The 144,179-nt window shown below is 37.5% G+C and overlaps 1 protein-coding gene across 3 annotated transcripts; it reads left to right on the top strand.

The window, feature by feature from the left end:
• The first annotated feature begins 30,780 nt into the window (after positions 1 to 30,780).
• On the top strand, positions 30,781 to 96,235 carry SNX13 (sorting nexin 13). Of its 3 annotated transcripts, none has more exons than XM_036406281.2 (26): positions 30,781 to 30,894; positions 51,629 to 51,741; positions 56,289 to 56,391; positions 61,353 to 61,442; positions 61,854 to 61,975; positions 64,319 to 64,440; positions 64,587 to 64,688; positions 65,348 to 65,436; positions 65,890 to 65,973; positions 68,352 to 68,490; positions 68,938 to 69,026; positions 69,673 to 69,772; positions 71,282 to 71,475; positions 72,496 to 72,600; positions 74,015 to 74,147; positions 74,849 to 74,886; positions 79,151 to 79,220; positions 81,803 to 81,942; positions 84,376 to 84,483; positions 85,213 to 85,323; positions 86,626 to 86,787; positions 87,996 to 88,067; positions 88,940 to 89,085; positions 90,854 to 90,922; positions 92,071 to 92,183; positions 92,665 to 96,235. In XM_036406281.2, exons 1-26 carry the CDS (start codon positions 30,883 to 30,885, stop codon positions 92,910 to 92,912), a joined length of 2,874 nt encoding a protein of 957 aa, XP_036262174.1. In that variant the 5' UTR covers positions 30,781 to 30,882; the 3' UTR covers positions 92,913 to 96,235. The 3 variants fall into 3 exon arrangements, with proteins under 3 accessions (XP_036262174.1, XP_054371320.1, XP_054371323.1); XM_054515345.1 differs by having other exon boundaries at positions 81,770 to 81,942; XM_054515348.1 differs by lacking the exon at positions 72,496 to 72,600 and having other exon boundaries at positions 81,770 to 81,942.
• The last annotated feature ends 47,944 nt before the right edge of the window (positions 96,236 to 144,179 follow it).

The raw sequence follows: 144,179 nt of genomic DNA, 5'->3' as shown, positions 1-144,179 counted from the left end.
CTAGTCAGCAAAGTAGAAAGAAAAATTAGGTCTGTGAACCTATGCAGCCAGGTCAAGGAGCACAACAGAAAAGGTCTTGCCTATCCTAAAATATCATCCTCACTAGACCTAAATAAAGGGGTTTGAACCTAAATGCTAGCTTTCATCAAAAGTTTGAGTACATAGATATGAAAAATGAAAAGAAACGTTAAAAAAATACAGTGAAAATTCCATTCCCTACTCCTGGGGAGTTTTAATTATTTAGTATAATGGCTATAGTTATTAACATCTGCTAGTGGCTGTCCTTATGTTTATGTGCTACTCCATTGCCAATGACTTTAGTAATCAGTCTTTGCATTTTGCTTTTGAGATCAGAAACATATTATGCTGGTTTTTTCTGAGTCACCTTTTCCTTAATACTGAACAGCAAGCATTTGGTTGTAAAAATAAGACTAAAATAGCTGTTTTGATGCTCAAATGGAGGGAGTTGTGCAGCTCTGAATGCTAATAAGCTGTAGGTAAAGAATGTTCCCTCTTGTGGGAGTTTGCTCAAGCTAAAAATAACCAGCTGACCTGCCCTCATCACAATAACATTGTGAAACTTGTTTCTCCTTGAGTGACTGAGGAGCAGGTGACATAGCCATACATTTTAAGAAAAAGAGGCTGTTTCTCTCATTACAAGCTGCCTTAATGCTGGAATGCCATTATTTATGTCTCTGATGGGAAACTTGCTCCATGAATTTGTACACAAAGGTCAATTAAAAATCAATTCAGGAATTCTCCAATTATTCTTTGTAACAAAACACCGCTGTATTATTCGTGCTTTGCATGCTCTTGTGTTGCTATGATACAAAGATGCCAACTTCAAGTGAAATGGTACCAGCAGGCTAATGGCCACTAGAGGAGCACAGAGGACCTGGCTTCAGCTGTCTGTCAGGAGGGCTATAGGAAAGTTTGTTTTGATGCTTGTCAGAGGCCTCAGCTGAATGTCCTTGCCAGAAAGATTCACTATGTGAGATAAAGAGCTGATCTTGATGGAAAGGGAGTGAAAGGTTTGCTCTCTAGTCCTTACAAATGTGCTGTAGAAGAGCAAAAGAACTGGGAAATATGTCAAAAAGACAACAATAATATTTTCAGATTCGGAATGGGCCAACAATAGATTAACAAGATGAAAACGTATTTATCTCAAATGGCTATGTTTCTCAATTATGCTTGTTCCACGGTAATTTCCTCATTACAGGATGCCTTAGATGCCGTTTGAGAAAAGTTTTACCTTCCATTTACTAATTCAACTGCAGGGAATGCAGCTGTGGTTGTTTATTGTTCTTAAAGACAGTGATGTTCATGTTCTGTGACTATAAAAAGATGACTGTACAAATATACAGGCAATAAATTAATTCTGTTCTGTAGTTTTTCTCTCTAAGATTAGACTATTTATTTGAAAAATAGTTATAGGGATACAAGAGTTCAGTTCATCTTTATCACATGCTCAGGGTTTTATGAGAAAGACAATACGCTGGAAGTGAGTATTTTGAATGCCCCATGTTACCAATATTAAATGTAATGCATTTTTTTTCTATAAAATGCTATGTGTGATGGATTTTAGAAAATAAAATAGTTATCACAGAAAAATAGATCAGCTGTGCCTTGTCAGACTTGAGAGAGATTTTACTTTATCACTGCTCTCAAAAACCTCTAAAGGAGAAGCTTACACAACCTCCCATGACATCTATTTTAGTACTTAGTAATCCTTACCACAAGAGTGGCCTTGTCTAATTTAAACTTTCTCTGCTGCTGCTTTGCAGAAGGGCTGAGGCAGTTTGGTGACTCATTGTTACCTACAAAAGGAACAATTCTTTTTGCCTAGCAAAAAAAAAACAAGACAAACCTCAAAGCCACTATCTGACCATGTAGCCTCTATGCTGAGTTTCTGGAACTATGAGACAATCCTGTGCAGACCATCAGCTTAGAAAGCATAACCTCTACAATTTAGTCGTATCCAGATTGCCTGCACACAATTTATGTTTTAATTCTGTCTTTGAAAATACAGAACACAATTGGTTTACTGATGGCAACAGAACCCACCCACCTTGTTATATGAAAATAGAAAAAGCTGTTGGTAAAACAACATAAAAAACTGCATACCTCAGTTGTGGTTTGAAGCACTGAAAATGAAAAACTGTATATAAAGTAAACAGAATTCACTAAAAATAATTACAGGCTGTTCTTCTGGAAAATTGCATATGGATATTGGAATTCCTTGTGTAACTTCTTCATTCCCCAGATTCTGCCTCTATCCCCTTTGCTCCCTACAGTCAGGCATATAATGGGGGCTCCAAATCTGCATTTTGCCTAATATTTTGGATTCACTTAGGCACCTACATCAATTCCCTTTGAGGTACTTAATATCACACCTATTAAATATTATAGAGAATATTAAATTTAGATGCATCTAAATAAGGCTGTAATCTCCAATATATTCTTTACTGGATAACAACCTGTCCTGTTTGGATCCTCTGTGTTGAAGGTGATAAGGCTTTGCCTTCTCCAGAAATAATTTGAAGAGAAGCTTCTCTTTCCCCTGTTCTCCAGGAATGACTACATTCTTATGAACACCCTCTCTCAGAGTTTAAGTTCCAGACTCCTTGTACAATCACCAGTGCATGTGAAGAATAATTAATTTCTTACCTCTTTGCTGTAGTCTTCTACATATTTGTCTGGTTGTTAAGTGTCAGTGTATGAATTTGTAGACCACAATATTTTCTGAACTTATCTACTTCCATGTGGGTTTTAACAGCTCTTCTATATTTTTCCCCAATAACAGTCTCTAAGCCATTCAATTTAATTAAGAATCATATTTTCTAAAATCAATTATCCTTTACAGGGTAGCTGTCAAGTCTTCAAATACAAATCCCATATAAATGCATAACTTTCTTCAACTTTTTTTGAATTTTACTTGCTTCACATAAAATTAACTGCCTCCTTTGATTAAATATGACTTATTTCCTTCAAGTTGAAAAGTCTGTTTTTCCAAGAATGTTGCTGCACTCTTCTTTGAAGACTGGGATTACATAAAGACACTGGCATTTTGATTTTTAAATTTAAAAAGTGAAATTATGATCCTAGCCCCTCAGTGGTCATGCCTAATAAGCCTTCTTTCATTAAGAGTCAATAGCAACTGCCAAAGTTATTTGAGATTTTTTTCAAAGGAATTTAATATACAAATTTGTTCCAATGTGAACTCTGAGGAGAGAAATTACATTACTCACATATTCAAACAGGATCTTCCTGCAAACACAGCAAATATAAGAGGGGCTGAATGGAGGAAAATAAAAGGCTGCAGATTTTGCAGTTCAAAGTATAATTTCTTGGAAGTGACAGACTCCCCTTGGAAGTATCATAGTCATACATGGTCGTGTTTCACATACAACACAGAGCTCAACAGGCTTTGATTTATTTATATGAACAAAAACATTTTAAAATCTGTAAACAAGTAACCTGATACAGTAATTAGTCACGCAATATAACATTGCTCTTCCATAGTTTATTTTCATCAGTCATATCAATCACTGCAGAGTAGATACATTAAGGGTGTTCCAAGGTTAAAGCAAATGCAAAATTATAAATTGGAGCCATAGCTTATAACCTGAAAAACTTTTTGATTTATAATTCTGAGACAGCCTGTTGTAGGTTTCAACATCAGCTTAATGTGAATCTATTTCCTTTTTAATCAGTCCGTCTTTGATCATGGTGATGTTTATTTTGCATTAATTTTATGTGCCTTTGGAGGTAATGTAACTGTGATAAAAGCCAATTAGTTTTGCACCATCAAGAAGGACAATGAATTGTGACTTGGCAAAACAAAGATAAAATTAACCATTTGCCTAAATGGTACCATTCATTGTTGTTTTCTCAGAAGGCTTCGGCTGTAATGTTCAGCTCCATGAACAAAATAACTTAGGATAAGCAAGTTTACCTAAAGTAAAACACATTCTGAAATGCACACTACAGGAATGTAGCAACACTGCAGTAATCCAATGTGCATTTTCCACAAGACATTAGATCTGTCTAAAGATTGTGTTTCACACACATGAATACGTGATGCAGTGAGGAAATAAGCAAGCAGTTCAGTTCTTGTGGCTAAGGCTTTTCAAATAAGTAAATTGAATTGGGTGGGGAATGCTTCACACCGATCGTATGAGGTTAAACTGGGGCAAGCTCCAGATTCTGCAGCTGGGACAGGGCAGCCCTGGATGTACAGACAGACTGGGGAATGAGAAGCTGGAGAGCAGCTCCTCAGAAAGAGACCTGGGGGTCCTGGTTGATGTCAGGTTGAACAAGAGCCAGCAGTGCCCTGGCAGCCAGGAGAGCCAACCCTGTCCTGAGGGCATCAGGCACAGCATCACAGCCAGGCAAGGGAGGGGATTGTCCCCTCTGCTCTGAGCTGGGGTGGCCTCACCTCAAGTCCTTGGGGGCAGTTTTGGGTACCACAACATAAAAAAGACATTGAACTGTTAGAAAGTATCCAAAGGAGGTGAAGGGCCTTGAGGGGAAGCCATAGAAGGAGCAACTGAGAGCACTTGGTCAGTTCAGCCTGGAGTAAAGAAGCATGAGAGACTTCATTGCAGTTACAACTGCTTCGCTGAGGAATGGCAGGCACAGCTTTCTTCTCTGTGGGGAGCAGTGAAAGGACCTGAGGGAATGGAGTTGTTATATCTGAGGAAAAAACAGACCTAAAAGGAGCCATAGGTATGCTGAAGCAGAAGATCAGAACTCAAATTCCTATTGAGAGATTAGCAGAGAAACATGAAAAGAAAAAAAAAAAAGATAAAATACAATTACAAAAGTAAAAGTACTATGTTTGGGCAAGAAGAGTACAAAAATACAGTATTTCACTTAAGGTAATTTGAAACAAGAGCTAAGAGTTATATCCTATTAGAAAGTGAACATGAGTTAGCAGTTTCATGCTGCTATGAAAAAGCCAAACATCACACTAGAATCAATTAACAGCAATAGAGACTGCAGGAGACCTGGCACAATATTCCTGTTCTGTTCAGATGGATTGATTAGATCACCTCCCAAGGTTGCATCCATTCCTCTTTATAATGCTGCCAGAAGCACTGTTACAATACTTGCTTTATTTCAGAAAAATCACTTTCCTTTAAACCATTGAGATGTTGATTTAAGGTTGAAATTTTCAGAAGACCTAAGTACCCAACTGCTACAGAATTCAGAAAGGTTTGGATCCTGATGGTACTTGAGCAGACTCTATAATGTGAGTCAAAATGTTCTCATAACTAATACTTGAATTAGCTCAGAGATTATTTTTTTGTTAATTACCTCTACTTGTGATAGATTGCTGCTGTCCAGTTTACAACACAGATTCTTCTCTTTTGGGAATCCACATTTGCTTTTCTGTAAAGGTAATAACAACTGCATTTTGATGGGATTTTTCTCATTTTCAGGCCTATGTTTCTCTGATAACTCCCACTGCTTCAGAGAGACATTTCCACCTCTCATTATATTCTGTATCTAAAACAAGGAATACTTAAGGCCATCTTTATTGAAACAGCTGAATTCTCTCATGTTTCAAATATTTTTTACTGTTCGAAAGGAATATCATGGAATCAAATCTGTTTTTCAAACAATCTTTGAATTTTCATGTATAAGAAACTTTCATATCTTTAAAATAGCCCTTAGACATGTTATGAGCCTAAATTTTTAAGGAAAAATAGTCACGTTTCATAGCAATTATAAATACAAATCATCAATCAATCATAGAAACAAAAAAAATGGAGAATCAATCTACAAAACGATTCTGTCTAAATAAAACTTGTCATAATTTCAGCTAATGGGCAGGTAAGGTCTCAATTTCTTATTTTCATGACAGAGAACACAGGATTACATGCAATGGATAGCCTAATGCTAAGAGCAGCGATCTGTACAGAAGATAACACAGCATAGGGTTTCTATACTGTCATTTAAAGGAGAGCAGAGAAAGCTATTTCAGGTTATAAAACTCATTTGTTCTTTCAGAAGACAGGCATTTTTTTTCCTAATTTTCATTCAGAGACATGGAAAATGAGTCTTCTCAAAGAATGAGGCTTTCTATTAGCACATTTGGAAATCTACCTGAAGATGTGCCCCTCTGGAGGAATTCTGCAGCATTGGAAAAGGTACAGCGTACATAAAATTTTAACAAATGTGTTTAGCAAGGGGAGAATGAGAGAAAGATGGATAGTTGTTCTATTGACTTGAGCTTAGTTTACCTTTCTGACTGTTTATTTCTGGTTGTCAGTGGCAAATTTCTAACATGCTTCTGTAGTAGTATGAATTCAGGGAGTTAACAGAATATAAGAGGTAGGGAATAAGCATGAAAGTTTAAACTGCAAAAGAGCATAAAATTAACTACTGAATTACTTTAAAGCAATTTGTTTTTCCATGTAAATTTGTACCTTTCCTAGCTGGCTTCTTTTAAAAGATAATTTCACTCTGTTTTTCATATAGTAATAAAAATATTGCAATTTCAGCAGTTAAATAAAGAGAATTTGACACTGTTTTAATGAGTCATAGAAATGATAAATCAAGATAATTTTAATTAATATTAATGCTTAGAGTAATGTAGTTTTGACCTACAACTGAATGCCTTAAAATGAGAGTGCCTTAAGCAAAACCAGCTCTAGATGCCTTAACTTCTCCATAAATATAATTTCAGGAAAATCCAATCCATGGTAAATCATGTTTTACCATCATTCTTTCTGCTGTGGGGGTGGTGACATTTCTAGCACATTCCCATAGACACAAAACAGAAAGACAGTTTTGTGTAGACACAAAACTTCCAAAACTAAGTGACAGTATGTCTACCCATGCAAGGAGAAGACACAAAACTTCCAAAGCTAAGTGACAGTATGTCTACCCATGCAAGGAGATATTTATTGAATGGACCTAATTTCTGAATCTGGAAACAGAGATGGGAGAAATCCTGGTAATGAAGTCCTTTCCAGCCAAAAGCCTGAGAGATCGGGATTTTTATATTTTCACAATTAAAATAAAACAAAAAAGCTGAACCTCAAGCAACCAAAAAGGAACCTCCCTATACCGTATGGAAAAGTTTAAAAGAATTAAAACAAAACTGCCAACCTTTTTGAATGGCAGCACTTCAAGAACCAGTGGTGCTGTCAGGGTCCTGTAGGCAAGAGAGCAGAAAAAGGATGGGGATTCTGAAGAGAAATGATTGAAGTAGATTAGGGACTTGCCTTGACTTAAATTGGCATTAGTGAAAAAAAAAATCTGTGAAAGCTTGTTTTAGGCTTGTTAGAACTTGTTTTACTTATCTTACCAAGAGTTATATAAATGCTGGAAATTAGATTCGATTTTAGGCTCCCCACATGCCAGTTTGATGCCCCCAGATATATTGCATACAGTCTAACATGCCTTCAAATAGAGTAATACTTAAAATGAAAACTTTTATTACTGTGAAAAGTTAAAATTCCCTTACTTCATTTAAAGAACTTAGACTGTCTGCAAGGATTGCAGTGGTCATCCACAGAGAGTTTCTGACTCTTAAAATGAAGTAAATTGTTGGGACTGCTTCCCATAATCACTTGCAGCAATCTATTATATTCATTAGTAATCACACTCTTCTCCATTAGAGATCATCTTGGGATTGGATATGTATGAATATGCAACACTGCATTTTGAAATGGGTATAGCTACTCAAAAACTCGAATTATCATTATAAATCTATTGAAATTAAAGCTTAGAAAACTCTTAGTCTTATCAGCAAGACCCATGTTATATAACAGGCTTGGATCAGCTGCAATGCAGTGACATAGTTCCTTAGACTCTCCCCTAACTCCAAAATATTTAGTCACTTTTGAAAGCAATATTTAGCTTTGGAATATGTAGCTAATTTTAGAAATCCTGAACATCACCCAAAGTATATTAAGTCTGAATTACTTTCCCACAGGGATTTTAAGACAAAAAGAAATATATAATTACAGGCTAAGCCAGGGACTTTTCCCAGCTAGAACCAAGCAGCTGACCTATGGTAAACCCTGCATGTGGGCTGAGTTGAGTATACTGTTCCCACCTCAGCAAATGATGCTGAAGTTAGTGAGTCTGATGTGGCCACAGCTGAAGTCAGAGAATATTTTGTCACTGGCATCGGTTACAGCAGGATGGGATTATTTGCTATTGAATCAATTCAAAGCAAAAAAAAAAAAAAAGGGAAAAAAAAAGGGAAAAAAAAAGAAAAAAAAAGCTTATACATCAGTTTCTTTCTTGATAATTCTACTTTCTTCTACTTTCTTCTCTGGCTTCTACTTTCAAAGTATACCAAATTAATACTTTTCTACCTAACTTTGAACATTTTCTTTTAATTGTACTTCTTGCCTTCCTATTACTAAACCAGAGTTTAGTCCATCAGCCATAACTACTGGAGTTTTAAATTTTAGATTTTCCAACTGAAAATCACAGCTCTTGATCATTGCTGCATTTCGAATATATGCCTGAAATGTCATGGTATGTCATTTGAGACCACTATTAAAATTCTTCATCTAGCTCAGGTCTATGTAGGATGAAAAGGAAATCTGTTCAGTTTTCCTAACATGTAGCACTCAATAGTATCCACTGAGTCTCTCAGTTATGAGTTACACTGTCAGTCCCAGTAATTACTTCCTATTAAAAGGAAGGATGGACATTCCTTTCCCTTGGCTTTCTTTGCATGTGTAACTGAACACTGAAGTCATCAGTGTGCAAAATTAACTTCTCGGCAGAGAGCAGAGTAACCTGGCCTGACTCCCAGCTGACCATGCCTTGAGCAGAAGGTGGGACTACAACCCTGCAGGGCTCTTCCTTTCCAGCCTTAATTATTTTATGGTCCTTCATATCCTGAACATCAGAACCTTGAACAGTTATTAATGCAGCCAGGGGCTGAAAAAAGGGTGCAGACTGCTCAGGAGCAGCAGCTAACATCAAATACCTGAAGCAGCAGTAGCAAGACTACTAGAGACTATGTATTTTGTAGTTACTGACTGGTTTGGCCAAAAATATTGTAAAAGAATTGCAGAGGTGTTTTAAAGCCAGTATCAGGCTCTTCCTGGCTATTTCAGAATTATAGGAAAAACTAATAATCCAGGAAAGTTAAATTCATAGCCTCTAAAATCCCTTTGGTCAGTGACATGGTTATAGGAAGAAATATATTTTAAAACTCAGAATAATTGTCACCACAGCTTCATTTGCTTTCTCTTTCAGTATTTATAATGTTGCATTTACAAAAGGTCGCTGATCACTATGCTTCTGCTAGACTGCATTTAAAAAAATATGGAATAAGCTGCCACCTAGAGTTAAATCCTTGATGTTAATATTGGTTACATTTATATTCAAGATAGACAGCTTTACTATTACAATATTCAGGACCCAGGTCCCACATGTCAGCATGGTCTTTGAACACTGGGAAAGGAAGTACACATTAGATATAGATTACAAATGGAATCTGATGATGTACCTAATTTCTTGACTGATATAAATCAATTTAAAAATCAGTAAGGAGCTAGAGATCATTACTGGCATATGTTTTTCTCACCCTGTTAATGGTGATCAATAATCTGAGCAAGTATTATATTGAAACCAGGGTGCCAGTTTTTCATCTGGCAGTCACTTTCAGTCCATTGGTACTGCCTGTGTATTAGCAAGCCTCAACAAATTGATTGATTTCATCCTATATGTATTTTAAAGCAAATAAATATCTACTGCCCCCTATATCTACTGCAAGAATTCTGAATTTTATTTTTTATATGTATTTAAACTATTATTAACTATGTTAAGTAAATGTGGTGAATTGACCTTTTCTGACTGCCAGATGCCCACCAAGCTGCTCTCTAAGCTCCCCTCCTCATCAAGGCAGGGAGAAAAGAAGATTAAAAGCTCATGGGTCAAGATAAAGGCACTTTTATTAAAGAAACCAAGACTGTACATCGAAGCAAAACAAATACCAAAAGAAAAAGGAAGATTTATTCTCTACTTCTTATCGGCAGGCATTGTCCAGCCATTTTCTGGGAAGCAGAGCCTCAGTACTTATAGCAGCCCCTTCAGAACACAAATACCTTAAAAACAAGTTGCCCATTTCCACCTTCCCCACACTCCTTACCTTTTATTGCTGGACAGGATATCACATAGCATGGCAAGTCCCTGTGGTGAGGATGGGACTGCTCTCCCAGCCTCCCAGCCCCCCTGCCCACCCCCAGCCTGCTGGCCTTTGGCAGTGGGGGGATGAAGAGACAGCCTTGATGCTGTGCAAGCATCACTCTGCAATAACCAAAACACTGCTGTGTTTTCTACACTGCTTGGGCTACACAGACAAGCCCCAGCACCACTGTGCTGCTATGGGGAAAGTTCATTCCATCACAACAGGTAACTTGAAAGTGCTGACAAGTCCTCTGCTGCCCTGTAGAAAAGTAATCTCTGCATTAAGGCAGCTGTGACTGCTGAGAACAGCAGTGAATACTGCAGGTGGGCATTGACCAGTCCTTTGAGTAGTTATCTTCTCCAGACACTGATGGTTTGTGTAATCTGATTTCCCAGAGCAGTTTACACAGGTATTTAAAAAAATCTCCTTATTAGAGATACACAAGAAGTACATAAAAGATGTATACCATGCAGTCTATAGCAGAAAGGGGGGTGGAAGTTAGACCCCTTTAACACCTTCCTTTACACTAACACCTCTCAGTCCTTTAAAGCAGAACAACTTATTGCATACTCTTTTTGAGCTAGTATTCTGATATAATGTGGTTGACCAAATCATACCATATGTTCACATGTATGGAAGCCTCTTCCCAGTAAGATTTTAATGCATTGTTCCCTACAAATCAAACTGGAAATCAGATTTCAAATCCTACAAGCTGAAAAGAAATCTATGATTGAGTAGAGAGAATAAACCTAAATTAGTGAACATCTATAAAGGAAAGACCAACAAGATTAAGCCATTTTACCTCCCCCTCCCCTCTCCTTTTGCAGCCAACTGATCAGCTTGGGAGTGTAGAAGTGGTAGATCAGGTTTGGTAAGCAAAACTTGCTTGAAGAGAGGGATAAGGCAGACCTCCAACACAAGGCAGAAAGGGCAAAGAAGGAACTGATGAGAGGGAAAATATTACTGGGAATATTTGATACCTTTTCTTTTAAATCAACAGAGCTGAGTACCTCTTCAGGCACTAACATCCACAGCACAAGGAATGGACTGGGGGAAGGAGAATGGTAGGATAGCTGATGACTGGAGAGCTGTCTTGGGTGGATGTGGACCTTTTAAGATGGACAGACCCAGGACAGCAAGGAGGGGGAACAGCCCTTCATGTGCAAGAGCAGAAGGGATGCCCAGAACTCTGCCCAGGGACAGACAATGATGCAGTTGAAAGCTTATGTATGGACTGGGATGAGAGGAGAGATCAGGATGGACAATGTTTCTTGGGTGTCTCCTACAGGCTGTCTGATCAAGGAGGTCTCTTCAGACAACTGAAGCACCTTCACATTTGTAATTACTCATCAGGAATTACTTGAAGCACCAGTTACCTGATAAACAGACAACAGAGCAGAGCACAAACAATCCAGGACGTTTCTGGAGAGCATTGGTGGCCACTCCCTAAAATGGGCAAATAAGGAACAGACAGAGGGTAGCTTTGGCTGCAGTGACTCCACATGACATTGTGTAGTTCAGGATCCTGAGAAAAGGAAACCAATCCAATAAACAGAATCACAGCCCTGACTTTCAGGCCTCTTCAGGGCGTTACTTGGAAGAATCCCACAGATAGTCCCAGAGGAATGAGGGGTCTAAAATACCTAGCTGCTTTTCAAGGATCTTTCCAGCTGATAGGCAGGAGGTCAAGCAAAGGCCTGCATGGATGAATAGTGAGCTCCTGAAAAAATTCAAATGTAAAACAAGTAATAAAAACAAAACCAAAAAAGTAGGTGGTTTATGCATATTCACTGTATTGTCACTATATACTAGAAGCATAATGCCTTGCTCCTCTATAATAACTTACAACAAGCCTCAAATCCACCAGTAAATTCTATCTCAGCAGATCTATCTCAGCTGATATGATATAACCATGTTACTCCCTGTTACAGAGCTGTCACGCAGCATTAAGTCTGTCACTAACACTTTAGAAGCATTTGTAAAAGCCATACTGTATCATCATTATGGTTTGTGAAGACTCCTCACATCAGACACAGAAATAGTGAAAAAGTTTGCACAAAGCCATTAAATGTTTAAAAATTGTTTCTATTCTTGCAATTGAAGTACTTAGTCCTTAAAATACAGGGAAACTGTGCAGTTCAGTCCATGTCAAGTAATTGTTTATCAATCTATAGTTCTAATGTAATAAATTAACGTTTCCCTACATTGTAAATCTGCTCTGCTTTTAAGTTTTTTTGCTTCATGCACAGCAATTCCTTTTTTTTCATCCACCTAACTTTGTTTAAGCCGGGTGACCTTGAAATGAAGGTTTTGACATGTAGTAATGGCAGATAATCAATTTCATGCATTTGGAATTGTTTGTTTAGTTTCATTATCATTAAAATCCTCTAAAAAGAAAAAAAAAAAAGAGGGAATATTATAAGGAGTATAGCTTGTCTGCAGTAGCTAAAGATCCTGTTCTTTGTTTTGAGCATACCTGAGATGTTAAGAATCAAAGCCTCATTTAGTATTGTTTGAAAGAGACATGACATGATATTTTCAAAAAATTGGAAATACATATTTTGTTTTAAAAGTACATTTATCTTTGTAGATTGTCAGTCTTGAAGGCCACACATACCTAGGACAAGCAGTGTGAATACCTGGACTATCCATAAATGTATAACTATTCTCTAGAAGCAGGACAGTTTTTTTTTTAATGTAGAACTGCTTTCATTTGCAGTAGTTACATACAGGTTTCTTCAAGGACTTGTGCATCTCTGTACATAAGTACAATGGTAGACAACTATCAAAGCAATGAAAAGCATTTGAAAAAGCATATATTTTTTTCATGCAGACAACTTAACTCCTTTAAAATATAGGTTTCTAGCTGATCATTTTTTTATTATTATTATTAGATCTATAAAAAGACTGGGTTCTAACTCTTGAAGTAGCTCAGGCAGCCTTTGTTCAACAAGCAGCCTAAGTACAGGCAAGATAAAAAAAAGGTGGTGTGAAAATAAACTGCAGTGACCCAATTCTAATGTGAACAAACACAACCTATGACCTCCACAGTCTGGAATTTTGAATCGCAGTCCCATCTGGAAGACAAGAGAAGGGGTAAAATATCCCTGTCTCTACCTGCCTAACACATTTGCTTTGCTGCAGTTGAGCTGATTCATTAGTCACGTGCTTTGCCAACTTCATCTAGGACCACTGAAATCATGTGAGCAACACTGGAGATAGTGCTGCACTGAAGAGACCTGCAGCTACACTCTAAGTATGCCTCTGGCTGCAGAACCCTCTGTTTTGCAATTTGGAAGTCAAATTGCAGAGCTTAGCTAAAAGCAGCAGTTAATAACCTGCTCTGACATCTGTTGTCACTGAACAGGCTAAGAGATAAAGTTCACAATGAAGAAACACAGAAACAAAACACATATCAAATTTTCCTTACAGACCTTCTTCAGAAATTCTAGCACTATTAATGAATACACCAAGTACTGATAGAGAGGCAGGATTAGTCTGGAAAAAGTCCTTTCTCGAGGAAAGAAGTTCTTTCATCTAAATTTCTCAAGCTAAGTCCTGTTTCTTCATGCACCCATCAGTAAGAAATACCCATTAATGGCTGGTGGGTTTTTCAGTAAGAATCATTATCTTCTGACAAAAAGAAAGTAAAACTAATGACTAGTCTCGACAAAGGCAGTGAATTGGGGTGGGAGGACTGGAGGGAGCAGGCTGAGTCACAGCCCAGTTCCCACCCTGCAGCCACACTCCGGCGCTGCTGGCCCTGCCGAGGGCCACCACGGGGCGTTGGCAGGGACCGCGCCACTGCCAGGAGCTGCAGGAGGGCGTCCCTAAGGGCCTTTCAACCCCGACCATTCTACAGTTCTCCAACATTTATTGCAGAATTTCACATGGCAAACAGATCAGCATAATTCATAGCCCCACCCAGTATAAAAGTCATAACTCAGTACAAAACCAACGTCACCTGGCACATGTTGAGAAACAGCACACGAGCCCTTTTGAAACATAAGGAAGCATCCAGCACCTTTGATTCTCCTAGGAAAGCATATTCTTGCTTATTTCACTCCTACTGCTTTCTCCACCACTCCTTCCTCTATTTTCTGAGATGGTAGTGTGGAAACTTAGATCAAGTAATAAATTAGTTGCAGACTTTTAGACAGGGAACTTGTTTTATTAACTCCACTCCAAGATGTTGAGCAAGGGGGTTTGAGAAGGAATAGGTTTGTAGTACACATGGAAAAATGAGAGTTTTGGCTTATTTCTGCACCCAATAACAATCAGTGGTAAGTGTTATAAATGATCGAGAGCCAAACTTATAAGAAAACTTAGCAAAGATTTATTAACTTGTCTGCGAGACTGAAGTTCGGTCATCGAAACCACCACAGCCAACAAGTCAGCGTCGAGCCCAGGATCGGCGCTGGGTGAACCTGGATCTGACCTCCCGAATGTCAGACTCTCCCCCAGTGCTGCCTCGTGCAGCGAGTTTTTATACAGTTTATTCTGCCCGAGGCAGAGACGATGGAATGTTCTTTGTGTCTCTTCACATGCAGAACCATGGCTTTACATGTGCAGAGGTGAACAAAGACTCAGTCCGGGTGTCTCGATGTTGTCAGTGACAAGTCAATATTCACATGTATCAGGGTGGCGCTCCGTTATCTTGGTAGATGTAATCGTCGAGGCGATAATCACTCCTGGGTGGACCCAGCAACCCGGGGAAGCCAGCGATTATCGGCCTGGAAACTTCTGTTCTTACGGTAAAAACCCCGATGTTTATCTCAACGAAGTCCGGGAACTAGATGTATATGAATAAGACACTGCTCCCAGCCAAGATGGTCAAAAGACATAGTTTGGATTTTACAATATTTTATACATGAATAGCATGAATTATCTCTACCATATACTACAGTAAGGGACTTAATTTTCAAACGAAGGACAAGACAGAACTTAAATGGAAGTCTTGGGCAGGGGCAGAAGCTGTGTGGGTCCAGGTCTCAGGTAAGGATTCTCACAGCAATTGCACCCTCTCTGTGCACTTAGAGCCCTGACATGAACCATATGTCTTCATTCATCATGAGAATTCCTCTGGAATTACAATCATCATGATGAAAAAAAGAAACTCCAAACTTTTGCTTTGAGTGGCTCAACTGTTAACATTAAACAATCAGATCATGTCTGAAATCCTCTCAGAAAGACAATTGTCCTAAAAAGGCCATTATACATAGGTATACCTTTAGAAATATTAATAACACCAGAGGGGATGAAGACTTGGGAAAATACCCATTAGTAACGATCTGCTTTGCATCAGAGAATGCAATTTTTAATCTTCAAGAGACTCTGTACTAAGCAATTCTTGTGAAGAATAAGATACAATAATTCTTGAAAACAGTTTGTCCCAAATTTATAAGAAATGTGTTTTTTGACATGGCTGTCTGTCTGACAGATAGGAACTGCATTAGAGATATGCTCTGACTTCTAAAAAATTCTGTGAATTCATATACCTATCAGTAGCTTTGTCCTTTGATTGGAGAGGTTTTTATTTTTAATTTTGGCTCAATTCTTCAGCTAAGCATAAAAGTAGAGCCATCATTGTGGAAGATGTAATGCACTAAAATAGGTCTCCTGGGGCCTATATGGAAGAAAGAAAGAAAGGAATGCGATTAAAAGGAAATTCAGACAGATTGTTATGAAGCTGGCAAAATAAAGAATCTTACGGTATTCCTGAACTAATGTTAGAAGCTTGGGAGAACATCAGAAACTACTACAGATTTTCATGAATAAACATAATTCTAATTGGATTGACAGACAATGTAGAACGAGCTTCACAAGTGAAATGCTCATCAGTGACATCCTGTACTCTCAATCCAGGGATAGCAAAACTAGCGTGGAAGTGGCAGGCTGAGTCGATTACACACTTGAGCCACAGAGTAAAGGGTCATCCCTGAATACATATCCAGGGAATATGATGTGACTCCACATGAGATATATTGATTTAGAGTCTCATTTTTCTTGAGCTTTAAGTTTCTCACTTTGTCTCACTTTCTGAGCTTTGAGTTTCTCACTTGTTTTGCAACTCAAAATCACTTAACCCAATATCACTTTAGGACCCTGTGCATTAAACTGACTGCATGGGTTTCAAAAAAGATCATGATCAGGATTACTTCTATATAATTGTTAATAGGTTTACCTTAAAGCCACTATAAAAAAATGCAAAAGAGAGTCAAAAGATAATGCAACTTTTTTAAACTTGAATTTGGCTTTTTTTTCTGCACTTCCCTAAGAAGTTAAGTAATGGTTCTCCTTGTGCAAGCTCCCCTCTGGGTAACTTGGAAGCTGGTAGCACCAATGACCACAAAAAGCACTAGGGTTTCACAGCTGATATATATCCTCATACTCAGTGAAAAAGAAAATTACACCCATAGAGAGAAAAGAGCTGCTACTAATCTTCATTAGAGGAAAAACAGAATGAATAAAATGGAAACATTTCTATCCTATTTAACAGAATTGTTTGGCTGGGTTACTTACACTGGCCAGCCAGCCAGCACAGATGTAACTGAGCTGGCTGGTTACCATAAAGGCAGCAGGTAGAATTAAAGTAGATTTAGGATATGCTGAGTGCTGGGCTATTTGGGTTCTTTTTTGCAAATTGTGGTGGACACTGGAGACACTGTTAGGGATGAGGCCAATAAAGGTCTTGGAGAAGATCCGTGTTCTGCAATGGGTGTGTTATATGGACCTGTGACAACACGGGATTATTGCAAGTGTTCATGGCTACATCATAAATCACAGAAAACCAAACTTTAATATTAATTTTCAGTTTTTAAGACAACTTATTCTGCTCCTTAAGATTTATAACTAGCCTTTAAAAGTAAAATTACCATGAATGTTAAGTTTTGTAATTCTGGGTCTTTTACGAAGAGATTACAGGAGCTTGCCACCATTTTATTTTGAAATCTCATACCTTAACTGAAGTAGTAAGAAACTGTATCTTTAATAAGATAACTTTTCTCCATTGTGTGTTTTGATCGTAGTATATAAGTAAATACATATTGAGTTATAAAACAGTTTGGCTATAAATACATTTTTATGATTGAACTATGGAATGCATCCACAGATATTTAAAGTTTTTTAATTAGACTCTGGTTTTTCTATCAGTGGTCTTCCATGCTAATTTCTATAGCAAAATATTTTAGAAATACCAACATTCCCCAAAAGTTACAATAAAAGATCACAAACTCCAGAAAATCTTCCAAATTCTTACTACAGATATGTACCATTACATGAAAAGCTACTGATGTTCACCTTTAAAGCAATAGTTTCATGCATAGATGATGATTACTTTCCCAAATGTCCTCCATAATTACTTCAAAAGAGGTAAATAGTTGTCATTATATTTCTTAGTATTTTTAGAACTTGGAAAATCTATTGCAAAATGAAATTTCCATCAATTTAAATAAGTATAACAATAAATCAATCTCTTTTTCTCCTAATTTCTATATTAAATGCAGTTGCACATAGAAGAAATCTTTAGTACTTCATCAAGCATTTTGAATATATTTGCATACAGAATAACCAGAAAAGACCAAATTACAACTTAGAACACATTTTTATAGTAGTTATAGCCTATGCCAAATGGAGAGCATCTTTTCTATGCAAACAAAAAAAAAAAGTCTAAAAGTAGTATGTGACTGTAGTACTGCTGTTGCTATGGATGTTCTGAATGTCCTCCTTAACATCTTTATCTAGTTAAGATACATTACTAATATACAAGGACAATATAAGGACATACAAATTCCTTAATCAAAATTTTAAAAATCTTAAATTATTTTTATAAATATGAAGTTGTGGGCTTTTTTCTTTTTTGATCTGCTTTTATGCTATTACATAATTTCTTAAAGCTTTCTCTTTTACCACTAACAAAGAAACTTTATGTGAGTGTGGGGGTTTTAAGAAAATCAAGATAATATAAGTCCCAGAAGTCTGACAAAAGTACCATAGCCAGATGTGATACTAATGAGAAGCTTTTATTCTGCCATACAGAATTTGAATTGGAAGCATCACAAAAATTGTGAAAAAACCCAACAACAAAAAGTTGTAAAGTATCAAAGGGGGCAGAGTTTATTGCACTTTAAATTCCTTAAACAATTAAATCTGGTGCTCTGGAGACCTTGGCAGGTGGCTGGCAGCACTGAGTCTCTGCTATTCCGTGGAGATTGGCCTATGACTTCAGAGGTGAAAAGGAGCTGAGAAGCTTCTGCAAATCTATCTTTAGATATTTCAGTTAATTATCTGGCTGCCATGCACTACAGAGCATCCCAGAGGGCTGAGAACAGGGTAGCAGGGCTGGATGTGTTCTCCTGAAGGACACAGGTGCTGCTACCAGCAGGCAACAAACACCTACACAGGCAACAGGTACCCTTTAAAACTCTTCAAGTAATTTCATGGAGCTGGGAATTCCAGGGACTTAACAGCTGTTATATCAAAGGCTGCACATGAATGAAGGACTTGGAAACATTCCCAAAGCTGGTAAAGAAAGAAGACATAAAATCAGACAGCTATGCATCTTGAATACATCTTAACATGCATCACCCAGTTTAGGTATCAGCCAAGAAGTCCCTCATCTGAGATAATTATACAGGGTGTCCTCAAGGTAGCTTCTCTAGTGTCTAATCATGTGTGCACTTGCACAACAAGTTTTCCTTTAAGAAGAACACTGATAAGATTTTCTTATTTCTCTTGGCCATTTTCCAAGCCTTGTAGGAACATATTTATTTTTAGAACTGTGGTTTTAAGTTAATTTGGTTGGAATAAATCAAAGGCATTAATGGAAAACAGAGAGATAAAGATGCATGTGTGCATACATTCAACACACACACGCATACATTTGAGCCCACACAGGCATTTTTGTTATCTTATAAAAAAACAATTTGAAAATACAATTTAAAACACACCCTTCAGCAGTAATCTACATGTTGTACAACAACAAATACATTAAGAACAGCTGACATTTTATTTGGTTAGGAAAATTTCCCTATTGCTCATAAAAACCAAAACTGAACTATTGAATTAAGCTTATGTAGGAAAAAAGGTTATTTTTATAGTCCCAGCAAGATACTTTAACTATATGTAAGTTCCAGCATAATGAAAGATTTCCTATTTGTCAAGTAACAGCATGGTGGTCTGTAATAAATATTAATATAATGTAGCATGTCAGAGATCAAAGCCTCAGTCCTAAAAGATACAGAATAACTCATGAAATCATAATTACTGTTTCGATTTAATCCAGGCAGTTTGCTTAAAGCATTTTTAAAGACATGCAAGCATTTCAAAGAAAACAGGTTTCTAAAGGCAAAACAGGAAATAATCTGGTTCTCTGTCCTTCCTCATTTTATTTTGTGGTACACTTATTTTTGATATTATATAAAAAGCCCATATCATCCTACTAATTCCCTCATCACAGTTTTCCTTCAGTAGTGTTGTCACCTGCACCCAAATGAAGTGGAAACAGATTTCCTTAGCACAGGTCTCCTGCTTTGTGCTTAGCATCATACAAGCTATAACATGATTAAGATGTGCAGTTATTTAAGATGCAAAACTCAAACTCACAGTTTTGCAGAATTAGGTCATGATTATACAGTCTGTTTAATGTGATTAAATCCTGCTGATTACATGCAAAAATGGGTGCATGTGCTCTTTAACTTCCCTGCTTGTGGCAGCACTAAGGAAGATGCTGGGAGTGAGCAGCTGTGCATGTGAGGAGACAGAGTCAATTTATGTCAGGTTAATGTGAGTGTGAGCCATCACTGCAGCTTCCTATTTGTAAGCTATCAGCATAGATGTAGCTTTGCTTATTTCTACAAAGCATCTCATATAGTTGGGGTACTTCAAAAAAGTGAATTTTCCTTGTAAATGTTGCCATTTTTAGATAAACAACTTTAAAATATCTATTATTAAGAAAGGACATTATTAGTTATTTTTTAGTTCAACCGTAGGATTTTAATGTGAAAACTGTCAAATCAGTTTTCAATGCCTACACACCTCAAAACTGACCTTATGACAGTTTGTGGTCTGCATAACAAGCTTTATTTTACCTTGCTATTGAAGAGAAGGGTCTACCACCAATATTGGTGAAGTCAGTAAAGATCTTAAATCTACTGCTTCCTTAATAATCTAGAAACATGCATAGTACATAAAAACTGGAAGCAAAAATAGATTTGGGGTTGTGTCATTCACAACAGTAAGTATAGCCCTACACATTAAAACTGAGACTAGTGGAAAAAGGTGTAAGGGACCATGTATCTATGCCTAAAACCCTGGGAGTGCCAATCAGTAATCACACTACTAGGCATATGCACCCGAGCCAATAAAATGTTATCTTAAAAACAGCTCAACTCTTAAAATTAAATGTCATTCCTAATTGGAAAACAAATCACAAAATGCCACTCAAACGATTTCATTCTGTATGTTTAAAATGATTTTTTTTTGCATCCCTCTTGCAATCTTTTAATCAGCAGCTGTGTACTTTACATACATGATGAGTGTGTTAACGTCAAAGAAAAAAAAGGAAAATGTTCCATAGAAATAAATGTAGTTTTGCTTTCTCTAGCTTGAATGCAGGACTCCAATTCACTCTAGATTCATTCCAATTCATTGTAATTCATTCCACAATTGAACTTTCTCTTGATATAACATAAAAGTTTAAGAAACTGTTTACAAAGGCTTTGCAAAGTACTGTGCAACCAGCCTAGGCCCAGCTATGTGGACCTGGATGAATACATGGAATTCTATTCACATCTCTCACCTAAGGTAAGGAAAGTATTTTTCCTTATCCTCACAGAAGTAAATGTCCTTGTGGAACAGAGCTCTGTCTCTTTATAGTTATTTTTGGATAAAGACTGCTAAAGAGGTCTTCTGTGTCCTGGAAATCTCCAAATTTTGGAGAAGAAGACTGATCACATATTTTTAAATATTAATCTGCATGTGGAACACTGTTTGGAATAGAGCTACCTTGTCAGTAGCAGGTGGCAGAAGATGCCTAAATGTTCTTTGGTTACAGTCCTATAGACACTTTAACATATTTGTGTTAAAGTATAAATATAACTTCTGTGCATTGAGTGATTATAAAAGTTATTCCAGTAGTCATGTTAACACCTGCAAAAGTTTTTGAGGATTTAAAGCATTATGAGCAACCAAAATGGAGGGTTTTGAATTCAGTGGTACCCCTATCACAAACTAGAAATGCATTTTTTTTCTACTTACCCAGTTTTCTAAGACTTTAGGATTCCCGTAAGCATTTCTGTTCCAAGAGGAAGGACAAAAACTTGCTTGCCTACAGCAGAATCTTTCATCATCACATGGTTAAAGCACATGTCTTCACAGATGGCAGCTTTAGGTCAAGCAACAAAACCAACCCCAGAACCTGCTATAGTGATGAACTCTATTTGATTTTTCCATTTAACACTGTTTCACATTTACCGAAAAGCTATACAGTTTAAAGTTACAGAGCAAACATATCCTTTCCCCATTAGTGAGACCATTCTATCCAGAAATGCTTTTGGTAGCTACCATCAGCCTTATCCCAGAGCACATTTCTTCTCAGAGATAGAAGCTCTTTGGTTTGAGGGAGGGGCAGAAGACAGATGAATCCTGGCAGCTTGCTCATTCCTCTGGGACGGTACTTTCCCTAGGTGGCAAGCAAAAGACATATTCATGCTGAGCTGTGAGAAAGAGGGGCATTTCTGAAAGGAATAGGGAGTTGTTGCCACACCAGGGGCCTAGGAACTGAAAGGAAGCATATTTCCCCTGTGAAAATGGAGGAATAGAATTAAGAAAGTATTACAACCAGATATTGCAGGGTGAAGAACAAAAGAAAAAATAAAAATGGCACTGAGTGAGCAGAGATGTTACAGATGGATAGACTTTGCAAGGAAGATGTTTATTTTCCACGGCTGGATGTAAATGGGATGGTAATTCTATTTTTATTTTTTTAAATCTTAATTTTTTTTAACAAGTATTTTATTCTAACTTAGTTTTGTTTCTTTCTCCTGATATACTTTCTAACTGTGTGCTCATTGCACTGCTCCAGAAAGAAGCAAGAAAAGATCTAGTGCAGCTGATTTCTGTTTTGTAACTGGAAAATATTTGTTCCAGCCCTATTTTTGTCACTTCTGTCAGATAATTTGCAACCTAAATTAGAGGTGCTGTTTGGTTTTTAACTCTGGCAACACCTGAAGGCATTACATAAGTTTTTAATTGCATAAAGTATTGAGGAAGAACTTGATGCACCTAATTGTTTCAAAGTTTTTAATAGGTGGATAAAAATTCAAAATAACAGTGTTCAGATCAGTCATGTATTAGGCTTGGACAGAACACATCTTTTCTCTTTTCTCACCTCCAAAGCACTGGTGAGTTTGGAGTAAATCAGGCTTTTTCTGGCAGTTATCTGTGTAAATCTAAAATCTTCATCACTATGATGACTAAGCAGATCTAAATTTCAACTCAAAACTACATAGCAGACTCCTGTGCATAGTTGTTACAGAGATTTTAGCTTTTTTACTTTGCAATCTCAGCTTTCACTCCAGAGTAGTCCGGGTCAATTGATGTTTATATTCAGTGTTTGCAAATAAAATCCCTGTGATTGTACTTTTGCTTTGAGACTATGTTTTGACTGCAGCATCTGTACTGCTTGTAATATGGGACATAAGTAAGCCTGAAGTACTGTATTCTCAGCCTGAAGAAAAAGTGATATCCTTTGTTAAACCCACTGACATCAAGGAGAAAAGGGAAGACTAAACATGCATTTTAAGCTTACAAATCCTTTTCAAGTTGGCATTTCCAGAGGAACTATTTTAAGAAAGAGTAGGAATTATCAGGAAATTATGGGATTTATCATGGAAAATTTCACCGTCCTACTTTAGGAAATGCCTTTGCAGCAAGGATTAATACTCAGACGTGTGAGTCGCTCTGCAAAATCCTATCTAGGATGACGCCCTTGCTGATCCTTTGTGACCTTAGATGTATTGCTGATGTCCTCATGTCAGCAGTAGTGGCACACATGGTTCCAATTCTTTCACAATAAACTGTGGAGAAAGGGTCTGTCTTTCTGGGAACTGGATGTTAATTACTGAGAAAAGACTAGTGGCATTTAGTCCCCCCACCAAAGTGAAGGAAGAATATACACGATCAGAGATTTTTTATTTTTTTTCAAACTGTAACATTAGGGAAAAAAACCCAAAACCAGAAAATCAAACTTGTAAAAAAAACATGGAAATAGTTAGAGGATCAAATCTTAATTCAGGGACATATCTTGCATATAAAATCCACCCAAATGAAATTCTTTGTAATGGCCTCTGACTATGCATCCAAAAATGAGGAAGAGGAGTGCCTGAGGAACAGGTTTTTCTGGTGAAGGAAGAGCTTGGTAGTCCTTCTAATACATGAAAACCAATTTGGCATTGACATAGGACCAGTTTTTAATGCTCCTTCAGGGGAGCAGACACAGATTTCTGTTGTAAAGTCCACAGGGGAGAGTACTGTGAGCATCCCAGATAACCAGAGGAAATGTTGTTACTCAAATAAGCAAAGACTGTTGCACTCCTCTGTGCTGCCTCTTCCTAATGCATTACAAGCAGCATATTTGTTTCAGGTGTTTGAACATACTGTAGCTCTTTCCAGTGGTTAAATTAAATCTCTACATTTTGTAGTTGCATCAGTGTCGGCTAAGAACAAACAGCTGTAAGTGGGTAGCAAAACAAATGAGCAGAAGAATGCAGCCAATCCCCAAAGTGGCTTCAAAGGTCTAAAGCTTCAGCTCAGAGAGCACATACAGCACTAATAAAGTCCTTCACACTTAGACAAGATGCAAACATCAGTGATGCACAGTGGGAAGAAAGTATAATAAGCTCTCCAGTATTCTCACAGTTTTTGCCAAATCCTAAAAGTTTACTATAACTTAAAATATTTAGCCTCTTTCTTACAGTTTTTGGAGCCAAGTAATTTATTGCCAGAGGAAATACACTTTTAAAAGATTTTGCAGTGTTCATGATTGCAAAGCAAGGCCTAATGAAAATATGACTTGAAAATTTCTTACAGGTTCAGGAGACAAAGAAAATGTAAACAACTTTCAGTTCCAATGCCATGATTCTTAGGGCCTGGCTAACAGCTTTGAACACCTGAGCTTGCTGATACTGCAGACAGAATATTTATTTTACTCATTGCTATCAGATTCTTCTCTTTTTCTCCCCCACATCCCTCTCCTATAAGCAGATTAACTGTCCTAGAAATTTTATTGATTATGGATTAGACTTTTACAACTCAGTGGAAAACACTGCTTAAAAAAAAGAAAAAAAGAAGTTTTAGAATGATTTCTAATACCCCTCTGCTCAGATATTTTTTTAAGTACATTTCCTTACCAAGAACATTTTGTACCATGTGTTAAAAACTGCAGTACAGTAAGTCAGGCTTCTTAGATTTCCCTGGATGATATCTTCATCTGGATTTATACAATAGACACCACTTTTGTAGAATACAAATATGGTAAATGATGCTAATTTTTTAAATGCTAATGAATAACTTTGCTTCCTATTTGTCTTTTTTTTTAATAGCTGTTAATCTTATTAAGTGGATATTTCCTCCCAAAATGTTTTAAATATAACTTATTTTGTATTCTTGTGCTGTTGGACATCCTAATTTTGTTCTTAAGACTGGCAAAATTCTGCATTGTTGTAACAATTACAGCACCAGTATCACTGTAATCATTACTGTAGCAATTTGTAACCTGAAAATTCAGACCCAAACTCCTGCTTGGGACCTACACCTAAGGTCTAGAAGGATAATTATGATATAATAATACAAACAAATTCTTCTTACCAGAAAAGTAAACTGAGTCCACTGTGACACCATCACCGAACAAAACTAAAATCTATGTACAAAAATTGTTTCCAGTACATTCTAAAATTGTGCATATGTATGCTTGAGAGAATACCAACAGTATCCTTTTGAAGGATCCTTTTGATACCTTTTAGACAGTCACATAGACTGATGTACCTGTCAGATACTCTCATGGGTTCAGATCTCTGAAGAGAAACCATCCAAACCCTTTCGCAATGGGTAGTTGTTGATACCAGGTCTAGCTTGGGTAATGGAAAATAGTCTGAAGAGCAATAGAAATATCTTTAAATCACAAATATGCTTTCATGGCTCTTGACCCACTTGAAAGGAGTGGGATCGTTTACCATAACATAGAATAAAAACTCCATGTAACAGTTTAATCTACAAATTATCATGTCAGTCAGATAAAGAATTGCACTGGTTGTTTCCAAAGGAATTCTAAGAATTAAGGTGACATTTCTAAAGACTTTGTTGCATTCTACCTTGCTTGCCTTTGTATCAGCAGTGTACAAATAGCATAGGAAGCCTTCTGTTTGTGTGCAAAAAAAATCGCCAGCCAGAAGCTATGCAGCTGATGACTAACATCTATGTCATAATTCTGATGTGATTCTAGTTGTGATAGACTTCTGAAAGAGACACCATAATTTTGAAAGTTCTCTTTGTATTAAAAATATAGCTTATCTTTATTCTAATACTTACTTAGACAACTAGGATTAAGATGCTAAGGCAAACAATGTCTGTCTAGTCTGTCTAGCTGCAGAAAGCTGCTTGAATACAAAATGTTCACTATAGCAAAGACGTAAGCTGGCAAAAGCTTGAAAAGAAATTTCAGCCTCCTGTAAACAATTCTGAGAAGATGAACATTGGGGAGATATTGTATCCTTATTGCAAAGGATGAAGCAGCAATTAAAGCTGATGCTTCTACAGTAATTATTTGTCTAATGCTCAGCATCATATTGCTTCAAGTGGCCCTTTCACATACACCCTTGCATCTTCTGTCTGTGCTGCATCTCAGGTGAATGATGAAAAAGCTTAAAGTGAAGGAGATATTTAATTGGAAATTATGCAGCTCTAATCGTGACCAGAAACAAAACTTCTGATCGGGCCACTCAGACCAAAGAGCTTAGAATTGGCAACATCCTGAAATAACAGAATATTCAAATTTTGCACTTAAAAGATACTTTGAGTTCCCCTTTCAATCATGTTGCTATGTAGACTTTCAGGGTCATGTGACCTTATTTGAAATGGAATGGAATGCAATCACAGAGAAATGCACTTAAACAGTTAAGAGTTAACACTTGAAATATTTAATGACTACAAATTCTTCAGATCTCCTCCAGTTCACCTTCTCCTCTAACAAAAAGAGTGAATCCCAAACTGAACAACCCGATGCAAACTCTAACCATACTGCCAGCCTGAGGTACAAGCAGAACAAGAGAACAGAAGCCAAACTTTGGTTTGCATCAGTTGTTATGGACAATCAGAATTAATTACAGCATTCAGAAATAATTCTGTAAAAGATTTTTCTAGATTTTAAAGAAAGGTACAGAAGTTCAGGCTTACTGATGTTAGAAACAGTCTTATAGCCACTTCCATAAAACTGCTTTGCAAAGCAAAATCAGTCTGTTGTTCTTTCAGTCTGTCCCTCCCACAACCCTGCCTGTAGTTTCCCCTTTCCCTGTCTTCACTTGTTTTCTTGTACAGGTCATGACAACACATCCTTTTACTCTCCAAATGCAGGCTACTGCTCTTTCAGAGGTTATCATGATGGCAATTAGGTCACCAATTTCATTTTTCATAAGCTGGTGAGCTAACAGTTATTTAGGTTGTGGAACTGCCCTCCTTTCAGGGCTGGAAAATAATTTGCACTCCTTTGTGCTTTGCTGCAAGTTGGCACAGTTGCTCTTTTATTGCTAAATCCTGCTTATGCCTCTGCTTCTGTGCGTGTCGTGTTCTCCCCCTCATGACTATATTTTTGTCTCTTTACTTAGTGCACTTTCTATGCTTTACTTTTCAAAATCTTCATAAACTTCTGGATGTAGAGCCTGAAGGTGCTATCTCTGTATTTCAGATTTTAATGCTGCATTCATCATCATTTCAGTAGGCAGCCCCATGGCTCCCAACGTCCTCCATGGGATTTCAAAATGTGGATCTAGAGCATCAGACCACTCCTTTAGCTTGTAGTGAAAACTGTAATGACTGCAAAGAACACTGAGATGTTTGGCAACAGGTCAGAGTTGTTTTATAACTATGAAGGTATTCACAGCCATCAGCTTTCAGGTACTCCTTCCAGATGAGCTAAGCATTTGTCTAGGTCTATGAGAAAAAAACTCTGTATTTTAAGGACTGAGTGCAAACACTTTCTGCCAAGTTTGCCTTTGACTGCAGATATAAATACTTGCCCTAACACAGTACTTCACAGCGTGCTTGTGGGCTTGTGGAAGTGACATGAAAAATAAGGTGTGTGCTGCTCTGCCTGGATGAGTCTGGTGCTAATGTGGTTACCCTGCTGCTGGTAAAATGTTGGCTTGTTGCAGTGCCTGTCCTGAGCTGTGTGTAATAAACACAAAAGGATGACATGGATAAAACTCTCTTACGGATGACTCATCAAGTCTGTTGAAATTATTGTCACTGGAAGATGGGCTCAGGGAAACAAGTGTTCTAGTGCTTCTGGCCTACCACTGATAATTCTTTCTGTCTCTGTTGAAGCTTCATTTCTAGACCTGCTCACACTAATTTAGAAACACCCTCCTTCCTAAGGAAAAAAAAAAGGTACATTTTTTCAGTTTATTATAAGAATGGGAACTGGCAACATAACTGCTCGTTTGTTTTCTCTTCATCCCAGCAGTTTTTCAAGAATTCCCTGATATCATCCTGTTCTAAGCTGCTGCTCCTTCTCACCTCTCCTTTATAAGGCTGCTTCTTCATCTGCCTTGAGTCTATGTGGTTCAGTCCTTCCTCACAGCCTCACTCCTTGCTGTTGCAATTTCACACTGCCTTTCCCTTTTGAAGTTGAGATGTATTGACCAAAAATTAGAACAATGGATTCTAGCATTAGTAACAATTTGGAACAGTATTAAGGTTGTGCTGATTGCTGTTAAATCAGATAACAGTTTTCAGCAGAAGTACTGGAAGGTTTATTCCAGCAGTGCAAGAACAGAAGGTGCTTCCCAGACTATTATGCTGTTGGGCTGCCAAATTCCAAGCAGAAGTAGGGGCAAAATCAAGTACAAAGTATTAATTAGGACTTCATTTTGCTGGGAGATTTGTGTAAGATTTGCTCTTCTTTTCCATCAGCGCACTCAGGATATATACATCCTTGCAGTAAGTTTTCAAAAGGGATTATTTATTTTGAAAACCTGAACTGCTATACCTAAATGCACAAGGTAAAGAGATACAGTGCCTAGAAAGTTTGTTTTTCTAGGCTATTACCTTGGTTCAATCACTATTATTTATTTTTCATCAATATAATGAGATTTTTTACATCCTGCTTAACCCTTACATTTTATGAAATAGGTAATTTATTTTATCAGTTTATGATACTGTGCCTTGCCCAAAGGACATATTTATTGACTCAATGACACGTCAAGCAGTAGGTGCTTTAAGTATTTTCATTCTATTTCCTGCTACCTAAGTATGCACTGAAGTTTTTTCATAATTACACACTACTGATCATTTACTGATCACTCTTCTATTTCATGGGTACCTTCAGGATCTCCAGTAGCACAGATGTGAGCACAGGGCATTATTTGCTTGACTTGAAGCACAGTAAAAGCCACAAATATGGATACTAGTTGTGTACATATACATCAGCCAAATAAGCACCTACACAATTTTAGGGGACCAAAGAAATACACTGGAATTTGTATTTCACAACTCCCATTTCTCAATGGTTTTGAACAATTTTTAATTTATCAAGGTGGTGAAATACCATGTGCAAGATCTCGGCATGGCGCTGTTATTGCCAAGCCTATGGTTTAAAGTAGAGTTGTGTGTGCTGTAAGACTTGGATTTTCCCTGAGGGATCAGCTTGGGGGAAAGAGTACTGCTAACATGAAACATTCAAAATTACAGACTCTGAAGTAAAAAGCTTATTAGACACTTAGAAAAATTATTATTTTTATTATTTATAAAAGGCAAATAAACAATTATTAGTATCAAGAGTTTTCTCTTTTTGCTTCACATGACTAACAAATGGGTCTCTAACAGGGAAAAAACAGCTGTATGAGTAAAAATGAAACTCCGTAATACTCACAAATAAAACTAAGAAGTGGTCAACCTTGAAATGTTAAGTATTTAACAATACCTGGGAAAATTACAGAACTTCTGCAAAACCCATCAGCCTTAAGAACTGCTTAATACCCTTCACATTTCTACAAGAAAACACATTCTGCTTTTATTGCGGGAGAAAAAACACTGTAATTGAAGAAGGTTGGTTTTCTTCACATTAAAATAGTAGTGTTGTTTTTCCTCCATCTTTCCTGCAAACCATTACTATTTCTTTGGTGTGCATGTTGTTACTGGCAATGCAGGAAAAAAATCCCATCTTGCTCCTACTCTCCTAATGCACCTAAGGTTAACTGTGTTACCCAAAGTCTAGTGAAAAAGCAAGCACACAAAGAAAAGCCCACAGGACCGTGCTTAAAGGAAGAGCAAGTTTCAGACAGGAATATTTCTGTGTATTCAAATACTAAGCTGTGGGGACACATCACCCCAGTGTTCTCTGAGTCGGGGCAGACATGGCTCTGTTTCTGAGGAGATGTGTTTCTGTTCCATACTTTGTGCCATTACTTAACAATAGAGTAGGTAACAGGCTATATAAATTTCTTTCACAAAATCATTGAGCTTGGAAAAGACCTGAGATCGTCGAGTCTAAACGATCGATCCAGTAGACCATGACACCGAGTGCCACATCCAGCCTTTCCTTAAATACCTCCAGGAACAGTGACTCCACCACCTCCCTGGGCGGCCCACTCCAACACCTAAGCACACGTTCGAGAAGAAATTCTTCCGAATATCCAACCTAAACCTCCCCTGGTGCAGCTCAAGACTGTGTCCTCCCGCCCTGTCGCTGGTTGCCTGGGAGAAGAGACCCCGGCCGGGTTACAGCCTCCTTTCAGGCACTTGTAGAGAGCAATAAGGTCACCCCTGACTCTCCTTTTCTCCAGGCTAAACAACCCCAGCTCCCTCAGCCGCTTCCCAAAGGACTTGTGCTCTAGATAAGACATGCGCTCTTCCTTAGCATCTAGAACAGGGAAAGACGCGCAGCGCCGCACACGTCACTGGGGGATGAGAGATGCGCTGCTTGGTCAGAAATTTAACAAAATATTTCGATTAGCGTCCGCAGCACAGTTGCCTGACACCGAAGAGCTCTAAGACAGGTCACACCAAGGGAGAGAGGGAAAAAAACCCGACCCGCAGTTTCGAGCTCCGTGCCTTGCGGCCGGACCCCGCCAAGGGCCGGTGGTGGCGGTGCCGCTGGCGCCGGGCAGGCGCAGCGCGGGCCAGGCCGGGCCGGGCGCGGAGCGGAGCGGAGCGGAGCGCCGGCCCCGGCAGGGGCGGTCCCGCGGCCCCGCTGGGCGGGCGGGGCGGGGCGGCGGCGCACGTAGCCGTCCCAAGATGGCGGCCGCTCCGGACCGGGCTGCGAGGGCGGCAGCGGGGCCGGGGCCGGCGGGCCGGCGCTGAGCGGGGCGGCGGCGGGGGCTGGCGGCGCTCGCCTCGCCTCCCCTCCCCGCGGGGTGCGGGGTAGCTTTCCGCGCGGCCGCCAGGCTTCACCATGCTGCGGGGCTAGAGCCGCCGAGGCGCCGCCGCAGCGCAGCGGGGTAATAATGTTAACAGAGGTAAGAGCGCTGCCGAGGAGGTGCGGGAGCTCGGGGAGTGGCTCGCTGTCCGCCCGGGCGCTCAGCGCCGTGGCTCAGCCCTCCGCCGGGGCCTCCGAGTTGTCTCGGCGGCTGGCAGTTTTCCCCTTGGCCGCGGAGGGCAGAGCCGCTGGCCGGCTCGCCCAGGGCAGCGCCGGGCCCCTCTTATCAGCCTCCGTCCTGTCCCGGCAGGGCGGCACGGGAGCGGGGCGCTCTGGCTCCCCGGCAGAGCCCGGTCCGCCGTGCCCGCTCCGTGCGGCGGCTGGGCCCGGTCCGTGTTCCGACGCGGTCCGCAGACGGCCGGGCTGCGCTGCCCGGAGAGGGCCCGCGGGGCCGCGCCCCCGCGGCGGGCCCGTGTCTGAAGGAGCGGAGCGCAGCGCACCTGGTGAGGGGGAGCCCGCCTCGGCCCTGGGCCGCGCCGGGGAGGTGCCCCCGCCTGGGCCCCGCTCCGGCTTCAGCCCCTCTGGCCTCCTTCTCCGCGGTGGCTTCGTAAAGGCTCCGTGTTTGTTTTCTTGGAGGGCTTAAGCGGAGCGGTTCGGCTGTGCTTGCAGGAGTTTGTGTCAGTAGGTAATCCTTAGAAGTTGCGTGCCCCGGTTCACCTCTGCCTGGTGGAGGGTTTCTGTCCCGAAGCAGCTGGGCTGTGAGGCAGGCAGGTATTTGAGGATCAGCGTGGGCTATAAATGTCTGCTATGTCCAAAGGCATTCTAAAAGGTGGAATCTGGCAGTGCTTTCCAGTTACTGGAAATTAGACTTTACCCGTATTCTGTTTTGTCTACAAAGAGCAATTGATTTTCTATTTTTAATGTCAGCAAGGTGTCCTGAGTGCAGATACTTCTGCACTACAATGACTCTGATACCCATGTTTTATGTTTGTCATGTTATTCTACATTGGAGGTTATTCATCCAAAAGTGAGTTGTCTTAAGTCTTGCAGGGTAAAGGCTTGCTTTCCAACACCTGAACCTTTCAGCTTTACTTTCCTGAATGATATTAAGCAGTGTAGTTCCATGTTTTAATTTGCATCAGTTCAAAGTTTTAGGGTGCTCTGAAAGCAGTTCTGTAGAGCCAGATATCCCCAGGAGGGTAAAATTTGCAGAATGAGTTAAACCTGTAAAAATATATGACCTATTTTTGAATTGAGGGTATTTGGTAGGTGGTCAGGATTAATAAGCTGCATTAAAGAGAGTTGGTGAGTATGATGTCTATGACTCTTAGCCATAGTAATTTAGATTATTTTAAGGGCAGCATAGAACGTTCTGGGTTGGTGCCTCCTACTGGACTGTTTGTTCCTTTTGGTGGTGGCTGTGTGTGCCGTCCAAGACATGTTATCTTGGAACTGAATTTTCTTTTTTTTTAACAGTGTTGAAATTCTGTGAATAGCAGTGTGGATGACAATCCATTGGCTTTTTGAGATAAAGCTCAGTGATTTCATGTGTGATGACCAGTTACGACACTTATCCTTGGTGTCAAGGAGGAGAGGGTTCTGATGTTCCCTTCTTCTAGTTCCTGTACATATGTTGCTTGTAGATGCTTCAAGGTGAAGTGTTCCAGTCTTGAGATGAATTTAAATATTAAGGGAGTCTAGCAAAAGTTCAGGCCTTGCCTGCCTGAAAAGCAGTTGTGGGGAGTTCTTCAGGCTGTCAGAAATGCCCACCTAAGGTGGACTGGAGGAGTCTTTTCCCTGTGAGCTTTTCTGGGTGTTCCAATGATGACTTGGTAGCTACAACAGCCTGGGGAAGCTGTGCACAGTTGCACCCATGAACCCGTACCACACTTTGGAGGAATATGCATATTGTTTCAAGTCTACTGCTTTATGGTTTCTTTCTGTATGAAAACTGGGATTGACTGTAGGGTGAACTGACATTAGAAACAAAAACTGCGCTAGTTTTTGTGCTGGATATTTATGGCCTTTTCAATTTTGTTACTGTCTAGAGTGGCCAGAATCACTGTAATTTTGTTTTTAGTCATCAAAATTTAGATCCACTTCCCCTACTATAACTGCTAGTTCTATAACTTACCAATAAAGAAAATATTTTTTCTTAAATATGTTTAAGAATGAAGGAAGGGCAGATTGGTTTTTGCATGTATTGTTATCATGCAGTAACATAATGTTGAGTTTTTCAAGGTCAGTTTCCTACATCCTTTGACTGTATTGGTATATGCAGACCCCAGCAGATTCGTTTCAGTTTTGTGTGAATGCAGTTAGGATTAGGACTTTGTAATCAGTAATTTCAGGGGAAGATCACACTTCCTGTTAGGAAAAAAAATACTCTGCATGTTTTTTATTTGGCCCTTTCTGCCCATCTTATTTTAGTTGCATTCAAAACCCATGCTGTTGGATGCCAAGCACACACATTTTTTTACCTAACTGGCAAATGGCATTTCCAAATTTTTCACCATAAAACTTATTTCTGCAGTAATGTTGAATGCATTCTGTCGGCATGTGTTTAGAGTCCTGCTGTGATGATCATTTCCCTAGTCTGTTGTGTTGGCCATTCCGTGCCTTTTCACTTGTTCCCCTTTTCTTGTTCATCAGATGCCTCCTCTGCTTTCCAGGCCCCTGTGGCCTGTTCCCATGTGACTTACTGCCTCAGCACTTTCTCATCTGGAGAGGCCATGACAGACACAAGTTGCAATGGTCTTTCTCTTGTCTTTTTGGACAAGAAGCTTTGGGAAGCAGTTGGTGTTTTACAGCTCTGGCTCTTGGTGGTCAGTAGTGTCTTAAATTCTGATGGACCAAACATTCAGTAGGATTTTGACTTAATTTACAAGAAGTTTTAGATGCCTTTCAAATTGATGGTCTGTGCTGTCTGCATTTGCAGGCTGTGTTGTCTCTGAAGAGGGCACTTTATCTCAGCCGAGAAGTAGGTTCCTTTTTTTTCCTCCCCAGCTACTCATTAAACTACTTTGAGATACTTAGGGAGGACTTCAGAATTTATCAGCAGCTAAATTTTTGACAACTTAATTCTCAGCTTAGCAAGAGTAACTTGTTGCAGTACTAGTGACAGTTGAGAAGGTTTTTGAAATTTGACTTTTTTTTCTTATCCACAATTAAGAATATGCCATACTAAATGAGCTCTGACATGTTGGTATTTCTTGTTATTGCAACTGATTAAGATAATTCACTAACTACATGTAGTATTTCCTTTCCATTAAACAATCTACATTTTGTTTATAAGAGACGTTTAACAACCTTTTCTTTTTTTGGTTAAATTTTGTTAACTACTAGCCATTGAGAACTGTTTCTGGGCAAAACCAAGCAATTAGCCTGATTTTTAAGAATAGAGGTTGACTCAGCAGCTTAACTTGCTCTAGAATAATAGTGAATTAGCCCTTCTGCAACAGTAGCACATTGTAAAGTATATTAGTACAGATCTGAAAGAGGCAGAACACAGTTAACTGCTTGATGTACTGTAGCCTTAACTTTTTCTGTTCCTTGTTACATGTCAGTGGCAGATTGCTCTGGTGCTTTATGTGTCTGAGCTATGTTCCCCTGGTAGTAGGATGTGTAGACATTTACCAGGATGCTGAAATAAATAAATTTTCTGTCCTTTTGTGGAACATGTGTGCTGGGGCTTTCTTTAGTGCCAGTGTTTTGCTAGATGAGATCTAGTTGGAGCATTAGCTGCAAGCCCTTGGGAGGTAAAATGCCTCTTTCTCCTTCAGTATTTTCTGTCAATGAGGTTTCCCCTACAGCTGGTCTGTGTTTTGTCCCTAATTGTTCCTATTAGACCTCTTTTAATAACTATAATTTATGAAGTGTCAGTTGAAAGTATCTGAGAAATGATAAAATTAAGAAAACTAACCTTTTGCAAAGAACAGTTATCATATATTCCTAAGTACTTGCTTTTAAATATTTTGCTGGCTACTAGTAAAACAGTGTCTAAACACTCAGGACTATTCTTAGAGTGTACACTTGGGCCTAAACTGCTGAGACTGAATGCAGAGTTCTGCAACAACTCTAAAATGTCAGTCTGGACCATTCCCCAAAAGAGCATGGAAGAAGAAAAGCATGAAGTTCCTTACTTGAACAAAAATAGTAATAGCTTGTTGGGTTAGGTAGCTGAAGGAGCTCTAAGTGATGATTTCCTCTGTCTGGTTTCACTCTAGGGAATTATCTCTCTTTTAAATATGTTTGTCGTCTTCTCCCCACCCTTACAAAGATGACAAAGCATGTTTTCTTTGAGCTAGCATTGGGAGAATTACTATTATTAGAAAAGAGAAGTCATTGATACTGTATCTAAGTTATTTGCAATGGTGGAAGGATTAATATTTAGCAGTCTCACTAGCAAGTTTCCCCACTGCTTGGTTGAGAATACCAAGGCTGGAATGATAGCAAAATCAGTTGCAGTTGGCACTTGCAGTTATGTGAGAGAGAAGCTTCAAGAAGTACAAGGCATTGTAAGCTTAGGCCCGATCCTCTGATTACTGAATTAATAAAATAAGGCATTATTTCATGATGTAAACATATTGACTAGTTTGAATAAGAGCACTCTAGCCTTGTTTACATAATTTCTATGGGATCACACCTCAAAATGATGATGGCATGATGGTGATTTACAAGTTTGAGGTGAAATGTGTGTTTGTTTGTACTGTGAGTAAGCACAGATAATTGATATGTTCAGCCAGGGGAACTCCTTTTATAACTACCATTTGTTTTGGACAAGAAGTCAATTCCTACTCTGTCACAGGTGTAGAGGATCTGTTAAAGAATATTATTGCTCTAAAACAGGAATGGCTGTAAAATTCTGAGAGAGTAGAGATGGATTTCTGAAGAAGTTCTAATGTTAATTGACTTTGTGTTCTGTGTTGAATGAGATGGGATCTCAGTGTTGCATTTAAAATAGTGTGAGCCAGATTTATTGCTACATTCTAACATTGACATTTTACAAATATTTAAAAAGTCCCACCAATTTTTAACTAGTTTTTTTCAAGTGGGATGTTATGAAAAATTTGTGATTTCCTAGCATGGAATATGGAATTTGACCACGGTGGTTAGTACAGTAGTTTATTTTGAAGCTTTTTTACCAGTGACACTGAAATCTTTTCAGTCCTGCTGTTTTGCCTATTTTCTCAGACAGTGAGCACAAGACTAATTTGATTTGAACCTCACCAGTTTGTCAGTCCACTAGTTGCCAGCAGGAGATGAAAATAAAATCATCTCTGCTGGCTTGAATCCCATTAAATCCCTTCATGCATCAGATGGCTTGTATGACGTCCTTTCTTCAACTTCACTTGGAAGGATTTTTTGATAATTAGAAATACTAAATTTCAAGAACTTTTTCTTTATTTCACAGGTAGAAATAGCACTGACTGTGTTTGTTCATGTGAGGGCTCATATGGCCTAATTAAAAGTTCACAAGTACCATTGATGTCTGAAATGCTTAATTCAGTATCCCATTGTGGTTGGAGTTCTGAGTAGGAGGATGAGCTATGAGCATTTTCTTTCCAAGAGCGTTCGTAAGTTTGGGAACAAGCTTTGAAGAGTATTAACTGCTTAAATGCAGTTTGCTTTTGTTAGAATGTTATTTTTTAATCTTTTATGTCTATTCCTTTGCAGTTCTTCCCTTAATCTCATGCTTTTTAGAGGAAGGGGGTGATCCTGGTTCTATTTTAATCACATCTGTTTGTGTTGGAATGTTTTGATTTCAGAGCTGTCATTATTGTAAGATTCTTGTTCATCAGTATATTTTTGCAATTCTAGGGAATGACTACTCAGCACTTCTGCTGGTGCCTCTAAGGCAGTGCAGGTTAGGCTATCTCTTGTGATATGAGGGAATGAACTTGAGCAGGAAGTTTGAATTGCTACATATCCTGTAGGGCACCCCGCATTTCCACTCTTCCAGTCAGCGCTTTCATACAAGGCCAAGTAGAAAATAATCTAGAATAGCAAAATTCTTCCAGCAGCTGTCCAGCTGATTATGAAACAGTGCCTCAGACTTGGAATGATTTCTCACATACCTCTTAAGTGATACTGAAAGCAATGGGGAACAAATGTGTATGGTTTTCCCAGTCACCCCTTATTCAGAATTTGGCATTCCAGACTGCATGGATGAGTTGAAAATCTGGTGATGTACGTGCCTTGGGAAACAAGTGTGCAACCTGTGTTACTGTAGGAAGAGTGATTGCTTTGAAGTCTTGCTGATTGTCACAATGGTCTTGGAACTGCCTGACTTGGAGAGATGAGGGGGCCTTGCTTGTTGCCCTGCTGCTGTTCCAACAATGGCTGATGCAGGCTGAGATATCTCTGAGTCTGGAGTCTTTTCTCCTTTGTGAGGCCCGCTTAAACCTTTACATTCCATGTCCATTACAATAAATCAAAACTTTGTTTAGGTTGAGTTTCCCCAAAGGCTGTGGTGTTTCATACTGTTCCATCAGCTTACTTTTCTGAAGCCTTGTAATGATTTTTTGTGATACCTTGAAAATAATGGGATCAGTAAAAATTATATATATTCCTTATTCACTGTAGGACGTCTTTGTCCTTCAAATCACATCTGTATTTATATTTTTATTTTTTTTCTAAAAATCTATGCAAGTGGTTGTAGTTCTGTTCCCCCCTCCCCCAGTATATCTTGGTATATTTGTTACTGATAGATACCTTAATTTTTAATGAAATCTATTGGGGATTGAGGTATCCAACCTCTTTTAACATACTTGGAAGAAAAATATTTAAAAATACTTTTTTTAACAGTTTATATACTCAAATGAGTATTTTTGATCATAATGCTAACAAATGGAAATTTCATTAACTTTGTAAAGCAAAATCATATACTGTGGAAGTTTAAATCTTGTAATTTAATGCCTGAATTACAAATCTAATTTGATGGTACATATAATGAAATGGTAATTACTTTTTATGCTTGTTTATTTCTTCTATAAAATTTAAAAAATCTTGTGGAGAACAAATTGGTTTCTGTGAATATAATTTTTATTGTTTTGATAAGAAGTTACTTACTTATAACATTAGGCTAGGAGAATAAGGTTTTATATAAAATTTTCACATTTACCAAAGCTTTTCTCTTCACAGTCAGTATTTTTTCTGAATTTAATAGAGTGCAGTAGGTGTGCTTAAAATAATTTGTCCTTACTTTGTGTATACAAGCACTTAATACTGGTACCTTGCTTTATGGTCTTACAACTATGTACTTAATTTCTTCTTTAGTGCTTCATGCTTGACTTGCATGTGTGCTTAAAACTTTGAAAAAAAATGTTTATTTCTTTAACTTGTTTTTAAGGTCTGGACTTCAAATGGTACTGGTCTGTTTTTCAGTTGGCAGTTGCTCTACTGCAGCTTCTTAAAAACTCTTAAGATTATGAATTAGCAATAGTGACACCAACAGCAAACAATGTGCCTATGAATGTTTCTAAGCTCTTAAATTACTTTATTGGATATTTTGCTTTATTTAATTCTCCAATTAATGATGGTTTACTGTTGCCAATCACTATTTCTTTTAATTGTGCTTTATTTTACTGGCACCTTTTTTGTTTGAAATATTTTTTCTCTCTTAACAATCTAAATATAACATGATGCTTGCAGTCTTCTTATTTTTCTCTCTAGATTTCTAGAGAATTGCCCAAAACTCTAATTTCCCTTATTTTCTGTTTTTTTGATGCATTATACCAAATGTTTTTTCTTTGTTTTCCAGTGATAAAAGTAGCTGCATTGTTTCTGTGTAGAGTTGTGTCCCTGGGTTGGTCTATGAATGCTTTCACCTTGCTGTCCGTGTCATTCTTCTTTTGTTTGTTCTTTTGTTTTACTCATGTATTTCCCTCTTCTTTATTATTTTCTTTATATATTTTTGTTTTCCTGCTGCTGTCACTGGGATGGCCATATATTTTTTCTTTAGATATCATCCATGCATAAAGGTATTTAAGATGCTAGGAGTGCCATTTCATGTTTGACTTCACTGGATCTAGTTTGGCTGCTACTAAGTGGTTTTCTCCCCTCCACCAGACACAAGCTGGTCTGACAGCTTCTTGTTTCAGGTCTAGCAGCTAAGTAGCAACTGCATGAAGAATTCTTTTGCCTTGGTGAACCAGTCTTGTGGAGGGATATGAGGGTGGGAGCACAGAATAAGTTGCCAAATCAACAGCTGCATGGTTTGGTGCTCAGGAAGTGCATAGTATCAGTCTGCATTTCCTTCTGTGCAGATCTAAAATGAGTGAATACCCAAAATAATTCCTGTTCTTTTGAAAACACTGTCCCTTCTGTGACTTCTTAACGTGTTTCTGCCTCCAGAAAAAATTACAAATAGGGTTTGGTAGTTCCAGCTAGGTTTCTTTTTTTGTTCTTGGCCATGTGACAATGATTGAAGTTTTTAGATATCTTCTCTAAACTTGCCCTGGGAGCTGGATATTCAAATGACTCAATTAGTTTGGTCTATAATTAGTTTCAGTCTATAATCTTGAAGTGGCAAGAGTTGATGTGCCATTTCTGTGGTTTCCTTCCTCTCTGAATTCATTGAAATTTGTTGGAAATATTCCATGCCCTTATGTATGAGAATGAAGTATTCCAGCAAGTTCAAAAAACTGTCCCTTTATATAAACGTTATTTGTAGGTATTCACACTTCCTTTCCCTCTTCTGTGTCTTCGTGGGAGAGGTAGTATGTGAACCTGGGAGATATCCAGGAAATAGTTGACGTGCTGATTCTGGGCCCGGATTTTGTACAAAGAAGATGATGACTACTTGAGGCTAGAAGATTCATCTAGGATACTCAACAGGCTCTTTGCTTCCACAGAGAGGCCAGATGGACAGAGGTCATGGAGGCGTCTTGGAAGAAGTCGTAGGAGGCTTCACTCTACTTACACTTACCTGCAGTGCTGCCAGCAGCGTTCTGTAGCAAACCACTGAATAAAACCTGTGGAGTTTCTCAGGGTTGTGCAGGCAACAAACAGCAGTTTTCTCAGTAACGGTGTTAAGGGAAAGGCAAAAGTGCAGAGAGGACTGTGAAGGTGATTGATGGAGTGAGCAAGCCTTCCTGAAAGGGATGGGGAGCCAAACATCTTTGGAAACCAAGCATGTAAAGCAAACAATAAAGACTGGAGGAGGTATTGGAAAAGGAGGACATTAAATACATGAAGGGGAGAGATTATGTTTGTTTCTATTGCATTCCCATTATATTTGTCCCATTGGAAAAAGACAGTAATATTTAAACAATTTCTCCTTCTCTGATTCAAAGCAAAATCGGAGTGCTGATTTTCTGTGTTGGCACTGTCAATTCTGTGAAGAGTTAGGCATCAGCTGCTTATTAAAGAGGTTGCAGATTTTTTGTATACTGTGAACTATTGGAAAACTTGCTGACACCAAACTGATCTCTTTCTCTTGCTTTACTTTGTCTAACTGTGTGATATTCTCTCCAGAAAAACAGTTGAGAGGAACAGTAAGTTTTTAGGCTTACTCTAGCTTTGTAAAGGTTTGCGTCACTTTGTATAACAGCTGTTTCCATGGTTATTTTGTCTTCATCCAGTAAGCATGCTTCATACAAAATTTGGCCCTGTAGGAGTTCAGATGTACTCTTAGAGAGACCACTGGGAATTTGTAGTGAATAGTGGTTGTATCAGACTTTCTGTATTTTATTTATATAACTGGAGAAAACCTGTGGCACTCAGAGAACTGCATAAAATTTAAACTTTTGAAGAAAACAGTGGAGTAACATCACGATCTTCAAAGGAAGGTGCTAGTATTCTGTCAGTGTTTTTAAGTTTCTTAAAAATGGACTATATTTACACTTTGGGATCCTACTTGTTATTTGTGTACTGACAACAAATTCTTTGTGGTGTGTACTCTGATCTTTGGAGTTCTATTTTTAGTATCCGTTTCATTTTCCAGCTTGTAGATTATGATGCTGATTAAAAAGCACTATATAGTTTTAAGAACTGTTGTGAAACTATCAGTACATTTTTTACAAGAAATCAGTTACAGTGAAGGGGTGATCATTGCAAGCAGGTGTCCAAACTGAAACTAGTTCACCATATTGGCACTGACTGAGGTCTTGGAATTAAAAGAACAAAACAAATCTGCCAAAATAGTAAAATCTGTGAATACAGTTGTTGGTAGCTATTTCTTCAGAATCCAGTGTTTAGGCAGTAGATGCCCTTTATTATTTTGGTGGTAAGAGTCTAGAGACTACTTGTTTATGTTTAAAGACAAAGGTGAGCATCAGGGATAGGAGGGAGGAGGTAATACTTTAAAATGGTGTTACTTCTCAGTCACATAAAAGGGGGTCAGAATGTTAATTGGAAGCACTAACAAGCTTTCTAAATCTACCCTTCTCTTGGTGGCAGGTGTAGCCAGTATGTGGCTTCATAATATAGATATTTATTTTATTTTAGCACAAAATCCTTTATGGTGGAATTGGATTTTGTATGTTGGTTTCCAGATGGATTTGTATTGTAACAGGAAGACCAAAACTGGACCCAGGACTCCAGGGGTGGAGAGGAATGGTTCCAAATGGAGAGGAAGGTTCACTTTGCTGTCTCTGCTGGTGACACTTCTGCTGACAGAGGGTAGAATGGTGTTGGCCACCTTTGCTACAATGGCATGCTGCTGGCTCGTGTTCACCTTACAGCCACCTGGGGTGTCTTTGTGCAGAGCTGCTTCACAGAGAGTGGGCCTCAGGCTGTATTGTGGCCCAGGGTTAGTACACCCCGGATGCCAACCTGTGCTCATTCTTGTTAAACTTGATGAGGTTCCTGTCAGACCCTTTCTCCAGCCTGTTGACACACCTCAGAACCCTCCAGTGTAATGAGTGCTCGCCCACTAAAGGATGCTGTGAACCCTTTTACTGAGAGTTCACTGTGTCACATCACGCACATTGCTCAGGCGTCATCAGTCCTCTCTTGATCCGTGAAGGTTCCCACCTAGTCACTGGCTGCACACTGAACTCTGTACTGCTGATCATGTGTTTGCATCTGGCATTTTTCACTCACCTTTTAATATGCTTATCTGGCCTGTACCTCAGCAATTTAGTGATAGCTAATTTAGGAGCTGTGGGATATTGTCCTAAAGGCAAAGTACACGTCATCTAAGGCCCCACCCTTGTCCTCAGCATCACTTGTTTCATCATAGAAACCACTTGGGTTGGTCAGGCATGATTTGGACTTGGTAAATCTTTTGGTTGTTCATGACCTTCTTAGGGACTGAGGTGATGCTGACTGGCACATATTTTTCCTTTTTTCTTGGCCTGGACCTTCTTTCCTGCTGATGGTCTTTGGCTGCCAATACACTTTGAGAAATCATTTACGGTGGCTTTCTGTTAAGTTTTGGTTTTTTTTAATTCCATGATAGCAATTATAGTACTGTCTTCAGTAAATGTGACATTTTGCATTACAGGTGAGAAATTCAACATGGTTTTCCTTTATGAACACTGCCTTATTGCTTACAGCTTTTTTCCTCCTTTTTAGTAAATAAAAAAAACAAACAAAAAAAACCCCAACAAACTTTTTTTAGGGGTAGTAAAAAGAATAGAAATGTTTTAACCACAATACTTCATTTGCCAAAATAATTCTGCAAGGATAGGTGGTATGACTGTATTTAGAGACAACAGCCTTTATGACTAGAGACAATGTGGAAATAAATTTTTAGTCTTGTTGAGTATGTTTGTTATTGGAGGATTCCTAGCAATTAAGATAGATAATGTGAATTGGCTTCTTCTTTCTTTCAGATTTATAACCTGACCTAATAAGGCAAGTAGAGTCAATCTTTATATTTAGTACAGTCCTTAATAAAAATATTCTAGAGTTATGTTTTTAGCTTAGTATTTTTAAAGTAACTTTATCATCTAGATAAGGAATGTTGTGTATTTGGGATGTATTAAATTGTGGTATGTAGTGTCAAAGAATACTGCGACCAAAGCAGTTGCATGTTAACTTTAGTGGAATAATGCTGAAAATTTTGCTGCAAATAGCAACATAATATTACCAAATGGGTTAAAGAACTTAACAAAACTCTTTGATGACTAATTTTAGAGCCTGATGAAGCCAGAGTACTAAAAGGTTGATCAGAAATTAATTACTAAATCTTTCTGCAGTAAACTTACCACAGTACTGGATTTTGTGTGTGTATATATAATATTTGTGTATATGTGAAATATGTATAAACACATATAAAATGTTTAACTCTCAGTAAAAAAGAAATCACACATCCTGCAGATATGTATTGAAATGTATGGTTTATCAGTCTGTTTAGAAGAAACTACTGATTTTAAGGAATTTACTTGAAAATAATTATTTGCTTATTGATGCTTTCAAGCAATTCATCAAGTGATAGAAACAAAAATCTTAGTATTTTTGTCAGTATAAAATGTGAAGGTGTTGTCTGCTGTTTGCATGTGATGAGTTGTTTAGGAAAAAGGAAAGCAATAAAGTTCAATGACTGCTGCTGCAATGTGCAGTTCTAAAATGTTCTAAATTTTATATAATTTGTCTTATTTTGTACCTTTATGTCCTTGACACTTCTGTATTTGCAAAAACAGTGTGCTTTTACTTCATTTCTGTTATAGTGGGATTGTTGTTTAAAGGTAGCAAGATTTTCCAAAGCAGAAACTGGATCATTGTGCATCTTTTTTGTATTTATTCTTTTTTGAGCTGATTCTATCAATTTAAGACTGCAGAAATTGTTTTATACACAGCCACTGCTATGAAATTGTGTGGTATCTCTATAGAAAAAAAGAATGAATTTATTTTAGGAGAAGTAATCATTGTTCATCACACCTCTTGTAGCCCACCTTTTCCACTTTGTTCTCTCTGTAAAGATTATAGACAATAATGCATAGCCTTTGAAAAGAAGTCTCTGTGCAAAATAGTGTTTATATAAATAATCTTTATATGATTTTTTTATTAATGGTATAAATTGGGCAAGTGTAACAGAGATTTAAGTTCCAGGAGTAGGCAGATGCTTATTGCTTGGTAGAAGGGATGCTGAGTTGAAATTACCACTACTATGGAAGAACAGCTTAGAACTAAAGAGATTTCTTCTCTACCTTCCAAAAGCTTAGATCTTAAGGTATGAAGAAACCTTTTTAAAAATGTGTCCCATACAATTGTTTCTGTAGTATCTGTGAGGTCTGCCTGCATGTATTTATTAGAATCATAAAGAGATAACCACTAGATCTGATTCTAGTGGAGAGAAACTCATTTAATACATACAGATACATTTGCATACAGATAAATATTAGAAGCTGGAGTGGTAGAAATTGTTCTCAAAGCAAAGCTCATGATTCTTAAAGTTCTTTCAGTGGAATCAGGTTTCTTTAGCAGTGGAAAAAAAAAAGGTGAAAAGAACTTTTAGATAACTCCTTGCTGCAGGAAACTAAAAAGCTTAAGATGCTCCTTGAGCAGTAGTCACAAATGAAACACTCAATAACAGTTTCTTGATTTAGCACATGTGACCTCATTATTTTGAGCCATATAGGAGAACAGACCTTTCTTTTATTCACCTGCTAAAGATTTTGGAGGCTTCCCCCTCTCTCCCCTTTGCCACTATTTTGCACCAGAAAAACTTGAAGTAGATATAATCTGTTTATCCAGAGGCTGGATGTAGAACAGTCTAGATTATCTCATTGGCTTGCATTCAAGATAGAGTTAGAGGGATTACTTTATTCTCTCACTTTAGATCACCTTAGGCAATCCTGTCAAGCCTGGCCCTGTTTCAATCACCTACGGGAAGCCAAAATGCTTTTATCTTTTTGCCTTGCTTTCTGTCCAAATAAATAAATCAGCTTGGATACAAGTCAATATGGATTGTTACAAAGGAAAAAGATCACTTTCTTGGAATTTGTATTAAAGATGAGTTTGAGTATGTCACTTTTATATTCAAGAGAGTAGCAGAAATTGGGGCTTGCATCTCTTATTTCCCATTGCTATCCAAGATGCTCAAGTGCTTCTTTTAAATTTGACCAAAATTCTATATCCTTTAACTAGAACATGATCCAGACTGGGTTTTGATGCAAGCATGTTATCAGAAAGAGTGTGTATCTGTGAAGGTAGCCTCTTTATTTTTCAGAGCAAGTTAAGTACTTGGGCCACTCAAGAAAAGGTTACATGAGCAAAACTTTCTGTCCCTTGCTGATACTTCTGCTATTTAATAAAGTAGCTGTTAGCACTGGAAATAAAGGGTAGTAAAATGAAGGTCAGTTCAAAATTAAACATTTTGCTTCTGAATTTCATGTAATGATGAGCAATGGTGGCAAAACCAGGTGTAAGAGAGGAAGAAAAAATAATCTTGACTCTTGACTGTTCACTTGAGAAGAAAATATGACACTGAAAATATTTACCATTTCTTATAGAACTGTAAGTGTTAAACAGAAAATTGGTCTTTTTCTTGCAAAAAACCCGGTTGTATCAAAATATGGAACATAATGTTTTTATTTTTAATTATATTACAAGTTGTATAATAATATTCTGATTATTGCAAACAGTAAAGTTTTAGTAAGGGAATTTGTTGTTCTCTGGATAAATAGTAAAATTTAAGTAATGTGCACAATAACTTTTAATCTTTCTAGTTACACAGTGTAATGTTGCATATTTAACAAAAGTGTTAGCATGTATTTTCATTTAAATGTTTGCACTTCTGAAAATGAGCTTCAGCAATAAAACTGCAAAATTGCAGTAATAGTGAATACAGATGAAAAATTGTCACCTATCCATTAGAGCCTAATCTGTTGGCTGCCTTAAATATAGCCTAGGGGAGAGTAGGGCAAAATGATCCCAAAAGCTTTGCTATTTCACACAGTGTGAGGAACAGCAGGAAAACCCAAACTCAGAACAGTTAGACATGATTGTGTTTGAATTAATGCAACTGTTAAGTAATTAAGCCATTTGACATCCAAAGTGTGTGTTAGGGGAAGAAGGGGAGGTGAGGTAGAGAGGGGACAGATGGACTCTTGCTTGCAGCAGAGATTCCAGCCTCTGTAACCATGAAGGACCAGCGGGAATCCTACACTTATCTAGAAAAAACTGCATTGGCCAAACTTCTTAACTCTTAACATTAGTTAACATTTCCTTCTTTATTTATTTAAAAGATTTTAGTGTATATTTATATGCTTTATTTTTAAAGTATATTTTAAGCTTTCTTTGGGAAAAAACCCAAAACAGTCTAAACTTAGAACAATAAAAGCAAAATAGACTATGTAAAATCCTTTAAAATTTTTTTTTAATTCCCAAGAGTTTCTTTGGGAGTACTGCAGTAAGTTATTGTGTAGATTCACCACAATTATTTTTCCATAGTATGCAGTAGGAGTGGAGTTGAGGGTGTTTTTTTCTTTGCCTTTTTGGGCTAAGGAAGGAAAAGGGCAAAAGGATAAGAAGAAAAAGGTTAAAAAAAGACCTTTAGTGCTGTTAGGAAATCATTATATGCAGAAGTCAAAACCATGTTGACATATATTTTAGATGATTGCTTTAACTTTGGCAGATAGGAGAATGTAACTACAAAGTTGTTAATGGTTTATTTCAAAATTGTTAAATATTTCTCTGAGTGGTGTAATGTAACAATTTCATTGCACTGAAATTAGCACTCTGGTTGGTACAGCTTTCCAATTTTACTTGTCATGCTAGTGAAAGAGACAGTAATTTGAAACCTAAAATAATCTTTTTAATCACTTGACAAAAGTGACACTCACCTTAATTATAGAAAGGTTTATATGTGAACATGTTCCATTTGCACTCAAAATGGAAGTCAAATTAAAAGGCAGATGTGTGGAATTAACAAAATTAAACTTGACATCTACTGTAAATGCAATCCCTGACAAGTTTTTTAATGTGAGCCCAGAAGAGGCATTAAAAAAAAAAAAACAAAACAAAACCAAAACCCCGAATAATTTAAACTACCCAAACGGCAAGAGATAGTTTATCAGTGTCTGTTAGAAACAGGTCAGTTACTGTAACTTTTAAAATATTAATGGAAAAATGTAATTTGATCAAAAGGAGTGAAAGAATTGTGAGCCAAGAAACATGTTTTTGTTTTTAAATGTTGCTGTTCTTTCAAAGCTCAGATTATTCTGTTGTGACCATTAAATGTGTAAACAATCACAAATTATAATCTTCCAAGGTGGAATCAGTCTTTTGGATGCTAATGTAAGATTTAAATTGTCTTCTGCCTCAGCTTTAATAAGATTGGCAAGCAGATGATTCCAGAGCCCTGCTTTCCTGTATGGCATTCGAACTGTGTCTCCAAACTTGAAGCCACAATTCCCACCCAATGTGTGTGGGAATTGTGAAGAGAGACAAATGCCTGGAACAGGAGCTTCTCACTGGAGTAGGAGGGTGGTGGCACCCAGAGCTGCATGAGTGGAAATGCTTGTCCTCTGTTCAGTGGCAGAGGGGGCTAGGAAGAACCTGTCATCTGAACTTGTGGAGTAACACTTGTTTTGCCCTAAACCTAAGGTAGCACTGCCACTTGCAAGCTAAAGTTGACAGCACTAGCTCAAATCTAAACAACAAATTTATATTACCTTGGTGAATCATTTCTAGAGAAAGATATGTCAAGACCGAAGATCTTGCTTAAAAATGGGTGTGGGGCAAAGGTCTGAAAGATTGTCAGATGGATTAAGCAAATAAGAAACCTGTTGAAGGTACTTTTTAGTAAGACATAGTTTTGTTTGTTTCTGGAATAAATAATTTCTAGAAACTTCTGTTTGAATAGTCATGTTAAGTGATGTAATCAGTCTTAGCTCAGCACTACTAGCCATAATGGCATGCAGCTTTAACCATCAAAATATTGCCTTGATTAGGAAGCAGAAACTAAAGAAAGAAAAAGAAAATATGCATAAGAAAGCAAATTCTTTATGTACTACTTTTAATACTTGGCTGTATACTGTGGAAAAACCATTCAGTGTGGAAAATGAACAAAACCTAGTTAAAAAAAAAACTGACAAGCAGATGTCATTGAGGTGGCTGGTTTTTTAGCTGTAAAAGCTGAATCAAGCACATATGAATTTTCACCTTTTAATGTTTTCTGACACCTGATGAGCCTCTGCAGTGTACTGTTGGAGCTTACAGACACCCCTGTACTTCAACTGCAGTTTATTTTGCTGAAGCAACTCCAACTGTGGAAAGAAAATTACTGTCTGTGACCACAATGCTGCATTAACCCATTATATATATATATATATATATATATATATATATATATATATATATATAGCCTTGGTAATATTCTGCAGAAGTCTTTGCAAATTCTTAAACTTGAAAGCTAGGAAGTGATGATGGTGAGACAAACATAGAGTATCTCTAGTGGTGGTAAGCAAAAGTGGCTAAAACTGCTGAAGTGGAGCAGCTGCTGACATGGAATAAACATCCTTTACCCATGTGTATGCACACAGTATATACCCAACCATGCCTACCACAGCACTAAGGCCTGTGTATCTCTTCAGGCTTTAGGTAACTGTCCCTAATCCCTTGAAAGTCAGTGAACAGCACTATGCTGGGTCAGCTTGGAAGTTTGCCCTGCCAATATAGGGCAGATCGGCTTCTTTTAAAGGGTCTGGATGGCTGTGACTTAAGCACCAGCAATCACACCGTTTCTTCAGAAGACTGGTTTGTTCTTTGTGTCAAGGGTGATAAGCATTCGCCCTGCAACTAACTTTAGTATGACTAACAGAGCTTTACTAAATCTGTAACTCTTCTAAAAATTAACATTATAAATAGGATTTGGAAATAAGCTGTGAGGTTTGAATTTGAATACCTGAACTATTTTCATACTGACCAGCTGTATAGTCATATTTGTGCAACATTTTATTCAAAAACAGTTGGGTGTTATGTATAAAGAACTTTTAAGTTTTCATTTTTTTTCCCTAGGAGTCTTACTGCTGAAGTCCCTTCAAGATGTGTGGAGTCAGGGAAAGTTTTGTTTACAGTCAGCAGAAAGGGTACCATCCTGATGATTTAATCCCTTTGAATGTCTCAAAATCCTTAAGACTATAAAGCACTTATTAGAATATACAAGAATTGGGCCAATATCTGTTGTGCTTCCTGCAGTGTACCAAGTTGTACGATTTTTAAGAAATCCTATTAAAATACCAAATGAGATTTGAATCTCTGTACCCATATGCTAAATTGCAAAACTAGAGCGTAGGACAAAAGGTCACTGTTTTATTTATTAGAGTTATGGAGCTTTCTTTGTTAATTATGCATTCATCCAACCCTGACTATACATCCATCTAGTTTAATTAAGTCATTTAGAGTGCTTATCCCATATTTAGAACTTAAACTTTTTTGAATGATGTGATTAAGCATAATGGTTTTTGACATAAAAAGACCATCATTAAATGCTATCGTCTGTGTGCATATCTTCTTTATCATGCTTGTAATGCTCTGCAGAAGTTTTAAAATGTATTTCTGAGGGTATGAATATGCTGAATCTTCTTTTTGTATTGAACGTAGATGTGCAATGGGATCTCATGTTTTAGTTAATTCTTGCATTTGCCATGTTTTTTGTTTCTTTTTTTCAACTAGAAAAATAGTGTGTCCTAGAATGGTTTGGGTTGGAAGGAACCTTAAAGATCATGTAGTTCCAACTACCTGCCATGTAGCAGGAATACTTTCTGCTAGACCAGGCTGCTCAAAGCCCCAACCAGCCTGGCCTTGAACACTCTCAGGGCTGGGGCATCCACAGCTTCTCTGGGCAGCCTCAGCCCAGAGTGCACTCAGCAGTGCTCACCATCACCTTATATCTAATCTAAACTTAGTCTCTGTTTGAAGCCATTCCCCCTTGTTCTGTCACTACATGCCCTTGTGAATAGTTTCTCTCTTTCTTATGGGCTCTCTTCATGTACTGGAAGGCCACAATTATCTACTGCATTTACTTAATATGAATCAACAAAACAACAAAGTCTTCTACTTGGTTGTGATTTTAGTAGTGTGGATTTTGTGGTTTATATTATCTCTTGAAGCAATTCCTCAGCTTAAAGAGAATTTAATAACTTGCAATGCATTTTTTTTAATTGCTGCACTTTAATTACACTCATCTACATTTTTGTATGTTTAATTTTTCCCAGCCTCAAACACTTAGAACAAAGCCAGTACAAGTCGTATCTCCTCCTAAGAAAGTTCAACTAGGAAGAAAATAGAATTTCATCTCAAGGTTCCATTAAACTTTCAACTAGGAAGAATTAAATAATTCTGATTATTACAGTTTAGATCTGTGAAAGTCTCCTCAGAGCTGTGATTTTGCTTTTTTATCTTGCTCTCAAAAAATAATCAAAGCTGCTTTATATAGGAGCCTTAATTTGTATTCTTTTTTATTCTCTATAGGATTTTAAAAACTTTTTTTTGAAAAAGTTTTTTTTTTAATCCTATGACTAAAGTTAAAAGATGAAATCTAAATAGTTCCTTGAGAGAAATGAGTTGTAGCTCCTTCATATTAAAAGCTAAAAAAGGACTCTCTGCAAATCTGGTGTTCAAACTCTGTTTGTTTTCTAAATGTCAAACTGCAAGACGAGTTTATTTAAATACTTTCTTGGTGTTACTTGTTGACACAGTTTTCTGAGTTCCCATCAGGGTGTCATTTGATCACTGTTAGGAAAGGTGTAAATTAGACAACAGCAGCAACCAAGAAAAAAATATTGAGAATCTAAGAGCTGGAACAGTTTGGGTGGCCTATAAATACTTGTCATCGTTGTGTTTCACACTCTTGGGTCTTGGCTGAAGCATGCCTTCCATATTGAACTAGAGACTAGATTGAATTAAATTTATATAAGCTTTGTTGACTGCATTGCAGCATTGTGATGGTCTAAAAACTGTTGTTGCTCAGATCAGTCAGGTTTTCACTGCCTTGATTTTTTCAGATTACCATGCATGTATGTACAGGTATCTACAGTCACACATGTGTCTATATAGATAGATAGATAGATCAAGTATGTATGTGTATACATGAGTATATGTAAATGCACTCACACTATAACCTGTAACTGGAATCTTGCTGCTTTTTTGTACTCCTGGTGGCTGCCAGTGCAGGTGGAGCTTTTCCTGCTGCATTTATGCCAGACATCAACCCCCAAAATCCCACCAGTCCCACATGTGCTCTGACTTTAACTTCTTCATGGGCTTTTCAAACAACCCTTGCCTCCCTTCCACTGCCCAGATATCAGTTGCTGAAGTTTCCCTCCCTTTTATTTATGTGGAGAAGTATACTTGTGCCAGTTATTCGGTGCACTCATTGACCCGCCTGTGGCTTGACTGGAGAAAGAGATGCCTTTTTAGTCTTGCACCTTGTTTGATCTAGGGAGGAAACAGTATTGCTTGGTTGTAGAAAATAACATGTTTAGATGTATAAAACAAGGCTGTATTGTCTCTTCCTGTTCTATCACAAAGTCTGCTTTTTCCTAGGAGATGGTGGAGAACTTTTCTCACGGTGGGGATAGGGGAAGAAGTGAGGAGGAAGGGATCTCAAGAAAAAAAAATGCACTAAAGGAGAATAGAAAAGAAAAAGGTGGCACCTTAAAGGATGATAGTTTTATCTGAAATAAGAGATAAGGAACATTATTTGTAAGAAAAATGCTCTAATGTTGGCTAAACTGATTTAGTGGCCCACAATATAATGGGGGACATATTTGATAGCAATATACTCTTAAAAACAAGGGTAATTTTTTATTTCATCAAGCAGAGCTTGTATCTGGTTAAAATGTATCCAACATTATAGAAGGTACAAGTATTGCTCTGGAGACTTAAAGTTGTATGAATATAATATTAATTATTCCTTTTCTGTATGTTCTTGTTTACAGACCAGTCTTTCCATATGGGGATGGGGAAGTCTTGGCCTTGTGCTTTTTCTAGTAACTTTTGGACCCTTCGCTATATTTTACTTTGCATTTTATATCCTCTGCTTTGTGGGTGGGTAAGTATATTACTTAGTGTTTTGTTTAATTTGCTGTGAAAGTAAAATTTTAATGGGTGTGTTAGAAAGAGCTTGCTCTGTACATCTGAAGTGGCTTTATGTAATTACTGTTTCACCATTTGAGCACCTCTTTATGAGCAAAATTTTTGTAATTGAAATCCCAATTTAGCTATTTTTAGTGGATGTTAGAGGACAAATGCTCACATAAAAACAGTGGTAAATTCAGTTCCTACTTTTTATTAGTGTCAGTTCTTTTCCCAGGTACTTCTAAGTACTTACGTTTCCTTTTCTATCACAATCTCATTTTCCTATCTAAGGCACTTGATTAATGGGAGTGGATGTTGTCCTGTGTGTGTGGAAATAATGCTACACTTTGAACAAGTAGATCAGTTCATCAGCTGTAGACTTTTCATATGTTATCTATATAGGCAGGAAGGGAGCAAATGTGAAGTAGCACCATTATTACATTGTATATTATGATGTTTGCCTTGTAACCATTAAAACATTTTTAATGGCAAGTTAGAATGGCTTAGTGGGATATTCTTTTTACCTTCTTATTTGATACCATACAGAATGTATGTATATTCCTGTATATCTCATAAAAATGTAATAGACTGTAGTAGCTAGAATTAGAACTGCTACACTTGGGTTTCAACTGTATTAGGCTTGGTATTTCATCTCTGAGAAATCAGAATAGTCAGTCTGTTACAAAAAGGATTTAGTTAAGGTAAAACTAACTTGAAGTAAATACTTTTATCTTGTTAAGTCTTGATACAGGTATGGTTTGCATATTTTGTTATCTGTTTGTCCAGGGCGAAAGTCAGAGTTTATCCAAAGGGCAAGACTGCATCTGCTTGCTGTTTTGTCTTACCACTTCCTTAGTACTTGCAGTATGGAAAATGACATGGAATATAATAATTTCTTAAGACACTATCCTTCATTCTTGCACAGTTTCAGTTGTTTGGTTTTTCACAGCTAACAGTCAAAGCAGGGTCTCAGAGCATGTCTGAAGTCAGCCACAGTTTGGCACCATTAAACTGCATGTGGTGCCTGAGCTCATTCATTCTCAAGTCAGCTCTCATATCTCTTTGCTGTGGTTATTGGGCTGCTTTGATTCATTTTTGTAGCTAGTCAGTAAACACTGATCTTGTTAAGGATAAATTCATCTAGTGGTAGTGCATCTGTTGGAGCAGAGTGTTTACTTACATGTATAGGATGTGAAGTCTAAGCCCTTGCAGTAGAATGTCATCACTTCATTATTTCATATACGTCTTGGCTGTGGCTGTGATCTGGCCCTTTTTTACACTGTTAATCTTTTTCAGAGTGACACACTTTAACATTCAGCACACAGAACTGTGAGTGCTAACTAGGCCAAATGGGTTTATATCTAAATTATTCTTGCCTGCTTCTTTTTTTTTTTTTTTAATTAATTCTCCTGAAGTTTCACAAAATGCTTGGTCATTCTTCTGTTAGAAACAAACAGAAATTGTTACTTCATAATTTTTGCACTTATAATTAGCAATTATATGTCATAACATCATATATATAAATTTAGAAAGCAAAACTTCAGTTTTGGTTCATGATTATAATGGTTTCCATAATATTTACTGTACACTTCTCTGAAGTAAAATAGCTATTTTGGACATGGATTTTTTGTGATTGAATTTTTTGTTGAACTTGGAGTTCTTATGCAATTTCACACAGTCTTCTAGGTCTTTATATTTTGTTCAAAAAAGAAGTGGCCTCTGTCAAAGCTTTCTGACTCCAGTAGCCAGAAGTCCAGCTTCTGTCCCATTTTGCAGTTTTAACAGAAGAAAATGCTGAATCACAGCTGGTCGCAGTCTTTGTATTGACCTAAGCACTTAAATAATATATCAGTGAGCTGTGCAGGAAGACAATGGTGATGCTGTATCTGTGTCAATGTGATCAATCTCTTTATACCATTTAACTCCTATAATGTGCTGATTATTCTTTTTGATATACATTCAACTCTGTGATTGCGCAGATGACTTGTAGTAAATGTACTATTGGTTTTGGTGTAGATGGAAGAATACTGAAACCATTTGTATATATGAATAAAAGTTCAAAATCACAATTTCTCTGTATTTCATTTTGTTTTGTTTCAAGACTGATTTAGAAAATGTTAGTCTTTTTCCATTCACTTAGGGAACTGAGCTCAAAAGCAGGAGGCTAAAGATAGATACTCTTTATTTAACCAGTGTAGAGTATTACAGGGTGGTATTCTTTTTTCTTCTCATTCAAGTACTGGTGTAGACCCCTTTAACTGAATGCTGAGCCTGTCTGTTACCATCTGCCTTTCCTACTAGGAGTGTTTAATATCTTTTTCTTTCCCTCTTTCAGCCCTAAGGAGGTGAAATAAAAATGATGTGAATTGTGGTTTTGCCAAATACAAAAATTGAAATTTCTTGGAAATTTCAATTGACATTTCTTGAAATCAATTGCTTTGCCATTTAAAAATATTTGCTCTGTCATCAAATCCCATCATTATCGATACTCAGTTACATCCATGTATATGTGACTGTCTGGCTCCATTAATGATTGTAACTGCTGACCAAATCAGGAATGGTTCTGTAGCTGCTTTTTGACTTTCACAAAGCATTCAGCTGAGACTGTTACTTTTCAGACTTGAGGGGAAAGTTATAAATATGTGGTCTTTATTTTTTAAATATTTTTCCTTTTTTCTGTTGTTAATCTACCCTTGAAAAAGCTGGCCATCCAGTAATCTTTGGAAAAAAATTTTTTAAAGGAAGCAAAATTCAATCTTTTCCTTGTTCTGGTCTGTTCATTTACAGAAGACTACGGAAGATTTCTCATTCATGTATTGAAAATCCTCTTGATGAATTAAATAAGCATTTACACTAGAAGATTCAGGTTAGCTAACAGATGTCCTGAATGTTCAGGCTGTGTATCCTTCTCTAATGCTCACAAGATTTTACATTAGAGAATAAAGTGTGTTAGTTTCTGCCAGAGAAGAAGCAGCTCCTAGCATTTCAAGCATAAAACTGATAATACTTCAAGGCATCTAAGAAGATTAGCCTTTTTTAAACCATATTGGTGGTATTAGTATTTTTGAATGAGTCATTAACTTTAAAAGTATCAAAATATTTGAGAGAAAACAGAGATATAATCTATAGGTAGTTATTTCCAAGGCATCATTCTTTTTGAATAAAAGAGAAGCAAGTGGCTGATAGATGTTTGAAGTTAAAGTTGATTTTAGGCCAAACTTGAGTATACGATTTTCTTTAAAAGACAACTGAAGTTTCTAATAGCAGTCACAGATAATAAAAAGAAAATCCAAACTTAAATAATTAAAAACAAACCAAAACATTAGAGAAACTAATACTGTCATTTTTCTAAGCAAGTTCTTGTCTGTGAACTCTGATAGGTGTTATGAATTTAAAGTTGCAGGCAGCAGGGGGGCAATTCAACCTGCTTTTATTTCTTACTGTCATATGGCAGGTATGGATGGCTGTAATGGAGTTAGAGTTTCCAGTGAACTCCTCTTATACCTTGTCAAGTTACTGATAATAATTTGAGTAGCTTTTTTTTCTTTCCCTCTTTCATGGAATTAACAACACAGCTTCTGAATCACTGGGCCTCTGGGGGGCTTAAAAAGAATTTTTTTAATTTTGGGAATTAAAACCTTTAAATGGCGTATTTTAGCTTGGATAGGATTTTTTCTGTAGTCTTCTAAGTGAGAGTATCATATATCAACAGCAATCTATATTAAAAGAACATATACTTCAGCACATTTCTGGCCTGGAATAGCTTTGTAAGTTCCTGTGGTCACAAATGCTGGTCAGCTGGCCTTTAAATGGAATGCTTTGAAATTTGTGTAAAAAACTGTGTGCATTTAGCCATCCCAAGATTAATCTATTTCCTTTTTTTCTTTGCTTGCTATTTCAAAGGCTACATCCTCTGCTTATGCTAGAATTGGGACAGACACTATGCTTTTGTCTATTTCTTAGTAAAGCCAGCTTGATGTTCATGTGTTCTTGTGCCCTAGTGTCATGAGCTGTAAATAAATTCTTGCTGTTCTAGAAGGCTAAGCACAATGTCTAAACATGTGCAGTGGTTAGTTATGCTTGCTGCATCAGTTTATTTCTGCAATGTGATTTTGTGGCTTACGCTACAGTGGAGCAACCTACAGAGTTTATTTCTCCATAGTGTTGGAGACTCTTCATATAAAAGCAACCAAAGCACCTTCTGTATTTACCCCTTTTCCCAAGTGCTGATATTTGTGAGCACAGGCAGTGTGCCATCACAGCAGGCACACTGTAGCATAGACAATGCTACTTAAATCTTCTGTGTGGTAAGAATACATCAAGACAGACAGTACAAGACTGGGAAGCTTCATACTTAGGGTTGTGTCAGTTATTTTGAGCAGCATGTTACAGTGTGAAAAAGCATGAGAGTAAACAGTGAGGATTATCATGTTTTGTCATTTTATAACTTTCTGTTAAATATTTTCTAGAGGTGAGAAAATGTGGCTGCTGTTGTACCTGGTCTTTCTTTTTCCATTTTAGGGGTTTTGTGGTTACTCTTTTATTTGGAAAAAGCAATTCAGAAAAATACCTTGAGCAGTGTGAACATTCATTTCTCCCTTGTACATCGGTTGGGATCCCTAAGGTAAGGAAGGTTTTCTGGTATTAACTTATAGATCAGATTTTATAACTTGGTTAGAAATAATCAGTTTTAATTTAAGAATTGTGCCCATTACTCAAAGTAAAAGAGACCAGCTTTTATCTTTTATCTTTTGAGCTGCAATGTGTAAATGAAATGACATATTTTTCCTTTATGAAATACAAGTTTTTAGGAAGTTATGGAAAGTTTGATTTAAGTATTGTTTCTTCATTGTGAGAAGTGAGTATGATATGAGTGGCTAATATCTGTGAGGAAATTACGAAACCATTCCTTTCAAGACTATTTGTGTGTCTTGATTTGTTCTGGGGGATAGTAGCTCTTCCTTGCTTTTTTGTGCAAGATTGTCATGACCTACTGTCACTATTGAGGTGTCTTCCATTACTGGACCTGTAGTCTCTCCACTTTTGATTGTGATCAAAAATTTGCCTCCCTAACTAAGTCAAACTGTTACAAAGTCTGGATTTGCAGTGCTTCAAGGATGTAGAGGTCATCTTTGTCTCTCTTCAAGACCAAGCAAAAATTCTGAAAAGGTATAGATGAATACAGAGCAGCAGTGAAATCCACTTTTCATCTCTGTTCTTGTCTGAATACCTAACAGACACATAGTTTTGGTTGATGGACCCAAGTTCAGGGTTCCTAACTGAATAAATCTGTATCTGTTTAGTACAGATGGAGCTGTTAAAAGCCAGGAAGTAGAATTTCTAGGAATTCCTGGTTTATGAACCAATGCCATCCTCTTAGGTCAGAAGTTTAGATATATATCTTGGTCTAATCCATTTGCACTTGTCAGAATAAACACTTTAACCCAAAGATTGCTAATTATAGTAAATTTAATCTCACAGCTATTCTGACTGAAGCATGCTGTTATTTCTTAGCTGTCAGTTCACTACACTTCATGTCTGTCAAAGGGGGTGAATGTTCAGCATTATCAGTAGCACATAGAAATTTACCTTGTGATTCAGCAGTATGGTTTCTAGTCACAGAACTTTTTCTGTAACTGGTTCATTGCTTGTTTGGTGAGTGGCCTTTTCGCTTAAGTCTTTTAATATTTTAAAATAAATCTGAAAGTATACCCTAAACTTTAAAGTAAGGTCACTGCTCCAGATGAAAAGTACAAAGGTTACGGCTGAAAAAAGAAAAGTCAGCAGTCAGTTAATGTTTCTGTTCTGTTAATGAAACCTCATTTTGGATGGCTAAGATTCTTGGTGCTATATAGACTTTAGTGCTTCTGTTATATAGGTTTACTTAATGTCCTGTATTTTGGGAGCAGATTTAGAGAAGTTTTTCTGTTTTTTAAATTTCCTCTACATGCTGAAACTTTTTTTTATGTTAATGTTGTATTTTGGGTTCAGTATGTATGTACTGGTTGCTTTATCAAAGAATAAAATCTTGTGGAGTTTTTTGTGTGCTCTTTGCAAATTCAGTAGTTTGACATCTGATTTGAGTATGGACTATTGACACAGCACTTTCCTCAACTGACCTGTCTCAACTAATCTCTGGATTTAAGTTTTGTAATAAAAAGGTATTTGTTTTTAGCTGACTTATGAAATGCTATTTGAATTTGTTCACCAAATAAAATCTGTTTGTCTTCTACAATAGTGTTTTCTCTTTTGCCACTGCACTAAAGTAGCATTAACAAGGGTAGGTAAGCTTTGCAGTAGCAGTGCTAGTAGAGATGAGTCCCAGCCAAAACCAAACATGTTGTTTTGTGATTCCTATTTGCTATTTCTGTATTAAATTGCTACTGACTTGTATGGAAAATAATATTTTTAACGTGAATTTTTTTCATGTTTAAAGTCATTTTGGACCTAAGTGGTCTTGAAGAATGAATATTCTTTCTAGTGGCTGGTGTGTATAGAATATACTTCTTCCATGAACCAAGTACAAGCTGAATTCACCTGAACATGAAATTGTTTTGTGGTAGTCTGAGGAGTAATCTGGTGATATTGGTTCTTTATAAGATGCTCTTTTCATCAGAGTTTTGTTGATAGTTTTGGAGCATTTTTGGTACTTAGAGATTTTCTTTAGGCTAGGATAAATGTTCAAATGCTTGATTTTACAGAAATTAGTAATAATACAGAGCATCAAAGCTGAGGCTGGATGTAAAGTGTAGAATGTACCATACATTACAACACCAGATCTGGTGCTGATAGGTTTCCTTGATTGCTGCAGATTATACTTACTAGCAAATATATAGTGGATACCTCACATTAAGGAGAATACTTAAGGTACATTTGATGGAACATTGTATACCTTTCTACGATTTGTTTGTTTGTTTATATACAAACAGGGAGGCTTAAAAATTAGGTTTAGACTTGCTTTTCATTTTGCAAGTCACATATAACTTCTCTGTCATCAGCCTACAGGATGATGCAATAATGAACTGGCTCTGCATGATATACAGTTGTCTGTAGGCTTGTATTAAAACAATGTTGAGTGAAAGGTAAATTTATAGCCTTCTGAACTGTTAACTTGAATGCTACTTTCACTTGAAATTAGAATTTCACCCCAACTTCAACAGAAGTATGAAATGTTTGGTTATGCTAGTTGATGTCTCTAAGCTTTACCCAAAAGACCAAGGCTTGGTACAATGTTGCCAAAGTACAGTAAGAAAACAGTGATAACAACTTACAAGCAGTAGTTGTATGTTGGATCCCTAAGTCTTGGAGTCTCTTTGAGTCAGTGGGTCGTATCCTATGTCACAGATTTGAGGCAGATGTGTAAATACAATGTGTCTTGTCCGCTCATGAAACCCTGCAATTGAGGAAATATTAGGGCAGTCTAAATGAGGCATATTTCATATTTGACTGTTAGCTAACAGCGTCAAAGAGGGCTTCAAAAATACGCATTAGTGCAGTGAAACAAAAGTCTGAAATAACTCAGTCAGTGCAGTTAGATGCTTGTGGAGCCTGGATTTGTTTGTGCTGCATCTCATTTTGTGGAGTCTGTGTCTTGTGTTCCTCCCAGGTGATTCCTCCCTGCTTAAAATGAAGCAAGGAGAGGTGTCAAATGTAATAATAACAAGTGATACCCATTTTTCCTAGCCAATGATTTAATACTGGTAGCGTGCATCAGACTAATTGTGAGTGAAGTGACAGTCAAATGGGACAGTTGTCATGTGAGTTGGGTCCTTCCTTTAAGTCTGTCTTCTGTGTCAGCATCTGGAAGGCAGAAGTAAAACCAAAAGTGCTTTCCAAGTGAGACTAGAGTCAGCTGTTGTACCTATAATGGAATAAAAGCACATACTCTAAAATTTAGACATATCAAAAGCAAATTAAATTATACTGCAGGCACATAAAGATTTCACTGGATATAAAGGATATGAAAAATGGTCTAACCTTGTAGTTGGCTCTGCTTTGAACAGAAGGTTGGACAAGATGAATTTCTGAAATCTAGGTCAAAACCTGGATCCTGTGAGCATATGAACATTGAAATTTTTTTATCATGTAATCTTGAATATTCTCTGTGTCCCTCTTTTTCTTGTGCCTGCTGCTGTTTTTACTGCTCTATTTTCCTCTCTGTTTTCCAAATGTGGTTTTATGCATGCAGTCCTTCAAGATTATTTTGACAGTTTTGTCTGGTAATTTGTACTATGCTGTGCTTAGTAAAAATGTTTAATTATTTGGCTCTGTATAATTTTGGTGGTTTTGACACAATCAACACAAAAATACTTGGCAAATTCATTAGTGGATTAGTGCAAATTCATTGGTGGAATATGCTAATTGTTTGAATGTGACCCATTCAAATTTGTATTAAAGTAGCATTGAAGGTCTGCTTGGCTTGAAAGTTAAAAAATATACAGAAATTTGCAACGAAGTATTTCTGTGTTGTGATACAGGGTTGCTTAAATAGGAGGATGATTTTTTTTCTGGCCTCAGGTATTTCACTGCCATTCACCATTAACTGATTTGAATGAGAGATACTTAGGGTGAGTTTTATTCACATAGAATAAAAACCTTGGATATATGGTTTATAATTCCTTCATTTATGGTTTTGGCAGTTCTTCTTTTTTTTTCCAATATAGTCATAACTTTCTCTCTAGATCAAAGAAATTTCTGGTTTATTTGAACTATTGTGTAAGTTGTTGGGTTGTTATTTCTGTGAAAATAGAGGAGTTTATTACTGATTGCATTGAAATTTTGTAGAAAGACGCTACATTAGTCCACTTGAGAGAAGCACTGATAAAGGGAGTTCTTCTTCAGTATGTCACTTTCCAAAAGTCAGCTCTGATGAGGTCATTCTTGGACTTAACTGCTTTGAGATGCAAATCCTTCTATAAAGTAATTTCTTTCCCTCCTCATCAATTACTTTCCAAAGGCTCATCTGTTGAGTAGCAATGGTACAAAAAAAGTAATTTCTCTTCTGGCATATAGAATAAACTGAGGTGGATAAAGAAACCAAAAACCCAACTGAAAATTATCTGCCTGAGATTGTACAGTCAAGTTCTAGCAGGAGGGGAACTGGAGCCTTGCACAAAAACTACCTTGTGCTGTTGTTGTGTCTCCCCCTTCCCTCCTTTCCTAACTATTTGAGTTTTATTTCCTTGTGATTTAGTAATTTAGCAAACGCTTGCTCCTTTATATTTAGCAAGAAGTAGGTTTTCAGGAGTTTGTTGTCATTATGTACTATATAGAGAAAAATACAGAAAATATTGCTGCTAAGAGAGGTGGTGGCCCTGTCCCTGGAAACATTCCAGGTCAGGTTGAACAGGGCTCTGAGCAACCTGATGTAGCTCAAGATGTCCCTGATCATTGCAGGGGGCTTGAACTAGACCTTCCAACCCAAATAATTGTTTGATTCTATGATTATATCTTCTCTATAAATTACAATACTATAGAAAATATATAAAGTCACTACTGGGTGTATACATATATATCATAAGCAGTAGAGCTGTTTTTTAATTAGACCTCAACCCTACAAAGTTACATTTCCCAATCTTTTTCAAGTGCATAGAAGAAATGAAACGTGAAGCCAGACCTATTAAGATTGACAGAAGACTGACAGGTGCAAATATAATTGATGAGCCTTTACAACAGGTAAGTTCTAACCAGGACTATTTATTTTTTACTTTATTACTTTGCAAGTATTGACTATGTAATGCAGAAGTAGTTGAGTGACAAATAGAATTTCAAAATTTTACCATATATGAGAGTGATAAATGAAAAACCCATGGGAGATGGACCAGGATATTGGGCAATATTTGAGTATGTTTTCAGTATATTTCATTTTCACAGTGTAGTGGTGATAAAAACAATGTGTGCAAACCAGTCTGAAAACAAGTTTCAGTGTGTGAATTTTACGGTTTCACTACCAGTTTCATAATGGAAAAGGAGTATTGTTCACTCTGGTAACCCATTAGAAAAACTACTACTGTATTATCTGGCACAAAAAACTGTTGTATATTTCTTTTGTCCTTTTTCATTAGCTCTTTTTTTTATGATTTTCAGGTAATCCAGTTTTCCCTGAGAGACTATGTGCAGTATTGGTATTACACACTAAGTGATGATGAATCCTTTCTTCTGGAAATTAGGCAGGCTCTTCAGTATGCACTTGTTCAGTTTTCTGCCAGGTAAGATTTGTTTTTACTTACATCAATATACTGTGGGTTGTATGGTAGTAGGTAAGTGGTTAGGTTTACCTCCTAGAATAGTTCACTGCATTTTACAGAAAGAACATATAAAAATTTAAGATTTTAATATAAGAAATACGATCTTTTGTAGGTCCCCTAGGGAAATAATGGAGATGGCAGCGTTTGAAGTCATAATCTTTTGCAAAATGGCCATTTCAAAATGTAGATTGTCTAAAATCACTGAACTGCTTTTATTTTTTTCTTTTTTACAACTTAAGTATTAAGTTTGTGAATCATTACTTCTTTGTATTCTTCATGTAAGGAGTAGGGCCACTCCCAAGGTAAGTCTGAATTCAGTCCAAAAGTCTGAATTCAATATATGTATCACCTCAGATAATTTTTAGAAGCAGTATGACTCTTCCATATGTAAGAACAATGGGTATTTTAGAAAGAATAGTAGTCTGGGAAGTGAAATAGAATGTCACATATGCAAACTTTTTTTTTTAAAACAGGATTGATTGAGGACAAATGGATAGTTTGTTAATTCCCCTTATTTCTGCTGCTGTTCCCTGCTTTCCTGCTACTTGATTAGCAACTTGTCTTGGAAATTCACTTCTTGAGTATGGCTTATTTCTTAGTCCAGATGCCACATGCCTTTATATCCATATATTTGTTTATTCAGTTTTTATGTCTGGTGTTTATCCCACTGTGCTTTCTCTGCAAAAGAGTTTGTGGTTCACCTAAATATAAGTAGCTTCTTAGCAATTTTAAGGTGTTATAACCTCCCTCTGTTGACTTGACAATGTAGGTTAGTGTGGTTTTCTGACGGTGAGGGTCAAAGATGGAGAGCTGGGTTTAATACTTGGAAAAATAATTATAATATAAATATAATTATAAATATAATAATATATGATATAGTAAAATAATAAAAATCCTAGAAAACAGTATTGAAATGGTGAAAATGATGCTAAATAAACTGTTACAGCACCCAAACTTATGCATGAAATGGACCTGACTCCCCAGCTTCAGTGTTTTTGTCTGTTTGGCACTGTCCATTTCATTGGACAGTGTTGAGCACTGAGTTTGTGTCAAAGTAGGTCAAATTCTTGCAAGTTTATTTTTCTTTCCTACAGTACTATAGCTCTTCAGAAATAGGCACATTTCCTGTGCAGTTGTGTTCTGCTGTAGAAAGCAAATCAATTTCACAGGCCTGCAGCAGTTCTTCTGCAGAAAAAATAATGTAGTGTATTTATAATGCCTGTAGTTGGACATAGCTGAAACGGTTTAGGTTAGTACCATCACCTGTAGTTCCATACAGCCTGTCAGCTGCTGGGGAGAATGAATACAGTGGGAATTGAGTATTCCCTGACAGCTGCAGCTTTGGGAGCCTGTGGTAAGGCTGCCATCCAGAGGTTTTGTGTGGTTCTGTCTTGTGCAGATGGGGGATCTGGATTGTTTGATCAATGGCCCTTTGGGACAGCTCTGCTTCTTATTTACATGTCTAGATTTTGCAGTAGTCTTCCCTCGCTTCCAGAGTTCCTTATCTCTTTCTCCTTAAGAAAGAAGAGTAGGTAAGGGAATAAAGACAAAAAAAGAAGTGTTGTAGAAGGATTCCTGTTATAACATCTTGAGAGTTCAGGCAATAAAATATTTAGTATGGTGTAAAAGCTATTACTGGCATCAAAGTTCATTAAACCTATAATGCACAATCAGATTGTTAGGTTGCCTAGTAAGGCACAGATATCATAAAAATGCCTCTATCCTTTTCACACCACTAAGGAAGTAGTTTTATGTAAATCTTACAGTGACTATTTTCTGATCTAAACCTATTTGTGTTGTCAGAAGAGTATGCTAAGAACATCATATAAGCTGTGGAATTAATTATTGATAAGATTAGATTGTGTTTAGTTTCAAGTGTGTGTTTTCTCACTGGTACATATTCTGCAAGTTCAGAAGAAAATTATTTTGATTAGATGCCTTCCAAAATGATAAAAAGTATGGCTGAAAAAGGCCTGGAGAGTATTTTAGTTTTATGTTTTGAACTGTTTATATCAGGACTTCTCACAGATACTTTGACAGTGTCACAAATCAGAACACCATTCTAGATGCAAATGTTGACTTTCAACTAAATCAAACATAAATATTAATGTGATTCAGGAGTGGTATTTTACAATATTTAGGTTTTCAGTGGATAGGCAATTAGGAGACTGATTTATTTCTTTGCTTTTCCATGTTTACTATCAGTGTGGTTCTTGGCAGGAAGGAATGAGAGGTAAGAATTTATTATTGTTCTTTGTGTTCACAATAAAATAATTACTTTCCATGGATGTCCTTTACTAATAGGTCAAAGGAAACAGACTGGCAGCCTTATTTCACTACACGACTTGTTGATGACTTTGGCACTCATCTTCGAGTTTTCAGAAAAGCTCAGCAAAGGATAGCAGAGAAAGGCAGTCAGATGAAAGGTAATCTGAAGTATTTTTTTATTTGAGTCTAAGTAGGCTGGTATCTTATGTGTGTGAAATATCGTTTGCTTTATTTTATAATTCAAGTTCTCTCTCAAGTTTCTAGTCTTGACAAAAACATGCTTTTTAAATTTTCTTTTGCATAGATCAAGCTGAGGAACTTGTAGATACATTCTTTGAGGTTGAAGTTGAAATGGAAAAAGAAGTCTGTCGTGATCTAGTCTGCACTTCTCCCAAAGATGAAGAAGGTCTCTCAATATTATCTTCTGAGTAAATCTTTTAGTATGGGAAACTAAATTAAAATACTAACATTTGTGTTCACAATATGAAATGCATTAAAATCTTAGCCTATGACTTTCAAAGTGTGGCAATCTACCATACATGTATATTTCCTCTGATTTGTACATATTAATGTGATAACTAAAATGAAGCATGTACCTATGTAAGTCTTCCTCCTTTCATTGGAAAAATTTTAAGATAAAAGTATTTTTTCCTGGGAGGGAGGGGATGGTTTTGCAGATTCTTACTGCTTTTTTGTAGATGTGCCTTCCTTATCACTATTTTGTAGTCTTCCTGCAAAAAGCGCTATATTTTTAGGGAAAGTGTTGGAGAGGAAAAAAATGGAATATGTTAAGTAAGGAAAATGCATTTGAGTTAGGTTGTTGGGGTTCTTTTTAATCTTGCAATGTGGCTTTTGTTGTCTTGGGTTTGAGGTAGGTCTTTTTCATTAGTGATGCTTATATTCCATCTCAAAGGTGTTACTGTAATACTTGGAATGTAAGAGATACATGACTGTATGTTTGAACTCAGAATTAAGGATTTATCTATGGCATTTGGTGATATCAGGTAAGATGTGAAGTACCATAATGTAAAATTGCGCTGAGGGGTTTTTGTTTTTGTTCTCTAGGATTCCTAAGGGATCTGTGTGAGGTTTTACTGTATATATTGCTACCTCCTGGAGACTTCCAGAACAAGATCATGCGATACTTTGTCAGGGTAAGTACAGACTCTAAAAGCGATTCCAATTCTTTGGTTTAATGTCATAAAAATTTTTTCAACTGCTGGTCTTATTTTCTAAAATTGAACTAATTTAATATGAGGGTATTTAAAAGCAGTAGAGTCTTGATAAGTATTTAATAGCAGAGAACAGTTTGTCTGAGATGTTTTTGAAGGTTATATTAGCTCCATCATTACAAAAGCATGAGAAAGTGGATGTTGTTTATTTTGAGGTTGTTTTTTCTTGAGGAGGCTTTTCTTGTAATTTCTTGCAGTTGCAAATTATATTTGTAGTGTTAATTGGAGGAAAATATGGTAGTGCCTCTTAAATGTTTTCTGTAATTACACTTTTGTGTTTTAAGCTCTACACAGTGATGTTTAAATTGTTGCAGTTATACTAGCTTTATGAATAAATATATAAAATGATGATATAAAAATCCTTTTTTTTTTTAGGAAATCCTCTCCCGAGGAATTCTTCTTCCGTTAATAAACCAGCTCAGTGATCCTGATTATATTAATCAGTATGTCATATGGATGGTAAGATATGAAATGTTTTAAATAATTTGTATTTCCAGAACACTTTCATATAAAGCTTTACTTGTATTCCCTATAATCACGATGGATAGGTGTCTGGTATAAACGTTACCAATTGATATATTGGCAGAGATAATGAACTTAGGGCTGCTATATTTAATTTTATACATACATACACATGGAGTCTATATATCTGCACTCTTCATTTTGATTGTTCAGCAGAAGTTCCCTGACTGAGGACTAATGTATCACAAAATGTAAAGTTCAATCCTCTGACTGTTCTGCTTGGCTGTTTGGGAAGCATGGCAGTACCTGTGGAGGTGTTTTTCCCTGACTGTGTTTGCAGTTTGGCCTTTCAAGCTTAAGAGGCCTCAAGAATGAAAACTAAGAAACATTTATTTTCTGCTAAGGAATTTCAGGGCAGTTATTCTAGGACTGTTTGTGTTAACCCTAAATAATTCAATGGAATGGGCAGAAACAATTTCTAAACTTTGATAATTCTCTAATGTACCTGCAAGAAAAGCCCCCAAACCTTTTAAAGTAGTATTATATAGTAAAGCTGACATAAATAGAATATTTGTGCTTTAATTAACAATCTTGATTCTTTGCAAAGCAAGTTAAAACTTACTCTTATACATTATTATCCTGTATAGTTCATGAATCAAGTTTAATTTTTTTCCTCCAAGTTCTCTCTTTTTATTCATATATTTTAGTCTTATAGTGTACATTCAAATTCTGTGAAAACACCCTTGCATTTCAAAGTTCTTCTTATGTATGGAATTATGGAATGGCTTCAAGGGTATATGTACAGTGTTTCCTTCACTCCAGCCTCCTTCATTTCATGTAAAAATTTGCACACATTCTACAGGAACCTAGCTTTAGTAAGAAAAAATAGTGCTCATCTGGACCAGAATTTTCAATTTTCTATTCCCCTTTCCTCCTACGTGTGTTCTTTATTTGTAACTTGGCCTCATTCTTTATTTACTGAACACTGCCCCCGGCTGCGTCCAGAGATAGGATTCTGAGCTTTTTATAAAGCTTGCTGTTATGATAGTGATATCCCAAATAACTAATTTTCAAAATTGCTTTCTGAGATGAAGAAGCAAATGTGCTGGGCAAAAGATAAGGAAAAAGTTTTATACAAGTCATATGAAATGGAGATTGTTGCAGAAATTAAGGTCAGAAGTAGAGATGACTGAAATAAATCCTAGCTCCTTTTGGAACCTTTGACATAAAGTCACACTTGAATGCAAAGATCAGTTTCTGGAAAAGAGAAGTTTAATTCCAGGTGTACCACAGTCCAATACTAATTCTGTTGCAATAAAATACAAAGATTCAATACAAAATCAGAAGTTAATTCAAACTTCTCTCTTCACTGTGAAATTCACAAATTTACAAAATGTTTTAAGTTCAAGCACTGCTTGTACTATTACTTTTAAAAGCAGATTTTTAGGGAGATTTTCCCATTAACTTTGATCAATGGTATCCAGTCTTCATTCTTTCTGCTTCGTGCAGCTCATGTCAATGCACTTCTTCAGTACAGACCAAGTATTACATTTCCATATCAAAGTGAGCATTTATAAGAGATGTGGGTGAAGTGACTTTTTTAGCTTCAGATGATTGAGTTCTAACGCTGTCTTTTCCCTCAGCACCTGTGTGCACGTGTTGTAAAGCAGCCAACCTTTCCCTGATCTTCATGCTGCATTCACAGCACAGTTTCCAGTGATCTTGGCACCACAGCAGGCTTCTTTCACTTGCACAAATTCCTTTGAGTCCCTAGAGCAGGTTCATTCTATGCCAATACAGGTTCATTCTATGCTAATGGTAAAATTGTATGTATTTAAATAGCTTAATAGTATTTGCCAGGGTATCTGAATTAGGGTTCCAGAGAGGAGTCATGTAGATTTGTTTTTCCCTCAGTAGGTTATGGTTACATGGTAGAATGTTTTAATTATTTTTGTAGTTCTGTATCTTAAGAAGCCATTACTCTGGGGGCATGTGTACTTGCCAGGGATCTTGGTAAAGATGAACCCTTTCAGTGGTCTCACCATTTTCTGCCTATTTACCTAAGGAGATAATAGCAAAAGATGGTGGATTGGATTTTGGAGATCTTCATTAAGGAGGTTGATGGACTTTCCATGTGTCTGTGTTGTACTTCTTGAAAACAGAAAGTGATGGTGTGAAATAATTTTTGACTATGCATGCTTTTTCTGTTCTAGTCCATGTAAAATTTCAGTACCAAAAGGAAAATTTAGATGTGTCAAAGAACTATCAAAATGCCACTTGGCAGTGCTGTATCAAACTAATTCACTTAAAGAAGAATCATGTCTGGTACTTATAGCTGTTTTGCATTACTTACACTGTAAAACTTTGTGTTTCAGATTCGTGATTCCAACTGTAACTATGAGGCCTTTATGAATATTATTAAATTAAGTGATAATATAGGCGAGTTGGAAGCTGTGAAAGATAAAGCAAGTGAAGAATTGCAATATCTCCGATCTCTAGATACAGCAGGAGATGGTTAGTGCTGCGTTGTTTTGCAAAATATGAAGGACACTTAGAAGCATCATCTCTGTAGAATATTGCAACAATTAAAAATAAAAGCTCTGATGCAACATAGTACAAAGTATTTTATTTTTAAAAAATTGCATAAAAAGTGATAAAACTTGTGTTTTCATTTTCATAATTGTTTTGTTGGTTGGTGTGTGTTTGATTCCTTTTTGTAAGTACAGAGAATTTGATTAGCTAAGTGTATTTCTGTTAAATCAAAACTGCCTGACTGGTGGTTCTGGATTTCAGTAATATTTAAGGTATTAATGATAGTCAGTTAACCATTAATCTGAAAAAGGGAAAAGAAAGATATTTCTTCTTGTTAATTTTCATTAGCAAGGTATTTAAACTGAAAAAAAAACCCTAGACTTTATTTAGTCATCTGCATTGCTTAATTGTCTTTGTTTTTGCTTGCAGATATCAACACCATAAAAAATCAAATAAACAGTTTATTATATGTTATTAAAGTATGTGATTCAAGAATTCAGAGGTTGCAGTCAGGAAAAGTAAGTGTTTTAAATTTTTTTTAGTTTCAAAAGAGCGAGGTTGCAAATGACTGACGAGTTGTTAGTTTTGCTTGTTTTATAATTAAGGGTTGATAGGAGTGGTATGTTTGACTTTACTTAGTTTCTTGACTCTCTTAATTTGGATGTGGTTCCAAGATAATGTTATATTCTGCATGTATTGACAATTAAAATAATTAAGCATTCTATAGCTGGACCTGAAAGTATTGCTGTAATAGCAAGAAGTGTCATATAAGTAGAAGAAAATGTGACAGAGATGAATTTAAGTTGTGGTGACCTGCAGCCCATCAAATGCTGACATTAATTCTTGTTAATTAATTTTCTGCTACTGTCACTGCTGATGAGGTATTTGGGGTTAATTTGACCTGTAGAGTATTGCATGAACAGCAGTATTAAAATCCAGCTTACCATGTAGCAGAACAGCTGCAGCTATTTTGAAAGCAAATAATTAAGAAAACATGACCTTCTAATCTAGACCTTCATTTACTAGTGGTCATGAAAATAGCTAATCATTGAGCTGCTACTTTATTGCATATAATTTTTTTAACATATATGCTTTGTAGTAAGTAGAAGTTTTAAAAGTTAGTTTAAAAAAAAGCCTATGAACACACTGAACTGTGTCTTACAGGAAATAGATACTGTGAAACTGGCAGCAAACTTTGGAAAACTTTGCACAGTCCCTCTGGACCATATTCTGGTAGACAATGTTGCACTACAGTTTTTTATGGGTAAGTGTTAATTTATCTGATGTGTTTTATTTATAAAGAATATGCTAGCTCACAGGACTGTCTACTTGGAATTGCTAAATGTCAGTGCTAAGAATATCCATCAGTTTTGTTGGTGGTTATAATCCTTTTAATGCAGTAGATGGAAACAGTCCCGGAAGTTCCTGGAGTGCATGGAAGGTACTTCCTGACAGAGTTGGTGAGGCAGCCAATCTGCAAAGGTACCTGTCTGAACCTGTTGTTTGCAGACAGGGGGATGTGATAATCTTGGGCATAAAATGAGCACCCTCAGTCAGTTTGCAGATGACACTTAAGTTGGGCAGGAGTGTTCATCTGCTGGAGGGCAGGAAGGCTCTCTAGTGGGAAGAAGGCTGAATTTATGGTCCGAGATCATTTGTATGAGATTGAATAAAGCCAAATGCCAAGTCCTGCACTTGTGTCAACCCCAGGCAGTGCTGCAGGCTGGGAGCAGAGTGGCTGGAAAACTGCCTGGCAGAAAAGCACCTGGGGGTGCTGGTTGACAGCAGCTGAACATGAACCAGGAGTGAGTCCAGGTGACCAAGAAGGCCAATGGTATCCTTGTTTGGATCAGCAATGGTGTGGCCAGCAGGATTAGGGTGGTGATTGCTCCCCTGTACTCAACACTGGTGAGGTCACACCTCAGATCCTCACCTTCACTACAAGAAAGACATTAAGGTGCTGGAGCATGTCCAGAGAAGGGCAATGAAGCTAGGGAAGGGTTGGGAGCATAAGGCTTGTGTGGGGTGTCCCAGGAAACTGGGATTTCTTAGGTTAGAGAAAAGGACACTCAGGGAGGACCTTATCACTCCCTACAACTGCCTGAAAGGAGGCTGTAGTGAGGAGAGGGCTGCTCTCTTCTCCTAGGCAGCTAGCAGCAGGGTGAGAGGAAATTGCCTCAAGATGTGCCACGTGAGGTTTAGATTGGCTGTTAGGAAATAGTTCTTCACCAGAAGGGTGAAGCATTGGCTTGACAGACTGCCCAGGAAAGTGGCTGAGTCACCATCCCTGGAGGTGTTTCAAAGACATGTAGATGTGGGGCTTAGGAATGTGGTTTAGTGATGGACTTGAAAGTATTAGATTGGCACTCTTGAACATCTTTTCCAATATAAATGATCCCCTGATTCTATGAACCTGTTTTTTAGAAATTCAGTTTGAACTTTGTCTCCACTTGTATCATGCTGTACAAACCTTATATTCACATGGTTAAAAGCGGATTCACTTTTTACATGTGCATTTGAGGATTCAGTGCTTAGTTCCTAGACGTTGCTCTCAGGTTTTTCTTTACTGATTGTCACCAATATGTAAATATGTATACATATATAGACATACTTTTCACCAATATACATATCTATTTTTTAATTGACTCTATATGGCAAGTATTCCAGATGTGTAACTAGATCCTGGTATTCCATATGGAGTCAACATCATAGACAATTCCTATTCCAAGATGCACAACAGTAACTAAGGTCATGTGGTGTCTGTTTTCTGTAGATTACATGCAGCAAACTGGTGGCCAAGCACATCTGTTTTTCTGGATGACAGTGGAAGGATACAGGGTTACAGCACAGCAACAACTGGAGGTACTTCAAAGTCGGCAGAAAGATGGAAAACATCAGACTAATCAGACCAAGGGTCTATTAAGAGCAGCTGCATTTGGAGTTTATGAGCAATATTTATCAGAAAAGGTAGGAATAACTTCATTCTGCAGTTTGTTTATTCTTTGTCCTGATACTTTTTGATATAGTTATGGCTAAGTTAATATAAAACGGTTGTTATGTAGTACAAGTTGCTTACATATTGACATTTAGGCTATTCTGTGTGTATTTTCTCTCTCTCATGTCAAGCAGTAAGGAAGTCTTCCTCTTTTGTGTTCCTCTTCATTTATAAAGGCTCATATTGCCAATGACTCCCTTGTCAGATGCACTGTGCTCTTCAGAAGTTGGCTTTCTAGCGTACACAAACTGGAGACAATGTAAAGACAGAATAAAAAAAGTCTCTCTGCATATGCTGTCCTTTTCCTTCCTTTTATTCTGCACTCCACCCTTGCCTGCCCCCTTAAGAAGTGTTATTTAAAAAATGGAACTGTGTATTTGTCCAAACTTGGATTAAATTGGGTTATCAAATGAAATAGCTTCCTTTGCCTCTCTACAATTGTCTGTGTAAATTGCTCAAATATCACCATTGGGTATATTTCAATAGGCAGTAAGGATTCCTCTGTGGAAGAAACTGCTCATCAGCTTGTATTGGCAAAGCTCCTTTGTTCTGAATTTGTGTGTGCATAAAAATCACCTCTCACTCAGAAATGGGCAGTTGACGAACTGTTAGCCTTTCCTCAGATGTTTCAGAACTTCATCCTATTACTTTTTTATTGGCTTGTTCTTGATTTGTGAATCTTAATCTTTTTCATGAATAAAACTCTGAGTAAATCTGATTAGGTACTGCTTCAAAATGTATGTATAAATTGTTTTGGAGGCAATTCCTAGTGTTTAATAGTGAAACTTCCAGGTTTTAATACAAACTCAGAACTTAATTTTGGGGGTGGATGGGATCTGACTCCTGTCATATGTTCTAGACAGTTACAGAGATACTTGTGAAAAAGAAATTTAGTTTACTTAGAGAGTTGCAGCATTGTATTGGATTTTATTTGATAAAGTAGAACTTTCTTATTTTTATGCTGCAAAAGTTGATTTAGATCTCTATGACAGGCATCTCCAAGAGTTAATATTGATGACAACTTAGTAGCAAAACTTGCAGAAACACTGAACCATGAGGATCCAACACCCGAAATCTTTGATGACATTCAGAGAAAGGTATACTCTATTCGTCCTTTATTTCATAAGAACTCTTAATGCTATAGAGTATAAAACATAAGTATAGATGCTTGAAAAGAAATCAAATATCTAAACTCTAAAAGCTGTGTAACCATTTTTCTGTTCTATGAAAATCACACTCTTTAAAAATTATCAACTTTTACTTTTCTATTCGTCAGCCCATGGTTTTCAAAGCAGTAGACAGAAGGAGTAGGTGTCCTTCCTGTGTGAATCTGAGTATCAAACACAGTTTAGAATTTTCACAATTTTATTTGTGTTAATGCACCCATTTAAGAAAAATGTCATGACTAGACTAAGACATACATTTTTTGTTCAGTTTTACTTTTTTAAAGATGAGTGTAATGGTCCCATCTTGAATCCTATAGCTGTTCCCAGAAATTAGTTCGACTCATCTGTTTCTGCAAACTTGCCCAGTGAAGCACTCAGAAGTAGCAAGTACTGAAAAAAACCCCCAGTGTATTTACTACCTACATATGTAGGCTTTATCATTCAAGTCTAATATATGTGTTAAAAAAGGAAAAGTGAATGATTAATATTCTGGCATTAACTTATATACCCAGTCTGAAATGTTTTTATTTTAGATCCTTACTTCAATGTTGTCATTCATGCTATAAATTAGTGATATGAGCTGTTGAATTTAGAATCATGCTATTGTATGTGGGACTCCCATTTAAGACTAATCAAAGCACCTTGTGAAATCTGAGCCTTGCTGGTGAATTCTCTTGAAGAGCATAAATTTCCCATCTGTTACAAAAGAATTGAACTTCCTAAAACCTGGATGGATTGGGTTTTTTTCTATTCTTACTAGATGATAGTATTTGAACAGTGGTCCATGGAAAAAAAAATGAAAATATTCTAGAGTTCATATGAGTAGCCAAACCTTATGAATTAATTCCTGCTCTGTATAGATACTTGTGTATATGCTGTGAAGGTAAATTGTTTAAGGTGGTGTGGTTAAATCTTTTTGAGGTATGGCTATATTGTATTGGCTAAACTAGAAATTTTCAGAATAGACACATATGGTGTCTTCCCTCCCCTTCTGTCCCTCTTCTCACCTCTTGCCCTAAGTGTTTGCAGGTCTACATTTATAGTTTATCCACCAGGAGGGACTGAGATAACCTTTTATAAAATGGATAAAGACCAAATAGGTTTATACTGCAATTGGAAGGGTTCAGAGCAGAGGACAGAAGCATTTACAGCTATTGTGCCACTTCCCTTCCTAGATGTACATGTCTGATTAGTTAGTTATTTTCTGATAATCTTTCCATTAAGAGTAAGTCAGAGACACGTATGCACAGGTATTTCTTGTTCAAGTAGAATTTGTGAAAACTAGTCTGATTAATTACAAAATGCGGTAAGTATTTCTGAAGTTTGCATTTTTTGTTTCGATAAGGTGTATGAGTTGATGCTGCGAGATGAGAGGTTCTACCCTTCGTTCAAGCAGAACGTGTTGTATGTGCGTATGTTAGCTGAGCTGGACATGCTGAAGGATCCCAGTTTCAGAGGATCAGATGATGGTGAAGGAGGTGAGCTCTGTATCTCTAAGGGGTATTTCCTGGGACCATTCTTTTCTCTGTTTTAAAATGAAAATAAAACAATTATCCACACTGCTTTTAGGAAATTAAATACTTCTGTGGTGTCTCATTTCCTCCTTGTGATTTTGTGTGTAAAGTCACATAGGGATTTCACTGCAGTAAGTTTATTAATCTTACATAAATACTTGTCAGGTCTTGGTAGCTAGTTTGTCACTTAAAAAATATGCAGATCTTCCATTCTACTTTTTTCATGAAAATATTTAAAATTCTTCAATGTATTGGGTTCTTTTAATACATAACTATACTTCTCTCTGGAAACAGAAATTGAAAGTACGTAGGAAATGTGGCTTTTTAAAGCAAATAAAATCATTGTTCTTGTTAACTGAAGTACAAATCCAGTGGAAATTGTTTTCACCGTTTAACTAGCTCCTTAACAAAGGAGATTTGTGGGGATATAAATTTTAAAAAATGTTGAAGTATTTATGTAGAATCTTTATAACCTTATGTTTCTTTAAGTGTCCTTGCTGGAAATTTGAAACGCTTGCATGTTGCATGCAGCATTTTGCCCAGTGCCACAGTTCTCTTTCATTTTCCATAATGTTTTGTGGGCGCATTTTTATTTATGTGTGGCCCTACAATGGGGGAAAATCTTCTAACCTGGTTTTTCCTTTCATTTTCCTCATTGCTCCCAGAATCTTTTAATGGGTCTCCTACTAGCAGCATAAATCTGGTAAGTGCTTGTATTTTTTTTTTTTGTCCTCAATAGTAGAGAAAGTGTGATAAAACAGTTTAACAATGTACATTACAGGTTTCACTTCACTGCAGTTGAATTTCTAAAAAAGTTTTTGAATCAAATTGAAACACGCAAGTTATTAATTACTCTGTAAGATAAAATTTCTCCTTTTTGTATTTTCCCATGTTTAATGATATTTTGCATTGTTTCTCACAGAACAGTAAATTTATGCAAAGCATAATTTCTTACCCCTATTTGCTGTTCTTAAATAGGTATAAACTTGGAGTTACGTAATAATAGGTGAAAACAAATCCTTTGAAACAGAAATCTCAAAGGATTAAATTCAAATAGACTGTAAAATGAGGCATTTAATTATATTTTTGTTGGTTGATTATTTTTTTCATTAGGACTTGATTTGGAAACATTAAAGTATCTGGAATTTATTTCAACCATGAGTCTTTGTTTTTTTTATCTGTCCAATTTCAAGTTCAATTTTATTTTTTTAAGTAATTCTTGACCTGTGTCAGTTTGTCAAAACCTTTTCTTTGTTAAATGGCCGTACCTAAACCAAAAATGCAAATACGTTTATTTAAAAAGGAGAAATCATAAGTTTGGTGTATATCCTCCCCATGTTTCTGCAGACATTGTGCAGCTGATCCACAAGGTACACAAGATTCAGTTGGGCATGTGAGAGTATGTTTCCAAACCTTTCAGTTTCATGAAGGTTTACGTAGAGATTTACAGTCTGCATGCAGTTTCCTGGATTATGTGATGCCTGAGCCCTTCTAGTTTGTTCTTGGAAGGTGCTGCAGCTCCTTAGCAGCTCCATTGCATTGCTAAGGTCATGCTTGCATAAAAAGGAATGAGTGTTTTCTAAAGGAATACCTGTACCATTAAGGTCAATGTGTTTCAGTGTGGGGGTTGTTGTTTGTGGGGTTTGGGTTTTTGTAGGTTTTGGATGTTTTCTTTAATTTAAATTGGGATTTTCTTTCCTGTTATTTTCCTGGTTTTGGCATTTTGAAATGTAAAGGAAAGGGGAGGTGTTTAGCTGATACAATTTATGCAAACTCCTGGTAGATGCAGAAGAAAAACTTAATTTAGTCATATTTTTTCACAAGAGCCTTTTAACTGACTGATTTCTTTAAAAGATGTTTCAAATGTCTTTTAAGTACTCTTTCTAATAATGTTGTGACTTACCAGAGTTATGTTTTATGGATGAGGATTTGTCATTGTGGTGGCTTATCTGGCTATTGGTTATCTGCTGCTTCATTTCAAGTGACTTTCTAAGCTAAGTTAGAAAGTCCTAAAGTCTTTACCAAGCACTATTGCAGTGCAAATCGGTATTTGCATGGGACTCTTCAAAGACTTGATTTTTGTTTTTGTTGTGACAAGAGTATTTATAGAATACTACATTTATTATAAAGAGTTAGGAACATTCTAGGATAAATACGTAAGTAAATTTCTCTTTATGCAGAACTACTTTTGCTTTTCTGTAATCCATATTTTTCAGGGTGTTCAGTGCTTTTACAGGTGTTTGAATACTGGTAGATTAGTTTTTGCTGGCTGAATTCCATGTCAAGAGTAAATTTCTGTACACATAGTTTAGCTCCCTTGTGTTAGTCTGTTACATAAGAAAAATAGACCTTGGAAAGGTTACTTCTAAGGTCAGGGAATTTCTGTACTTGCAGCTAATGACAATGTATTAAATAAGATTTGGTTGTGATATTTTTAGGTTTTTAATTAACTTGTGTTCCTGTGGATATATCTAATAGTAGAGATATTAGCTCATATTAAATGTCTGTCTGTTGTGTTATCTGTTCAGGTTTCAACCTTTTAATTTACTTGTATTAATAGTTGCTGTACAGTGCCTTGCCACAGTAGTTGAGTGTTTCCTAAAGTTTCTGTTATAAAATAAATTGTCTGCAATTCAAACTTTCACTGGAAGAATTTGGAAGAGAGGCTCAAAACTGTTTTGAAGAAAAGTTGTTTTACAAAAATATCTTAATTGCTGCCTTTTGATTTGATACATTAATCTACTATATTAAATCAGTGGGTCACATTTTGGGAGTATAAAATTATTGTAAATATTTATAGACTCTTGCAGATTTCCTCTGAAGGATCCCTAATGGGAGTTTTGTATTGAGTAAATAGAAGGATTTACACAGGTGTTCCAAGACCTTGAAGGGCAGCAGAAGTGGCTGGGTTGAACTTTTGGCAGTCATTAGCATATGTCAGCTTGAACCCCACTCAGTAATCACAAAGAAATCTGAACTTGAGTGACAGTGAAGGGAAGCAGGGAAAACAAGAAATAATTATGCCTTTAAAAATATAACAGTACCTTAATGCCAGTATTTTGTACCAAACAAAATATTCAAGCAGCTGATAGTTATTTGTCTCCTCTTATAACATCACATCACTTCCATCTTATTGATAATCAAATCCTAGAGCTTTCAGAATATCAAGCACTTTATCCAACCTTTCACAAATGTCTTCTGTTAGCCAGTCTCAGGGGATACTCTGCTCCTAAATTGAACACTGCAGTATAGAGCAGCACACCTGACAGGGTCATGGCTGTCCAAGGGACTTGCTCAAGAATGGAATAAGTCACAGTGTTGTGTCCAACAATGACTGAAAGCAAGCATAAAGATTAAAGGAACAGCCCACTTATGGTGATACTTAACCAGAATAACTCTCCAGCATCCAGTAACTTATAGATTCTTGAGGTAAAGTTGATGTCTGCTGTCAAAATATTTTTGCATAAATTCATCTGTTCTACCATTCAACAGACATAAACTTCTAGCACTATAGCATGTTGTGGCAAAACAGATTTCCCCAGAAGGGTTTTCTTTCTTCTACCTTTTCTCAGTCTGGGACCTTGGTACTACAAGTCTACAAGCATATTGTTCCGGAGACTCTCTTCTGCAACACATGTTATTCAGCCCTTTTAAGCTGCCTTTTATTCGGAATCTGGATTTTATAACAGAAATGTTACCTTCAGTAGCAGATATTCAGGCAGAGACTGATTGAGGTGATTGAGGCAGACAAGAGCCATTCCTTGAAGAGAACTAGAGGATGAAAGAGTGGAGTATTATGTTGGAATGTTGTGGAGTTGATAAAGGTTCAGATGAAGAAGGGGCAAGAGCAGAGTCTTTAAATAATTGATGTATAAGTCCAGCCTGTCTTTTGGTTGTAATCTTGTATATTGTTTTATGTTTAAGGAAACAGAGATTTAGAAACTGAGTTGATGTAGGTAGAGGTTTTAGTTTTATATGGGTATGGCACTGCTAACCAGTATGTCCTATTGTAGGTAACTTTTCATAGTAAGTCACTATTAAACTGGCTTGGTTAAATTATAAAAGATAGCAAATAGCTATATTCATTCTGAATATGTTTCTTTGGAGAATTTTAAAATTAAGAGGTAAAAGACATAAGGTAACTGGGATCCAAGTGTCTGTGAATTCTACTTAGGTAGCTCCAACTCTTTTTTTTTTTAATCTGGTAATTTAAGATTAGGATGCATAGTGGCCCATCCTCGATTTCTGTCAGTTGCATAAGCAATTCTTTCAATAGTTTTGAAGAACTTTATTATGTTAAATCTTAGTAATCAGATGTATTAATTGTAACTAAAAACAAAGCTTCTCTAAAAAAAACCATTAGGCTTCTTTTGATCCCAGTAATTATTAAATATGGAGACAGAGCATTAACCAGCTGAGGATGTACCTGGTCATTTTTTACGACAGAAAATATTCCTGAGAGGAATGTTGGCTGTTTTGGGTTTTTTTTTCACATAAAGCAGAAAAACTTTCAGTTTCTACTGCTGTGTAACATTTGTGTAGGGCATAAAGATATTGAAAGAAAGCAGAATGTTATGAAGGTAAAAGCCAGAAGAGCTGTTACACAACATGTGTATCTCCCCAGTTGTTTGGGAGATTTTATGGTTTTGTTTTGGTTTTCTTCCCAATGCTCAGTAAAAGACCATTTTTAGTTGTACTTCCATTAGGACTGAGATATCAAACTAAAGTGGCAAATATGTTTGATCAAATATGAATGGTCACAAAACTGTGTGAAAATGAGGGGGAAATGCTCTGTACTGTGCAAAAGAATGGCTTTGGTAACCAAGTAGTACAAACACCTTGCGTTGTTACAGTGCACTAAGCTTTTTGTATAGTGAACTGAAAGTTTGAGAATTAAACACGATGTATTTCTGATCTTATTCTTTTTTTCATATTTTTTCCTCCTACATTATCTCCCCACCCTGCAGTCCTTAGATGACCTTTCAAATGTCCCCACTGATGAGACCGTTCAGCTCCATGCATACATCTCAGATACTGGTAAGTGAATCTGTAAGGATGTGTGCTAACTTTTTTTGCCACCATTTATTTTGAGTTTTGTAATATTACAGGCCCTTGAAATCGTGATTATGTCTTTTTTTTTGGCCTCATAAAACATTTGAATTCATATTTTCCATTAAGTCTTTTTTGGAAATCTTTCCAGTATTTGTTCTGTAGGTCACAGACTATATATCTGTACTTAAAAAGTGATTTAAGTTTTATAGTGTGTTACTACTTTTATCTCTGGAGAATCATTCATTAAACTTACTATTGAGCAGGATTTATTTAGCAATTATTTAAATAAATTCTGAAAGACATCTCTCTTTCTAGTCACAGAATCATAATTCTTGACTGTTTCATTCTCTTAGTATAATATTTTCCCTTATTCTTTGTGCTTCCTTACTGACTTAGCTTAGTTTAAGGAAGCAACTTCTGTTGTTATCGTGCGGCATTTTTGGTTATCTTTTAAAAAACTTTGCCTAGAAAGAAATTATTTTTCTTTATTACATGAGAGTAAATAAAAAAATCTCATCTATTATTTGCATGTACTCTAATTAAATGAGATTACATTGGGCAATTAAATTGTGAAGTGATCTTCAGATACTTTTTGGGTAGATTTTACTGTACAATATGCTCTTAAATCTATGCATTTATGTAGTGGACACATGCTGTCAGCAAGCATTCAGCTCCTTTACTTTTTAATTAAACCTATTCCAACTCGGTGTGAGGGCAGTGTGCAATCCAAGTGTCATGGTAGTCAGTCCTCAGGGAAAGGGGAAAATGAGTTGAAAGTTAAGAACCAAATTCTGCTTTTTAATTAAAATGGCATGTGGTACTTTTTTCTGAATTAAATTTAGAAGTTTCATCATTCTAACCTAAGGAAAAAAGGTAAACTTAGAACCACATAAATTGTAACATTTATAATCTTGAGGACAGCATGTATTGATAACTACCAGTCTGAATATGTTTGACTTTGAATATGTAATGCTCCAGCTGTAGCAGGAGATCTGTACAGGTTTGTATTGCAAGATGGTATTAAACTGCCTGAATCTGTGAGCAGGTCCTTTTCCTCACCCAGTTACTGTCTTTGCCTGTGTGTGAGGGTAATATGCAGACAGGATTATCTCTGTGTGTTCCAAGATTCACACTGTCTTGGGTTGCAAAATAAATACTAATTAAGTGGCTATGACATAAAGGGAAGTAGGACAACTTCTTTATTTTTCTGCCTGAAGTGGTTCTGAAGATGCCACTTGGCAGTGCCCCTGGGATGTGGTCTGGTGGCTGCAGGGCCAAGTGGTCAATGTGCATGTAGAGGACAGGGCTTGGGCAGCATCCTGTGGTGCTGGGGGTTCCTGGCTCTGCTCTCTGGGCAGTCTTTTGGCACCATCCTGACTGCTGCTCATTCCCCTAGGGATTCAGCACTCAAAATTCTTCTTTTAGAGATTGGATGGCGAAGACAAGATGCTCTGTGCCCACTCTTCACCTTTCTAGTGTGTAATTCTTGCATTGGCAGCAGCTTCCACTGTCCTACAGGTGCTCCCTGAGTGTTTAGACAAAAGCATTATACTTCAGAGAAGTCAAGACTGGAAGTACCTGTAGAGGATGGAATTGATGGTTTCTCGGGAGGATTGTATTTTATGCAGTGTGGGTGCATAGAAAAATTCAGAGACCTTGATTAAAAATATTTTCATCTAGTCACTGGAAAACTGTACATACTGGATATTGGCTCAATAAATGGAAATACTACATGTTGCCAATTTAAATGGTATGCAGTGTAAATAATAGTAGTTCTAGGTTATTCTCTAAATAAAATGGAAGGTTTTGAAACAAATTGTACTGGGAAAAATTCTGTGAGGGAGGAATGTCCTAGAAGACTTAAATATTTAACAGAGATCAAAAAGATGTTTGCTTCTATTTCAGATAGCTATATGTGTTCTTTTTATTTATGAATTGACTTTTCCATAGAATGTGTGTGTGCACACAGAGAATGCATTACATATATACGTACACACATCTGTATATATAGTTGACTAAAATAGCATGGGGAGTGTTTTTTTATCCTAGAGTTAATAACAAACTACTTGTGCCAATAACAAAACTGAATGCTTGCAGCTTGCAATCACTGTCTTGTATTTATAAGCTTTTCTGATGGGCAGACTCTTGCAATCTGATTAGACTACTTTGCAGACTGGAATTTCTTCTGGTTTCACACTTGTCTTTCACTCTCATCTTGAGTTCTTTGGGTTAAAATATCTTTTTTAAAGTTCTATTAACTATTTGAAAGTTGAAAATTTTTCTTTTTATGTTTTGCATGTCATTGAAACCTGTCTAGTTTTAAAGCTGCTTAATCTCTATTTAAGTTTACATAGTAAGTTTTGGAGGGTACTGTAGAATGTTTAAGTTAAAGGGATAGTTTAGTCTTCTGCTTGCATGTCCATTTTTGTCTTTTAAGTCTGTCATTCCAGACATTTTTTCACTTCACATTTGTGTCCTTTCGTCTTCCTTCTTTCTGTTTGTTCCCTTTTTATTTTTGTTTTTAAAACTGCTAGTCTATGCTGACTCTGACCCATATGCTGTGGCAGGAGTGTGTAATGACCACGGCAAGACGTACGCCCTGTACGCCATCACCGTCCACCGGCGAAATGCAAACAGTGAGGAGATGTGGAAGACATACCGGCGCTACAGCGACTTCCATGACTTCCACATGAGGATCACTGAGCAGGTAACCCATCTCATGAAAACCTTTACAGGTGCACTTCTCTGTAGTTTAGTAATTGATGACTATATGATTTCTCTTTGAAAACTAAATGGAACTTAGAAAGTCTCCCCCCTCTTCTCATAGAGATTAATTTTACTTTAAATCTTTGTACGGAAGTGCTGTTGGTCTCCAAGAGAGTTAGTTGTATTTGTCAGACATTAAGAAATAAAAGCTGAGGTTGGGAAATAGATATTTAGGTTTTAGGTGAATGTTAAGAATTGGTGGGGTCACAAAAGGGAGAGCTGGTAGCACTTCACTATACTACTAGCCATCTGCCTTTTACTGCTGTACTTGTATTCTCAGACTCTTAACCCTCCTAAAATGAAAGAAGGAAGAAATAGAGAGTTGTAATTCACCAGCTGGTACAAAGTAGAACCTACTGACATGAAAAAAGGATGAAAACACGGTGCTTTTAAAAGGAGGCTGAAGTGCTTTTAAAACCAAGCCTTTGAAGAAGTCAGATTTGACTGCATAACCTTTGAACTAGTCAGAAGTGTCAGTTTATATCCCTTTACTCTGTTATTAATTGAGAGTCATAGAGACCAAATTTTGTGCAGGTAAGTTAGCATTTTAAAGTTACAGCAGTAATAAAAATTGAAAAGGCTTTACTAAAAAAACAAACATGTTGAATACTTGGATTAATTATAAATGAAGTCTGACTTTCCTTTGAATTTCTGATAGTCTTAATGTGCTGTCAATAAGTTTGAAATCATGATTTTTGTACTCCCTTCAAATTTATTTTCTTAAATTAATTCAGTGTTTTGAAGAATCCTGGATCTTAGAGTGAATTAACATTCTGCTGGTATGGGACAATCATTTAAAACTAACATAATTTTAAATGAGTAGAAATAAATAGCAGAAGCAAAGATGTTCAAAATATTAAAGCTCAATATTTCTGGTTGCTAAGTCTGATTGAATTTACAGAGACTAGAAATGTTAACCAAGAGCACTAAGATTGCAAAAAGTAAACAGATTTCTGTGATTCACTGTGGCATCTCAGATGTTCCCAACAGTTTTGCTTAGTCTTGACAAGAAAATAGCCATTCTTACTGTCTTGCGTGCTTGTCTAAGATATTTTTATTGACATGTTAAGGGTAAAAGTTAGAATCATTGTTTTAAAATTACTAAGAAGGTCAGGGACTGTTTTTCAGAAAAAATAGATAGTTGATCTATAATGGAATTGAAGTTAGCAGTTCAAAGTATCTAAGGGCTTTTCCTTAGAGCACTCAATAGATTCACACCAGTTCCTTTAGTGAGTCATATAATAAATGCCATTTGAAGTCGATACCTATGTTTAAAATAGAGGCTGTTAGTTGCTTATATTGCTTCTGGTTAGATCTAAGAGTCCAAATGAAAACTAGACCATCTTCTGTTGTTATTTTCCCATATGACCTACTTGCAAAGGAATGGGATTTCTAAAGTTGTAAAGTGCTATTCTTTGGTGCTTCCTGCAGACTATAAATTTTATATGAGCTTTGTGGCCGTCCAAAGTTTAATGATGCAAGAAGAGATCTTGCAAGGACTGAATGGAATCCATATCTTGTATCTGTAATGTTGTGGTGTTTTCTAAAGAGGAAAAGGATGCAACCTGTTTCCAGATTGTTTCTTAAAGGCTAGAATACTGTATGTTTCTCTCTTTACCACCTTATGGATATTATTTACAGGAAGTCTTTATTCTGTATGGGGATAGTCCTGATTCTTCAAACTTTATTGTTGTCATTTTTTAATTTTTTGTGCATTTTACCAAATATATTCAGCCTTATTAACTGTTAGGGCCTCTTCTTTCCCTTCTCCTTCCCTCGAACTGCCATTCTTCCTGCAAAACTAGATCAGGATGCATGTCAACCATGTACAGTGCCAATCACTGTCATTACCTGGAGAAAAGGCACAGATCATGACATATAGAGCAGGTTGTGATAACCTGTGTGTAAACTGGGTGCTGCCATCTCTCCAGGAGAAAAGCTTAATTATTTCTTTGCTAGGCTTGATCAGGATAGGAAAGGAAAGAGATTTTAGAAAGATTTACAAGTTTTCTTGAAAATCTTTACTCATTATGTAGTCTTATAATTGTAGCAACTTGATTCCAAATAATAATAATGATAAATTTTAGCCTGAGACTTTTGCACACTCTATTGGTTTGTATTTCAAAAGTGTACTTCAAAAGAGAGTTTCACAAGAAATTAAATTTTACTCTTGATAGTCTCCTGGGAATTTTCATGCATTTTTTATTGACAGCATACCTCTCTCACTGGCTTCTCCAACAATTCTCAGTTCCAGGCATGATGCAGAATTTTTTTGTCAGGTGTTAGATAATATATAATAATAGGTGAATAGAATGTCCTTATGAAGACTTGAAACTCTTAAAAACAGAAAAAAACCTCTTCTCTTTTTTTCTAGTTTGAAAACCTTGCAAATATACTAAAACTTCCTGGCAAAAAAACATTTAACAATATGGACAGAGAGTTTTTGGAAAAGAGGAAAAAAGATTTAAATGCTTATTTGCAGGTAAGGTGTTATTCAGGTTTTTTTTAGCTCTGTGCTTGGAATTATTTTTCAGAGGTGGCTTGTGGTTTTTTCTTTTGTAAAAAAAAATTGTGTTGTAGTTGGTATGCAAAACTAAATAATATACCGTAAGAACTTGATACTGTCTCATAAGTTTGCATTTTCTTTGATGTTTTGGTATATTCTCAGCCAGTTCTGTCACAGCTTTTCTGAGCTGATGAGGTTCTAGGTATGTTGGTTTTGAGTTTTATGCCATTGACCTTCTCCTGCTGACATGTTTGTGGTGACTTTCTCTTGTGCTGCTGTGTAAGGATTTCTATGGCACCCACTCCAGCAGTGTAGCAAATCACACACTTCCTCTGTTCAGATAAGGCCTGTATCAGCCCAAACAAAAGAATTCAGTTGTCTTCCTTCATAGGGACTTTATGGTCATTTAGCCCTAAAATTTATGTACCAAGTCAATGAACATGTTAACAGTAAATCATGAAGATGAACAAAACACTGTGAAATCACTGTTTGATGATAAAGGTGTATATTTTTCAGTGAGATGCTATAATTACCATAGTGGTTAAAATTATGATAATTACTAAGAAGCCCATTGTTTCTATCTTGAGACTAGTGTAATGTTGGAATAAAATTTAGGAATGAAAAAATACATTGCTACATGTGATGTCTTTGATTGTGTTTTGTTAATTATGTATTAAAATAATTTTTAAAAATTATTTTACTCAGCTCTTGTTAAATCCTGAAATGATGAAAGCTTCTCCAGCTTTAGCCCATTATGTGTATGACTTCCTAGAGAATAAAGCCTACAGCAAAGGGAAGGGAGATTTTGCACGGAAGGTAAGAATGTTTTGTACGGTCAAGGGAACTTTAGAGCATTCATTCATGCAATGATTGCATTAAAGAGAACTGATATGAAAGAGCTATACAGCACTTTGAAAATCTTGCAAATGATTCTTGCTTTAAAACTTTCAGTGGCAAAGTATCTGAGGACATACAGAACCAAAAAATTACCATTTTTTAATAGGTAAATCTGTTTGTATGACAAGAAAATTAACTTTGAAGCTGGACACAGTAAATTGCACTGAGACTTCTCTACTAGTCTAAAAGTGTGTTTGTTGCAAGTTGCTTTCTGTCAAACATCTGTGATTTTTTTTTAAGGTCTTATTCCTTCTGATTTCTTTTTTCAGTTCTTTACTCTGTATTTGCTGCTATAACCATGCTTTCCACTCTTCAGCCCAAAACACAATCTGCATTTCCCTTCAAGAGCACCTGTTATGTATTTAGGTGTAACCATCCAGAGTCATTGGTCAAATTCAGAGCTCTGGGCTCTACATCCTTTTTGTTAAGCCACCAGAACTTTCTTCAGACAAGTGGTTCTTTGTTCAGGTGATCAGTTTGTGTGAGCATCTGCTTTGCAAATGTAGCCATTTCTAAAGTTTTAGCAATTTAGATATAAAAAGCATCTGCAACCCTATTGTCACCTCAAGTTACTGTCCAGCCTATATTCCTTAAATAATTAACAGTGAAATAGTTAAATATTTATCAAGGTTTCTATAATGACTACGATCTGTTTTCCAGCTTACAAGATTCTTTATATGCATAACTTTTTAAAGGGCATCACTCTGGTATTTGTGCTTCTGTTTGGACTGAATTCAGAGTCTATACCAAAAGAAAAATTGTAACAGTTTCTGTGAATCTACTTTATGTTTTTAATTATACTTGCCATGATACATACTATTGCAGTGCTGTTTAGAAGAGGCATATTGCAAAGATGAAGAGTTGAAAGCAGAATTGAAACATCTGGAAGTAGAATGGTTGGAAGGGAGAAATGGTATTGAATGGAGAAAAAAAGGAAACTAAATTTAAGCTAAGAAAAGCCAAGGGATGGGAAATGAAAATGGCTCAGGAAAACATCTGTTGAAAGATGTAAATAGCTGCAGTAGGGCTCTAACAAATGAGAAATATAAATGGAAGTAAAATTAGAGCTGTATTCTGCATTCTGAATAAGTGAAGTTAAGTAATTTGAGTTGTAAGAACAACTATTATGTTATTGCTCTCTGTGCCATGTTTCTCATAGTTTATTAATATGCTGGTGTCCTCATAGATTATACAATTCTGGTTAAACATCTTCCCCTTCAGATGGACACGTTTGTAAATCCACTGCGTAACTCTATGAGAAACGTATCAAATGCAGTCAAGTCTATCCCTGACAGCCTGGCAGAGGGAATGACTAAAATGTCAGACAACATGGGTAAAATGTCAGAGAGACTGGGACAAGACATAAAGCAATCATTTTTCAAGGTAAGAAAATACTGGTTGTTAATATATGCTAGTAAATGAACAGAAGAGCAACTACTGGCTCACTGAAACTAATGTTATATAGAAGTCATATAGTCAAGTCATTAAACAGAAGATCATCTGTTTTGTATCTGCACTTTTTAATAATGTTCAGCAGTGATTTTACTGCAAAAATGGAGGTCTTTGCAATTAAGTAACATGTTTTAAGATGGCATCTACAGACTGTTACAGTTCTCCACTTAGTTCAGTGAAGTAACTTGAGAAGAACATGAGATTCATGGCTTATTTTTTAACTAACTGTTCTCAATCTGCTAATTTCCTGCATCTGTTGTTTTTGTTAGGGGAAAAAACTCATATATTTTGAAACTTAGAATAAAGAGATAACCTCTTTTCTGCTTATTCCTTGCTGAATTCTGGTTTAAATTAATTTTTTTTTCTGTCTTTACTGCCATCTTCCCTCATCTCTTACATTCATAAAATATAATACTTTAGAGGTAAGAAATGGTAGCATGATATGCAATTTGGAAGTCCTATGAAAATAGTTAACATTCAGAACATGTTCATCTTCCCTTTGTTTCTCTGGGCTTCCCCTTTCTGTGTGTAGCTATAAGGTCTGTGGTCAGGGTTTGTTCCATTTTGTGCTATATATGGCAGATGTAGAACAGCAACTGAGATGGGTGAATTAATCCTTAAATCATGAAAGGGAATAATAAATTGGGGCCTGGGGAGATATGTGAGGTTTCTTAATTACTTGCAGGGCAAAATGACTGTCTCTGGACTTCATCATTGCTAGTAACTTCCCTGGTGTGTGACTAGCAATAGAGCTGCAGCTGTACTCCCTGGGAAGCCTGTGACTAGGCAGGAGTTAAGATCAGGGAGAAATATCAGAAGAAATATCAGTCTCTTATAAGAGTTTTCAAGTATTTTTCACTTGAAGCACTAGGCACTTGACAAATTAGATGTGAATGTCTTAAAGATATTGATAATTTGGTAGCTATATGGAAAAGTATACAAACCTGATTTTTGGTTTTGGAAGGTGAAAGAGCTGCTGTGTATTTATCCACAGCTGTGTATATATTAGTTTGCAGTTACTTTTGACCAAATCTTGTTATTTTATATTTTCATAACCAGACTACTTATGAATTTTTTTCTGATTTGTTCATACTCAAAACTATTTTTTTCTATCATTAACATAGCCTTTTTTATTGTAGGTGCCACCTCTGATGCAGAAAACCTATTCAGATCCTGACCATTGCCGTGTTGCAGCACCAATTGATGACAACGTGAGTCTGATGTTTGTCCTTTCAAAGTTGACACCTCTAAAACCAAACAAATTAATTACTTATTCTGCATTGAGTTACACTTCTGTTCTTTTCTGACACTATACCAGGCACTTCAAAATAGTTCTAAGCTTTTTTAAAAAAGATATTTGCATGCTTCCTTTTAAAATTAACATTTTTGCTAGCACTGTAATGGTTTACACAACATTGGAATAACTGTGAAGAATGCATGTGCTACTGTTTCTCTGTTTTATGACTGGGGGGGTTTCATTTTTTCTGATGTTTTTCTCTTCTCCCTCCAACATGTTTTTGTAGGCCAATCTGTGTAACATAATCTAATAAAAAAGTAAAATTATGATCCTTTTCTTCATCTTCAAGCATAAAAGCACAGGATAGTCATGCAGGTTACAATGAAGTCTAAATAAAAAGCAGTTCATTGCAGTGAAATGTCACTGTTTTTAGCATCCATAAGAGAATGGTGCCCAAGAAAATCTCCTTCCTGAGATTTTCTGCCTTTTTGTGTAAGGTAGCTAGAAGCACAGCAACCAGGAAGAGATCAGGGATGAGGTCTCTCTTTAGGACATACATGTATTAATTTTATTCAATTTCTCTAATAACTGTTGACTTTTGAAAAAGCTGCTTCTTGTCATATTTTAAAAATTCAGTGTATTTGGTTTTTATGCAATTTTCAGTCCTTTGCAACTAATGATGTTATAGGAGATGTAGGGAAGATTTCATATTACAGTAAAATACAAAGTAAAGTGTTTGTCATTGTGCTTATACTGAAGTGTTTGACAGCTAAAGTAGCTTCTAAAACTGTAGCTTTCTTGACCTGAAATAAAAGTTTACTGTTTATTCTTTTACTTGGTGATCAGGTGGATGACAATATTCCGCTGAGAGTAATGCTTCTGCTTATGGATGAAGTCTTTGATTTAAAAGAGAGAAATCAGTGGTTAAGAAGAAATATAAAAAATCTGCTTCAGCAACTTATTAGAGCAACATATGGTGACACAATTAATAGGTACTGCTTTTCTTATATAGATCAATCATATGTGTGAGACTGTGTAGTATCTATCTATACATCCTTCTTGGTAATACTAAATTATTGTGCTTTAAATCTGCATGCATTCCTCCTTGGAAAAAAATCAATAAACTGAGTGCAAACATGGTATAAAATGGAGATAAACATAAAACAGTATTGAAAGAAAAATTCCAGTAACTCTTACAGGCCAGAGAACTTAAAAAAGAGATTTCACACGTAAGAGTTCATGTTTTTGTGAATGTAACTTTTGCTTTTTGTCCTGTTCTGCTACTAAACCTTTTTTAATTAATATTATTTGTTACTTTCTGCATTATTTCTGCTTACATCTCTTTCATGCCACAAATGATGCAGTGGCGTTTTCAAATTATGTGAACTATACTGAGTTGCTGTGTAAAGTTTTTGCTCTCACACTTAAAAGATGGAAGTGGGAAAGAAAAAGGACTCCTATGGGGTCTGTTTTGGCCACTCCATGTTCTTTTTACTTCATGTGTACACTTATTCATGCAAATGCAAAGACAGTTAATGGTGCTAATTAAGTAATATCTCTTGCCCTCAGCTGAGAAATATACAGTTTCCAGGCTTGTCTTCTAAGAATTTGTTTCTGAAATGTGAGCAAATATAAACAGCAACAAATTCTAGATACAGATGTAGAACTGCATTGTTACTTTCAATTTAGTACTGTGAATCAAAACTTTTAATTTCTAGATGGTGAAAAATAGCTTCCTATTCCTTTTTTTCAGGACATTCCTCACTGTGTCATTTCTTTTTACCCTTCACAATTATATATGTGATGTTTTCATCATCACTGTTAAATGTACAGACTTGTGTAGTAGTAATGAGGTAACTATGTGGTAAAATAGCACAGGGTTTTTCTCAAGTAATTCCTTATGGCCAGTTGAAAACTGTCTTGAGAACTGTACTTCCAAGAACATGCTGCCCTGTTGAATAACTCTGAATGCTTTTTGCTGTTTCCAGATTGTAGTATAAGCAACAGTTTCTGCACAGGCTGCTGCTTCCTTATTGCAGAGATGGCTGTAGTGTAGTACTAGTTTGCTTCTGCATTTAGAGCCATTTCAGATACTCATGGCTTCCTTTGGTCAGCAGTCATACCTTGTCCTGGCAAGTTCTTGGGATTTAATAGCATTCTGCAGAAAAATCTTTTTCTGTTTCTTAGAAAACTAAATTCAAGTTGTGGTTAGGGAGACAGTCCTGGGATTGTGGTGATACACAGATGCATGTATCATTTCTGTAAGCATCCTAGATTTGGATATAGAGCTGTGTGTATGGGTTGGTGAATGAAGGCCTGATGAATTATCAGTCTGTATTTCCTGTTAAGGCTTGTGAAGTAACTGTACACATCGCAGCAAGTATTTTGAGATTCTGAGTAGGTCCTTTGCTTACGGAAGCAGAACCTGAGAGTACCCCATGAAGAACGTGGAGTGCTCTACAAGCAAATCAGTTATCTAATGCTGATGGGAGATGCAACAGAAGCGTTGCAGCCAACTTCATTATTGTACATTTACCCAAAAAGAAAAAAGTTTTAGCTCTAAGGAGTGATCAGTGAGCTTAGATTTCTATCTTGAGAATCAGTGTTTGCCTTCCTATTGTGCAGTATTATAGAACCTACTTACAGAGTTGGAGAAGGTTAAAGTTATACTTTGTTTTCCCTAGAATGCTCATTAAAATGCTTCACTTATATGTTGTCTGCTTTAAAAATTAAACAAGAGACTTGTTGCTTTGGTTTTAGAAAAATAGTTGATCACGTTGATTGGATGACATCTCCCGAGCAAGTAGCAGATGCAGTGAAACGCTTCAGGTATGTCTTTTATCACAGATGTTAAATACAAAGCACTCACCAATTGATGTCTAATATCTATATGTCTTCCTTCTCCTCTTACATGAGGAAATTATTATTCTCCAGAATGCAGTTGGATCATACACTGCTTTTTACACATATTAAGTGAGAGAAAGCAGTTGTCACATGGAAAAGACATTTCTTAAAACTATTTTTAAGTTTTCTCCTCTACCTTAAAAACTTATTTGTCAACCAGTCTAGAGGAGCTAGGGTACAGGTATACTTAGAAATGTCATAATTTATCACTCTAGTGATGTAATGTCTTGTTTGCCTTGATGAAGGCATGTTCATGCCTTGCTTTTAAAGGCAAACAATTAACGCTAAGAGTCCTGGCTCCGAGATAATGTTTCACTTTGGATAGATACAATGGAACTGAAGTCTGAATTTGAAACTATCAATTTCCTAAAAGTTTTAATGGCTTCTAAATTGGTGTTGAGGAAGTGTTACACACTTTTTTTCTTTCCATTTAGTTTGGGTTTTTTTTTTGTTGGGATGAAAGTCAAAGTTGGGTAACGTATTCTCCAAAGGGTCATACTTTACAAGTGTACTGTTATTCTTTGATTAAACTGTAATGCATACTTTTTATTCAGAAAAGAAAATGTCTTTCACTGAGGCAGAATAACTTATCAGAGGCATGTCTTTTGCATTGGACTTTTTACTACACTGAAACTATTTCTTCTCAGCTTTAGCTTGTTGAAAAGCTAACTGCTGGTGTCAAAATTTTGATGAAGCAATTAATAGACCTGGAGTCTCAGTAGCAATAAAGCCTGGTAAAAGCAAGGCTTAGGTCTATTTTATGTAAGAACTCTGTGGTTTTTGAATGGCTTTGATTTGCATTGTTTTATTAAAATGTCATTTCTTCTTATCCCTAAACTAAAAAAGTATATGGTAGCTCCTGATAGGTTGAGTATATTGTACTACTTGCTTTTGATTTCTTGATCGTCTTCATCATTCTTCATTTTCTTTTTCTCTTCTGATATTTGAAGTGTGTGTTAGGTTATGCACATTACTTTCTTATATTTATTTTATGAGATAGCCTTGAGAGATTTAAAAGAGCTTTTCACTTGATAAAATGTTAATGTATTTTGACAGATTTGCTTTTATTGCAGAGACGCTTTTTGGCCCAATGGTATTTTAGCAGAAAGTGTTCCACGAAGGGACAAAGCTATTAGAATGAGAACAAGAGTGGCAGGGAAAACCAAATTGCTGGAGGTAATGCCAGGTAAGTGAGTCTGGGATTAAAGCCTAATAATCCATACGATATATTGTAACTGAAATTAATTTTGGTATTCTTGTTGATTGTGTTAAGTACTATAAAGAAACCTTGATATATGAACTGAATTTAAATAAAAAAATTTCTAATTATTAAAGCATTGGACATTTTCATGTGTACTGTCAGTAATTCTCTTAGAGCCATCCCAGTATTAAGTTTCTAGAGGATTAAGTTTTGCCTGAAATGGGTATATTCCAAACCAGTAGGATTTCTTGTAAACATGGTTCCACATGTATAGGGTAAGAGTCAAGTCATTTTCAGAAATGCTCTCTTCTGTAAGAGAACTTTTCATTTAGTCATGTTGTGTAGAGACACTGCTACCTCAAATTTCAGGCTGCATAGTTTGAAAGACTTAATATTCAGATTAAGTTTGTTGTTAACATGGAAGCAAAATTTAGCTTAAACTTTTGTGTGGCTTCTGTTTTTGTAGATGAACTGAAGCACATCATAGGTGCTGAGACTACACGGAAGGGCATTCTTCGGGTCTTCGAAATGTTCCAGCATAGTCAGCTGAATAAGAGAATGGTGTATGTGTTTCTGGAGAGATTCCTAGAAACCTTATTTCCACAAAATAAGTTCCCTGAGCTGTTCCACAAACTGCATTCAAGGTCAAAGCAAATGCAGAGATATAAGCAGAGACTACACTCTACTCAAGCGCCTTCCTTACAGAAAAGGTGACACTTCAAATCCATTAAGCTGGTGTTTGTTTGTCCAGGATTAAGTACTTGGGCAGATTCTCTGGGGCTTCAAACTCACATGCCGTCATTTCTGCACCAGTCTTCTAGTGTCACATATTAGATTATTAATGCATCTGTAAGACCTGTGGATCTTCTCATCTTCACTTGTAGTTCAACCACAACCAGAATGGTTTGTGTGTCTTAAATGATTTGGTGCGTCTTCATGCAACATTGGGAAGAAAACTGGCCCAGTATATCAGAATGCTGATCCCTTCCGTTCCTGAGTCGATGTTTTGCCAGCAATGCAAAGTGCCAGACTGTTCAAGTAAAGCACAACTATGGTGATACAACTGAAGAAAAGGGTGTTTTGGCACTGGGAGATAGTGCAATGTGTGAGAGTCAGGTGGAATTGTTCAGCGTTACAAGTGTTGAGGCTCTCTAGGGTTATCTTAACATTCCTGTAAAGGCTGAATTAACCAGGAAAGCAGTCTGTGGAATAACAGGTTGGTAGGAGCAGGGAGAATAGCTATAGCCCCATCATAAAAGTACATTTATTGAATAAAAATGGAGGTAAGGTGGCTTTTATGCCACATTTGCATCACCTTTCATATTTTGAAAATTAAACTAACCTGATATCTAATGGGCGTTTTAGTAAAAGCAGAGGTGCAGTAGAAACAAACCCTTTATTCTCATTATTCTGTAGCGTTTAAAGGCCATATGCTGCTCTTACAGCACCTGGCATACATTTTGCATGTAACTTCAGTGGAGAAGGAGCATCATATTTATGTTCAATTGGTCTATTGGAACATAAGTCAAGTTGGTAGTTGTAGAAGGAAAGGAGTACATGTTTCGAAGAGGATAGATATTGTGTTAGAAGATGAGGAAGTTGCACTAAGACACAGTTTACACACAACTCCCCACTAAAATCTGGAGTATTTTTGGGATGTGAAAGAACTATGTCCTACTTAATTGAAAGATTCCTTACCTTTTAGTGTGTAAGCCTCATATGGAAAAATGTTAGAATTACTTGGTTCCTCACAGGTAAAAGATTTCATTAGTCATATGCAAACACTTGGAAATCTCTGAATGCATCTCAGTGTATATATGAAAATAAAAAGGAAATAAAACTACAATATTTTTTTAAATAATTTTTTTATTTTTTGCATAGTGTAAAATTTTAATAAAAATTTGACATCAAGGCCCCACATCCATCTGTTTAGTTTCATGGAAGAAGTTCTGTCCGATTAAAAATACAGTAACATTTGAATAATCCTGTTTGGCCACAGCATATCTCAGTTTGTGTTTTCTTTTTCATAGTCCCTGACTGTTTGAGCACTATCTTGAGTGAATAGAAGGTAATCTTTTAGAGTCCCTTTTTTTTCTGAACACTAAACACAGGGTAAAATACAGTTATGGATCAAGGATCCCAAGGATCCTTGCTGTAATTTGTGTCTTAATGGGAGCAAATGGTCCTTTTATGCAAGAGAGAAACATAGACCTTTGATGAAAGCGTTCTGAGACAAGATAGAAGGCTCTCAAAGGACCTCGTTAAATTGACTGACACTTCTATATAGATAATTTTTCTCATGGACTCTATTAATGATATGTAGCCTTTTATCATACTACTTAATGATGATCATATTGTACTGTTAACATTCTCATACAGTATGCATGGGCTCAAGTGCACTTGTTTTTTTCTTTATTGCAGAACTAAATGCTGTAAATTAAATCCCTTTCTTTTGTAATCCCTAGGAAGACAACTTGGTAAATATAGAAGAACCCCTCTCCCTTCCTCTCTGCAGGTTCTGTGGAAGTGTGATGGTTAAATGCTTTTAAATTTAACAAAATTCTTGAGTTCTGTGTGAAGTAATCAACATAGCCAGCTCCTATTGTTTACATGCCTGTATCTTCCTCTGTCAGGGTGCTCATGCATAACTGATATCTGACTGATGAAAGATCATTCAGCAGTTGTTCTTGGTGATACAGTGAATATCTCATTAATCCTACCAAATCCAATTTCTGTCTTTTAAGTCACTGAATTTGTTAAGCAGTATGAAAGTGGGAAGTTCAAATACTGTTTTGTCAAATCTGTGGAACCTTTTATCTATCTGTAGGTACCATGAAAAATTTCATCAGGATAGTGATAATATACAAATTTGGCAGTTTTTTTTTATTATTTAGTTCTCTGGTACATCTCTGTACAAAAATAAAATAATATCTCTAGGAATGTGAACTAAACATAATACACCATACTTACTAGTCGTTTTACTTAATGAATTTATTACATATACCTATACACACATTCGTATAGGCATGTGTGCATACGTATCTATGTATTGAAGTTTTGTCTTCTGTATTTAATTACAGAATGTGGCTTCCTAATTCAGTGGTGCCTGTTGGCTGGCAAGAACCATCAGAAATGAGCACTTTTTATTAAAGCAAGTTTGTATGTATCTTTCTTTAAAAGGTTTTCCTGTCGACAATTTGAAGTACCCACGCTGTGAACCCATGCAGCCTATTATCCTAGGAAGTCTCCAAAACTGAATGTTAATATACAGCACTTAAGTGTCTGGGTGTATCTTCTGGCCTTTAGGTGCTGTGACTGGCCGCTGAAAATAGTGCCACTATCAACAAATGCACTTGTTTTAGCCTTAATTATTTTTAAGAGAAAATAAGCAATTGAATTTTTCATTTGGTTCATCCTCAAGCTTGTGCTGCTGGTGTTTGCTAGAACTAAACAGTTAATTTTAAGTGCTACCAGAATGTGTACCAAAATGAAACTATATAAATTCCACAATCTAAATTTTAATTTTGTGCAATATTTTCATTTAATGCATGTGTATTTGAATAGCTGTAAAATAAATGAATTTTTAATGTTCTGAAGTCTAGGTTAAAAATGTCTTCTCAGGTGAACAATTCTGCATTCTGTTGTTACTTTAGTTTATTTAAGGACTTGTTTTAAAAGTCTTACTTGTTACTCCTTTGTTAATTCCTTTGTTCTCAATGATCCTTGCTCTCCTGAGCAAAGCTCATGTATTACAAGGGAAGAATCTGAAGAACACATCTCATGAACTCATAGAGCTGTTATAAATTACTTGTGCATATCATTGTACAGTAAGTGTCAGCTGTGTGCCTAATTGTTCTATTGATGCTTTTCCCCTCCCCTCCCCCTCCTCTTGTTTCTGTAACAAAGAATGAACATGAAATGGACTGCCATGGTCACTTCTACTGAATGGCAGAGGACTCTGAATTTTTTTTGGAGTTTGCATTTATGTTCTGTCCAATAGAAAGCTAAAAAATTACACTAATAAAGTATTAACAGGATTAGTATGAGTCTCCATTTATTTTTCAAATAACTTTCTCATAGCAGGTACGAAAGGTCACTAAAGATAAAACTATTACTGTTTAAATAAAACAACCATTCTTTGAATTTTTTAAATGTTTTATAAACTGGGTTTGCTTCTAACAAAATAATCTCTACATTCATTTTTGACCAGTGTTTGCAGAGAGTCCTGTGTTCTAAAAAGAAGCAGAAACAATGGCATTGTATGATGTAAGAGGGGCTTATATTGCAGGTTTTTTAAATCTTCGGCTCTTTCCCCCCGGGTTTGTTTTTGCAGCAGCTGGGTCTACCATGGGATCACAATTGTTACCCTTGATCTGTTTATTCCAGCTGCTTCACATTCATCAAAAAGATGTCCTGAGCTAGAGAGATGTTAGTTCATTGACCCTTGAGTGAAGTGTTTACCACTTTTGCTGCAGGATATAGGCACATATCAGGAATCTTACTAGCTGATTGAAAGTTCTTATTTGTTGAACCTGTTATCCTAGGTAATTTCATGGCAAAAATACACTCCATAATAAGCTTATTTTTAAAAAACATCTTAAAATTATCTGCCCTTTGCCAACTGAGGCTTATATGTCTCTGTGGTTTATTTAAATCTTCAGTCTATCAGATTATTTAATTTTTGGTTTTGATGTCTGATGCAGTGTGATTGCTAAAGTTTTTTTGGGGTTCAGTAGTCGACATCAATTTTCCTTAACATGACTACAAATTCCATAATTTGGAATTCTTCCTTGGAAGAAGGGAAATTATGTCATGAAAACAATTAGTCCACTTTTGTTATGTATTTCAAAAGAAACTAAGCTTTAGTAAACACTTGGAACACGTACACCACTACATGTGTGTCCCTCCCCAAAATATGTTTGACTACTTTTGTATTCAGATGTCTCAAATAACTGTTTCCCAGTTATTTGAGATATTTGCCATGTCTCTGAATTAGTACGGCATGTTGGGCTTGGGATAATCTGCATGGGTCAGTTAAAGAATTTGATACCTGGTTCAGCAAGGGCTAACTGGAATTCTCATTTGGCACGTTAGAATTGGACTAGTCTGCAAATTAATTCTGAGGTTGGGTTTAATTAAAGAACAAGATTATGTTGAATTTTTTGGCAATCAAGACATCTTAAATGGAAACAAAGAATGTAGATTTCAAAAACTGTATTTTTGTTTCTAACCATAACACTTTTAAACACAATTTCAAAGTATTCTTTAGAGGTTTTTGTGCTGAAATTTTCTCAGCTTGAGCTCTGAAAACATGTTATTTCTGAATTAAATTGAGAGATAATGATGAAATTTTTCTGTTACCAACTTTTGGGAGTTTTAGGTAAGAGATTGTAAAAATTATTTGAATTGGGAACATTCTTCTTCATTTGGAGCATGTGGACTATGGTTCGGCAAGCTACCTGGTAATGCCCTGCACAGAATAGCCAGAACTTTCACTTTTTCTGTTCTTTTTCTTAAAATATCCAGCCTGTATTAGGGTAAATACAAAACTTTGCAGATGTCATCTCCCCTACAGGTTTGTTATTTTTTCAGTGTGACAGTGAAGTTGGAATTTGATTATCAAAGGCGATGGTTTTTGTTGTCAAGAACTTCATACAAAGCATTCCCTTATAGTCTGTTTAAAAAATTGGCTTCACATCTTACTCAGTTTTATGTTATCTATGTTGATTTAAAACACTGGCTTCCTATTAATCCCAAACATCATTTCTGCAAACAAACAAGACCTGCTTATGTCTAATGTAAAAACACAGGTATCTGGGGGGGGGGGAAAGGGATAGGACCTCCATGAAATGTTCTTCTGTCTTGTATCAGTGCAAAATGAAACTGGGATGTCATGCATTTGGAAATTCACCAGTTTTGCTGACTTTGTACTGTGCCATGTAAAGAAAACATGGACTCATGGTGCTCCTGTGGATGTCAAGGAAAAGTATTTTGGTTTTCTTCTTGTTGCATGTGGGTTCTAAGTGTTGCTGAGGCTAGTGGTGAGGTAAGTGCCTCTGAATGGGTTGAAGCCTCACTGTTCTGCTCATGAGGGAAGTGCAGCCTGTAGAAATCTGTAGAACTGACTGGAGTTCTGTAGAACCAGTGCATGGGGCTATCAGCACTGAAAGAACTCACTGAAGCACCTGAGTGATACTGAGTGATTCCACACAGAAACATTTGTGCTGTTCTACTTGCTATAAAATCCATCCTTTTTTACTTTCTGTCAGTGGTATTGCTGTTGCCAAGAAAATTGTGGTCTCTAGAGGGTGTGTCATCCTGAGCCTAAGGAGTGTACTAATACTGGATAGAGGACACTTTGTGTAGGTGGACTCTTGGCTTGACAGTCATAATACTTTTCTCCTAGTATTGTGGACTACAGCTGAAAAGAATCCATAAGAAGCAGTAATAAGAATTAAATAAATTTAAAATGATAATTGCAATTAATTAAAAATTGCAATTAATTAAGAATAATAACTTAAAGTTATTTTAACTGGAAACTTTTTTACTGATTATTTATTCAATGCCACGTCAAGTGATCACTTACCTAACTGAGAAAGATGTGGCTCTCATAGTGTGTCTACTAATCCATTTCCTAGAAAACAAACAGTAAAATTTTGTACTCATTTAGCAACAGCAATATTTTGTACTCATTTAGCAACAGTACAATATTCTCAGTTAATTAACCTGAGAGAGAATTGGATAATCTGAAAAGAAACCACTGCAGAAGAAAGATTGGTAGATCAGAAATATCTCTCAACTTCAGATTTATTTTGAAAACTTAAATAAAACCTCTATTGACATCTCATTCCAATACTTTAAGCTTTTACACTGTTAATACAAATTAGACAGAAATTGATTGAAGTTTACAGCATAATTGGTTTTTTATGCATCTCTAATATTGTGTGCATTTGTGCTTCTGAGACTTACACATTTTGTATTGAGCATTTCACATCAGAAAAATGCTAGTACGCATGCAATACTTGTTTTCTTTCCCATTAGCTGCTTGTAGGTTTTATCACAGATGAAGGGAAACACTCTCCAAATAAACTGCCTGGTCTTTGCAAACTGCTTTGGTAGATCACATCAAAATTAGTTAAATTTTCTCAGCTAGGAAATTCTCTTTTGTTAAAAGACAAAAAAGACTAAGTGTCACCACTAGGAATTGCCAGAGATAATGTTTGTTACTTCTGAATATTTTTTATCAATCAACGAATCCTATGTTCTTTCTTACAAGGAAACCTAAATCTAGGAAGTCTAACATGTAGGTTATATATAGGTTATATAGTCTAACATTAGGTTATATATATATACATAATTGTATATTTTGTGTTGCAAAGTATAGGACTAAGGACCACCCTCCTGACCATTTTGGGGGAACTGTGCGGTTTTAAAATCAAATATGAGGAAATGAAAAATGATGTTTTTTTAAATTCAAATATAAAATATGCCAATCTTCATGCCTTTTTTTTTGTATGATTCATTAATTGCTGTATGAGCAATGTTTTGACCAATGGTTTTGCCTTCTACATGGTGGCCATTCCTCTACGTTAAATAAGAGAAAGCACAGTGAGGACTTCTGTTTCTGTGCCTATTTTTTATGGGCCTGGAATAATTTCATTTAAATGAATCTTCTCTCTCCTATTAACAATTCCACATGTAAGCTAAATTCCATTCTTAACAGCCTGCTGCATCTTTTAGGTAATTTCAATTTACAAGTCCTAATAAATAATTGTGCAAGGATAATTACCTGAGATTTTCCATACTTCCAGAGTGTGTTACCCTAACACATCAAGTTAAAAATATTCTACTCTTGATTTTTTAATTTAATTATGTTTGAAGTAAACCAGACAATTCTAGTATTGTTTGTGCTCAATAGGTTTAACATCAACAAATGTTTACTCAGTGTAGAATAAGTTTGAAAGACTGGTTTATGTTAAACAAATGTAAACTCACAAAAATTGTAAAATATTTCCAAATACAATTAAACCTGCTAGAACACTTTTTAAAATTTGCTCTTTTTCAACTCTGTAGTCAAAAATCACCATTTTTGTTGTTGTTGCTGTTCCTCAAGCTGTTTTGTTGTAAAGTACAAGCACAGGATAGTATGTTTCTAAAAGCAGATGTATTTTGAAGGAGATTACATAGTGCATATGCAGAGTTGAATGATGCATGTGACAAGGTACTTGTGGGCAGGCAGCAAAGTTACTGAGCTCAGTTAAGAAGAAGTGGAGTAGAGGAGCTGAAACTCTCTTGAACTGTAGAGGTTAAAAAGAGGTCAGGCACTGAAGTTCTTGGCTCTATACCCCTTCCTCTTGTCCACCCTTCCCACTCCCTGCAGTGTTTTGGTTATGCTTTATGGCTTTAAAATTCAAGAAGCTTGTCTCCTGGCCTGATTTGCTGCTGGCATTTCATGAGAATAATTGGTTGTATGAGATGAAAATAAATACTTCAGAAATATTTATGAATTTTCATCCAAACTTCACGGCAGCTAGTTCCAGGCCTCTGTTCTCATTTATTCTAACCATGAGCCATGTTCCTGGTCTACATTCCTCTTTCTTCACAAAGAGTTTTATTTCTGTTTTTATCAGTGTGTGATGGTCCAATAGTGCCTGAGATCTTCTTGGTATAAAGAAAATGGTTATGTATGTCAGTATGATCAGTGCATGCAGTAAGGGAGCTCCACTGGGGGAAAACTGACACACAGCAGGTGTGCAAGGAGTAAGCAAAAACATTTTACTATGATAAAGATCATGAAACTGAAGGCCAGAGAATGTCAACTATTTCCAAGACCCCTGACATTTTCATGAAGTGTTCTTATGGTACACGCTTGCCATCATCTGTTCAGCTGTGGAGGGTTTTAGAAAAGAATGTTAATTCAATGCTGCTCTCCTTGATAGAGTCCCAAAACTTCATGTTATTGCACAAAAGTCTGTAATCTTAAAAATTAGTGGAAGGTGTCATTTGAAGTATTTTCTTCCAAAGCACTTGGTCTTTGTGCATTGTAGCACATTTAGGATTGTTTGTGAGTGCGATCATGCTTTGAACTTTGGTTTGAGGAGCACAGGAGTTTGTGTTTCTGAGCCCCACAGGATAGGGCTGAATATTTGCTGCAGCCAGGTGTGATGCAAGATGGGCACAGCCTCACACAGACAGAGGTAAGCTCCACTGAAGGCTTTTGTTCTGATAATTCTGGTGCTTTTGGGAAGAGGGAAAGGTCTGCTTTGAAATCTGCACTTCTGAAGTTCTCTGTTCCCACAGTCCTGCCAATCCTTTTGTGTCAGAAGAGGCTTTTCTGAAATTATATGGGCTGTGGGTGTACAAGAGGTTGTCCTGGATTTAGCAGTTGGATATAGCATATCTTCTGTTTAACCTTACCCAGCCAAAATAAGGGATCTCCTTAGCATCTGAGTCATCAAGAGATGTGTTTGCAGGTCGATTAGATGAAAATCTGCCCTAGTTTCCTTCCTAGGAAAGAAGCTTTGAGTTGAGGAAGATGTTGTGCAGAGCCTGCGCTGAGCAGAAGCCTTGAGGAACATCTGGAGAGTCCCCCAGCTGAGAGTGGGCCAGGGTCAGCACTGAGCCCATGGGAAAATGTCCTCCATGTCTGAAAAGGAGAGACTACCCGGGCAGTGGAAGAAGAGTTTTGCACCCCAAAATGTGGTGTGACCAGAGGAATGTCATTCAGGTATAGTGGCATTGGGGTGATATCCTGCACCCTCACAGGTAAAGCCTTTCTTTCATGGAGCCCCAGATTGAGCCTATACAAAATTATGGGGCACAGAAAGAACACGGGGCTCTTCAGGGAACAACTGGGTCCATTGCTTTTCATTTTAGTCCTTCCCAGGAGCTTCAGGGTGGTGCTCATGAGTTTCAGCTTATTCTCTGAATGATAACTTGTAGAATAGCCTTGAATGATGCAGAAAAATAAATTCATGACTTTTCCAGCCTGGTGCTTCTGATGCCTTGAGAGGCATCATTCCTAGAACAGAGGCCAGACAGTGTTAAAGAAATAAAGTAGTTACTTATTAAAAAGGCCTTCAAAGGATACACCTTGGGCAGTGCAAGGTTATGATTTTTCCTATTTTTATAAGTTTTGGTCCATTTACATACTGGGGTTGATTGTCCAATTACAGCTTCAGGTTGTGAAGTCCCATCCTCCCAGATTGCTCTCCTCAATTCACTGTTGTTCACACTTTTTGGGCCCAGAAGCTGCAACAGTGTCCTTGGTTCTCAGGCTGGAAAAGGATTTGTCTAACTAAACTGTGAGGACAACTTGCTAACACTTTATATGAAGTTCAGAGTTATGTACTAATGCAGTACAGAATCTGGAAAATATGAAAGCTAAAACTAAAGGCATCACTACTTTTAAAGCCCTGTTTTTATAGCTCTTTTATTAAAAAATAGAATTTAACTGGTTGCACCACTATACACCCAGCTTCACAGTAGTTGGCACTTTTACCCTCTAGATAAAAAAAACTTTCTTGCTACAGGTGTTTTTCTTTTTCTGTAAGGGGGTTCTAGAAGGTCACAGAAGCATGAAATGTATCCTAATTCAGCTTAGCTGCTAATCACAGAGAGAGAAAGGAAAGTGTGACTGAGTATTGAGTAAATGTCAGTTGGCACCTGTTTTCACAATCTCAATTTGTTTTTCTTCTCACACCATATTACACCTCTTAATTTAATTTGTGACTAGCCTTTTCTCCTTCCAGCTGTCCAGGGCTGCAGGGCACACGTTCCAGCTGGTGTTATCGGGGGCTTTGCTTAGCCTGAGGACTGAGCTGAGCAAATCACCCAAGTCCCGCAGACCTGGGTGCTCTCTTGCTGCCTTATCTCACTTACAGGCTGGAAACCTGATTCCCTGGACCTGAAATGGAATATGCATATTTCAAATACCTTTAAAAAGTCTTTCCCATCCTAACTATGTTGTTTTGGGATTAAAATGGACTTTAGGTAACAGAGTGGCCCATTCATCAGCTTTGCAATAATTATGGTGCTAATGTTGATTTAAGTTTGTTTTTTTGAAGAGGAAGGTTCCTAATGGCATTTGCAGAAGGGTAGGCTGCCTGGCAGTTGTACTCTGAGTGTGTCACGTGTAAGGGCTGCATTCTCCTTCTCTCCCGTGTGAAAGAACATGAAAAACAGCAGGGCTGGAGAAATCCAACATCCCACCCCCAAGCCCCAGAAAAGTTTAAGGCAGTCCCAGAGTGACATTCAGAGAAGTAGCAAATTTAATTTCTTGGACCTCAGGCTATGATAGCTTAATCCTTCCTCTCCAGAACAGCTATCTTCAAAAATAAGATGTATGACTGTCTGGAAAAATTAACAAACAGACAGAGAGATGATGAATTTGTAAGATACAGAAGCCAGAGTTATCTCCAGAGCTTCTCTTTGTGTAGATCTTGGCATTCCAGGTCAAGAGAGAAGGAAATTGCCCAGCCCTGTTTTCCCTGTGCAAATGTTTCTTATCTTCTGTCAACTCTCTGAATTTCTAAAAATTTTTGTGTATGTTGTAGTGCATGTTATTAAATAGGCTGTTAATTTGTTGTACAGATGGTACTAGCTCTGACTACCACTGAAATCTGCTAGCTAAGGATACTTCCATCCTGATAAGCTCATTTTTTTTTGCAAAAATCATTGTCACAATTTCTCTGACTACTGTTAGCAATTTCTCCCATTTTAATTTGGGAAAGTCCTGTAAAGTTGTATGGTCCTTATATTAAATGATACTGCTTCTTTTCCTCTGCATAAGTTGGTCCAGAGTGAATATGTTAGCAGTTGTCTTTGAATAAGTAGTCAGATTGAAAATTTATTTCTGAAAATGGGTTCTAAACAGAAGAGCTGTATGAAGGGTTTTTTGTTGACAGTTTTTGTTTGTTTGTTTAGTTTGTCTGTTGTTGATCTTTTTTTGGGGGGGGGTTGGTGGATTTGGATAGAAAAAAAATTTGGAAAACCTTTTATTTAGATGCAGTTTTGGTCAGCACAGGCTGTGGTTACAGGTGGTATTGGCAGGGCAGGCATCAGACACATAATCTTAGAGGTGGAAAGGGCAAAGACCTCAGTGGGAGTGGCTGTCAGCCCTTCCAGCTCACAGAGGCTGTTTAATGAGGTTCTAGAAAGTCTTTTTAATTTTCCCTAACCCCAAATAATTGCAATGTTTGTATTAAGGATGACCCAATATTGAATTTCATTTCAGCAGGTCATTCTCTCTTGCCCTTCTCTATCATTTTCTTGGCTTTGTGTAAAAGCTCCTGGTGGGCAAAGGACCTGACATCTATTGAAATGATACACCCATTCTGCATGTATTTCATGGACATGGGATGGATATTTGAGAAGAAACAATCTTTCAGTCTACAGGTTTTGATTTTTAGTAAGTCGCTGCTTGCACATGATGACTAAAGAGGAATTTTTGGAAAAGTCACTCTTGTCACAGCTGGTGACTGCTTGAAGTTTGAAACTTAACACATGTTGAGGCTATCATCATATAGGTTATTGCAGCTTGCTTTGTCCCCCAGCCTTGACAAGGGCAATCTTACCTCTCCAGAGGACTGCCACAAAGACTGTATTTTTAACAGGAGCTATTAGAATTTTCTGCTTTTCCTGCTGTAGCTGTTTTCAGAGTACATGATCTTTTAGTCCCCCAGAACCTGTAGGAGCAGCAACAGGAAAAATTAAGCTGCAGAGAGATCCCATAACCAAGTCAGAATACTACACATTGGCAGTTTTTGGCAAATGATATTTTTAAAAACCTCTACATGCTCATTTTGATTTGCAATAGTCCTTTTTTTTTCTCCCAAGAAACTGTCCCAGCTGTACTACTTGATAGTTCTCATAGACCTGCTTCCTGTGTACAGCAAATTACTTTGAGCATATGTGAAGAGTCTGGTGCCCAAGTCCAGTGTGGTGGCTGCTTCGGCAACTGGTAGGAGACCTGAGTCACCTTCCCAATCACCCTGGTGCAATGCATGAGATAGACACATCCACTGAGTGATAGAGATTAATTTTTCTTGATTTTTCTGATGTTTACTCTCCTTGTTGTGCCTGATATTCAGCAAAAATCTTGCCATAGAAATTGGAAGTTTCTCTGTTTTGAATTTCCATATTTATTTTTCATCTCTCCCAGTCTGCAGGTTTGCCATAATAAAATTATTAGGCTCTCCCTTTTTTTGCCTATATTTACTTATATTTTGTGCTAATTGCCACTACTTTGAGTCCAAAATGTCAGATGGCAATACCTGATTTTCACAGATTTCCAGCTAAATTCAGAAAGTAGAAGGTTTTTATAAAATGTTGGAAGAGATTTCTGACTTGCTGGCAGTCTTCCCTCTTTCTTTCCTCATTTTTCCATCTTTATTTTAACACTTTCATTGAACCCTTCTTGCCCTTTCAAGAAAGTATCATAGGGCTGATATGGCAAACAATTTTACTTGTGTGCCTATTGCTGATGGCAGAAATGTCAGGTTAAACTTGAGCATTTTCAGGTTGATCTGTAGAGGCTGCTGAATTTCTCTTCCATTCTCTCTAAGAAAGGATTACCGCTGCCTGAAACTGTCACACTGAGATAGGGAAAAAGTGAAGCTTGGAAGAGAAATAAACACTGGGAAATTTTATTTGCCTAATTATGCCTTGTGGGAACAGGCTGGATTGAGCTTCCTAATATCCTTCTGGGTTCTGGTAAACTTTTATTTTTTCTAAGGGCAGAGAAATTCCCTAACATTAAAACAAAGACTAAGGCACTTGGCTTTAAAGTAGGACCACTTAAAAACAAGTATTCCACTTTTCCTGCAGTAAAAGTTGCTATTCTGAGTATTTCAGGCCCAGCACATCTTGAAAAGTGATGAGGAGCAACATCCAAACAAAATCTGTAAGAAGAGGTGCATCCTTTTCCTGCAAGGAGGAAGAGGCTTCTCTTGAGAGGAGCCGCATGTTCAGTCAAGAGAAGGTTTCCTGGTTGAAAGTGCAGCAAGACTCTCAACAGAAGAAAGTAGAGAGAATTATTTTATCAGCTCTGAATAATTAACTCAAATTGATGAAATTAGACTTTTAAAATAATTGCCTGTTTTAGAAGGTCCCTGTTATATGGATACTGTAGTGTCTATATGACTTTTCTGTCAGACCTGAACAACTCTCATCCTGTGTCTCTTAAATTGCTCACATAGAACTCCACTCCCAGCCCAGCCTAGTGGGGGATGAAGGCAGTAAACCTGTTCCTGTGTGGCATTCTTTTGAGAATGAGAGCTACAGAGCTGGGGAAGGGTCTGCAGCACAAGTCTTATGAGGAGGGAGCTGGGATTGCTTACCCTGGAGAAAAGGAGGCGCAGGGGAGAGAGACCTTATGGCTCTTGACAAATGCCTGAAAGGAGGTTGAGTGAGATGAGGGCCAGTCTTTTGTTTCAAGTGACAGGACAAGAGGAAAGTACCTCAAGTTGCACTAGAGGAGGTTCAGATGGATATTAGGAAAAATGTATTATCCAAGCATGTTGTCAAGCACTGACACAGGCTGCCCAGGGACGTGGTGGAGCTGCTATTCCTGTGGGTATTTAAAGAAAGTGTAGATGTGGCACTTAGGGACATGGTTTAGTGGTGAACTTGGTTAATGGTTGAACTCTGTGATGTTAAAGATCTTTTTCTATCTGAATGATTCCATGATTCTCTGCTAAATCTGTCTGAAACCTCTGCTGCTGGAAGGACATGGCTTGGGCACTCCCTCATTGGTCTCTGCCTGAAGGACTCCAGCCCTGCAATATTTCACTGATTCAGCCATCTGTGTTCACCTGGATCCTTTTGCATGGCTAAGAATCAAAATTGGTTTTTAAGGTCTTTTGATGGCAGTACCTGATAACTGAGAGCTGCTGTTTGTTCAAGCTACCTTTGTTAATTGTACCCCCCTGCCTCTTTCTGATTGGGTTTGTAAACATGTATTTTTGTAAACATGCTTCACTACCAAATTTACTCATTGAAGGAAACTTTCCTGTCTCTGGTTGTTATGGCTGACCAGCCTGACATGAACACAGATGCAGGTTTCCTGAAAGAACATCTTTTCCAGGGTGATCGTGACTTTGCTTTTGGCTGCTGACTCCTGTGCCAGCATCATGGTGTGTAACTAAGGCAGGAAATCTATGACTATAGCTGTTGCCTGTCTTGTACTTCCCTTGCTACTGACAAGCTCTCAGACAAATGAAATGTTCAGAGCAGTATGTTTCTCCCAATATTCACAGGCAAATCAGGGTTTAATAACTGGTAATATTTGGGTGCCTGTAAACAGAAATCTATTGACCTAAAAGTGCAATTAATAACTGTAACTGCATTTGTTTAAAAAGTTAATCTTTTATGTAAAAGAATTCTTAAGTAATACTCAAACTGAGGGATATCAAACATTTATTAAAAGGTGACCTAGATTTTTCATGTGCAACTATGCCTAATCTAAGCACACTGAAATATAACAATATTATCTAAATTCAAGGGGAGAAATTATATTGGGTTTTTTGCAAGGTTTAGCACAGTGGTGGTGTCCTCCCAACATTTCCCCTCACAGAGGGATGGCTACAGGGCTTTCTGGCAATGCAGAAAGAAGTATGAGGCTGCTTTTTTCTTTTCTTATATTTACCAAGAAGGAGGGGCGCTGTCAGCAGCCATAACAAACCTGAGCAGAGAGAATTTCCCAATGACCTGATGACTGGCTGGGTTTAATGACCCACAGCTTTTCTCTGGGTCATTAACTCTCTTAGGTAGTCATTAATCCCCAGGAAACATCCTGGGTCTCCGTGTTCACTGTTTAAAGACAAGACACTCTCTTGCAGATATTTTTCCTACAGAGCATCCAAAACACATACTCAACTAATTTTTTTTTTTCTTTCCAGATGTTCCAGTATTTTTCAGTCTCCAGGAGGAATCTTCTCTTATCTTAGTGATTTATTTTGGTCTGATGTTGCATTGGTATGCAGCTAGTGTACATCTGTGAATTGAAGGTTTCCACACCCTCTGGTCTTGGGGCCTTTACTCTCATTTCATTAAATGAACTGCAAACGCCTGTGCAGAACATAATGATTGTTGTGCTTTGAAACATATAATTTATTGACCTAATTCTTGCTTTCTGTCCTTTACAGCGCTGTGCTGGTGCCCAGAACAGCAGCCTCTTGCAGAGGACAGAGGGGATTGATGCTGTAACAGGCACAAACCCACAAATCCATGAACTATGGGAGCCAGGGATGAGGAGCCCTGGGCCTCAGCAGCCACAGCATGGCTTGAATGGATGGTGTTTCACAGAACCAGAAATTCTTTAATTCCACTCTTGTGTGCTCTTATTTCCTTTAATATAGGAGTGCTGAGAGTTATCAGGATGGTTATTTGACAAAATGTACATGATGATGAAAAAGCATCTGCTGCAAGGCACAGCTGAGTCCCAGAGAAAGGAGCCCATTTCAGGTGCTGGTCTGGGAGGTGCAGCCATGCATTGATGCACCAAACTCCTGACTTGGCAGTGATGGGGATCCTGATGCTGAGTATGTCATGGGACACTACTGAGAAGCCTGAGCTCCTGGTGCTCTCTGTGAACAGGCTCTTCCCTTAGTGTTGGATGTTTTGGAATCTGCAACATCTGAAATGAAACGGTTCTTTACTAATGGTAGACTTCTGTAGAGGCTGTGTAAGACACAGCGTGCAAGATGAAGTTCTTTTCTCCAAACACAGAACTTCTTGAAACATTTCTGGGGTGAACAAATCAAGTTATGTCATGTTGCCTGTGTTAGAGTAATCCCTCTGGAGAGCAGAAGCCCAGCTGTGATGCCTGTGGAAGTTCCCAGTAAAACTGTCCTCTGTGATTCACCTCTGTCTCTGGGTGTGTCTCTGTCTACACCCAGGACCCTGAAAAGGCAGAATGGCCAAACTTTCCCAAAATACCAGAAATGCTATGGCAGAAGACTGGAGCTCGGGGAGTGAAAAATCATCCCAGACTTGTGTTTCCTCCTCACAGTTTGTTGTGGTAAATCTTCCATGTCCTTCACTGGGCAAGGTGTTGGTGGGTGGGATCAGGCCCTGTAGCTCCTTCATCTTTATTTATAAGAAATTGTCTTAATCTTTTCTGCAGACCAGGGCTGAATTACTTTATAGTGTATGTTTGCTTTTTTTTTTTTTTTTTTGAGCATCCAATTTTTTTTAGTATCTAATTTTTGAGTATTTAATTGAGTATCTATTCAAATATTGGTTTTATGTGTTCAGACACCTATTAATTTTTTTTTTTTTACTCCAGGTTCTTCCAGGAAGCAAAGTGTGTGGCATCCTTCCAATGCCAAGGTCCTCTGTTGTCATTTTGTGAGGAAGGCAAATCCCATCTCTTGTAAAGAAAGAGCTTTCCATTGAACTTACTTCCACTTTAAAAGTTCTGCCTCTGAAATAGGCCCATGATCAGTTTCTCCACCCTAAATGAAATTAAAAATGAGAGACCTGTTGCAAAATGATTCTACCCACCAAAAACCACTTTTAAAAATTGTTATTTCCAGTTGTAATGCTCAACTTTAATATATCTTTATTTCTAGAGATGAGGAGTTTCTTTTCTCTTTTGATGTTGTGCCTATAATAAGATGTAGTTGCCAATTTAAACTGAGTTGGTTTTCATTATTTATTCTGCAGGCACACACAGGTCCAAGTCCTGATGCTGGAGTCTGGCTGAAAATATCACAAGTATGAAACAAGATTGCCACCTCCTGGTTGGAAACTGAGCTGAACTGGATGGATTGCAACAAATTTAAACAGATTTTATGCTTCAATATTAATGTCTGCTTTTCTGGCTAGCTAACTGCATGCCTGGTGAAGGACTGTGATGAGTCAGGATCCCTGGGAGAGGGTGTCACACAGGGAAACCACCACAGTCATGTTTATTGCCTTTAGTCAGCTGTGGCCCCTTTTAAGGCCCAGAATCCAGGGGGGCATACATAATGAAAAGTTTAGAGATATTAGGTAATTATAGCTGTGGGAAATCCAACCAGTTAGAGCTGTCTTTTCTGCATTAAAAATGGAAAAAATAATTGTAGTGCCTGAGACATTCCTGGGGTGACAAGACAAGGCAAATATTTAAATACTAGACCTCTTTAAATTATCTTGTGGAAAAAACAGTGATGGGCAATGTAGATGTTTACCAAAGTAGCACTTTGTTTTCAGAATTTTGTACTAATTCCCCAGTTTGATGTCTGGAAATGAGTCTAACAAATATCGTTTTAATCACTGTTAAATATCTCCATATTGAATGTACAATGGTATGGATAAACATTTGCAGGCCTATTGAGCTCCAAACCAAGAGTGACTTCCTCAACAAGTAGGAGCTGCAATATCAAAACTGAATCACTTCACTGATCTGGTATTTTTCTAGTGGAACAAGCAATCTTCCATTTACATTCCTGCTGCACATACTATTTTTAAAGACATATATTTAACTGTTGGCATAAGTCAGTCTAAAGAAGCAGAAGCTTTAGACCTTAAGAGACAATATTTTATAAACAAACTCTATCCCTAAGGATTTCAAAGGGAGTGTTTTTTCAGGACAGTCTCGCTGGGACCACTGTGGGTGGAGAGCCCTGCTTGGGTCTCTTCTCCTGGCAGGTGCCTTTGCCTTTACCCTGTGCAGGGATGGCTGTGGCCAGTCCTCTCCCCAGCTGCCCAGTGTTGTGTGTGCTGGCTCTTGGCTACTGGTTCTCCCTGTCACTGAGGTCTCCCTCTGGACAATAATAACAGAGACAAGCAACACTCTTGGTTCTTTGCACCATTTTCATTGAAATATAGCTTGTCTTGCCCTGTCCTCTCAACAGGCCACACTTACTGTCAGCTGTTTTCTGCCACACAAATGGCATCTGAAATGGCACATTTGCTAGAACACCATAATTTAAAATTATTTATGAAGGCTGAAGTTATTTCCTTGACCTTTTCTCAACTGTGAAGGAAGACTGTATGGAAGTTGTATAGACATACATCCAAACTAAGGATAAATCCACTTATCCCAAGTGTATGAGCAGTGATTAAATGCTTTATCATCCAAACAAAACTAGGTAAACTCCATTTACCTTAACCACCCTCTAAATGTGTTAGATATATTATGCTCTATTTTAACCTCATGTATTTAATTTGATATATGGCTGTAGATTACAATACCTCTTTTCAGGTTAACTGAGCTCATCTCTACTCCCTACAGCCTACTGAAATTATCTTACATTGCTCCCTGGCCATAAGTAAAAGCTGCAGAAGAAAACTTATCCATGAGAAAAACTTTTTTTAGTGTGCTTTTTGTTAAATGGGATCCAGAAAATGGATGTTGAAATAATACTGAGGGTGCTAATTACTTTTTATTGCTTATTGCTGAAATAGAGAAGAAAAGAATTCCCTAGCTTTTAAAAACTGGGCCCTTCCAGTGCTCAGAGGTGAATCTGGTTTTGTCCAGCACTTTTTTCTGGAAGCTGAAATATCCTCCTGCAATGTGTGAGGTGCCAGGTAATGTGCTATCTGAAAGAGCTCTTGGTGTTGAGGAACTGAGCATAATACTCTAAAATGTGTTTAAACTGGGTGTTGGAGGCTGCTAATGCTCCTGGGTGGTTTGTGTGGCAGGAACATCCAGTCCCAGAGCGGCTGCAAGGTCTCAGTTGCAGGGTTCACCTCACAGCTGGTTGTGTGCAGCTCCAGCAGGACAGGGCTCACATGCCCTGCTTCCTTCCCAAGCCTGGGTAAATAGCTGAAGGGAGATATATGGTGTCATTTATCTGCTGGGAGCTGGACTGAACTGACTGACTCACTTAGCAGAGGTCATTACTTGGAGATTTGCAGCTGTCTCAGTCACATTGCTGGGAGGAAGACTTTAGACTCTCAGCCATGAAGCACTTGCAAAGTAATGCATTAACTCCTGTTAAATTCAGCACTTGTTCTTCCTTTTTCAGGGTTTGCTTGGTGAAACAGCAAAATGAAAGTGTATGCCTGGAGACAGAGCTACAGCACTAAGCATTGCTGCTGAAAATTTGAGGAGAGCTGCCAGCTAATTAACACATCCAAGCCCCTAAGCTTTCCTGCTGAGTTACAGCTGCCAAGGGACTATTCAGGGAGCTGCTTGGGAGCACAGTGGTGCTCTGTGCCTTTTTCTGAACTTTTGATATGTGAGCAAGTGGAAAACTGGAAGAAGAAAAACATTCAAATAAATACTTTTAAAGGACCCCAGGAATTACTCATAAGGACACGTTCCTGTGAATGGTAATATATGAGATTTTTAAAAAATATCCTGCTTGGAAACATTGAAGATATGTTCAGTACAGGAGGGTTGATTTAGGAGGGAGGGATTTTCTTTTTTCCTATTTATGATTCTGACACCTTCTAAGAGTCAGATTTGCCCCATCCCTTATTTCATCATCTGAGATCCAGATTTTCAGAAGTAGTCAAACTGGTAAGTGTATTTGAAAACACAGTTCTAAAGGGCTCTTGGTCACTTGGAAACCCAGTGTATGATTTACCCTCTAAGCAAGGCTGGAATTTGTCCTGTGGGAAGGCTGGGACACACAGGTGAATGGGCCTTTCTTTTCTGTGGCACACAAGTGAGATAGGAACTGTGGCCTTGCAAGAGGCTGTGCACCTCTGCCCTGTGTCCTGGGTACCTGCCAGACCTGCCCTGGCATCCTGGCCCCTCCTTTTCATGTCTCACATCCACCTCTGCCATTAGCTCTGTTCTGTAGCTAGATCACAGATCACTTGAAAGTGTTGTTGATGATGACATGACCTTTACATCAGGGAGAAGAGCCCAAGGGGAGTGGGCTCTGGCCTTCCATGGGCAACCATTGGGTCTTCACTTTGACAGAGCACTGCCACAGCTGCTCCTTATTTTGGCTTTACTTTGCTTTTTCTTTGCTTTTCCTCCCCATGGGCTGGTGCTGGATGCAGACCATGCCAGCTCCTGGCTGTACTCACTGCATCCACAGCCCATGGACAGACAGGCTGGGTGAGGTATTCAGGAAAAGTAACCCAGCAAGAGTGCTGGAGAAACAGCACAGGCAAACAGCAGAGCCTGCTGCTTTCCTTTGCTGTTGAAACAAAATTGGCTTTTCTTTCCACCTTTCCCTTGCTAACCAGCCTAGTGAATCATTGGCCTGCTGGCCAAACCAGTGTTGGAGACCAGAGCAGGTTTCAGTGTGTTTTCCTGTACCATCAGTCCTGAGTCCAAGGCTTTTGTGACAAACCCCTGGGCTGGCACATCCACCCTCCCTGAAAGTGTGTCACCTTCACTGGAAAGCACTGGATGTTGTGTCCCAAGTTATTAGCCCTTCAGGTTAAGAAAAGTCAGGCTCTAACTTCAATTCCCATAATTTTCACCTTTTTTTCCTCAATAAAAATCAGCAAACCTACTACATGGATTATTAGTTTAAGTTTTAGTAATCAGTAAGCAAATAAATGCAAACGAAATAAGTACCATCTATTATTACATTTATTGCAGCTTAAATTCTCTAGCTAAACATTAAGAAATGTCAAGCTTAAGGCATAAATTTTTTGTTTCTTCCTTGCCCCATGCTGGATCTTTCAGTTTATGAAGTTTGAGCACCATTCAGAGCAATATAAATATAAAGTGATTTACATGGTGCATTTTTTGGCCTTAATATCTTATGGAAAAATTTATTTCCTGCTTAACAGGACAAAGCATGTCAAGTTAAACCCCAGAAGAACTCTTAAAGAAGGCTTAAAAAGGAAAATATTGCTTTTTCAGACAGACATTTGCAACAACTGTAGTAGAAAATACTGATGAGCTTTATAGTCACTGGTGGACTCATAGTGCCACCTAGTGAATAGGGAAGAATTAGCCACCTTATACAACCCTCTACTAAATGAATTTATTTTTCACAAATACGTCATGACGCTTGAAAGAGTAGCTTTGAGAGTAAATACACTTTCATCGGATTTCAAGCTTGAAATGCTTGGACATTAAATACACGTTGTATTTATCCTTGTGAAAGGGCTTGTCTACTTGATAAAGTGTTGCCACTGGTGATACATATAATGTAATGGACTTTTCCCAGATATGTGATTTCCCAGAAAGCCTGGGCAAGGTTTGGTTTTTTGTTTTTTTTTTTGTGGCCTCTTAAAAGTTTTCCCATGCTGTGTCTGTGTAAACTTGTTTTATGCTCAATCCTGATCACAGGCGTAGCCTGAGCATTTAATATTGTTCCTATGTGACATTTTCACTGGAATTTAAGGATATGACATCAGGAAATCAAGAGCAGATGAACTATTTTTCTCTTTAATTAATTGGGAGGGTTTGTTTTTAGGTTGCTTGTTTATTTGTTTTTTGTGCTGCAGATTTGGTTGTTTCTTTGGATTTTTATTTGAAGGGGGAACTCTCAGATGTTAGATTTTGGTTTGCAATATTAATCCATATTTTCATGCCTGTCAATCCTATGGTGATTGCTTTCTACTTTGTCGAAATTTTTACTGAGATATGTGCTGTAAATATTTGGTCTTCCACACAGAGAAGACATATAGGAAGGATACTTAGGATACTTAGTGTTTTGCCTTTCTTGTATATCACTACTTGGGTGAATACAAACAAGTTTTAAAAGGTGTTTGCTTCAAAATATGTAAAGAAAAAAGGAAGCAATTCAAGTCACAGGGAAAGAAAAGCAAGAAAAAAGATGGCCTCTTTGTATTTGGCAGAAGTATTTTCTGTAATTTTTTAATTCCATTTAAGCCATCTGAAACACACTAAATTCTTACTGGAAACAAGAACATTTACCATCAATAACCTTGATGTGTCACAGTGTTTGCTTCCTACTTTGAGCTATTTGTCTTTTGCAAGAAGAGAGATTCTTAAAGAAGAAATTCTTTTTTGTAGTTTTCATCCACTTGTTTGAATTATTTGGGAAAAAAAGTCTGTATTTCATTCCTGCATTTTTTGTTTATTTTAGTAACATTTGCTATCATTTCCCTCATACTGTTGTCCATATACTAGGAGCTCCCTGCCTGTAGCTGATTGCAAATAAAAGCTCCCTTGTGGCTTCCTTGTATCTCACTGTTGTGGGATAGCTCTGATTTAGTTGTATATTATTTTTGGTTTTTCCCTCTCCCCTGCTCGGAATAGAACCCTTTGGTTAATTTTACAAGGATGTAAAGGTTTGTGATTGCTCTGCTTGGAAATGATGGAGGAGACCCTGTCCTCAGGTGCCTCAAAATGCACTTCCAAGGTGGATGAACCCCTTTTTGAATGGGGCCATGGCAAATTGTTGTAGAAAGGAAATGCAATTAGGGAAACATCAGCCCGAGCTCTTAGATATGAGTCTTCAGGAAAACCAACCAACAACAGATGCACAGTCTTTTGCTGACCTCCAAGGTCAAAAACTGGCACATTTAAGAGAAAAATGCTTTGGTGACTAATGGAACCCTTGCAGTAACATCCTTTCCCAGCCCTGGAGAGTGGCCATTTCAGCTTTGTCAGAAAACTGCCTCAGAATTGTATCACAGCCCTGGTAACTAACTCTTTCAGAGTAGAAACAAATTCTAAAACATTCAAAAGCACCTCTGATCTTTTATCTTTATCCATACTGTGGTGAAAAGAGTGTGTGCACTCTGGGCACGCTATGAATAGGGATGCATTGAGTGTGCTGGCAGGTACTTTTCTTTCAAGGAAGCCATTCTATTTAATGCACTGAATCAAACTCCTATGAGGTTAAATTTCAGATATAAAACTAAAAAGTGGGAATTTAGAGGCTTGTTGTTTCTTTAATAACTCCCTTGTGAATAATGTGCATTTGTTTTAACATCAGAATATTTCATGGCATAATCATGTAACACTGACTAGCCTCACCTACTAATATATTTGGTGATACTGATCATCATGTAATCTTTCTTCTTCAGCCTGTGTATTTTTAGGGTGTAATAGGAAGACAGTGGGTTCAAGCTCTTAAGTTTTTTTTTTGAGAGTTTCAAAATGAATGTAATATTTTTCTTTAATATATTAGCAATGCTTTGCTGAAATCTGAGATTCTAGTCCCTAGACAATTCCCGAAGAAAGCAAAGTAGAAAATGGTGAGGATCTCAGGCTGGGGAAAGGTTCTGGTACTCAATGTTTATACACACAGCATAGAATGGGCAGCTCCAATGGGATGGAGATAGACACCTTCCAAGCCTGTTCTTACTGAGAGCCAGCACAGGCCTTGGTGTGGGATCACACAGCTCAGACTCTCAGTGAGACGGTGTTTGTTTGGCTACAAAGGCAGAAAAAGGACATTTGCTTGTCCATTGATGAGTCACACCAATGGTTTTCCAGGTGTTGAATTAATGACGATTTCCCCGTGCTGGGGAGAGAATCTTGTGTTATATCCCTGTTCCTAAACACCTCTTGCATGCTCCCATTCCTACCCTGTCAACCATCAAGAAAAGTGGTGTTTGAGCAGCTTCTCATCATGGCTGCATAGAGATTTCACTCAGCAAGTACAAGTTCCTTCATGATTCCCCCACCCAAAGTGGTGGCACTTTTTTCTTTTCCTGCTTGCTGCTCTGCGTCCATCCTGGAGGAACAGGTTCACTCACCAGAGCACCAGCTTGGCTTTTAAAATTGGCCCTGCAATAAGTCCACTTCACACCAAAATGACTACATCAATCAATTACTAAATGAAGTAAATTAATATGTTTGAGGTGCTCTGCTGTATTTTACTAGTTTTGCTACTTTTGGTGCTAGCGGTAGTTTCAGAGGCACCTCAGCTTTCTGTATACTTTGTCAGCTTCTGTTTGGTTAGCTGTGTAAGGGCTGTCTTTTTGGAAGAAAAGGAAAGAGACTCTCAATAAGATCTCAAGGCCATTTAATTTTTGTCCTTGCTAGCTGAGATAGCTCTCTTTAGTCCTTAACAACTGTAGTCAAATGGCAACTAGGGACTAAAATAATTTTTACTATGAAAAATATACTGAAGGTTATGTATATTCACCACTGGTTTCAGGCTACTGTAGGCAGCTTGCTTCAGACTCTCAGAGGGTCAAAATCAGAAGCCTAGGCTTTCAAATGCAATGCAGATGGATACAGATATTAACTATGCATAGCCACAAACAGTCACCACTGCTGATGGGACTCCAGGGAACATTAGTCTTGCTTCCTTAACTTTGACTTGCATGCCAGCTAGAGCCAAGATTTCTGTATGTCTTTCTTGTTTATATGCACTCTGTGTTTTTATTCTTAGTGAAGGAACAGAATTATTATTTTTGTAGTACTGCATTTGTTTGCCCTGCTGAAGCTGGTGCTAATGGTGGAAGCATGTAAAGATTACACTGATTTTCCTGAGCTGCTCTTATCAAGCAATGCTTCTGCTTTGGCATCCAGTAAGTGCCATGATATACACACTTGCACTACATAGTAATTCTCAGTGACTCTTGCTGAGAGGCTCTCAAGAGCTATTCCTACTGGACCAGGATTTGCAGAGAGATGCTGGGAACATCAGCCACTGGCTGATACCATTATCTTGTGGATGCATGACTGTGCATGCCTGCACTAGCTGGTGGATGAAAGATAACTCCTTTTCCCCTGCCCTTAGCCTTGTGTCTTAGGGCAGAAAACTCTGCATAACTTTATGCTTAGTTTTATCAGCACATCTTTTCACTTTGTTTTAGCAGCTGGTTTTGTTGTTGTTGTTGGTTTGGTTTTTTTTTCCAAACTGGAACATGTTTTTGTATTCTGATGCAAAATACCTATTCAGTTAAAGATGTGTTACTGCTGTGGTTCACAATATGGGGGAAACCATATCTCAGATGCTTTATTTATAATAAAGGTAACTTGCAGTCTTAGGCTTGAAACGTGGCTAACTAACAATGTGCTGATGGGCAGAGTTGTGCTTTTGGAGAGCTTTCATTCTGTTGCAGAACAATTCAAAAAGCATGACTGTTTGAGAAGTTTACGGGGTGGAAAAGATGACTTGGGTACTTGAACACGTACCTTCCCATTGAAGTCATCCATTCACACACCTCACATGATTTGGCAGCCTAACATAGAAATGCATCTAGCTCAAAACTAACCTTGCCTCATTGAGGGCTGGGGTGGGGAGAGAAAGGAAAAGTTACACAAGGAGTAAAGCAGAAAATTTATGGCTTCAGCTGACAGAGGTTTGGCACAACAGGCTGACTTCAAAGTGTACTAATACTCTGCAGAGATCAGTAAACATGATTAATATATAGTCTGTGGGATATTATTTTCTCTGTGTGTGAAGTTATATAAAAACAAAAACAGCTTTTATATTTAATGTCTAATATGTTCCATACGAGGGAGTGTGTATCAACATGTCCCTACTAAGGGACAGACTGGGGACAAAATGGCCATGCTGAGTAGTAACTTAGTCTGCAAATAGTGCAACAGCACTCTTCTAATGAGAAAATAATTAGCATATGAGCTTAAATCTCCCATATCAATATGTTTGGAAAACCAGCAACACGTTACTCCAAGTTTTCTCCTCTGTAGTCTCCTTTTGGTCTCCTATATTGGTTTTCTATGAATTTTCTCCCTGGGGTCTCCTACTGGTCCTCTTTAACAGGCAGCCTGGGGAAATATGTAGCTCTGACATTAATTTTTATTCTGTGGTGGGTCTGTTGTGTTTGACTATGTGGTCTGTGCTACTCATGCAGGGGTGGCTTTACTGGAAATTCTTTCCCAGGACCCACTCTTCCTTTGTGCATCTTTTTTTAGCTTAGTGGGTGATGCATCTTCTCATCAGCAGATGTTATGAGCCTAGAGCAGTGCACTGGTGTGTCTTGTGTCTCCCATGGTAATCATGCTCTGATTCAGGTGTCCTGAGTCATCTCTTCACCTTCCTTAGTTTTCTTTAAATGTCAAAATTTCTGCATTTTGTGAATCTGTATTTTGTAGACTTAGAAGCGTCTCCTTTAGATATTTGTAGAGCAATTAAACTCCAGCCTTTCTCCTATCTAGCTAAGGGTATAATCTGTTCTGTTCTGTTATCATTGGCCTTTCAGCTGGTACAGAAATTTGGTGTCTGTAAATGGCCATGTAAATTCCCTGTCATTTCTCTGCAGTTCTCTTACTTTCTTTTAAAATGGTGGGGGCAAGGGGGAGAATGTGTTTGCTTTTTTCTTCTATTTCTCATTGAAACTATTTGTACCAAAGCTATATGCTGTTAAATTGTAAAATTTCTCTGTTTCTCCTCCTTTCCTCTGCAGCTGCTAAACAGTTGGCAGCCAGCTGTAGCTTAAAAGGAGAATTTTGATGGCGCTTGTGATTTTCTGCTGGCATCAAGGCCAGCTCTGCCTGCAGCCCCACTTGGGTTTGCTGGGCTTTGTGCAGCATATGTGTGCTCCCTGTGCTCTAACTGCTGTAATTACTGTGAGCCTGGAGAGCACAGCCTTTCCCACTGTTATATAAACTACCTTGGCCAGCCTGTGTCAGCTGTCCTTTCATCTATCTACAGGCATTGCTTGCCATGGCCTGCCAGTGAATGTAGTGAAAGGTGCTATATTTGTCTTCATTCAACTTTAGTAAAAAGCTGCTATCAAAGGTAAGACATTAACTTATGAAAACTAATCACTGAAATACCATAGATCCCAAACTGAACTCCACAAAATGTTGTATGCAATGTGCAAAGAATTGCCCAGTTGCGCAGTATGGATTATCCCCTTCTCAAAAGGCAAGGTAAATTTCTATTCTTTCTAATAGGAATGTGGCACAACTAACGTTTATAACAGCAATAAACAAAAGATCCTTTCCTTTTGGGGACTATTATTTAAAACAAAGCATTTTGAGGTGTAAACCTGCAGGTGTCCAAGAGAAGTCAAGCAGGTGGGTTTTTTGATGACTTCAGTCCTTTCTTTACCTGTACACCACTGACAGGCCAGCTGGCAAGGGTGGCAAGATGGGATGTGGCCCTTTGTTGTGATATCGTGCCATTGCGGAAGAGATTCCACTCTCTGACCTTCACCTGTCCGTTTAGAAATGGGCCATGGATATCCTGGATGTTGGAGCTCTGCCACTCTGACTTTCATACTAACACTGACAAGGGAAGACATCCAGGGCTGAGTTTCTGGAGAAAGGACCTTCTTTATTAGGCTGAAGGCTGGGATTACTGCAGAACGTGGCTTTCTTGCAAGATGGAGAGAAATAACTTAGGGTGTTTCCAATGCTGCAGAGCTTCCTGGAATTGTGGGGTTTTAGCCAGTGCTGGTGAGGCATTATGGAAGGACTTTTATTTCTGATCCATGACAGTAAGTTAGAATTACAAAAGCATTAAGCACGTGCAAGAATTTGGCTTTGCTTTGGTTGTTCTCATTTTTTGTCAATTACTGAAATTTGTAACTAAATTTTTTAATGGATTTTTATTGTCCTGTAATTTGACCATGGATCAAAAGAATTATACCTATTATACCATGTGCTTGACAGCATGTTTGGACTGGGAATCTGTTTAAGATCCATTCAGTATGTTAAATTCTTATAGCAATCAGGTGCTTTACTCAATAGCAACAGTTAATTAACCCAGAAACTTAATAAATGCAACTTTTCCAATGGGGTTTCCTTACTTGTGCAAGAAGCAGCACGCATCATGCTTTGACAAAACACACTGTGTAACCAAGAGCAGCAGAAAGTGAATATATGAGGTTTCTGCTGAGGACAGCGAGCTCTGGGAGGGAAATATTAACCATATTCCATCAAAACCAAAGTGATTAGTAATATCTGTTTACAGATATTAATACACTAATATCTGCTTGCTCAATGGAGTAGTTATTTCTTCAATGGAATTCTTCTTTTGAAGGTGGAATTAAAGGCTCACAGCATTGGATGGAGAGAGATCAGGCAGTGAAGTTTTCCACAATCTGCAGGAATCTCAAAGATTGAAACCGATTCGTCTTTGCCACTTGTTATACTAATCTTGATTTGAAAAGCCTTAAATTATCCCAGGTTGCAAAGAGTTAAATATTAAAATGTTTTCATTAAGGATTTCAACGCTCTGGATTTCATAGTACTCTATCAAAGAGAAATACCACAATGAACTAAATATTTTGGAAGAGATTTCTCCTCTGGGAGAGAGACATCTACAGAAATTCCGTACATGAAAATGTCAACTGTTACTCATCCTCTCTGCGGCTTTTTTTCCCCTTTTTGAAGTATATTTACTTCCACTTGCTAGCTAAGGGTGTCACTGCTTGTTATTTGATATGTGGAACTGGGGCACACAAAAGGATGACTAATCCCATTTACTGGAATTTTACAGTTTTCATCAAGGCCACAGTTTCCATTTCAAGATTTATAGTAAAAGCAAAACGTCAACTGGCAAACTGACTTCTGGGTATTGTTGCAGTAAATTAACATGGATTACTATTAAAGTAAAAGTGCTCTTTTTGGAGGCTTTTTCTTGAATTTAAAAGAAACTTACATTTAAATATTTTCTCAGGGGCAGTTTATAGTAGCTACATTGACAGTACAGAAGATTCCCTGTCCTGTTACCTGGCAGCATATTGTGTCCTTTTGTAAAAACACAGGCTCTCTCTTTCTGTGTCTCAGTCTCCCTCTCTCTTTCTCTCCCTCATTTCATGATTGAAATTTCAAGACCAGTGGTTTGCATCCATGTTGAAATAAACTTCTTGTTATAGCTATGTGACTGTCATAGTTATCAATGAAAAATACATGTATGCCTTGTAATATTTTTTCTTTATAATTCAGCATATCTTGAGGAAATAGACCTCATTGACAGTGTCTTAAGCTGTTCCTTGCAAAAGCCTTTTCTTCTTCCAGCTTCTCATGCTTCTATTGCAGTGGTGTTTCTAGAGCCTCATTGGGGGCAGGTATTGTAAGCTGTTCTGAGCTTATTGTGACAAATTTGACTCCCCTTTTTTAAAAAAAGAAATCAAATGTTAAGAGCCACCAGTTTGCATTCCAGCACTAAGCCCCTTTAAATTATGCTACTGTGGTGAAATCTCTTCACCGGGCATAGATCATCCCTGAGGCTACTTCTTCTTTCCTTTCTGCTCTCATGAGTTCCAGGTTTTGTTTCCTTCCACCTCTCCATATTACACCTATTGTGCACCACTTTCTGGCCTTCTTTGTAGTGGGTTGCTACAAAAGGGCACAGCCTTCAGAATAACAAGATAGACAAAAAGAGATTAGATTTATACAGAAATACAACTGAGGTTGACTCATTCTTTGCTTTATTGAAAATCCTACTATACATGGTATTTTCTAAATCCCAACTGCTGCAGGTTTGTCTACCTAAAGACCTCACCTGGGTAAAGCTGGAGGATTTAACTAAATAAATTCTAGGGCTTGGTAGTCACAAATTTGGAAACTTCATGGGTTTTAAACCAAATATGTTTGGATTGATCAGTCCTGAATATATGACAACTTTTTTTATTGCTCGGTGGATTTTTCTCCTTTGGAAACAGGGTCTCCATAGCAAAGTCCCCTTTTTGTGATGTTAAATACAATATTTTTATTTGGGAATCATTAACTGCCCTTTCTGATGTAATCAAATAAAGAAACTACCAGTACACAAAGGATAACATAATTCTTTGGAAATAAATGAAAAATTTGGCTAATCTACATTGGAAAGGTCTCTCTTGTAAAGTCTTCCAACTCCTGAAGTCCTCTCTTGCTAGCAGCAATGGGAAAATTTTCAGTTTCTTGAGACTGAATGCAGGTTTTGGCCATGTGCTGGGTTGGGATCAGACAGATGAATTGTGCAGGCTGAGCTGCTTTGGAGGTGGGAAATGTGGGATGTCCCCCTGTCAGGTGCCTCAGGTACAGCCTGTCTGCTGGGTGGCAGGTCCCACCACACCATCAGCCTGCTCCATCCCTCGGGGAGGAGAGCTTGGCAACTGCAGCACCCAGGTGTGCTTTGCTCTGGGCTGAGCCAGTGCCAGCCAGCCCTGGTGGCTTTGAGCACAAGGGTCGGTCTCCTGTGAGGACAGCTGAGCTCACCTGAATTATTTTGGTAATTGTAATGACTCTTTCCCATGTAATACAATTTCCTCTCCCACATGGTCCTCTGTCCAAACTAAAGGTCAACCCTCATCCGGTTTAAATCATCATGGCTGTGCTGATTTCATGCTTGCATATATAACTAATGAGATGGAAATTTACAGCGAGCACTGTTATACAAATGGATGGAGACTCATGGCACAAGGGTCATCAGTGACAACGTGAGTAAGGATGTTGAGACATTTTGGAGTTGGTCCTTGTGATGTCAGTAGTTGCAAATTTGGAAGATAACCAAGCCATACTTTTTGTGGGGGCCTAACAGCTCTGTTTTCAGTTAGATTTCAGCTTTTTATAATAAACTGTCTATACTCCTACACCATTCTTGCACAAGCTGTTCATCAATGTAACTCTGCTAATGAAGTAAATGTGGCCATCCCCAGATCCCAGATCTTCCTTGTAAAACTTTCATTTGCTTAAATGGCAGCCAGCATCAAAGCCTTCATTCTCTCTAAGTCTGGTGAGACACAACAGAGCCACTCTTTTGACAGTGTATTGAGAGTGGTCTCAGAAACTACTGCTGATGCCAGTGTAACTCCTTTGTGTGTTAAACAGTGAGGGAGCTTCCCAGAAACTGGAAGCTCTGCCATGACAGTAGTTATAAGCTGCTGAATTGCTCTCTAGAAGTGGAAACTGTGTTTTCACATCTTCTGCTAGTCTTCTCTAATGAATTTTGAGGGTTTTTTCCCTGCTTTGCTTGCCTGATCAAGCAAGTTGCCCAATCAGCTGAACCTGTTTACTGCAGCTATTGTTGTCCCTTAAAGACTTGGTATTAACACAAATGTCTCTCTTAGCATATAGAAATATTTTTAGACAGTATTTCAAACCGAATAAATTTTAGTCCAGAAAAAGTAGCTACTTCTACTTTTATTTTTTTTCATCTCTGTGAGATGCTACGAAGAATGATACTATGGCTACCTTACACTTTAACACCATTTTACGGAAGAAAACAAACATGACCAGATTAATGACACAGCAATAGATTTGTTTTCTTAGAGAGAGCTGAACTGTAGGGTCTCTCTAACAGCAGTATACGTGTATTTGAACATCCAAAGTCTGCCAGGAATAAGTGCTCCAAAGCTGATCTGCATTGATTCTCATCTGTCCCCTACACACTCTCTCCTTATGGAGCAGCTTTCCCTCTCGTCCCTCGTCCTAGATTTTCCAGAAGGTGTCACTGTAAGGCAGTGATGGTCAAAAGTCTGTATATTTAAAATTAAATGAGTGAGAAGTACTTAATGGCTCTAATTTTCTTGCAATGATTATTATTTAACTCCTAATAAATCAACAAGAATAGTTTGGAACATTAGAATAAGAACAGGAATTGGGAGTGTCAAAGTTTCCATAGTTTGAATTTACAACCTGTCTCTTATGTCATCCCAAACAAAATTCAGCTGCTCAGGCCATTAGTTCAATAGCTGAGAGTGCAAAACTACCAAAATGACTGAGCAGTTTTAAAGCCTGCTTTTTTAATGTTCATATTATGTGTGTGCACACAGGGGTACATCTGAGAAGCACATGTGCACACCAGCGGGTATAACTTCATAAAGAAAAGCTGGAAACAAAAATATCTATTTTTCCAGGTATTCAGTGAGATGTGGTTTGCCTGCTGGTTTCAGCTTCCACTGATCTTGGGGGGTCAGCACAACACACTGGGGGCCCATACAGATTTGAAAAGGATGCTGTTGTGGGTAGAAGAAGTGGAGGGTAGCACTACAAGAGTAAATGAGCATGAGGTCTCCAGCCATCTGAAGGTGATAAACATATTAAAATGGAATGCAAAGGCTCAGACTTAGGAAGAACAACCCAAAAGTTTGTCTGTAGGCCACAAGTGAAGAGAGGAGAAGAAGGCTCAAGTCACACTGGAATCTATATATCTATAATCAAGGTGTAGAATCAAGGGGAAGAGTTTCCAGTGAAGCTGGAGGAGCTTTAGCACCTCTGACCTGAGGCTGGCTGAGCACTCACCTAGAATGCTGCACCCAGCTCTAGTCCTTGGCCTTGGGAGGTGGTGAGTGTGGGCTGAAATGCAAAGAGCTGCTGGCATGCCTGGGGGGCCAACTATAGCATTCCAGAAACACAACCCAGGGTGTGGGAAAGTGGCAGCACAGACTAGTTGGAGGATAGTGGCCATTCGAGCTGTAAAGTAGACAAATAAATAGATTTTGTGGACAGCACCCCTTGATTACTGTAAAATTAACTATAGATTATATGATGTCCATAATTATAACTCAAGACTAAAGGTAACAGTTCTGGAGTTGCCTGTGTCCTTCCTGTTTGCTCATGAGATAATAACATGCAAATGCTGGATCATTCATTCCTCTTCCTCCTGGCAAGGGGTGGGTGCAGCCCCAGATGTGATGCTCTGTGACCTATCATCTGTTTCACACTGTCCCAAACATAAACCTTTCTGGATTGCTCTTGGGAAGGAAGAAGAGGAGAGCAGCCTTTCCATGCACACCCTGCACAGATATTGGTGCTGTGCTGGTTTACAAGCACAGATATGAGCCCTCCAGGCTTCTGCCAGTCTCCTTCATGGGTTGCTTATTCAAAATGGAATCCATGAGACAGGACAGCAACTTTGTTCTGGTCTTGGCAGTTTTCCTGGAGGAGATCTGTCTTGTGAAAAAACCCTGTAGCAGGAACAGTTAACAGTTTTGAGGCAGGGGGGATTGGTGAACTCCTGGGGCTTCACTGAGTGGGACAGGGACCCCTGCCAAAAACCCCCAATGGATACCACAACAATCCTGGTTGCACTTTGTGCAGACTTGTTTTGTAGGTCCTTTGGAGTAAAAAGCTGATCTGAAAGATGAGCATAAAGCTCATGATGTTCCTGTGATTTCTGCTTCCCCAGGACAGTCATCAGAGTAGAGAGAGGAGGGGAGAGCAGGAGAAAGTGGGGGATGAGGCAAGGCAAATATTGGAGTTATGTCCCTGAAGGACCCCACTGGGGCAGACTTTCAAGCATTCATTTTTACAGCACATTTTTAGCAACAAATTTTCTATTTAACCAATGTGTTGACAAATAAATCCTGATTTGAATTTGTACACTGCTTTGATTCTTCAGGCAACTCTTGGATACGTAGCCAGATTCTTAATATAGAAGCAACTGGAAGTAGGTCATTTCCGCCCTTCAAATACCATTAAAAAGTTCCTCTCTGTTATGGAAGAGAGGGAAAAGTTTTCCCTGTCTTTTTATCTTTCTAGGTTTCTGCTGTGCAAAGCAGCCTATGAAAATAAATTGGCATCAAATAAAAGTTGTTATTTCCTTTTTCCTCTGATTTTGCTCTTCATCAGGACAGTTTTAATGAAATCCATCTATTTAGTTTGTGGGATTCCAGTAACGTACCTTCTCATTATACCATAAATAATGGCAAAGTAAGAATCTTACGACTATTACTTTTAAATCAAAGTTATGGGTTTCCTAATGGATTCCATAATACAGATTTCAAAGTTTACAGTAGTTTAACCATACACAAACATTGTATCCTCCCCTCCTTTGTAATTCAGCTGCTCTTTATTTTCTTCTGCAGCTTCATATGGTTTAAACATCTGGGCTTTGGGAGCCATTCCATGCCTGCTCGCCTTGTTAGAGGGTTTGGTGCTGAATGCCAGAATCCTTCCCTTTGTGTTCCTCAGTGACGTACACAAGAACTTTGAGGTGGTGTAAGAACAGAAGGATTCGTGGCTAATAAATACTTCATCTAAATGGGTGAGTGTTTGAGCTGGGCTGTTAGCTTAATTCCAACCATAAGGAGAAATAACCACAGCATACTTAGGGTGGGAGAAGATATCAATCACTGTCACTTTTCAGTAGAGGAAAATGAGCAGAGAGAATAGGAGCTGGGGTAGATTTTAGCTTTTGGAAAGCAGGATGTAAGCTTCTCATCCAGGCTAATTTTCTTCTGGGTTATTGGTGTTTCTAATGTTTCATTTCATTAGTAATATTTCTCCTGTTTGTAGGTAAAATAAGTTGATTAATACATGTATTATGACCAAGGCTGGCTACAATTACATTATTCAATTGTATTGGATCTTAGGAAGACCATATTGGTGCCTGGGTTGTACAGAGGTTTTCACAGTAACTCCCTTGACATACCAGAACTGACATACCTCTGCTGTGCTCTGAAGTTTATTAAAAGTTTTTCAGCCTTGAAGAAGTATTGTGAATCTTGTCACAACTTAACATGCTGCTATATCAAGCATACAATAATTTTAGAAGTTTTTTTCTCGTGGTCATTTTAAGCTTAATTTACAACACCATTTGTAGGCAATGTAAAGATTTGCTTTTAAATCATCCCCCTGGGATGTTTATCAGGGGGAGTGATTCCCTAACAGAATTCTTTTTGAGGTGCAAATTATTTATTCCCTTTAGTAAGTTTTGCATTCACTGTTTTACATGCAGAGGATGAGCTGCTGGCCCTGTAGATGCCAGGAGAAGTTTTGCCTTTCACTCTAAAATTTCAAGACATCACCTTCAGTTTTCAGTGCAGTCTGTCTCCTCATAACCCTCATTTCCCTGACAATCTCCTCAGCATTCCTATGATTAATAAAAAAACTCATTGACACTGTCGCTTCCTATTTGGTTTTCGGACACTGTGTGCACCCAGGGAAATCTCATTTTCATCAGCAGCATCAGTGCTGTCACTGGCATGGGGAGAGGGGCAGCTGTGATGCTGCACCGCTGTCTGTGCCCATTACCAGCTGAGGAAAGAGATCTCCTATATGTCTTATCCATTTAGAAGAGAGCCTTTTTCAACTGCAAAACTTCAGTCTCCTAACTATAATCACCATAGATGTTTTTTTCTTGCAGACATATTCTGCCACGTTGAAGCAGCTGAGTCTTTTTGTAAAGAAATGCATTTTCCTCTTTCTTCTGGAAAACTGCTGGCATTGAGATGAGTTGCTACTTCTCTTAAATCTCTCCCTCTCCCCAGCTTGAGAGCCAGCTGAATGACATAACAATGCATAAAGTAGAATTAAGTGAGAAGGGCTTTTGCTTTATATTTCCCCCTAATCATTATTACCCTACCCATGTCAGCTTCAGATTTACACCAGATTAAATTCTGAATAGAAGGAAAGCTGACACAATCCAGCAGGATATCCTAATTAAACTCTTTCAATCAGTCATATTTTTTCCCTTTTGGTTATAACTTCTCAAGTTTAGTGGCCTGATCAGGTTGGAAATGTTCTGCTTGTATCTTTTGTAAAAGCATGGATACCAATTTCTGTACTTAAATTGTCATATACAGGTTTTTCTGTTCACTTCAGTGGAGCTAAGAAATTTTTTTCTGTGTCAACAGATATACTGTAATACCCATTGATAAAGGTAGAAGGAAAAGAAACACTTATTTCTTTTTAAAAGCAACAAAAATAAAGGTTTATCATGTGATTTTTTTCCCAATAAAAGCATTTGCTAAACATAATTTTTAATTGAAAATGTTGGGTTTTTTTCACATTTAATTTCAGCCTGGCTGATAAAAATATAGTTGATTGAAGGGATTTTTTATTACTTTGTTGCTTTTTTTTCTCTTATTCCACCAACATTTCTTAGAATCCTCCCTCTATTGCAGTTTCTTTTGTCTTCATAGTGGTTTCCATTTTTATTTGCTTATGTATATCTATATGTATGTATATGTTTTTTTCTCTAGCTCTTTGTATCTCTCCATTATTGGAAGTCTACATCCCCTTCCCTCCCCTCTCAGCTTGTCCATGCTTCTGCTTCTTTATATGGAGGAAGTGACTAGAACCTCAAATCTATGTTTAAGATCATAACTTTACTCCTCTGTTTTGAAAAACTGAGTTCCTTATAGAACTCAGCTATATAGACACCTCCATCTATCATGCAGCTGCTAAGGAAGGAAGGAAATTCACCAGACAGTAATACCTATGGAATGGAAATGGACAGTGTAAAAAAGAGTTGCTGAGTTGGTGTGAATAATGTGAGTGTCAGAGAAGACCCCCGAACATTGCACTTGTCCTCAGTTGTGGGGAGACTCAGCATAAGGTGGAACTCCAGTGGACACCTGGGGCATGGAAATCCAGTAGAAGTCTGGGAGGGTATTGAATGGTTTTACTGGGCCTTTCTAAACACATCTGTGCATGCAGAGACTGCTGGTGATTTGCTTTGATAACTCCAAAGCTGTAAATAAGTACATGGTGAGCGAGATTTGCAGTAGAAGGAAAGCTGCAATTTTGGTGCATATGTAGAAGATGGAGAACTAGAAATATGATGCAGCTCTCGAGAGCATACCTGATGCAACAGCTCCCCGAAAGGACTGGAGAAAGACAATCTCAGTCTCTTCAGCTGGTGACTGGAGTGTGCACCAGAAGCTCATCTGGTTTCAGTAAATGCCTGTCAGTAGCCTGCCTTCTGCTTAATGAGGTTTGGGGTCAAGAAATTAGACTTCCTCTTGCCTTAGTTCTCAGAAAGTTTTGTTTCTAGTTGTGTGATTTCTGGGGCTCCTAATACATAGTGATCATAAAGGATTCATCTTAACGCATTGTGTGTGTGTTGAGCGGTCTTTTGAATAATAGGCAGAGTGCTTTTTCAGAAAGTGGAAGATTTAGATTTCAACTCAAAAGTTTTTAACAGCACTGTAGACGTAAAAGAGTGCTCTAGTGATCTTGTCTAAGTATCTTGACAAAGTCAGACCCATTTTATCAGTGGGGTTTTGCTTTATGCAAGTTACCAGAATATTTTTTGGAGCACAGAAAAAATTACTTTCTAGCCTCAAAATTTGATCTATTGCCTTGGGACATTGGAAAGCAAATTTCAAACCTGTGATTATTTCCAATTATTGTCCTGAGTTTTAATATGAAGTGAGGAAAAGCAACAGGATTTTGAGGGTACCCTCAAAACCAGTCTATAACCTGTTCAGGAACTAGATTATGTTGACTTAAAACTCCTTAATAAATGGAACTAAAGTCCCTACAGCTCTAAACATTTTTTCATATTATTTTTGACTATTCAGAGAAAGTCTTAATCATTTTAAAATATAGGTTTTGTTTCAAAGACTCTTACTAGAGACACTTTGGGGGGTGTACTCTCCAAATCAAAATTTTCTGTCAATCTATGACACCTTCTTTGAAAAGTTTTTTTTCTTTAAGCCAAAACAGTATTTTTATTTCTAATAATTCTGTTCCATTTTATTCAAATCAGTTATCAAACTTTTCTGATTTCCTGCTTAAATAATTCACTTTGTGGACATAGTAAGTGAAGCAAAGACTGACTGCTTTGAAAAAATCTGGTCCTTTCTTCTGGTACACAAATAGAGGTGGCTGACCAAAGTCTGCTCTTATTCTTGAAATAGTTCTCAACTGGGAACATTCAGCACTGTGGTTGATGTGACAATGTCTATTGCCACTCAAGAATAAATGTCTCCATGTTTACACTGTAAATAAAACCCTCCCTGTCCCAACTGCCCAGGTACCCTCTGGATCTTCTTTACTGACCAGACCCAGAAAAGTCAGCACTGACAGATGGAACTGATCATGCCAAGGGACAATTCAAACCACATACCTAAAAGTTCTCTGGAAACAGTTTTGATGTATCACTAAACCTGAAGACTACTTGTCTTTGCTTCTCTTGTAATTGACCACCCCTAATCCCTTCCAACTAAATTTTTAAAAAGATTTTGCCGTGTGATCTTGACTGACTTTCAATTCATTAGTTTTGGAAGCATAAGCTCTCTTAAAGTAATAAGGAAATTGATCTTGGCATCCAAATTACTTCTGCTTATTCCACACTGGATCTCTTCAAATGACTACTGCCACTAATGCTCATGTAATTCATATGAGTTACTACATATCTTTTAATCCTGTTAAGAAGAGAATAGTGATTATTTAGTTAAGGAGCTCATTGGAAAAAATGATCTAAATTCTGCTCTGAATCATTAAACAATAACTGAATTTTGTAACACTGCAGAAAAACTTCGATGATTATTTCAGTGGGTCAGCAATGAAGATCAGTTTTAAATATATTAAACTTTGAATACAAGTATAAAGAAAGATGTTATTCTCTGTCACTGTTTCTCATTTTTGTCCATGTCACTTCTGAATTAATTAAAAAATTTTGGATTGGATGGGTTCTAAAAAAACTGTCACCCAGTTGTAATTCTTCTGAGCAAATGAAGCATCTGCTAACTTAAAGGGATGACAGTGCAATTATTCACCTGCTCATAGATGTAGTCCAGTTCTTAGTGCATTCAAAAACTCAAACTTTAGTTGTATTTTTTTATCAAATATATAAAGTTCATTGCTTTTTAATATAGAAACTGATGTATGGTTTCTCTCTGAAACCCCATTCCCCTGTCCTCTATTGGTTTTTCTACTGGAAAGTCTGTATCGCTCCTCACCAAGCATATAGCAAAAGTCAAGACACTTGAGGAACATTTAAGAGGAATGGTGAAAATCTGAAGTGCAGTAGTGAGTGTGTCTCTTGAGATCTGACCAGTCTTGCAGGAAGAATAATTTTCTATTTACCTGGTACCAAATGATGAATCAAACCCTGCTTTTAACTTTGCTTTTCTAAGAATATTGCAGCACGAAGTAACAGAACAGACCATGAGAATTGGTTCTTTAAATAGCTATTATAAACATTTAAAAAGTTATAGGAATTTCTTTCTACCTGTTTCTTGGATCAGAAAATGTTTCTGGAATGCTGAGCCCTCTACTGAACCTACCTTGTTAGGTAAAAGGGAATTTCAAACTCAGCGTTAATGCCATTGTTAATGCTTAGCCATACATCTTTAGCAAAAATATATTAGGCATATCAAAGCAAAAGAGTGTTCAAACAAGCAAAAAATGTCAAAAACAACTTCACATTCCCCCTCTCTTACTGCTTTGAAAGAGCAGTTTCATAAAGCTGAAAACAATTAGGAGCTAAATCTTTGGGGAAAAAGCTTTTAAACAGAAAAATGTGAATGATAATTGGGAGCTGCTTAGGAATATTTTACCAAACGCTTCAAAAACCACAAATGAGAAGAAGGCCATATTGGTTTAAAAAAAAATAATACCACCCAAACAAAACAAAACAAAGCAAAACAAAGCGAAACCATGGCTCAAAGGGAAAGTGGAAACAGATATGAAACAAACAAACATAATAAACCCAGGAAGAATGAAAATTTATACAAAAATGGAAGAAAGGCAAATTTGATAGTGGTACAAGTCAGAATTACAGAATCATAGAATGGTTTGGGCTGGAATGGGACCTTAAAGAAGGTGGGAATTTTTCAACAGTTGTTAAGTGAAAAAAAAGCCCCACAGACACAGAACATGTAGAGTGTAAGAGAGAAGTTTTAAAATATGTTAAGAAAAGTTGCAATTATATTGTTCCATTGCTAAAAGAAAGTGCTATTATTGTCTATAATAACCCAGTGAGGCAGAACTGCTCTGCAAGTAATCATGTCATCCAATATTTAATGATATCAAACACATACCATTCAAGTAAGATTTTTTTAAACTTAATTAGTGTGATAAGCCTCCCTGTAAACATTTATTCTAATCTAGAGCTGGGAAAATTAATACTGTACTGTAAAATGTTTTAAAGGAACAAGACAGTGACTGCAGTAGGTGGAGGATTTGTGGGAAGCTGCTGCAGAACTTCTACACAAAAAATGAAGGAAGTCCTAGTGTCACCATCTATTGACAGAGGTTTGCAGCAAATTTGCAGCAAATTTGAATAAATTGAAATGTTTGGTTGTTAAAGACAATTGCAGTGAAGTGTTTTTCATTTGGAATTCTGGTTAAGAAATGAAAGGGGCAATTGGTAATATAACATAGACTAAAACCTCATTGTGATAGCTCACATTTTAACCATTTCTAGCAACTGTCAGAGGGCAGGTGGTTCCTGTCCTATGATGTATCAATGCAGAAAGAAAGAGAATAATTTATTTTTGTATGGGAATGTTATTCATCAAAGTATGAAACATTGTAGCAATGCAACAGAGGAGATAATAACTGAGGGCAAGAGGTGACAATCCTGTGATCAGTATTAGAGGATGGCTCTCCTGATGCATTTGGTTTCTGCTTTTCCATCTACAAAAAATCATTAGTATAGCCAGCAAGTATTGTCATAGTTTGTCTACTGCTGCTATTCAAGGCAACTTTTTTTTTTAGGACTTAATTGTGGGAAGTCCTGCTGCCTGTGAGAGGGTCAGGCTAGATGGTCCCTTACCATCTATGAAGCTACAAAGAAAGAAAAGACCATCCAAGCCAGGAAACCCATAGTGGGAAGGGGAGAGAACTACCCAGGTTTGAAAATACTGCTGCAGATGTCACAACTCACAGAACATTTGGAGAGTTTTATGCTAATGGAATCCATCTCCTTAAAAATGACACATCTGTTTCCACTTTCTGTTTCTTATATTATCTTTGTAACATCACTGTAGTCTCCATCTGGAACTGAAATTCTCTTTAATTTTTTTAAAGCAGCGTTCCTGATAAAATCTGGCATTGTAATGATTTGAAGGCAAGGATAAGCTTGGAAAATGGAACATTTTCTGTTTCCTGCCCATGTAACTATGGTCCTTGCCTCTCTGCAGGCACACATGGTAAAGATATACAGAAATATCAATGTATTTACACTGCATGTATACTGTGAAGGGAAAACCAACCCAATTAGACTAAGACGATAGATCCTTTCTTTTTTTTATTGATAACATTGTACTAATCCTAAAGACAAATTAAAATGTGTATTTGGAGAGCTGTTTTAAATATTAAAAGGCATGATTCTTAATTTCTTAGTATTAATAATTGTTGTACTGTTCCTTCTTATTATTACTCACATTTTAAAATCTTCCTTGGCTTTGTAGTCAGTCCAGTCTGCTGGGGCTTGTTCTTGTCTTACTGCAGTTTAAAGGAATTTTGTCACTGACTTCAGTAAGGGCCAGCTCTACTTTTACTTTTGCTTTGCAGCCTCTTTTAATTTCCTTTACTGTGCACATTAGCCCAGAGGTAATATTCCCAATCCTGTTACAGAAAGATCTTTTTAAAATTTCAGCATTTAACTATTTCAGTGGAAGTATGAATAATATTTTTTGTGTGTGTGTGTTTTGATGATTAATACTGAGAGGAACTATTAAACTGTATCCTCAAGCTGTTTATCTTTGCATTTAACAGTGCAAAATATATTTGGAAGTATAAAAATGTTCTTGGTTAACATGGAGTAACTTTGGGTGTATCTTATTGCATTAGGAAGAATGAATAAATACGATTACTGGAAAACCTGTTTAGTCTCATATTATGTTTCCCCTAGAGGTTTCAGTACAAAGTCTCCTGGGGTCAATGAAGGCTTGGAGAGCAAGCATTCCTCCAGTGCTTTTGATTTAGCAATAACAGTGACTATTAATTTTCAATTGCTAGACTAGAGTGGATATCTTTCCAGGAAAAAGTGAACAGTAATACTTTGCTCAGGGAAAAGGAAGAAAAGAAAAGCAATTTAAAAAAAAGGATTATATTTTTAAGCAAAAAAATATAATTCAATCCTCTTTAAACTGAGAGGGGGATAATCAGGAGGGTTTTCTGGTAACTTAGGGGTCTCTCTCTGTCTTTTTCCTGGTTGAAAAGTCAGGCACTTTAAGCATTTTGCTGGGCAGGAAAGGAAAGAATAAGTAATGCCAGTCATGTGACAAAATTTGAACACGAGAAGTGTAAGAGGAGGACTGAAGACCATTTCTTTTCCAGGTTCATAGATCAGTTTAATTTTTTTTTTTTTCCTTATAGAAGAGAGGAAGTATTTTGCAGTGTCACATGTGGTTATAATGGAACTGTCTCTGGACTTCTCTTTCTTCTTTTGTTTCCTTGCACTCCCATTTCCTGCCTCAGGTTTGGGAAGGAAATGCACTGCAGCCCCAACACAATGCCTTAGCCCTTCACAGCATGCAGGAAAGGTCTGAGAACTTGTTCATGGTGGTGGCCTGGCAATATCCTTTCTCTCCCTATGAGAGTTGGCACTCCACAACTCATCCTCATGACTTCACTCCTGCTTTTCCCCAGCACCTTATCTATGTGACAACAACACTCAAAAGGTGTTTTGCCTCATAAGAGTCAAGTAGCATCTTGAAGCTGTGTGCATTCTTCAATTTTCCCATAAAAAACAGAGAGGGTTTTGAAGTGGTTTCTTTGTGCCCCAAATAAACAGTTATCCAAAAATATAGTACACTATAGCCATCTAGACTGGTAATTTTACCCTCTCCCTCCCTCTGTCCTAGGCATGTACTTGTCTAATCTGGATAATCACTTATCAGTCTAACCTCGTCTGCACTTCGATGGATGCAAGTAACCAAGGCCACCACGACCCACGGCTGAAACGCAGAGTAGGTTTATTCCATCACCCTGCTGGCTGGAGGGCTCCAAAAACAAGAGGAAATACACGCACTGCTATGCTCAGTCTGTGTTAGCAGGGGCAAAAAGCTGGGAGAACATTCCCACCCTCAGCATTCCCAAGGGCCTGGGGCACGTGCAGTACTTCACAGTGCTGTGATCTCTGTGTGCTTTCCATAACCCTCAGCTCCTCATCTCTATTCCAAGCCTGCCTATGAAGAGTGCCCCAAGTCTTTGACAGCTTTCTGTAATCCTCTACAAAAACTCCACCTCTCAAGACAGACAGAAAACAACCCAAAGCAAGCACAATACACAAAATTTTCCACACTGGATATTCTTAGTGTCCCCCAGCTGCAAGGTCATCTTGAAAGAAGATCACTCTCTTCCCAAATCTTCTGTTTTTAACCCTTGCCCTGCAACACCTAGATATATAGATTGATATATAATTAAGAAAATGAAGGAGTTATTTTAGCAGTTTTCAAAACATCCCAGACAGCAGTCCATGTTCAAGGGGGTATTTAACCTTTAAAATTCTGTCTTTCAATGAAGACTAAGAACAGAAAATAAAGTTCCAAATACTTTACAAAGAAAAAAAGAAATCAAGAAGTAAACCTTCAAAGAGTGGGAAGATTTCTCTTGACTGTTGAGGAGACTAGATCGGGACTCTGGCCACATCATGCAGTCTAGACTGTCAAGTGATACTGATAAATATTCATAATAGTGTTGAAGATCACACAGGGCAAACAGGGCATAAATGTATGCATGTCTTGTGAAGTTTTTAAAAATCTTGGCTAGACAAAACTAAATAGCCAGCAGTTTAATTTTGTTAGCAATTCAAATTAGGCTTAGACTGAAAAGTTCTGGAAGCTGTCAACATTGAATAAAAACCTGAGTTTGCAGTAGTAAGGTAGTTGAGGAGAGGAACTCATCACAAAACCTGCCCTGATCGCCAACAGTTTTCAGTAGAGACATCTGCTTCTGTTCTTGAGTAGAGAAGAGGCACTGTCATTCCAAATCACAAGGAGTTAGCTCAAGGATTGCCATTTTAAATCCCCTTTGGCCAGATGTGAATCACTAGGTGGTGTCAAAGCTGGAGTCAATAGGGTCTGGCTGAGTGTTCTGAACTCTATCTGCTACAAAACTATCATTACCACAATATTGAAAGAAGTTTTAGGTCAGTATAATTTAGATTTACAGTTTATTTTAAGATTCTTTAGAACCTTTTCAGGAGGGACATGGAAAATTAAAGTGAAGATAAATTGGAGTGAACTGAGTACACCTTACATTGCTACTTTTTTCCAAGCAGTGAAAAGAGTACTCACTGGAAGTGGGATCTCTTGTCTTAATCAAGACTCAGGAGTATAAATTTTCTGTAAAGTTCCTTGAAATTTCCTTTGTTTAAATGAGAGGAGTATTTAAGGAATTGATCAATTTTTCTAGATCCCATTATTCATCTGTAATGAAGCAGTCTGAAAATTTTAATTGATTTTAGTGTTTGAGCAAAATTGATCCATGGAAGGAGAATGCCTTATTACTTTTTGCAGTCACATGTTGAATTCACTTGTGCACTATATGAAACCGTTTGCCTTCTTTTAACCACAGGAATGGAAGTGACAACTTCATGTAAGATTTTCCTATTTGCAAAAAGTACAAAGAAATAATCCATAAATTTTAAGTTATTTTTGATTAATTTAACACTTTATGTTAAAAAAATTATCTTCAAAATGAAAATAATTTCTCATCAAAATGCCAAAAAAAACCTTTTCTATTAGAAATGTTTGGTCAGGCTAAACACAAATTTGCAAAAGCCTTGGGTTTCCCAGAAGCTTTCATTCAGCTTCCGCAGCTTGTCAAAAAAACTAATCCAGTGTTAGCCTTAATTTGCCTTGATATGAGTGTGAGAGGAGAGTAAGGCCACATGTTTCCATTTGCTCATTCTAAGCCCTTTTATGAAGTGTCCAATTTCAGTACAATCATATCAGATTTGAGATAGCCTCAGATACACTCTGGGATCAGCAAGCTGGAAGTGTTTTGGCAGGTGCTGATAGGTGTGAATGTGCGCACACACGCACGCCTTTGGAAGCTTCCTTTGAGGCTACAAATTGTGATTTCATCCAGTCCTACATAAGCCACCCAGTTTTAATGGAAGCTTTGATCATTGATAGAAGAAAATAGTTTTCTTTACTCAAATTTAGAATGCAGATGATGACTTAGCAGTGAAGTGTGTGCTCAGTGCTCACGCCCCTGTTTCAGCCTGTGTGCTGTTTCCCTGTGCTTTTCCTCTCAACCCATGAACATCACGTTCTGTTCTAAAGATTGAAGTTGATAAGACATTAGGACATGTCTTTTAGTAGATATTGAAACCAAAAGTTCACTGGTTTTTGTTTCTCAAAATCCTTTGTTTTTCAAATCCTACTTTGAAAATTTTCAAAAGTCGTCATTTGTAGAAATGATCAAAAGCAAGCGCTGTGACATTACAGAGAAAGATTTCTTGTTTAAAATTAAGAATGGTCATTCAAGTTTTGCCAAGGGCCAGAGAACCATGATACAATTTCATAGACAATGCAAAATGGATATTTCGTTAAATTAATAGTAGAGTAATAATAAATAAAAACATTTTTAAATCTCTTAAAACTATTAATTTTATGATAATGAATCTCATGTTAGTTAAACCATATTAGACAGTAGCAACAGAGTCAAATAGCAAGATATTGGCATGACAAGATAGAAAGAAAATACTAAAAGAAGACCTGGTCTCATTCCCTGCTCTGCTGTTAGACCAGTGGATAATCTTAGCTCTGATAAAATAAATGTGGTTTCATACAAATTCATATTAATTCAGTTGATCCTCAGATTTTTCTTTCTCTATTTTTTTACCCCCAGTGTGTAATGTATGAAGAATTAAATCTGTATTTTCATGCATTCATTGAAGAACTTATAACAGTTGCAAATCCCCAGTGTTAGTCAGTGATAATCTGAGAAAAATCACTCAAAAATTAAATTAAAAACACATGCAACTGTAAGAGTTTGCTCAATAGGGAAAAGCAGGTTTAGATGGATTTCTTATCATTAACTGGGTCCACATATTCCTAAATATATAAAGATCCCTGTTTTCACAGAAGTCTTTGAGTATGAGTTGATGCTGGAGTTTCAGCCATAATTTTTGATTTCTAGTGCCTGTATGTATACAAGAAAGAACACTACCATTGGGTTTTGTAACTGTTCTGTCTTTGACTATGTTTTGTTCAGCATGTACAAATACCCAGAGTGTACTCTGATACAAAGAGTTAAATTAGACACAAATAGTCAAAACTCAATATAGATAAAAATAGTCAAAACTCACTCCGAGTCAAGTACTCAGAGTGTAATGAGATCAGCCTCTCTTCCTTTTTGTTTCATATATGGCATGTGTCAGCAGAACGGGCCCAAAATGAGAGCCCATGTTTGTCCATGTTTCTTCCAAAAAGCACTGCTTCTCCTGTAACTTCTGAAGATAAATCACATACATTTCCAAAGGTTTGTGCTTATTACTGTGTAACAGGGGTTAGAAGACACTACTGCACACCATACTTTTCTTCAGAGTGGTCTTTCTGAGTTACTCAAAGCATTTCCTAGGGAGCCTGCTGCTAACCCAGAGGAAGCCAGGCAGCCAACCAACAGCCGATTCAGTATCCCTCAACTGATACCTTGTGCCACCAAAAGTTGTTCATTGTGCTTGTGCTGCTACACAGTGCCATGAAAAGATCTGAAAAAGAAAAGGAACAGAAAGAGTGCTCACCAGCTCTAAACATGATATTCTTGTGTGGCTAACATTTCGTTAGCTTTCGTTCTTAAGAAACTTCAAAAAGCTTGTAAAGGTGATGGATAGGAGAGACTTTCAAGGGAGATTTATCATGTGGTTAAACTATATACCCTCTCACACAGGTGGTTTTTGTTGTAATGGAGAGCTTGTGTTATGCTATAGCTGCCTAAATATTCTCAGCAGTGGATCTGCTGTGATCTCCAAGCTCCTGATCAGAAGTCATCCCTCTGATGTGACCGCAGGGGGAGTGATAGGACCTGTCCTTCCAAGGATCACTGCTGGTAATTCCAGTCCATCTCCTTTCTGCTATCAGGATGTTGATCTCACAACTCATTCACTATTGAAGCAGAGGAAAACCAGCTGCTGTAAGGCTGCTTCTGAAACAAGTCCCCTGTTATGCCCACATTCTGCAGTGTGTTCACTCCAAGACAACATTACACTGTTTACCAAACTGGAGAGCTTTCAATGAGAAGAGATCCAGCTGGCTCCTGCTGTGCCTACACCCCTTCTGGCCAATTGGGCCAGACTGGAAATAACCTGCTGTAAAATTCTCTTTACTAGGTGAAGAAGCTGGCTCTTGAGGAACAGCTTTGTCTCTCTAATGGTCTGCTCCTATTACAATCCATCACCTGCCAAGGCAGACACAGACAGATCTCAGTTTCTTGTTGTGAACATAGACATCCACTGCCATTTGCTGTAAACTGATGACAGAGCAGCTTTGCTTGACAGTGTTTTCTGTGCACAACTTTCCTCCAGACCCTGACCCAGGCACATCCACGATTTGAGCATGGATGCTTCCCTCCTTGGCTGCTTCTCGTGACTCAAAGCGAAGGCTGCAGTTTCCTTCCTGCCAGGCAGCAGACTGACCAGCTGCCACACCTCTCTGCTGATGGATTGAAGTGTTTGCAGGCCTGACCTTGCATTCCCTCCAGCTCCTACTATGTATACAATTTTTACTAGGCTAGAATAAAGGGATTTAAGGGAAGAAGGAATAAAAGTGAATTTTCAAAGGAAATCCTGCTGTTGGTTCCCACTGTTTCCTTCTATTGTTGAATGTCGCAGATGCTGAAGTAAATGTCTACTGAGATGGGAATCCCACATTAACTATTGTCATCCAAGTTTGGTCATGGCCAGCAGTTAAATCATTCTTCCTTCTCATTTGAACAGCTGGAGTCTACAGTGGTATTTCAGATATTTTTCTGAGTAAGCATGCATAATGTTTCCCACAGGTCACTGTCCTCTGAAACGGGCCAGAAAGATTGAAATAAAAATGTTGAACCTTCTATAAACTCTCTGGCAGTTTCTATGGAATTGCATAGAACAGTGCTTGCCAAAACAAACAACTTATAAGTGCCATATTTTTTTTCTTTCTCTTCCCTATACTTTTAATTTATATGGAACACAGTTGAACCTCTCAGTGATGCTGCTGATTTTCTCCCTGATGAGATGGCTAGAAAATTTCTGAGAATCCCTTCCAATCCTAAAAAGCTCAAACCACTGTAATATATGGTAGGGATAATTCATGCTATTAATGTATGGTATAAAATATCGTGAAGTCCAAAACATGTCTTTTGACCACCCCGGCCGGGAGCAGCTGTCTATTTAGATTCAACTAGTTCTGGGACACAAGTTAAGACAACGATCGACACCTTAGCGTAAGAATAGAATGATCATGGGCGATGATCATCGTTTTCCCAAGAGTTGTTGGGGCCACCCAAAAATGATTATTGCCTTGCTGATTGCATCTGTCAAGATAGTCTGTGGGTGGGCACCAGCCTGATATATCCAAATACATGGCTTCCCAGAGCCGATTGTCACTGACTACACACCTGGACCCAGCTTTTGTCCAGATCTGCACACGGAAAGAAACAGCGATGGATGTGAAGAGATACAAAGGAAATTTGGTCATCTTTGCCTCAGACAAAATAAACTGTATAAAACCTCGCTGCAAGAGGCAGCATTGGTGATCCGAGGGGGAGACTCTGACACTCTGGAGGTCAGATCCAGGTTCACCCGCTGTCTACCTTGGGCTCAACACTGTATCTTTGGCTGTGGTGGTTTCAGAGATGGAACTTCGGTCTCACAGACAAATTAATAAATCTTTGCTAAATTTTTGATAATTTTGGCTCACGATTTGATAATTTATAAAATCGACTGTCCCTTTAAGGCATAAATTCAGTGTATGGGGCAATCTCTGTTTTTACATGTTGTGCTTAACAAAAATTTAGAAACCTCATTGTGCATCTCTTCTAATGGGGCTATGAGCTTAAGGGGAGTACATGGGCTTCCTCCACTGACCAGACATGACATTATCCTTGCAGACCTGATTGTGTTTTCTCTCCTTCAACATGAATTCACTTTACTAGGAAATGTGGGTTACAAGTATTCACTCTGATCTGCAGTTCTGCTCACAAAAAACACAAAAATGATCCCTGTGAGAAATCACCCAAAGAAAGAATCCAAACATTAGAATTAGCTGTAATACTTGTTAAAACTTATTGGCTCTTCATGCTTGCTAATACTGAATGTAGTGTATGGTAGAGATAATTCATGCTATTCATGTATAAAATATTGGAAAATCCAAACGATGTTTTTTGACCATCCTGGCCGAGAGCAGTGTCTTATTCATATACATCTAGTTCCCGCACGCTCGTTGAGATAAACATTGTGGTTTTAACATAAGAATAGAAGTTTCCAGGCCAATAATCGCTGGCTTCCCCAGGTTGTCAGACCCACCTAACAGCAATTATTGTCTTGACGATTACATCTACCAAGATAACCAGCGGCCACCCTGATACATGTGAATGCTGACTTCCCCGGAGTCGACTGACAACATCGGGACACCTGGACTGAGTCTTTGTTCACCTCTGCACATGTGAAGCCACGGTTATGCATGTGAAGAGACACAAAGAACATTCGGTTGTCTCTGCCTCGGGCAGAATAAACTGTATAAAAACTCACTGTGTGAGGCAGCATGCGTGAACTGGGGGAGAGTCTGACATTCAGAGGTCAGATCTGTGTTCACCCAGCGCCGATCCCGGGCTCGATGCTGAACTCTTTGGCTGTGGTGGTTTCGACAACCGAACTTCGGTCTCGCAGACAAATCAGTCAACCTTTGCTAAATTTTCTTCTAAATTTGGCTCACAATTTGATCATTTATAACACCGAAGATGCAAAGACTGGAAGAGCAAAAAGACAAACATCAACAGGCAGTGTATTTAATAACTATTTTACTTGAAAGAGGGTAAGAATTTAAAAACTGTCTGAATATGGCATGTACATATTTCCTTCAGGGAACAGCCTCCTAGCTGTATTAAATCTGCTGATTCTCTGCTCCCCACCCCTCCCTCCCCTACAGTAGTCAGCAGCACAGGGACTGAAGTGGGGCCAGCTGTGCCAGGACATGCTGTGAGCACAGGATCCATCTATGTCAACCTCAGCCCTCTGGCTGAAATTACTCAAGACATTGGCATTGCTGGAAAGGTTGGTTTTAGAAGTTTCCAGTCACTCCTTCTGCCCTGGTGCTTTTTATCTCCTTCCTGGTGTTTACCGTACCCTCAGGTCACATTTCTGTGACAAATTAAACAAAGCTGAGTCAGCACAATCATGGTCCCATCTTCACACTTTGCTCTGTGTCTCTCCCCTCCTCTCTTGTACTGCTCCTGGCAGCAGAGTGCCAGCCTACAGAAATTTCTGGTAGCTCTCTGTGAAGCCCTTTGATCCAGCTCTGAGCCACTGGGAACAGCCAGTGCCAGCAGCGGAGGGGTGGAGATGGCAAGGGAAAGACAGGGGTGTTGGTGGCAAAGTTGGTTTAAGCTGTTGAGAAACCTCATCCCCATTGCACAAGAATAGCAGCATATGGGGCTACTCAGTGAGCTGAGTTACTGACATGAGCAAAACAAAACAAGCAACCCCCAGAAAAACCCAAATCAAAATCCCCCTTCCTGTAAAGTGCTGTTCTGGTGTGGCTGAAGGGATAGTGAACTACTGCCGAGTTCCTTTGAGGTCACTGGAGCCCTCATTTCACCCCATAAATTTCATCCAACAAATTGTCCCCAGAACTAAGAAGAGCATAAAAAAAGAAAATTAGAAAGCCTTTTTTAAACTGAAAGTGGTATGGTTTTATTTGAATTGGAGTTTCTTAATTAGAATACTGAATTTTAACAGCCTGTTCAAAGTTATTGAATTTATGTGTTGATATTCTGCACCACAGTTGAGTCAACGAAAACCTTTTGTGCCTTTCAGAAAAGATAATTAACTCTCCTAAATGTGTTTGCCAGAAATATTGGGATATAAATCATCCCAACAGAGTGGTTTGAACAAATTAAAACCAGTCTGTTAGAGTGACAACATGCTTACTTAACTCAAGATACAGTAATAAGCTCTTTGATGTTTTTCTAACTGAACCAGATTCCAAAATTATTTTCTACATTTAATTTTAATTCCTCTAACAATGTTTCTATGTCTCATTGAAATAAAATCCCATGTGTTTTGTATTTTCAGATGCGACACCACCCGTTTTGAAATATTTTTGGATAAAATATTTAAAATTTTGACGGAATTTTATGTGGTGTACTGTAATTCTTATTAATTAATTAATTAATTAATTTATTTATTTATTTATTTATTTATGTGAAGGATAGAAGATCTGTCTTCCTTATCAAGTATATAGATCATCTGAGTGTCTGAACAAATGTTTACTTCATCTTTGTTTTTGGGCATCACTGTGTAAGGATAATATCTTGTGTTAAGAAGCTGTGTTAATAGTTAAGTGGATCTTTTAACACTGTACATCTCCACTTCCCCAGACAGGCAACACAGCAGGACTGTCCTTAGTAATGTGCTGCATCTT

The sequence above is a fragment of the Molothrus ater genome, chromosome 1 (assembly GCF_012460135.2).
Source record: "Molothrus ater isolate BHLD 08-10-18 breed brown headed cowbird chromosome 1, BPBGC_Mater_1.1, whole genome shotgun sequence".
NCBI lineage: Eukaryota > Metazoa > Chordata > Aves > Passeriformes > Icteridae > Molothrus > Molothrus ater.
This window is presented reverse-complemented; position numbering and strand designations above follow the sequence as displayed.

Coding starts and splice junctions, on each gene's coding strand:
- SNX13 (XM_054515345.1), top strand. Junction 79,221..81,769: donor TGCATACATCTCAGATACTG/GTAAGTGAATCT, acceptor TAAAACTGCTAG/TCTATGCTGACTCTGACCCA. Junction 90,923..92,070: donor GATGCAGTGAAACGCTTCAG/GTATGTCTTTTA, acceptor CTTTTATTGCAG/AGACGCTTTTTGGCCCAATG.